This window comes from Manis javanica, chromosome 12 (genome assembly GCF_040802235.1).
Source record: "Manis javanica isolate MJ-LG chromosome 12, MJ_LKY, whole genome shotgun sequence".
NCBI lineage: Eukaryota > Metazoa > Chordata > Mammalia > Pholidota > Manidae > Manis > Manis javanica.
The window spans coordinates 58,856,938-59,001,116 of record NC_133167.1 but is presented as its reverse complement, the minus strand read 5'-3'; the positions used below and the strand labels follow the sequence as shown (position 1 = coordinate 59,001,116).

Sequence of the window (144,179 nt, the reverse complement as noted above, 5' to 3'; positions counted from 1 at the left end):
CAAATGTTGGCGAGGCTGTGGAGAAAGGGGAACCCTCCTACACTGCTGGTGGGAATGTAAATTAGTTCAACCATTGTGGAAAGCAGTATGGAGGTGCATCAAAATGCTCAAAACAGACCTACCATTTGACCCAGGAATTCCACTCCTAGGAATTTACCCTAAGAACGCAGCAATCAAGTTTGAGAAAGACAGATGCACTCCTATGTTTATCGCAGCACTATTTACAATAGCCAAGAATTGGAAGCAACCTAAATGTCCATCGGTAGATGAATGGATAAAGAAGATGTGGTACATATACACAATGGAATACTACTCAGCCATAAGAAGTGGAAAAATCCAACCATTTGCAGCAACATGGATGGAGCTGGAGAGTATTATGCTCAGTGAAATAAGCCAAGCGGAGAAAGAGAAACCAAATGATTTCACTCATCTGAGGAGTATAGGAACAAAGGAAAAACTGAAGGAACAAAACAGCAGCAGAATTACAGAACCCAAAAATGGACTAACAGGTACCAAAGGGAAAGGAACTGGGGAGGATGGGTGGGGAGGGAGGGATAAGGGGGGGGAAGAAGAAGGGGGGTATTAAGATTAGCATGCATGGCGGGGAGGGAGAAAGGGGAGGGTGGGCTGCACAACACAGAGAGGACAAGTAGTGACTCTACCACATTTTGCTAAGCTGATGGACAGTAACCGTAATGTGGTTGTTAGGGGGGACCTGATATAGGGGAGAGCATAGTAAACATAGTATTCTTCAGGTAAGTGTAGATTAAAAATTTAAAAAAAAAAAAGAAAGAAAGAAAGAAAAGGGGGATTACTCCTTAACAGGATAAAACTATTGGTAAATCAAAGATCAACGCATGCTTTAAATATCCTTAATGTTGATCACTTAAAGGGTGTCAGATGATCAGCTATGGAGGTACTCTTTTCTGATAATATTCCTTTCTCTTAATTAAAAAAAAAAAAAAAAAAAAAAAGCAGTTACTGTGTGCTGACCTCCAATGAGTTCTGCACAGTGGTATAGAGGGCATGTCAAAGTGTGGGCAAAGGGTCTGTTTGTTTCTACGCAGAAGATCAAGGCCTAGCTTGGATACCCAGAAAATGAACTAAGATACGATATGAGGAGGAGCTTCCGGCATCAGCACTCTCTGGAGGACTCGTGCCGGGGGATGATCATCAAAAAGCCTCCACAGGGATCCGGACGATGCTGCGGTTGTGGCTGCATCCAGCCCACCGTCTCCTGGACTTGCCATAAGAAGGAGGAGGGAGATGTCTAGGCTGGCATGTGCATACAGTGAGACAACGAATTTGACTGGATCTGTACTGTTGGAACTCAACCAGGAGTTGGGAGGGGTGCAAGTTGTAGCACCCCAAAATCTCATGACTATAGACTATCTATGGTTAAAAGAACATATGGGATGTGAACAGATCCCAGAAATGGGCTGCTTTAATTTGTCTGATGGTTCAAGTACAGTTGGAAAATATCCATCATATCATAGATAAATTTTCACAAATGCCTAGGGTGCCTAAATGGTTTTCTTGGCTTCACTGGAGATGGCTGGTAATTATAGATTTGCTTTGTTTATGTCACCATATTCCTATTATGTTAATATGTGTGTGCAAATTAGTTAGTAGTTTAAAACCTATACATACTTAAGGTACTATACAAGAAGATATGTCAAAGAAATAATCAATCCTCTCAAGTTTCCTTCATATGCTACATCTATAGCTTTTCTTCTTCCTTCCTAATTACAAACCTTAAATAGAATTCGTGCCTCATATCGAATTTACCGAGTATCATAATTCCTCCAGGTGGTAAAGATACCTCGAGACAAGTGCTGGGCATAGAAGCCACAGGGCATAAATCTGCAAAGAAGTAAAAAGCTAACCTTTGCAAACAATATGGCTTCTCTCTCACTTACCAACTTTACATTTCCCTGTATGGCCCCGGAAGATGACTGGTTAGCCAGAGACGGGTAAGATTCCTCAAGGGAGGAACAACCTAAGACAGGCACAGTCGCAGGGGGTCATCAGGTGAGAATTTGGGGATCAACAGAGGTGAGGCTCAGAACCTCACCCCCCCTGCTTTGAGAGAAATCTTCTGCATCCGTGGATGTCTTGCTGCCCTTGTCTAGCCTGGATTAATACTTAGTCCATAGGCACACACCTGATCATCTGATCATCTACATTTGCCTTCTTACAGCACTAAACTATGTTTTCTACCTTTATCTTGCATCTACCTACCACTTCAGCATTTTATTAAAAATAAAAATAATAATAATAATAGGAGAAATGTGGGATCAACATATAAATCAAGTACAAAAATCAAATGAATATTTATATTTGACCTGATGGTTTATAGGTCATATTGCATGATCAAAACCGAAAGTTTCTGTGATGAATGCCCTTGTACTGTTCACCATGTAAGAATTTATTCACTCTGTAAGAATTCGTTCACCATGTAAGAACTTGTTCGTTATGCTTCAGAAGATTGGAGACTGACGAGAATTAGGCTTGAGATGGATTAATGATTGTACATTGAGCATTGACCCCCCTATACTGAATTTTATTGTTGTTAACAACCATTTGATCAATAAATATGAGAGATGCCCTCTCAAAAAAAAAAAAAAAAAGGATAGGCCTGGAAATCTAGGGTCAGAACACTGTAAACATTACTTAGATAGTAGCCGGAGTTTCTTGTGTCCTTGAGAACTATATGAGATGAACCTGAATTCTGATTTCACATCTTGCACATCCAATGCACTGCCCAAGATTTCTTCAAATTCCCAGGGGATTTGTGTAGACGAGCCAAACATCTTTGCTCAAATTCTGACTCTGTTGCTTGTATAACCATGTGACATTGGTTACTTAAACTTTCATTGCTTTATCTGTAAAGGAGGAAAATAATACATCAACTCTCCTGCCTGAATCTTTGCAGTTCTCCTCTTCTGGTCCCCTTGTGCCTGCATTGAGTTACATGACTAGTTCTTGGTTGTGCATAGAGATATTCGTGGTCTCCAGAATTGCTGGTTTGAGACCCTCAAGAATTCTCTCTTCCCCCACTTTGATGCAATGACAAGCAATGTTCAAGGTGATAAAAATTGGCCAGTAGGCATACACAGATGAAAGGGAATGACGAGAATCTTGAAATTTGAGGCCTTGTAGGTAGGCCTGCCTATAATATTTCTGAGGAAAAGAGACAGAGTAGAAAAAGGGGGTATATATGACAGCTGTCTAGATACTTGCAGTTTATAAACTGATAACAAACCATTAAATGAAATATGTTCTACCCTCCTGCCTTGACAAATATATTTCCATAATGGGAAAAATAAAGATCAAGTAAAGCTATTTTTTTATGAGCAGAGTCAGCAAAATATCAAAGATGCTATATTTAATAATTATTACACATATTTTGGGTGTTCTCTGATGAGTCAATATTTATATGAGTAAGAAAATGACAAAATTTATGATATTTGATATATTTAGTCTTGCCTTCATTTTAATAACATCACTAATTCAGTGGCTGTAATGAGATTTTCACATCATTTCTGTTCTCTTCACAGTAGTGATGTAAAGGGTTAAAAACAAAGTATTCAAACTCTACAAAATTTAAATATAATTTCATCAAAATGGAAAATGATACAATGCAAATATCAAAAATTAAAATTTTGTTTCCAAGAAACACTTTCTCCCACAATAGTAAAATTATAGTAAATAAATTATAATTAATGAATATATCAAACTTACAAATCAAATTATTAAAACATAATTTTAATATATTGAAATTTTAATTAAATTTTATTGATATTTTTATCATTTTAATTGCAATCCCAGTGTTCTGTGTCCATCTAGTTGCCAATATAAATGAACTGGTCAAATTTCACATGTGCAGCTGGACCTGATGTTCCCAAATTTAAGAGTAATGAGCATTATTAATATTGAAAAATGTTTCTCTGGCGCCCTCCCTGTTCATCTTTTGACAATTCTATAAATTAGAAAAAGAAAAGAAAATGGGCATTTGACATTACTGGGAAATGATACTTTGTTGTGTGTTGAACCTATTGTGTTGTGGAAGAATCTATTGCATTCATGTTGAGAGGAAAGATTTGACAAGTTAATTTGCCTCTTTTCTTACCTAAGCATTTCCAAGTACTCAAATCTTGCCTGCACTGCAAACTACTGTTCATCTCTGATGTCAGCAGTGACACAGCCCACAGAAATTTATCACACTCCCATGCAGTCACTTTTGTTTAGATCACAAATGAAAGAGATGTGAAGAGGTGTTTTCCTTAAACCTGAATGGTCTGTCATGAGACTAACTGGTTAAGTTTATGGGTTTTACTATGCCAGGACTGAGTATCAGATATCTAGTAATAAAGGAACTCTCTAAAGTATGGGGCTCCAGGCGTGTCCTCTCCTGTCCACGTCTGATGGGACTAGGGTGGCACAGTTGGAGAAACCACCTGCTCCTAACCTTTAAAGAAGAGACATTAAGAAAAGCTTTGAATGTCAAAGGTCAACCAAGACTGAACACAGCAGCAAAGAATTGAGTTTTCTCACTCAAGTCTGATGACTTCAAGCTGCCATTTAGTAGAGAGAAGGAGGCCTGGGAGTGAGGCAGTGTAACAAATCAGACTTGATCACACTTTTTTGGCTCTGGCTTTATAATGGGAGCCCAGTGGCAGCCCCTGGCTTGTGGCCTTGATCCCTTCCCCGTCTAATTGTAAGGTATATATTTAAAATCTTTCCTCTAAGGTCAGGTGAGCTCCAAAGGACATCTAACTTCAAATCCAACTCTCTGTTGTGGGTGTCTTTTTTACTTATAGTGCTCTTCTTGTTTTATAGCTCAGCTATGTATTAAAATATTTCAAATATTATATATAGCATTGTTGTGTATTTGGAGAAGGTAGGATTGCATACCACATGAGCTCTATTTGCCGTCCTGAAGTTCTCCCAAACAGCTAACTTCCTAAAAGAGAACTCCAAAATTCCAAAAAGTAAATGTTTAATCACTGGACAAGCAGAAGCATTAGTTTTACTTTTCTTTTAAAATATATTTATTTCATCTTCTCCTATGCATCTTTCTACATGGTTGTAATTAGAACATAAATCATGATTTTTTAATGCTTGCATAATACTCATTGAGTTCCCATGCAATATTTTTGCAGTGAATTTCTTAGTGGCTTCAGCTTGTTATTTATCAAGTAGAACATAAATATAATCTACTAATTTACAGTTAGATAGATCTGATGTTAACATCATAAAATTGTTTTTTGAATTCCTAACTATGGCTTTCCTTCTAAATATAATTTTTCCCAGTAGACTTTGCATATAATAAGTCATGGTATTTATTGTTCTTCTAAATTTTAGAAAGAAATTCTATATTTTGAGATGAGTTGTTTAAATTGGGTCCATTTTAGTTTGTCTTGAAAGAGTGTAATGTAGGACTGGATCAGTATCTTTTCTCTGTTCAGAGGAGTATTTATATTTCATTTAAATGAGCAGAACCTCAGAGGCATACTGAACATGAGAAAAACTGGTCAGTGATGATATTTTAGGGTAAAAAAAAATCACTGGCCACTTGTTTTAAATACTAGTCAGCTAAATCTGTTTTTGATGTATTTGAGTATATTTGAGTATATTTAAGATTACAAATAGCCTTAAAAAGAAGTGACACATGGGGTCTGGGACTTGGTCATGGTGTTTTAAAAAGCAGATTGTTATGAGGAAAAACTGGTAGTTAACCACTCAAAAAATTCAGTGTAATTTTGGTAAAATTGTTTCTTTCTATCATTGCTGAATATTTTCATTTTTAGATTAATTTTTAAATTATGAAACATTGGCAGATAGGGAAAATTAGATATGAGAAGTGAAATTGCTGAGTGGTAGTATGTGTATGTCTTCAGCTTCATAAAGTATTGCAAATTTGCTCTTCAAAATCATTATACAAACTTAGGCTTCCACCAGCAATATATGGGAGTCCCAGTTTTCTCATATTGTCCCCCAGTACTTGGCCACATCTGATTTATTTTTCTAATTTGATGATAAATTTTTAACTCCTTTTATTTTTATTGATACTTCTCTGCTTATTATTAGGGTTAAATATTCTTGAACTTCCTGTCTTTATCAGCCTTTGGGGCTTCATTTTCTGTTTGTCTTTGTCCTTGTCTTTTTTTGTTGTTCTAATATTTGTCTTTCCACATTCACTTATAGTTTATAAGAGTTCTTTAAAGAGGATATTATTCATATAATTTTTTTAAGAGGTTGCCCTAGGATCTACAATATTAATCTTTCCCTAATCACAGTCTATCTTTAAATGATATCCTACTACTGCACCTATAGTATAAGAAACTTACACCAGTATTACCCCACTTTCTCCTTCCATCTTTTGTGGTATTGTGGTTATATATATTATTTTTGCATATGCTATAAACCTGCAATGCATTGCTGTTATTGCTGCTTTAGATAGTCAATGTTTAGACATTTAAAATGTCATTTATATTTATCTTCATTTTAATGATTTCTGGAAGTTTTTGTTTCTTTTTGTCAAACCAAGCTTCTGTTATTATGTACCTTCTTCCTGAAAAACTTCCTTTGACATTTCTAGCAGTGCAACTTTGCTGGTAACTCTCTCAGTATTCTAAAAGAGTCTTTTTTCTTCAGCTTTGAAAGACATTTCATTGAATATAGAATTCTAGTTTCATCAGTTTCTCTCTCAGTTCTGTAAAGGAATCATTAAGGAGGCTTGCTTAGTTTTTAGACAAGAAGTCTGCTGTATCTTATAATTTTACTCTGTGTGCAACTTGTTTTTTCAGGTTGCATTTAAGATTTAATTTTCAACAGTTTGTATATGCTATGTTTAGATGTGAGATATATATATATATATGGATATATATCTGCTTGGATTTCTCCAAGGATTCATGGTTTGTTCATTATTTTTGGAGAACTCTTGGTTATTTTCTCTTCAAATAATACTGTCAAGTTCTCAGTATGGTCTTTTCCACAGCTCTTGGCTGCTATTTTTATTTTTTCATGTATAGCATACTCCTCTTGAGTGGGAGTGGGACCTGTGAATGTGATGAGCTATTCCTCCCATGGTTGTGTTACCTACATGGCAGATGGAATTTTGCATGTGCAATTATGGTCCCTAATCAGTTGGCCTGGAACTACTCAAAACTGAGATTACTCTGAGTGATCCTGACCTAATCAGATGAGCCCTTAGAGGAGGTTGGATTCAAAGTAAGTGAAACTCTAGTACTGGAGTCTCCTTGAAGGAGCAAGCTGCCACACTGTGAAGGGGACCACGTGGCAGTGCGTGGTGGGCAGCCTCTAGGTGCTGAGAATAGTCTCGTTAATGGCCATCAAGAAAGCAGTTTCCTCAGCTACTGTAAGAGACTGAATTCCTTCGACAACCAGAGAGCTTGCAAGAGGATGTGGAGCCTCAAAAAAGATCGCAAGGCAAGCCAACACCTTGGTTTCAGCCTTGGGAGACTCTAAGCAGAGAAGCTGGGTATACACGCCCAGACTTCTGACCTAACGAAACTGTGAGATAATAAACAGTTATTGCTGTAAGCTTGTGCTAACTTGTTGTACAGATAGAAACAAGTGGTTTTACCTTGTGATTTTTTTTGAGGTACAATTGACAAAAATGTTTCAGGTGTACAACATAATGATTTGATACTTGGATATACTGTGAAGTGATCATCACAATAACTGGTTAACATCTGTCACCATATACAGAGTTATAAAAATTTTTATTCTGGTGATATGAACTTTTAAGATTTACTCTCTTAGCAACTTTCCAATATGCCAACAGGATTATTAGTAGTCACCATGCTGTACATTGCATCCCCCATGACTCATTTACTTTACAACTGGATTAGAAGTTTGTACCTTTAGACCACCTTCACTACTTCACCCTCCAGTCCGCATAACACCCCCTGGGACAACCAATCTGTTTTCTGTATTTTTAAGTTGTTTGTTTTTAAAGATTCTACATATAACTGAGATTATATGGTCCTTGTCTCTCTCTGACTTACTTCGTTTAGCATAATGTCCTCAAGGTCATTCTGTGTTGTCACAAATGGCAAGATTTCTTTCTTTTTATGGCTGAATAATACTCTGTTGTCTATATGTACTACATTTTCTTTATCCATTCATCAATCAGTAGACACTTAGGTTGTTTCTGTATCATAGCTATTGTGAATAATGTTTTGGTGAACAAGGGGGTGCATATATCTTTTTGAGTTAGTCTTTTTATTTTCTCCAAATATATACCCAGAAGTCGAATTGCTCAATTATATGGTAGTTCTAAATATTTTAAGGAATCTCCATACTGTTTTCCATACTGGCTGCACCAGTTTACATTCCCACCAACAGTGACAATGGTTCACTTTTTGCCACATCCTCACCAATACTTATTATTTATCTTTTTGATACTAGCTATCCTGTGATATCTCATTATGGTTTTAATTTTCATTTCATTAATGAGTCATGATGTGGAGCTCCTTTTCATGTACCTGTTAGCTTATCTATATGGTTTTTTTTTTGAAAAATGTCTGTTTCCTCTGCCCATTTTCAACTCAGACTGTTTTTTGCCATTGAGTTTTATGAATTTTTATGTATTTTGAATATTAACCCTTTATCAGGTATATTATTTGGTAATATCGTCTCCCTCTTGGTAGGTTGCCTATACATTTTGTTGATCATTTCCTGTGCTATGTAGAAGCTTTTTAGTTTGATATAATCCCAATTATTTTTGCTTTTGTTACATTTTCTTCTGGTGTTAAATGCAAAAAACATCATTAATACCAATAAGGAACTTACTGCCTATGCTTTCTTCTAGGAGTTCTATGGTTTCAGGTCTTAAGTTCAAGTCTTTAATACATTGTGAGTTAATTTTTGTGTATGGTGTCAGATAGTGGTCCAGTTTTGTTCCTTTCTGTGTGTCTATTCAGTTTTCCCAAAACTATTTATTGAAGAGATTGTCCTTTCCCCATTATATATTCTTGGCACATTTTTCATAAAGTACCTAACCATACATATGTGGGTTTATTTCTATGCTCTCAATTCTGTTCATCGATCTGAGTCTGTTTTTTTTTTACTTTTATTTTTTTATTTTGGTATCATTAATCTACAATTACATGAGGAACATTATGTTTACTAGACTCCCCCTATCACCAAGTTCCCCCGACATATCCCATTACAGTCACTGTCCATCAGCATAGTAAGATGTTGTAGAACCACTATTTGTCTTCTCTGTGTTGCACAGCCCTCCCTGTGCCCGCCCCCACATTATACACGCTAATTGTAATGCCCCCTCTCTTTCTGCCCCACCCCCCTTATCCCACCCTTCCCACCATCCTCCTCAGTCCCTTTCCCTTTGGTAACTGTTAGTCCATTCTTGGGTTCTATGAGTCTGCTGCTGTTTTGCTCCTTCAGTTTTTTCTTTGTTCTTATACTCCACAGATGAGTGAAATCATTTGATACTTGTCTTTCTCCACCTGGCATATTTCACTGAGCATAATACCCTCCAGCTCCATCCATGTTGTTGCAAATGGTAGGATTTGTTTTCTTCTTATGGCTGAATAATATTCCATTGTGTATATGTACCACTTCTTCTTTATCCATTCATCTACTGATGGACACTTAGGTTGCTTCCATTTCTTGGCTATTGTAAATAGTGCTGTGATAAACATAGGGGCGCATCTGTCTTTTTCAAACTGGGCTGCTGTATTCTTAGGGTAAATTCCTAGGAGTGGAATTACTGGGTCAAATGGCATTTCTATTTTGAGTATTTGAGGAACCTCCATACTGCTTTCCACAATCCTTGAACTAACTTACATTCCCACCAGCAGTGTAGGAGGGTTCCCCTTTCTCCACAACCTCACCAACATTTGTTATTGTTTGCCTTTTGGATGGTGGCGATCCTTACTGGTGTGAGGTGATGTCTCATTGTGGTTTTAATTTGCATTTCTCTGATGACTAGCGATGTGGAGCATCTTTTCATGTGTCTGTTGGCCATCTGAATTTCTTCTTTGGAGAACTGTTCAGGTCCTCTGACCATTTTTTGATTGGATTATTTGCTTTTTGTTTGTTGAGGTGCATGAGCTCTTTATATATTTTGGATGTCAACCCTTTATCGGATCTGTCATTTATGAATATATTCTCCCATACTGTAGGATGACTTTTTGTTCTATTGATGGTGTCCTTTGCTGTACAGAAGCTTTTCAGCTTGATATAGTCCCTTCTTCTTCATTTTTGCTTTTGTTTCCCATGCCTGGGGAGATATGTTCATGAAGAAGTCGCTCATGTTTTATGTCCAAGAGATTTTTGCCTATGTTTTTTTCTAAGAGTTTTATGGTTTCATGACTTACATTCAGGTCTTCGATCCATTTCAAATTTACTTTTGTGTATGGGGTTAGACAATGATCCAGTTTCATTCTCTTACATGTAGCTGTCCAGTTTTGCCAGCACCATCTGTTGAAGAGGCTGTCATTTCCCCATTGTATGTTCATAGCTTCTTTATATTAATTGACCATATGTGTTTGGGTTAATGTCTGGAGTTTTTATTCTGTTCCACTGGTCTGTGGCTCTGTTCTTGTGCCAGTACCAAATTGTCTTGATTACTGTGGCTTTGTAGTATAGCTTGAAGTTGGGGAGCGAGATCTCCCCCACTTTATTCTTCCTTCTCCAGATTGTTTTGGCTATTCGGGGTCTTTGGTGGTTCCATATGAATTTTAGAACTACTTGTTCCAGTTTGTTGAAGAATGCTGTGGGTAATTTGATGGGGATTGCATCGAATCTGTATATTGCTTTGGGCAGGATGGCCATTTTGATGATATTAAATCTTCCTAGCCACGAGCATGGGCATTAGTTTCCATTTGTTAGTGTCCTCTTTAATTTCTGTTGAAAGTGTCATAGTTTTCAGGGTATAGGTCTTTCACTTCCTTCGTTAGGTTTATTCCTAGGTATTTTATTCTTTTTGATGGTATTGTGAATGGAACTGTTTTCCTGATTTCTCTTTCTGTTAGCTCATCGTTAGTGTATAGGAAAGCAACAGATTTCTGTGTATTAATTTTGTATCCTGTAACTTTGCTGAATTCAGATATTAGTTGTAGTAGTTTTGGAGTGGAATCTTTAGGGTTTTTTATGTACAATATCATATCATCTGAAAGTAGTGACAGTTTGACTTCTTCTTTACCAATCTGGATGCCTTGTATTTCTTTGTTCTGTCTGACTGCCATGGCTAGGACCTCCAGTACCACATTGAATAACAGTGGGGAGAGTGGGCATCCCTGTCTTGTTCCCAATCTCAGAGGAAAAGCTTTCAGCTTCTTGCTGTTCAGTATGATGTTGGCTGTGGGTTTATCATATATGGCTTTTATTATGTTGAGGTACTTGCCCTCTATACCCATTTTGTTGAGAGTTTTTATCATGAATGGATGTTGAATTTTGTCGAATGCTTTTTCAGTGTCTATGGAGATGATCATGTGGCTTTTGTCCTTCTTTTTGTTGATGTGGTGGATGATGTTGATAGATTTTCGAATGTTGTACCATCCTTGCATACCTGAGATGAATCCCACTTGATCCTGGTGTATGATCCTCTTGATGTATTTTTGAATTCATTTTGGTAATATTTTGTTGAGTATTTTTGCATCTATGTTCATCAGGGATATTGGTCTGTAATTTTCTGTTTTGGTGGGGTCTTTGCCTGCTTTTGGTATTAGGGTAATGCTGGCTTCATAGAGTGAGTTTGGGAGTATTCCCTCCTCTTCTATTTTTTGGAAAACTTTAAGGAGAATGGGTATTATGTCTTCTCTCTATCTCTGATAAAATTCAGCAGTGAATCCACATGGCCTGGGGGTTTTGTTCTTGGGTATTTTTTTGATTACTGATTCAATTTCTTTGCTGGTATTTGGTCTGTTTAGATTTTCTGTTTCTTACTTGGTCAGTGTTGGAAGGTTGTATTTTTCTAGGAAGTTGTCCATTTCTTCTAAGTTTTCCAGCTTTTTAGCATATAGATTATCATAATATTCTCTAATAATTTTTCATATTTCTGTGGGGTTTGTCATGATTTTTCCTTTCTCATTTCTGATTCTGTTGATGTGTGTAGATTCTCTTTTTCTCTTAATAAGTTTGGCTAGGGGCTTATCTACTTTGTTTATTTTCTAAAAGAACCAGCTCTTGGTTTCATTGATTTTTTTCTATTGTTTTATTCTTCTCAATTTTATTTGTTTCTTCTCTGATCTTTATTATGTCCCTCCTTCTGCTGACTTTGGGCCTCATTTGTTCTTCTTTTTCCAGTTTCAATAATTGTGAATTTAGACTATTCATTTGGGATTGTTCTTCCTTCTTTAAATATGCCTGGATTGCTATATACTTTCCTCTTAGAACTGCCTGCTGTGTCCCACTAAAGTTGGGGCTTTGTGCTGTTGTTGTCATTTGTCTGCATATATTGCTTGATCTGTTTTAATTTGGTCATTGATCCATTGATTATTTAGGAGCATGTTGTTAAGCCTCCATGTGTTAGTGAGCCTTTTTGTTTTCTTTGTACAATTTATTTCTAGTTTTATGCCTTTGTGGTCTGAGAAGTTAGTTGGTAGAATTTCAATCTTTTTTAATTTACTGAGGCTCTTTTTGTGGCTCAGTGTGTGTTCTATTCTGGAAAACGTTCCATGTGCACTTAATAAGAATGTGTATCCTGCTGCTTTTGGGTGTAGAGTTCTGTAGATGTCTGTTAAGTCCTTCTGTTCTAGTGTGTTGTTCAGTGCCTCTGTGTCCTTACTTATTTTCTATCTGGTGCATCTGTCCTTTGGAGTGAGTGGTGTGAGTCTCCTAGAATGAATGCATTGCATTCTACTTTCTCCTTTAATTCTCTTAGTATTTGTTTCACATATGTTGGTGCTCCTGTATTGGGTGTATATATGTTTATAATGGTTATATCCTCTTGTTGGACTGATCCCTTTTTCGTTATGTAATGCCCTTCTTTATCTCTTGTTAATGTCTTTGTTTTGATGTCTATTTTGTCTGATACTAGTACTGCAACACCTGCTTTTTTCTCCCTATTGTTCGCATGGTAAATCTTTTTCCATCCCTTGACTTTTAGTCTGTGTATGTCTTTGGGTTTGAGGTGTGTCTCTTGTAAGCAGCATATAGATGGGTCTTGCTTTTTTATCCATTCTATTACTCTGTGTCTTTTGTTTGGTGCATTCAGTCCATTTACATTTAGGGTGATTATTGAAAGATACGTACTTATTGCCACAGTAGGCTTTAGATTCATGGTTACCAAAGGTTCAAGGTAGCTTCTTAACTATCTAACCATCTAACATAGCTCCTATTAAGCTATTATAAACACAGTCTGATCATTCTTTGTTTCTCTCCCTTCTTATTCCTCCTCCTCCATTCTTTATATGTTAGGTGTTTTATGTGTGTCTGTTTTTAATGCAGTAACATACTGTTCTGATTACTATTGCTTTGTAGTATAGTTTGAAATCAGAAAACACAATGCCCCCAGCTTTGTTCTTCCTCAATTGTATTGGCTATTCAGGGTCTTTAGCAGTTCCAACAGACTTAAGATTTTTTTTTTCTATTTCTGTGAGAAATGCAATTGGTATTTTGACAGGTATTCCATTGACTCTGTATATTGTTTTGGATAGTATGGGCAATTTAGTAATAATTCTTCCAATCCATGAACATGGAATATCTTTCCATTTGTCTTCTTGAAATTCTTTCATCAATGTTTTGTAGTTTTCAATATCCAGATCCTTCTCCTCCTCGGTTAAGTTTATTCCTCAGTATTTTATTCTTTTTGTTACAACTGTAAATGGGATTCTTTTAATTTATTTTTCTGACAGTTCCCTATTATTTTATAGAAACACATCAGATTTTGTTTATTGAATTTTGTATCCTGTAGGTTTATTGAATTGATTAGTTCTAATTTTTTTTTGGAGGAGTCTTTTCAGTCGGCTTGTCAACTTACAGCTTTTCACCATTGACTGTGATGTTAACTGTGGTTCTGTCTTATATGGCCTTTGCTAATTATTTGTACCTGTTAAGGTACATTTCCCTAGTCCCACTTTGTTGGGAGTTTTTTTCATAAATGTATGCTGAGTATTGCCAAATATTTTTTCTGCATCTATTGAGATGATATGATTCTTATCCTTCATTTTGGAAATGTGGTGTGTAACATTGACTTATTTGCAGATGTTGAACCATCTTTGCATCCTTGGTGTAAAACCCACTTGATCATGATGTATAATCCTTTTAATGTATTGTTGAATTCAGTTTGCTAATATTTTGCTGAGGCTTTTTGCCTGTGTATGTTCGTTAGGGGGACTGGATTGTAATTTCCTTTTCTTGAGGCATCCTTGTCTGGTTTGCTGGATGATGCTGGCCTCATAAAATGAGTTTGTAAATATTTCCTCTTCTGTTTTTTGGAAGAGTTTGAGAAGCATTGGTATTAATTCTTCATTAATTGTTGGGAGAATTCACCAGTGATGCCATCCTGTCCTGGACTTTGGTTTGTTGGGTAGTTTTTGATTACTGGTTCAATCACGTTATGAGTTTCTGGTCTATTCATAGTTTTTCTTTCTTTATGATTCAGTCGTGGTAGGTTGTATGTTTCTAGGACTTTATTCCTTCTAGGTTGTCAAATTTATTGGTGTATAATTTATAATTGTTCACAATAGCCTCTTAGGATCCTTTGTATTTCTGTGGTCTCAGTTGTAATGTCTCCTCTTTCATTTCTGATTTTACTTGAGTCTTCTCTTTTTGGTGGTGAATCTAGCTAAAAGTTTGTCCATTTGGTATAGTTTCACTGATCTTTCATGTAGTTTCTCAGTCTGTTTATTTCCACCCTGATCTTTATTTTCTTCCTTCTGCTAAGTCTGGGCTTCATTTGTTTTCTTTTTCTAGTTCTTGGGGTGTAAGTTTGGATCATTTGAGATTTTTCATTTCTTGAGGTAGGCACTTATCACTACGACTTCCCCCTGAGAACTCCTTTTGCTGCATCCTGTTGGTATGTTGCTTCTCCATTTTCGTTTGTCTCAAGGTATTTTTCTCTTTTGATTTCTTCTTTGACCCATTGGTTGTTCGATATCATGTTGCTTAATCTCAAGGTTATTTGTGAATTTTAAATGTTACATTTTCCAATTCTTTATCGAGTTTTAAAGTTATTACTATAGAGCTGTTATTTTCTTTTCAATTCTACTTAATTTAATCCACTTATCCTTCCTAACTTTTTTTTTTTGGTTATAATTTAAAACCTTTACTTAAGTTTAACATTATATATAGAAAAACACACTAATCATATCCCTTATTTTCCCTTTTCCTGTTTATTAGTCTAAATGGACTTTCAAGGCCCTTTATAATTTAGTCCTATGCTAGCTATGCAACATTTCTCATTCCTGGCCCTTCCTTTCTCCATTGTTCTAGGAACCTAACACATTTGTTTATCTAAACTTTTGTCTTTACCTTTTTCTTTCTACCCCAATTCTATTCATAATTTAAGGTGAAGCTTAAATCTAATGTGCTTTATTCCTTTTTATGAACTTGTAAAACCTGCTTCACAAATTGTAGACTCTTATTTCCTGTCATAGGTATAAAAAGTATGTTGTCTTTCTAAGTGGATCCTACATTAAGGTAGGATCCTGCTCTTCACTTCTACTGTCGTCCCTACAGTCCAGCACCTCAGCACAGAGTAGGTGCTCACTGGGTACTTACTAACCAAAGTCTTCTCTGTCATTTATTGGACCAATATTCTTAAGTATTTTCATCAGCAAGAAAAATTAGAGAAATATCTTTTTTAAGTGTTAGGAATTCTAGTATAAGATTGGGGGAAAGTTAAATAAGAGGTTAAAATACTTCATAATTTTAAATTATACATGTCTATGCATTGCTACATATAGTAGATATACAGTATCTTTTGTGCAAGTTCTGATAGATCAATGTCATGTTCAATAATAAGCTAACAACATTTGAGGCACTTATACAGCTTCTACAGATAAAGAGGAAACTTAATGAAATATGACAATGGAAACAAATCTTATATATTTTTGAAAATTAAAGTTGTCTTGTCATAAATACACTCTAGTGCATAAAACAGAATTGTAACCAATTTTATTTGGTCTTCAATGTCATGAAAAAGATCTGAAGAGCTTTGTTTGCAGTATGTTGTTAGGCTATTGACATGGTTGTTTATGGTTCAGCAGATTGCCTCATGGTGCTGGAACTCACCTCAGAAACCGCTAGCTGAACTAAATAAATAATTTTCCTAAAAATTTAGCAACTGAGAGAAAAGTCAATAATTATTTGTTGAGTAATTTTTTAAATGTCCAAATTCTAGGATAGTTTTATTACTTAACTCATTTTTCACTGATGTCCTAACAATTAATTTTAACAAGCCCACCTCCCAGAAAATAGACAGAAGAATTTAGCTACATGTTTAAATTACAGAGATTAAAAAATTGATTGGTTAAAATAAGATAATACAGTATTAATGGATAATACAAAAGGACTTACTTTTTTTTTTTTTTTAAACAAAGCAAATCGATAATTACCAGCCATCTCCAGTGAAGTCAAGAAAACCATTTAGGCACCCTAGGCATTTGTGAAAACTAGTCTATGATATGATGGATATTGTCCAACTGTACTTGAACAGTCTGAGAGAAGTCAGACAAATTAAAGCAACCCATTTCTGGGATCTGTTCACATCCCATATGTTCTTTTAACCGTAGATAGTCTATAGTCGTAAGATTTTGGAGCGCTACAACTTGCACCCCTCCCAACTCCTGATTGAGTTCCAACAGTACAGATCTGGTCAAATTCGTTGTCTCACTGTATGCACATGCCAGCCTAGACATCTCCCACCTCATTCCAATGGCAAGTACAGGAAACGGTGGGGTGGACGCAGCCACAACCGCAGCATCGCCCGGATCCCTGTGGAGGCTTTTTGATGCTCATCCCCCAGCATGAGTCCTCCAGAGAATGCTGATGCTGGAAGCTCCTCCTCATATCATATCTTAGTTCATTTTCTGGGTATCCAAGCTAGGCCTTGATCTTCTGCTTAGAAACAAACAGACCCTTTGCCCACACTTTGACATGCCCTCTATACCAGTGTGTAGAACTCATTGGAGGTCAGCACACAGGAACTGATTTTTCTTTAAAAATCTTTAATCTACACTTACATGAAAAATACTATGTTTACTATGCTCTCCCCTATATCAGGTCCCCCCTAAAAACCACATTACGGTCACTGTCCATCAGCATAGCAAAATGTAGAATCACTACTAGTCCTCTCTGTGTTGTACAGCCCTCCCTACCCTTTCTTCCTCCCCCCACTATGCATGCTAATCTTAATACCCCTCTTCTTCTTCCGCCCTTTATCCCCCCCTGCCCACCCATCCTCCACAATTCCTTTCCCTTTGGTATCTGTTAGTCCATTTTTGGGTTCTGCAATTCCACTGCTGTTTGTTCCTTCAGTTTTTCCTTTGTTCTTATACTCCTCAGATGAGTGAAATCATTTGGTATTTCTCTATCTCCACTTGGCTTATTTCACTGAGCATTATACTCTCCATCTCCATCCATGTTGCTGCAAATGGTAGGATTTTTCCTCTTCTTATGGCTTAGTAGTATTCCATTGTGTATATGTACATCTTCTTTATCCATTCATCTACCGATGGACATTTAGGTTGTTTCCAATTCTTGGCTATTGTAAATAGCGCTGCGATAAACATAGGGGTGCACCTGTCTTTCTCAAACTTGATTGCTGCATTCTTTGGGTAAATTCCTAGGAGTGGAATTCCTGGGTCAAATAGTAGGTCTGTTTTGAGCATTTTGAGGAACCTCCATACTGCTTTCCACAATGGTTGAACTAATTTACATACCCACCAGCAATGTAGGAGGGTTCCACTTTCTCCACAGCCTCGCCAACATTTGTTGTTGTCTTTTGGGTGGCAGCTATCCTTACTGGTGTGAGATGATACCTCATTGTAGTTTTAATTTGCATTTCTCTGATAATTAGTGATGTGGAGCATCTTTTCATGTGTCTGTTGGCCATCTGTATTTATTTTTTAGAGAACCGTCTGTTCAGTTCCTCTGCCCATTTTTTAATTGGGTTATTTGTTTTATGTTTGTTGAGGCGTGTGAGCTTTTTATATATTCTGGACGTCAAGCCTTTATCGGATCTGTCATTATCAAATATATTCTCCCATACTGTAGGGTTCCTTTTTGTTCTATTGATGGTGTCTTTCGCTGTACAGAAACTTTTTAGCTTAATGTAGTCCCACTTGCTCATTTTTGCTGTTGTTTTCCTTGCCTGTTTATGTATATGTCTAAGAGGTTTTTGCCTATGTTTTTTTCCAAGAGTTTAATGGTTTCATGACTGACATTCATGTCTTTGATCCATTTTGAGTTTACCTTTGTATATGGGGTTAGACAAAGGTCCAGTTTCATTCTCCTACATGTAGCTGTCCAGTTTTGCCAGCACCATCTGTTGAAGAGACTGTATTTTGCCATTGTATGTCCATGGCTCCTTTATTAAATATTAATTGACCATATATGTTTGGGTTAATTTCTGGAGTCTCTAATCTGTTCCACTGGTCTGTGGCTCTGTTCTTGTGCCAGTACCAAATTGTCTTGATTACTATGGCTTTGTAGTAGAGCTTGAAGTTGGGGAGTGAGATCCCCCCTACTTTATTCTTCTTTCTCAGGATTTCTTTGGCTATTCGGGGTCTTTGGTGTTTCCAAATGAATTTTTGAATTATTTGTTCCAATTCATTGAAGAATGTTGCTGGTAATTTGAGAGAGATTGCATCAAATCTGTATATTGCTTTAGGCAGGATGGCCATTTTGACGATATTAATTCTTCCTAGCCATGAGCAGGGGATGAGTTTCCATTTGTTAGTGTCCCCTTTAATTTCTCTTAAGAGTGACTTGTAGTTTTCAGAGTATAAGTCTTTCACTTCTTTGGTTAGGTTTATTCCTAGATATTTTATTCTTTTTGATGCAATTGTGAATGGAATTGTTTTCCTGATTTCTCTTTCTATTGATTCATTGTTAGTGTATAGGAAAGCTACAGATTACTGTGTGTTAATTTTGTATCCTGCAACTTTGCTGTATTCCGATATCAGTTCTAGTAGTTTTGGAGTGGAGTCTTTAGGGTTTTTTATGTACAGTATCATATCATCTGGCTAGGACCTCCAGTACTGTGTTAAATAACAGTGGGGAGAGTGGGCATCCCTGTCTGGTTCCCGATCTCGGTGGAAAGGCTTTCAGCTTCTCACTGTTCAGTATAATGCTGCCTGCGGGTTTATCATATATGGCCTTTATTATGTTGAGGTACTTGCCCTCTATTTCCATTTTGCTGAGTTTTTATCATAAATGGATGTTGAATTTTGTCAAATGCTTTTTCAGCATCTATGGAGATGATCATGTGGTTTTTGTCTTTCTTTTTGTTGATGTGTATGATGTTGATGGATTTTCGAATGTTGTACCATCCTTGCATCCCTGGGATGAATCCCATTTGATCATGGGGTATGATCCTTTTGATATACTGTTGAATTCTGTTTGCTAATATTTTATTGAGTATTTTTGCATCTACATTCATCAGGGATATTGGTCTGTAATTTTCTTTTTGGTGGGGTCTTTGCCTGGTTTTGTTATAAGGGTGATGTTGGCTTCATAGAATGAGTTTGGGAGTATTCCCTCCTCTTCTATTTTTTGGAACACTTTAAGGAGAATGGGTATTATGTCTTCTCTGTGTGTCTGATAAAATTCCGAGGTAAATCCGTCCGGCCCCAGGATTTTGTTCTTGTGTAGCTTTTTGATTACCGTTTCAATTTCTTTGCTCGTAATTGGTTTGTTTAACTTTTGTGTTTCTTCCTTGGTCAGTCTTGGGAGGTTGTATTTTTCTAGGAAGTTGTCCATTTGTTCTAGGTTTTCCAGCTTGTTGGCATATAGGTTTTCATAGTAGTCTTTAATAATTCTTTGTATTTCTGTGGGGCTGTCATGGTTTTTCCATTTTCATTTCTGATTATATTGATTTGTGTTGATTCTGTTTTTCTCTTAATAAGTTTGGCTAGAGGCTTATCTATTTTGTTTATTTTCTCAAAGAGCCAGCTCTTGGTTTCGTTGATTTTTGCTATTGTTTTATTCTTCTCAATCTTGTTTATTTCTTCTCTGATCTTTATTATGTCCCTCCTTCTGCTGACTTTAGGCCTCATTTGTTCTTCTTTTTCCAGTCTCGATAGTTGTGATATTAGACTATTCATTTGGGATTGTTCTTCCTTCTTCAGGTGTGCCTGGATCGCTATATACTTTCCTCTTAAGAGTGCTTTTGCTGCATCCCACAGAAGTTGGGGCTTTGTGTTGTTGTTGTCATTTGTTTCTATATATTCCTTGATCTCTATTTTGATTTGTTCATTGATCCATTGATTATTTAGAAGCATGTTGTTAAGCCTCCATGTGATTGTGAGCCTTTTTGTTTTCTTTGTAGAATTTATTCCTAGTTTTATACCTTTGTGGTCTGAAAAATTGGTTGGTAGAATTTCAATATTTTGGAGTTTACTGAGGCTCTTTTTGTGAGCTAGTATGTGGTCTATTCTGGAGAATATTCCATGTGCACTTGAGAAGAATGTATATCCTTTTGCTTTTGGATGTAGAGTTCTATAGATGTCTGTTAGGTCCATTTGTTCTAGTGTGTTGTTCAATGCCTGTGTGTCCTTACTTATTTTCTGCCCGGTGGATCTATCTTTTGGGGTGAGTGGTGTGTTGAAGTCTCCTAAGATGAATGTATTGCAGTCTATTTCCCTCTTTAGTTCTGTTAGTATTTGTTTCACAAATGCTGGTGCTCCTGTGTTGGGTGCATATATATTTAGAATGGTTATATCCTCTTGTTGGACTGAGCCCTTTATCATTATGTAGTGTCCTTCTTTATCTCTTGTTACTTTGTTTGTTTTGAAGTCTATTTTGTCTGATATTAGTACTGCAACCCCTGCTTTCTTCTCGCTGTTGTTTGCCTGAAATATGTTTTTCCATCCTTTGACTTTTAGTCTGTGCTTGTCTTTGGGTTTGAAGTGAGTTTCTTGTAAGCAGCATATAGATGGGTCTTGCTTTTTTATCCATTCTATTGCTCTGTGTCTTTTGATTGGTGCATTAAGTCCATTTACATTTAGGGTGACTATTGAGAGATATGTACTTATTGCCATTGCAGGCTTTAGATTCGTGGTTACCAAAGGTTCAAGGTTAGCTTCTTTAGTATCTTACTGCCTAACTTAGCTCGCTTATTGAGCTGTTATATACACTGTCTGGAGATTCTTTTCTTCTCTCCCTTCTTATTCCTCCTCCTCCATTCTTCATATGTTGTATGTTTTGTTCTGTGCTCTTTTTAGGAGTGCTCCCATCTAGAGTAGTCCCTGTAAGATGCACTGTAGAGGTGATTTGTGGGAAGCAAATTCCCTCAGCTTTTGCATGTCTGGGAATTGTTTAATCCCACCATCATATTTAAATGATAGTCGTGCTGGATACAGTATCCTTGGTTCAAGGCCCTTCTGTTTCATTGCATTAAATATATCATGCCATTCTCTTCTGGCCTGTAGGGTTTCTGTCGAGAAGTCTGATGTTAGCCTGATGGGTTTTCCTTTATAGGTGACCTTTTTCTCTCTAGCTGCCTTTACAACTCTTTCCTTGTCCTTGATCCTTGCCATTTTAATTATTATGTGTCTTGGTGTTGTCCTCCTTGGATCCTTTCTGTTTGGGGGTTCTGTGTATTTCCATGGTCTGTTCGATTATTTCCTCCCCCAGTTTGTGGAAGTTTTCAGCAATTATTTCTTCAAAGAGACTTTCTATCCCTTTTCCTCTTTCTTCTTCTTCTGGTATCCCTATAATATGAATATTATTCCTTTTGGCTTGGTCACATAGTTCTCTTAGTGTTGTTTCGTTCCTGGAGATCCTTTTGTGTCTATGTCAGCTTCAATACGTTCCTGTTCTCTGGTTTCTATTCCTTTAATGGCCTCTTGCATCTTATCCATTCTGCTTATAAATCCTTCCAGGGATTGTTTCACTTCTGTGATCTCCTTCCTGACATCTGTGATCTCCCTCTGGACTTCATCCCTTTGCTCTTGCATTTTTCTCTGCATCTCATCCCATTGCTCTTGCGTTTTTCTCTGCATCTCTGTCAGCATGTTCATGATTTTTATTTTGAATTTTTTTTCAGGAGGACTGGTTAGGTCTGTCTCCTTCTCAGGTGTTGTCTCTGTAATCTTTGTCTGCCTGTAGTTTTGCCTTTTCATGGTGATAGAGATAGTTTGCAGAGCTGGTACGAATGACTGCTGGAAGAGCTTTCCTTCTTGTTGGTTTGAGGCCTTCCTCTCCTGGGAGAATAGCGACCTCTAGTGGCTTATGCTTGGCAGCTGTGCGCAGACAGGGCTTCTGCTACCTGCCCGTTTGCTATGGAGTTTATCTCCACTGTTGCGCTGAGCGTGGCCTTGCTGGGGCTGCTCCTCCAAAATGGTGGAGCTCCATTGGAGGGGGAGCAGCCGGGAGGCTATTTATCTCTGTAATGGGCCTCTGTGCTCTCTGTTGCCCAGGGGGTTAGAGTGCCCAGAGATCCCCAGATTCCCTGCCTCTGGGCTATGTGTCCTGTCCTGCCCCTTTAAGACTTCCAAAAAGCACTCTCTAAACCAAAACAACAACAGCAACAATGAAAGAGGAAAAAAAAAAAAAGAAAAAAAATGCACGATTTTCTTTGTTCTCAGGCGCCAGTCTCAGGCACCTGCTCACTGGTCTTGCTGCCCTGTTTCCCTAGTATTGGGGTCCCTGTCCCTTAAGGCTTCCAAAAAGCACTTGCCAAAAAAAAGGGAAAAACACGTGATATTCTTTGTCCTCAGGTGCCGGTCTCAGGCACCCGCTCACCGGTCTTGCTGCCCTGTTTCCCTAGTATTGGGGTCCCTGTCCTTTTAAGGCTTCCAAAAAGCACTCGCAAAAAAAAAAAGGGAAAAACGCGTGATATTCTTTGTCCTCTGGCGCCGGTCTCAGGCACCCGCTCACCGGTCTTGCTCCCCTGTTTCCCTAGTATTGGGGTCCCTGTCCCTTTAAGGCTTCCAAAAAGCACTCGCCAAAAAAAAAGAAAAAATCCACTCGGCTTTCTTTCCACCCACTGGGAGCCAGGGGGAGGGGTGCTCGGGTCCCGCCGGGCTGGGGCTTGTATCTTACCCCCTTCATGAGGCGCTGGGTTCTTGCAGGTGTGGATGTGGTCTAGATGTTGTCCTGTGTCCTCTGGTCTCTATTTTAGGAAGTTGTCTTTGTTATATTTTCATAATTCTATGTGGTTTTGGGAGGAGAGAGCCACCATCTTGGCTCCACCTCAAAAAGGATTTACTTTTAAAGGTAATGTGGTATTGACAAATTTTCCCATTTCCTTATAAACATCACATCCTGAATGTTCCCAATTTTGAGAAACGATAACTCTTATCTTAAATTCTGTTACGCAAATCCCATTAAATAATTTTGCCTAATTTTTGTGTCAGCCTATGGAAAACAGCATTTCTTAATTTACAGGCTTTTAAAAAAAGTAAGGCAAAAATAATCTTAAAGTGTGCTGTAGGGGTAACATTCTCCTCTTTGTCTTTCCCAGAAAGCAAAACCTACTGTAAAATTAAGTAAATAATGTAAACCCTTATTTGACATAATAAAAATGAGATTTAGAATCAGTAATACTTTCCCAAATGATTGAGGTAATATGATAAACCTGTGGCAACTGCAACTGTTTAACAGAAAAACTCTAGCTCAAGGAATTGTATCTGAAATGTAAAATCTAATGCGACAGGCAAGAGAAGGCATTGTGACCATGGTATGGGTGCAAGGACGACCTCCTCTCCTCAGAAAGCCAGTGCAAAAATCTCATGTGCATTTGAGGGAAAACAATGGAACTCACTGGCCCATTACTGAATAACAAAACCCTTCTAATTTGCTGTGACATATTTCATAATTTATTTTACAATTGTTTTATTTGGTGGATTGCTAACAGAATCAAATTATAAAATATATCTATTTTATATTATAGATTTCAGTGTCACATGGCCTTTGTTATTTCAGAACTAGGAAGTCCTTTTATTTTGAAAACATTTTCACTGATTGTACCTTTTCTATGGCACTCTATGTAATTGGCAACTCACAATTTATTTAAATGATAGGACTATTTATTTCTCCAGAAAGGTCTTTGCATCAAAGAACATACAAGTTTATAGTTAGTCCAGGAGGACTTGAACTTTTATAAAAACGCATATGAGAGAATTACAGAAAAAAACTTGTACTTATTAAAAGTTTACTTTTCATAGCTACGACAGAAACAAACAAAAATGGCATGTTTGTTTCAGAAATATTATCCTGTGGTCAAGATAACCTAGAAATGTCAAATTAAAAAGTTTTTTCTTCTAAACATCTTTGTTTTATAACTGTTTTGGTTAACTGTGTTCTCCAGGTTCTTTTTGTTTTTTTTTTTACATGTGTATATTTGTCTAAGATGAAGGTCGAGGAGTAAATAGGATTCTCCAATAATTACATTCTCACAAATTAGTGTCAAACATCAAACTCCAGTCTCAGAGATGCAGAATTAGCAAAACAACATACAAGCTAAATACAAGCCAGAGACAAGATTATCTTTCCTGTCTGAAATAAATCATAAGGTGAAGTTATGCCTAATGTGCTTTATTCCTTTTTCTGAACTTATAAAACCTGCTTTACAAATTGTAGACTATTTCCTGTCATAGGTATAAAAAGTATGTCATCTTTCCAAGTGGATCAAATTAGTCTCAGAGATGCAGAATTAGCAAAACTACATACAAGCTAAATCAGATCCTTTAACATATAATTTGTCAAACTTTGTTTCAAAAATAAATCAGCTTGTCTTCATAAAATCTTTCATCTAATATAATGTGCTCTTAAGATATTTGTTAGAATGTATACCTTAAAAAATAGCCATGTGATTCTTTGAATCTTTTCAGATTGGTCCAATCTGAGAAGAAGACTGAAATGTCATTTAACTTGCTCTCCAGCAAAACTGGTATGTCTGTTTCTGGTACTTACTAGGTCTAACATAATATACAATATATTTACTTTGTTAATTTTGTTTACCCAAACCTCCCCTTCCACCTTTGTTAGAATGTGACAAAGGCAGAGAATTTTGTGTTGTGGCTATTGGTGTATTCCAAGTGCTTATAACAATGACTGATACCCTTAGTAGCACTCACAACATGCACTGAATAAAAACTGACAGGAGACGAGGTCAATGATGTAATAGGCTGGGGATGGGGAAAAGGTCACCTTGGAAGCCACGGTAAGGACTCCAGCTCTGAGTACAAAGAAGAGTCACTCCAGGATTAGGGGCAGAGGAATGCTGTCACCTGACTTCTGTTTGAAAAGCATCACTCTAGTTCTTCTGAGGGGCTGTAGTAGGCATGGGGGAAGCAAGGAGATAGGCAGATACAGTAATCTGGGTGAAGAATGATAAGGCACAGGTCAGGGAGATAATAATGGAAACAGTGGAAGTGACTGAATTCTGGTTTATTTTGAAGGTAGCAAACAGCATTTCCTGGAATAGGCTGGATGTTGAGAAAAGAGGAATCATGGATGGAAATAGTGGAAGTGACTGAATTCTGGTTTATTTTGAAGGTAGCAAACAGCATTTCCTGGAATAGGCTGGATGTTGAGAAAAGGGGAATCATGGGTGACAAGATTCTTCTGGCTTCAGCAACTGGAAGAATGGAATTGTCATCAAGTGATTTGTAAAAGATTGTGAGAGAAGTATGTTTGTGGGTAGGGTGGGGCAAGATAGAGTTGCATTAGGACATGTTTTGTTGAGCAGCCACCAAGAGACCCCAAAGGCCATTGGGTATGTGTGTGGCTGAATGTGATGGCATGTCTGGTGCTGGGGACATAAATTATAAAGGTTCATTGCGTAAGAATGGGGTTTAAAGAGAATGCAGAAAAGAGGAACAAGGCCTATGTACTCTGCAGTTAAAAGGTCTTTGAGAAGGAATGAACTGTATCACAGAAACATAAAGACTATCAGGTTCTTCTCAGGTAATAAATGCCCTGAAAGAAAGAGCATTATCAGATAATGTTACTTTCTGACAGATAGCTAAGAACAAGCAAATTACGAACATAATTTAAAGATAGAATTTATTCTCTGATGGTTTACTCATGCAAACTGCACATAAAAGAAAACAGTACAGTTTGTGTAACATTGCAAATATAAGGACTCAAAATGCTAGGTACAGAAGTAGTGTGACATCCTGAAAGTCAAAATGGAATTTGTTTATACAACTAATAATAATTTTTATTTGCTGAGTACAGACCGATTTACAATGAAAGTTTTGCTAACCTTAGTAAGCTCATTAACCGTTTACATGACTTCTTACATCTATGTAGTTTTATTTTACAGTTGCAAGAATTCTTGTTACCAAAAACTTTAACTTGCATAAATAATAAAATAAAAATGCACTGAAGGACTTAGGAGAGTGAAAAATTGAGGCTTTTTCTAACTCATCCAAGCTACAATAAAAAATAGCCTTCTTGCAGAATCCATGTTTTGTGCCTTTGAGATCAACTCCTTAGCATAACTATGGCAAAATCATGATTAGACATTGATCACTTTAAAATTATAAAATCTGTTAAAAAAATTTAGAAGAATTATCAACTAAAATGCTCCCATTTTTAATAAGCCGGACAATAAAATTCCTATTATCTTCATACTTAAAAGTCCTGAAATGTCATTTGTATAATTGAGTATTTCCCAGTTTGGAACTTAGGCAGGTGGGATATTTCCTTGAATTATCAAGGATATTCCATATAGGTTTTTAAAATGCCAGTCTCATTATATGATGGCACTGAGACTTAAGCAAATAGTATAGTACAGATGCAGAACAAACTGCACAACTTATTATAAATGCATTACAGATATTTACATAATGGAATCCTGCTTGAATGCCCGAAGTTGATACTGGGTAGGGCTCATAGCTATTTTACAAAGTTGTCTTACACACACACGTACTACTTTTTAATTTTTAACAATTTAGTCTATTTTAAAATATTGTACTGTATTCTGAACATACCTGCAGAATAAAAATAGGTAATGGCACATTAGAAAAATCAGTGTCCCACAGATAATTGGATAGTGAGAAAAGTATACCTACAATCTTCTCATCAGAAACAAACTACATCATGGAATGTTAGTTATCCAAGCCTGCACAGTAATGACATTTTAAATTGCAATCATCTATTGGCCAGCATCACACTGAAGGCATCGTTAAACATTCAAGCAAAGACTGCTGGCATAAACTATTGAAAAGATACACACACACACACACACACACACACACACATTCTCTCTCTCTCATTCACTCTTGCTTCCCACATTATAATTATATTGTTCTAAAGATAGATACTGATTTTTTCCCACGAGAAACATTATCAAAATTTGCTACTAAAAGATGACAGTGCTTTCACAATAAGTACAAGTTAGCTTGCAAGTACAAGACAATGGGGGTAAACAGTCTTAAATTTTATAAGTAGTAATTTTTAGACTTTTCTGGCAACCACACCATACTTGACTATGCATAAACCTCAGTTCGTAACCTGAAATCTGCAAAAAAACCCCACAAAAAACAAAAATCCTAATTAAAAAAATTATTAGATATCTGATTAACCCTGTCATACATTGTATCACTTCCTACTTTTTTAGCTTCAAACATAGGGTTGAAAATACTGAATTTAAGAATTGAAAAATAGTCATTTTTGAAATAACAAAGCATTCCAAAATCTGTGTCTACTGAAAGGAAGAAAATGCACTATTAGTAATGATCTTGATTTAGTTGATAAGAGTGTGCATAAAAGCACTGTATGTCTTTTACCATGTTTCACTCTAAAAATGTTCTCTCGTTCTTCCTTTTGCATAATGTGCAAAATAAAAGGCAAAAAAATTAAAAGCAAATTTCTATCTTTCTCTTGCTAGTGCTTTATGACCTTGTTTACATTACAAAGCCAATAGGGACTAAGCAGAACTTTGGTATAAATGATAACAATACTATCATCACAGTTGAGGGTTAAGAGGTGGTTAAAAGAAATGGAAGTGGGAAGAGATTCAGTAACACCCCCATTTATTAAAACACCACCAAATTAAACGTGAAATAAACTACAATGAATCATAATACAATTTACACAGCGAGCACAGAAAAATTAATAAATCTAACAGTATTTATAAAAAAAGCAAAATCAGTCTTTTTCCAGAGACTAAAAGCTGTTGTTCAGTCTGATCATCAATTGCTGTTATACCAACTTTAGAGCCAAATTTGATTTCAAGTAAAAAAAAATTTACGACCACAGATTTCGCATAAATGGAAACCAGTCTTTCCTTGATTTCCCTTTGAAGTCACTAATGAGTATCTAAAACTGCTGCACTGCAGGCTTTTTTAATCAGCTTCCTGAGGGCTGTGCCTGGGAGCCAGGAGCCATGACAATCTGTGAAAGTGCGGGCTCGGAACTCTGGTCCGCCATCTGGGTGAGGACTGAGGTGGCTACAGCTTCCGCCTTGGAGGTTGTACTGACGCCATTGGATGTGCTCACCGAACTGTGCTGTATCGCTTCAGCATGTGGACTACTTGGCACTGACAGGTCTTCTGAACTATCATCTTTATCAGCAGCTGAGTGAGAAAAAGAAAAATTACTCAGTTTCTTAAAATATCTGTAAGAATGTATCAGTAGGTTCAGTCAATACACAGAGTAAAAGTTAGAAGGTATCTGACAAAATTATTTAGGTAAGTTGCAGTACTTGAAAGATGGCTGTTAAGTCGCCAAGTAGACAATTTTACCTGTGACGGGTCAAATGAACACATCTGGGTGCCCAGTGCCTCGTGAATAGAGCTGAAGAAATATTTGCTTAATTAGTGTTAAGAAAATGTGGTAGGAATTTGGGAAATAGCCTCTTACAGATGTAATCAAACATGTACCAAGTAACACATTTAACAAAACAAGTCTGTTTGCCTACATGCCATTCTTATTAAAACACAAAAATGTTCATAACCACATGCTTAAACAGAATGAATTCTTACATTTACACTCTATCTTTCAAATTATTCCCTCTGCATTCTCCAGAACTATATTTATTCTGTCTGCTGACTTTCCATCTACTACAGCAATGGATGATTACAACACCTGATTCTAATGATGCATACACATGAGAATGAGCAATATTTAGAATCCAAATGCCACCAGCTTTTATAGTCACATGAATTAATTGGAATTCAACTATAACTTCACATAAAACTCTAGACACTGCAATTCAAAATATACCCAGGAAGGGCATTCTAAATATTTATGAAAATAAACCTATTTTTAGGCCTGAACAATTAATCTCTTACATCTTTCTCATTTTAACAGAATAAAATTCAGTAATTTATTAAGAAATGTGATATGTACAACACATACAAATAGTTATATTGTATGTAAGTTACAAGACCAAGTGATAAAACGAACACCTGTGACCCCAGCCCAAACTTAAGAGAACACTGCCAATAACACTGATGCTTCCTGGAGGTTCCCCTTCTCACCAAAGGTAATCACCATTCTGATACTTCTTCAAACCATTCCCTTTTTTCTTTGAAGTTTAACCAACCAGGTATGTATCCCCTAACAATACTGTTTAGCTGTATTTTTGAACATTCCAAAAACAGTATCACACCGGATGGATTCTTTTGTACCTTGCTTTTTTCACTGTGTATTAAAATAATTTTTATTTAGTGTTCAGAAGTGACAATAAGCAGGCTTCTATTAAATCTGAGAATGCATGCTGGCCTGCTTACTGATGGCTGGGTGCCCATTCTGAAAGTCAGTTATTAAAAGATTGCAGACCCTATGAAGCAGGACTTCTAGCATGATTTGTAATGAAGAAGATGGAGGGGGAGGAATTTGGCAAGCATGACTTTCATTAAAATAAAATGAGTTTTTAGAGTTTTCTGGAATACAGTAGTTCATACAGAATTTTGACACATTTGCCTCAAAGCCACGCATTTTTGAAAAGCAGGTTTTAAAATAATGAGATAGAATCCCATATTCTTTATAAATCTGCTCTAAATGCAAAACCACATCCCTGGAAAAAATCTGACCTCAAGATAAAATTTAAAAATTATAATTGGTAATCCTCTTAAAATTATATAAAGCAGAAAGGATACTGTTTTGATCAAGCAATAATGAAATGTTATAAAATATTTATAATTCAGTTAAATAGCCAATATAATAGCTACATTGTCAAGGGAAGGAGAATATTGCAGTGATAGTTGAAGTGTAGGGAATGCTAAAAGGTCCTCTTTATTTCACTGCTTTTCTTCAACAGGAAAACAAACTGACCTTTTTCTCAATGTTAAGTTCTAGGGATACACCAGTTTTCAAAACTAAAGAGAAGATTTGTGATATTTATCAGAAAATGTTAGGTATATATTGGAGGCAGTGACTAAACAAAACTGAATTTTAAGGGACGAGTGCTTATCTTCAGACTTTCACAATTCAGTAAAGCAAATCTCTGGGCTACACAAAGACTCAGGTACTCACTTATAAACTCTATACATAAAATACTTTTATAGTATGACATATCTGCAACTATGTCCCCTTCTAGAGATAAGGGGTGGAAAACTATAATTACAAGCACTAGAAATACACAAGAGATCATCTTACTGCCCTCAAAGAGCCATTTTCAACCCTACTTAAGCTCAAAGAAAACAACTGTTTGACAACTCTGTCTAAAGTTCTTTACCTATGTTCATACATATTTTCCTTATTAAAAATATAAACTCTCAGTTACATTTAGGGCCCAAGAAGCTTTCCTGCCCAGTTACAGAAACAATTATAATACAATATTATGTCCAAAGACCTAGAAAATATGAATTAACAGCAATAAGCTAACTTGTGATTTATTCAAGGAACTCAAACATTAAAAATGTATTCATATTTTCATTCATGTTTTATGGACTATTTATTAGAATGTTAACATGACTAACTGTCATGGTTTTCCCATGACTGAGGGGTTTCTAGGGTGCCGGACTTTCAGAGTTAATACCAAGACCCTATGATTGTGTGACTTTATACTGTCACCTTTACCTGAAAGATTTGATATTCCTTAATTTCTAATAAACCTTAGTTTTCTTTGACAAATATTTTGTAAGAGTAGTAGTATAGCTCACCACCATTAGCAATTACTGTGCGCTACATCAACATGATGAATACTGTGTGGGTCTGAATTTCCCCACATTTCTTAAGGTTTAAATATTCACTTAGTCAATGTACATATTTACCTTGACTATTATACACAGGAAGTCACATTTTTTCTCCAAAGACTTCAAATTTGAAAGTAGAAATTACTTTAAAATTTCTACCAAATTCAGTATTCTCCCAAAAGCTGAAGAGAACTAATTTTATGCTAGAACTATAGTTCACTTTAGTCAATTTGGTTAGATGACTAGACAGGAAAAAAGGCAGAAAATAGTTCCAAAAGCTGAAAATATCTGATTTCCTGCATTCTCACAATCTAGTATAATATATACTCACTAAAAACATATTAATCTAGACTTTCAGTCAGTTTATTTAAAGGTATAGTACATAAATCCATGTACCTATACACACATACAAAATCTTTATGAAAAATTGCTTAAATTTTTAAATTGGCTTGTGTTTGCTGAGCACACACTGCCTGGATAATAGAAAGATGTTGTGATTATCCAATAAATTACTAAGATTTAAAAAACTGCAGATAATTTTTAATTGAATGCAATTTTAGAGTTAATTTTCCATAACCATTTGTATATTTCTTTTTTAACTATCAAAATTCAAGAGAGCTGTCTTGTTAAGAAAATCACATATGCATAACACTGAACTCGGTAGCTTCTATAGGAAATTATGTTGTTAAGTCAGATGGGAGCCATAATGGCCTCATCCCTGCAGCGATCATTGTTAATACAAACCCCAAACATATTTCTATATGGTTCCAATTTACTCCACAATGTGTTTCACCATCCTGTGAAAATGACTAGATATAAAAGGACTGAGATTTATTTGTTCAAAAGTGACAAAAATCAATGTTCTAAGTATATATGGCAATAGAGAGTTGCTAAATCTACTGAATCTTTTAAATTAAAAAATATTGCCCATTCTGATGAAATGCTTACAATGACTACAAGTAAAGATGGTGGCCATTAAGTTTTATCGTTAGCACCTGAGGAACTGTTTGCATACAAAACAAAATGTTCCTTTCTTTTGAATTACTGACACTGGCAAATTAAAATGAAGTGGATACATATGGTTGAAACAATCTCCACATTTACAAATATCCTGAAATATCACTAAATCATAAAAATGAAAGCTGTGGGTTATATATTATGAATGTTGCCTAACACATTCCCAGCTCTGTTATTTGTTATAAATTTGTAGACAATGGACAAAATTGGCCATTTATTCAAGAGTAACAGCTGGTTCCAACATTGTGCATCTTATCAAAACAGGACATTACAAGAAGAAAAAAGCACAATTAACCTCTAAAATGCTGAAAACAAAAGAAACTCATTTTTGGGAAAAACATTTCAGAGTAAACATCCAGACAATTTAAATACAGTTCTAATTTAGCATTTTTACACCTAAAAGACTCTAGTATAAAGAAAGGTTCACAACATTTAAAAAACTGCACAATGGTGATATCTAAGAACCATAGAATCTGATACTGTAAATGGATAATACATATTAAGTGAAGACAGTTGATTGAAAAAAACATTACTGAATATAGGCTAGAAAAATATTAGTGTTTCACCCCATCAATCTACAAACTGTTACTCTGGGAAGATAAAATATTATCAGTACTTACAGGATATTTTAAACTATTAGCTAGCCAATTTTGTTGATGTATAATAATCCCTAGAAAAAAGCTAGAAATGGGAAAATTCAACAATTCTCTATATTCTAAGAAGTATAATACTCCCTATTTCACAATAACCTTGTAGAAGTTCCAGAATTTAATATTAAATATTAGAACTGCAGTCTCTGTTTTCTTAATGGTAGCTTGGTTCATTCTGGCAGTATTTCACTGATGCAGCCTGAGGCTATAGGTAATGGACCATTACTCACTATGATAGCCAGATTTCTTCTGCATGGCGGTTACAGGGCAATCTTTATGAGCCAGAAGAAGCTGTTTCAGCTGTGCCACTTCATTTCTCAGCAGGGTGACTTCACTCTGGAGAAGAAACAACTTAAGTACCTTGCCAGCATCAGACTAAACCTTTCTTACTGTTTAAAACAAATGAAGATTAAGATGGTAAAACTCAGACATCTTTAACACAGTACTGCAGAATAAAATATACTGCTTAAATATATTTAACCACCAGTATACATCAATTTTTATATTTTAACATTTTACAAAAACTACAGCTTCTATAAAAATTTAAGTAAGGTAATACAACTGGATAGCATATTTCCAAGTTTTTATATTACCATTTGCCTTGGGACTATTTATATATCATAGGTTACCTGTTGAAGTTATTTTTTATGTTTAAAAAATGATAAATATCAGGGGAGTCAGGATAAATTATTACTCACTTTTTTCACTCAAAAATGAAAAATTTATCCTGGAAACTCAATTAATCATGTTTCTCGTTTTCTAGAAACTAGGAGAAATAACCAAAGAATCATGGATACCCAAAATGCACTGGACAAGGAACCAATGAAAGTCGATGTAATATCTAAAAGGCTTAGTTGCCTTTGACATAGGCAATCTGTACATACCTAAATTTAAATCTGATAAATCAATGGTGATTTGTCCTACTCCTTATTACAGAATGAACACTTCAGCCTTTGTTTTGGGTGCATTAATCTGGTAGATTCTATGTAAAAGATCCAAATTGAGAGAGTCCAATTAATTCCTTTGGGCCACCCCCAAACATTAAAGACATGTAAATTAGTGATAATTACAAATAATTGAGTTACAAATAATATGAATTTAATAAATTGGTAATATTAAAAAAATCTTAATTTATGAATACCTTCTGCATATTTGGACTTACAACCTTAACCAGATTTCACCACTGAACCCAAAATTAAATGAAGAAATACTGCAAACCAGGTACACATAAAAACTCAGATACTTCATTTTCCATCCTTCAGTCTCTTAACCAGAAGGCTGGAATGTAAAATAATTTGGCAGATTAGACTCACTAGGTCCCTTAAGTGATCAATGACAGAAACATAAAAATCTTAAGAGTACAATTTAGGCAATCTAAAGGCCAATCTATTGGGCCAAATAGTTCTTAACACCCCAATAACAACAAACTGTGACACTGTATTAAAGCACAGGAACAAAAATTGATGCTCACAGGAATTTTGAACCATTAATAAAAAGGTTAAATTATGTTTAGAATACTGTATTTGATTCAAGAATGGATGTAAAGTGATCAAAGTACAAAAGGGAAAATTTTAAAGTTTTGCTTTAAAAAAATAAGCTGTTATTTATAACTCATCTCTATAGAACACTGCAGTCATTAGTGTCACTAATTATACCACTAATTATAACTCTTTATTAATGACACTGTTGATGACAAATCATGTTATGAATAATGCAATATATATTATCCAAAAAAGTTTCTCATATCAACTTTATTTTGACTCATGTCTACAGGTTTCTCTCAATTTCTGTAGTATGAAATAGGACTAGATATATATTTTTAGTCAAGAATACACAATCTTTTATAATCTGACACTTGTGACCACCCTTTCACATTAGTATGAACCTATGGAATAATCAATATTTAATCATTTTGACTTATAAAAATAAGCTTGGTATGGCCAGCTAAATATGGTATTTGTTGTCTCTACCTAGAATACCTTTCCTTTTTGCCTTGCTATTTCACTCATCTTTAAGAGTCAACTCAGTACAGTGTAAATTTGTATAGGAAAAGATGTTGCGTTTCCATTTCTGTACTCCCACAGCCATACACAGTGTGTATTTACGTAGTACTAATCACAGGATTGTAATTTCTGGTTCACTTGTCACCTCAACCAGATTGGGAATTTCTTAAGGGCAGGGATTACCCTACTCTTTGTATTCAAGTACGGCACATGGCCTGGCAGAGACTATTTATTTTAAAATAAAATAAAATGATTGTTTTAAAGAAGACATTGTAACTATGTGTGGGGGTAAAAAATATCAAAAAAGGTAAAATGAAATACTCAAATAATAATAAAACCGGTCAGAGATCCTTTTTTCATTATTTATGCCAATAACTTCACCAACATACCTACATTAATTTTCTCAGTCATGAAATGAAAATCGACATATTTACAGCATCATCTCAATTACAGAATTAAAAAAAATAAAAAATGCATTCTCTCCTGTAAATTCTATATAGACAGTCATCATAAACCTATAAATCTATATACAGTCATCATGAAACAAAATGCTGTATTAGATAAAATTCCTGAAGGATGTTATGAGGTGAATATCTGATAGAATAGCTGATTTAAATAATTCTGAGGATTAACAATTAAAATATTCCTATGCACTCAAAATTAGTTAAATAAATATATATATTCAAAATCTGTTTTTAAAAAGGTAGGTTTGAAACTGATGAATGGAAAATCAGTTTCTGTATTTCAAATTTAACAGTTGGTGGGATTAGGACTATTCATCTAATTAACTACCTGGCCCATTAACAAATCAACAAATGTGAAGATGCCACTAGCTAACAATAAGTAGTAAACACTAAGGACTGAAGAAGTAAGGCATGGGAGTCCTTATGTAATGTCCTTGTAAGTAACCCAACTTACATCGTGTTAACTGAATTGTTAACTGAATTTTAATTGGAATTACACTTAACAGAGCAAACAACTGAAAGGACCAAGAGGAGAGGAAATTGAAAACTTCTGAACATTTAAATATAATTTTCATATACTTAAAAGATATAATATACACCAGTATGTTGCTCTTTATCCAAAATTCAAATAATTGAAATTTTTTGTATCTTAAAGGACAGAAATGGTAAGAAAAAGAAATACCAGCAGGTTCAAGGTATGCTCAATACAAATTCAGTCCCATCTTTTACATCATCTGATCTAAGTTTTACAATAAAAGATTTTCCTAATGATGATGGTGAAAGCTCAGGAGTGATTTTTGACTGAAAGGTCAAATTAATAATTTGTATTACTTTTCTATCCTAATATTTGATTCTTTAAATGCTGCTATCAGCACTAAACTGAAAGCAGCAAATGGGACACGGTTACTAGCAAGGAAATAGGAGCAAGAGAAATCCTGCAGAGCAAACACGGTTGTGCTGATTAGGAATGAGTGGACTGAGCCTTGAAGGAAGTGGATGTAGTTGAGCTGTGGAGTCAGAAGTGTAAAGCATGTGCAACTTAAACAGGGGCTGATCAACTTAAACAGGGGCTGAAAATGGGAGGCTTATACAGGTAAAAGTTTTATGACTGAGTGAGGCAGAAAAGGTTAAAGCCCAGCAGGTTTTAAGTCATTATGTAAAGGTAGTAAAATTCGACAAATTATTCCAGACATTGAAGGACTGGAGTCTCATACCTGTATGTACATGGTAAAGGACTTAAACATAAAGACAAGCAGGACTGTACTAAAAATACTTAGGTAAAATGGTTGCATACACCATGACTTTAATTCTGAAATTTTTCTGTGGAGAACAGAAGACAGACTCAGAAAGGCCTACATACATATAATGAAAAGATGCCTGAAAATTCTGGAGACCTTAGAATGAAAAAAAAAAAAGTGGTCACACATGCACAAACACTATCTATATAAATAAATATATAAATATTATATTGGATAATTATTACTGTTATTTGGATTACTTTCGACTGGATTTTAATTGGATTCAGCCTCTAAGGCCCATCTGGTAGTATTACTACTATTTGTTAGTACGTATATTTGCAGAGTTAATCATCTTCCTCTTCGTGGGTCATTTTGAAGATGTGAAATAAGGGACATGAAAACATTCTGAAAACATAAAAGTCCCATTTAAATGTGAGCAATTATTGATATTGATTTTTTTCATCTAAGTAAAACATAATTGGAAGATAAAGCAGATAGTGAAAAATATTATTCTGGTTTAAAACAAAATGTAAATTATTTTGGCATTATTTGTATCATTGCTCCACTCTGTAGCTACCCAAAGGTTAATCACATACTAATAATGAACAAATAATTTTTTTACAGTTTATCTGAAGCAGATTAAGACTGATGAGATTGCCAATTAATCAAATTTTTCATGGATATCCAGCCATAAACTGATGACCAGGTATTCCATAAATTTGTGATCTTTGACTTCCTAGCTCAATTATTCCCAATAATTAAAGAAATAATACTGGATAATTTCTCCTTTGGGGAATTTCTCATTGCTAAAGATACTTCATGTTTAGTCTACCAAAAATCCATGATTAAGTAAGTATCAAGATTCCCATCACACAGTTCCAAGGGTTGTCATGGATGCAAAACCTTACACTTGAGAACAAAATAGTTCTTTATGTCTACAACAACAGAAAAAAAAATGACAAGGTTCTTAATATTTTGGAAATACTTCACAAAATAAATGGAATGGCTCTTCTATTCTCATACTTTACTGCTTGTTTCATGTCTGTCTCCTCTGCTGGGCCACAAATTCTGTAAGTGTAATTTTTCACTTTTTCTCATTATCTCCTGTGTCTAATAATTTTCCCTGCACAACAGATGCTTAAGACAAAATGAGTAATAAATAAGTAGAATTTGCATATTGTTGTTATAATACACTTTTCTATACCCTTTCTCATTTGATCTTCAGAATAGTACTTTATGAGTCTGACAGACAGTGAAGTAAAGGCTCAGAAGGATTTTTAGCAAAGCCTAGTAAAAAGAAGTACTAGGTCTCAAATTCACGAGTTAAGGTGACATCATTATTAACCTTTCTCGCTCTAGAACACAGTTAAAAATTCAGGGGAAAAAAAGGAAGACCATTATATCACAGAATACTATTTTTTTTTCAGGAAGTATAAAACAAACAGGTATTGTATAGTTGCTATTCCTTTTTTATTTCAAGTGATACATACTGAAATAAAATATTTTTTAGGTCTGGGAAAAAAAGATTTGATCCTATTCCCTTTAAGTCAATGGACAATACACAAAACGTTTTCCGTGTCATTAACTTATGAGTTAAAACTCTTCATGTATCCACCTACCAAACAATGCTTCTATTATTAATTTATTGAGCTTCCACTCCACACACATTTTGCAATACCTAAGTTTTAAGGCAAAATCCACAATAAATCTCCAAGTTTTATCCACAAGCCATTGTTATTGAGCTACTGTTAGCAGTAGTTTTTGGTTATAAAGGAAACATGATGAAATTGTAAACTGAAAACTGAACTTCAAAATGAGTATAAATGAAAGACAAACCCATAAAGAGGTTAAAATCGTTTCAAGTAAAATACAACAAAATCATATATTACCTCTAAAACTATAATTATGTATAACCAACTATATCCAATTCTTGGGTTAGTTACCACAAATGTCTCTAACATAATTTGATGGAAAATTGCCGTTTTAGCAACAATTATAGAAAGCTAAAATATAACTGAGCACTAAGGCTGAATAATTAATATTTTCTTGAAAACCTAATATATATTTGGTAAAAATATGAAGTCTCACCTCACTCATTAAACCTTTTATTTTGTATAATACATAAACAACCACAGGTCATCCCTGCCCACCACACCCATCAGCTAAGCCTGTATGTCACGTGATGATTAAGGAAATGTAGAACTGATGAATGTTTTCACATAAAGTAGAGTTTAATTATTTCTTTGACATTCAATTTTCTTCACAAGTCATTCTGTTCTTCACAGTTAATAGTTTTGCTGCTGGCAGAATGAAAGAATCCCCCACCACCACCCCCTGATCTACTATAAGCATGTTAACTCTTCACACTGAAAACTAGAATCTGTCACTTACTTTTTAAGAACGGATTTTATTTGACAAATACTTAATAACAATAACAAATTAAAATTGTACATCTACCTGAAACAACAGAAAGTCACAACTGAGGTATCCTTTCTTCCCAAACCATCCGTGCTTCCCAATATCCTCCTTTTCACCACTGCTACATCCTGGTACATGTCATTCCTAAAATTTTACCTACATTTAGGAGTTCATTTCTATACCAATTTCCACAACTACACTTACACATTTATCCATCTACATATAAAATTTTTCTTAATCAAAAAGAATTATGCTATATGTTCTAGTATGCAACTTTTTTTTTTTAGTCATTTGTTGAGGTAAAATACCTATAATATAAAATTAAACATTTTATCTGGGTGAATGTTGAAACCACAATGTTACTCATGTGGAACCTTCATAAGATTGTATATCAATACCTTAATTAAGAAAAAATTAACCATTTTAAAGTGAACAGTTCAGTGGCAGTTTAGTACATTTACAATGTTGTGCAACCCCCTCCACTAGTTTATAAAATAACTCTGTTGCTCTAAAGTAAAACCCTTTACCCATTATCAAGTTTCTCCCTATTTTCCCCTCCCTGCCAGTCCTCAGCAACTGCCAATTTGCATTCTGTCTCTATGGATTTATCTGTTCTAGATACTTTATATAAATGGAGTCACCTAAGTGACTTTGTATCTGGCTTCTGTCAGTTAAGCATACGTTCTGAGGTTCATCCATGTTATAGCATGTACTTTTACTCCTTTTTTAATGCTGAAAAATAATTCCACTGTTATGTATATACCACAATTTTATTTCCATTCATCCATTGATGACTATCTGGGCTGTTTCTAGCAACTTTCTTCTTGTCCTTAAAAAGACACTATAGATATTTTCCCAGACTAATACAAGGACCTTATTCGTTTTTCGCTTAAGCGTTTTTAAAAAATCTCTGGTAAAACATCATTTCACCTATCTTTGTATTTTGATATGCATCTCTAAAACTAAAAACACTTACTAACCATGATGCCGTTATCGTTCAGATTTTAATCATTAAAAGTACTAATTTTACTTGTTCTGTTTGTAATTTGAGGTATTACCTAAAGTTATATTCAACTGCAGAACTTTTTCAGTGATTTCTTGAATTTGACTTCTATTTAAATTCTTTGCTTTGAAAGTGATGAGTTAGCTAAATTTACCTAAGTGATAAATCTTGCCTTTATTCCTCCAAGAAATTTCTACACAAATTAGGAAACATAAAAATGTAACACATTTTATAATATTCTGATTAGTCTGTATGGTGGAAAAAATCATGAGATTAATGAAGTAAAGACTACATGTATTTTGAATACTGAATTTTTCCAAGTTTTCTGAAAAAATAAAGCACTGTTGCTATCAATAATGGTGACCAGTACTGCAGTATAATTAAAGAACTAGCCCTATCTCATTAAAAGCTGTTAATATTGCTATAACTTGGGTCAAAGTAAAAACTGGTCCAACCTAAAAAGGATCTCCTGTGATATTATATATATTACTTTACAGTATTTAAGCATTTTCACTTCTTAAAAAGGTACAATAAGCCAACTTACAAAGGAAAATATTGGTTTATATTATTAAAATAAATTTATGTCTTCAAAAATACTTGCACTCATTCCAAATCAACTCCTTTATTTAACATATAAATATGGATTTAACATGGATATGGATTTAACATTTCCAGAGAAGTATGGCTTACAAGTATTATTTTCTCTAATTCACAGATGAGACAACTGAAGCCAACAAAAATGGCATGTTTAATGTCATACAGCTATAAAATAGGCAAGTCATTCAGAAGACTGATTTTGTTAGTTATAAAAAAGAAAAACAGAGGTAACTAAATCACTCTGTTAAATGTAATATATTTGAAAATTTAAACAATAGTTAATATTCTAACAGAGATACCTGGTAAAGAACAGCTATTTTTATAGTAAATAAATATACTGGTATCTAAAATCTGTTTCATTTTATCTAAGAGGAAAAAAATTCATGTTTTCCTAAAAAATTATGAAAATAGTTCTTGAATTAGAATTCATCTACCAGACAATAATAATAGTGTATATCTGACATCTCTGTGATGTGGTACATCATGTTTAAATTTTTTCTAAATGGTGAAAAGTTTTGCAAGACAATTCATTTGTTATAAAGCTTGCATGTCAATATTCAAAGCAAAACAATCTTAAAAGATGTCTGACTCACCTATGACAAAATTTTAATCCAACTTAGAGTTAAAGCCATGCATGATACTAAAAATCTTTTCCTAAACTTTAAACATACATTTTAATTGGTGGCATCTTCAAAGACTGATTCACAAAGAAAGCAGGTGCCGTCACCAATTATGATTATACAGCAAGATTCACTTTTCCTCCCCTGCACCTATTTTTCCCATTTTTAACTGTGAATGGATAACTCAGAGGACTGACCAATAAAAACTACAATTCATTAACATCAATTTTCTAGTTGATGCTCATCAGTTGGTAGTTTAGAAGATTTTACTGGAGAATATTCACTACATTAAAAAAACAACAACAAAAACAAAAGAAAAAACAGAAGTAAGGAAACAGACTTGGTGCTGTCCAGTACTGTCACTGGATATCTTACCTAAGGCTGAACGAGAAGGAGCCTCAAAGCGTTTATACCCCATGAGGTTCCTGAGAAATGTATCCGAGGCACACTGGCAGGGCATTATGAAGTGATTTCTACTGCCACTGGCCATATTGTACCTGTGCTGTGGATATTTAGAGTCCAGTTTCCAAAGCTGTCAATTTGGCACCTTTCCCAAGCACTACATTCACTTAAAATAAAACAAAACAAAATTTATAATTCAAAGAACAAAAGAACACAGAAACTGCTACTGAAGCAACTTTACAGTTGTGATATAAACCAAAAATAAATAAGAATAGTGAAATACCAGTGATATTTTTTATTTTAAGATTCTTTGTTTAAACTTTATATCCAACTTTATATAAAGTTTAAGCCAGATAGTTTAGGTACTTTTGTACTACACAAGTAAACACTCTGTTTAAATGTCTTCATTGTATTTTATACTATTTAATCTCAGTATTCAAATAGATTTAAGAAACTATGCTTTACTAATGATTCCATACATACACAATATTGTGCCCTGAAATATCTAAATGGCGAACTGGAAAAACCGGGAGAAGCTATGTTCACAATTATTAAAAATAAATTTAAAGAATTTATATACCTGTAGCTGACCATTTAATGAACTCAAGTCTTCTGCTTTCTTCTCTAAAGACTGAACCCAGACTTTCCTTTTTTGTCGGCATCTTGAAGCTGCTGCTCTATTTCGCTCCAGAAACTTCCTCCTTTTTTCATCAGGATCTTCATTAGCTGCTCTTCTTCGACGACCACTTGTATTTTGGGTCTGTGGAGTTGTGTGAGCTGGAGAAGCCTATGACAAACACAAGTGGAAGCTTTTTATAAACCTGTAAAGTACTAAAGTAAAAAATTTAGTAACTTCTTATTTGAATTCACTATGGGAAGCCATGTTTTCTATAATATTTTTGAAATAAAGTGTTACATTTGTAAATTTTCTTTAAAAATTGATTTCTCTAAAATTAAGAAGTATAGAAGTTCCCTCTTATCTTCAAGGAATATGTCCTGAGACTCCCAGAGGGTCCCTGAAACTGCAGTAGTACCGAACCCTACCTATACCTTTTTCCTACATATATGTATATATGATAAACTTTAATTTATAATTTAGGAACAGAAAGAGATACACAACAATAAGAGAACAATTTTAACAACATGCTGTAATTAAAGTTATGTGAATGCAGTCTAAGTATCTTATTTTACCAAACTCACCCTTTTTCTTATGATGATGTGAGACAATAAAATACCTGTGTGATGTGAATTGAAGTGAGTGAATGACACAGGCATTGTGATGTAATGTTAGGCTACTACTGACCTGACCATTAGTCAGAAGAAGGATCATGTGCTTTCAAACTGCAGATGACTGCAGGTAAGTCACACTGTAGAAACAAAACTGTGGATAAGGGGCAACTACTACTATACATCCTTTGGTATACTCAACTTCTCAGTTTTTGAAATTTAGAATCAGTCTTTTTCTAAAGGGCAGATTCATGTAATTATCAATACTCATTTCCTGGTGAGCAGAATCTCACAAGAGTCCACATTTTCATTTTAATTGATGCCCTCTTCCCTGGCCCCTCAACAGATAACCTAAACAGATCAGTAGGAGACAGAAATCTTCAGTCACTAGTGATAGTGTTTATAGAGACATTCTGTTGACTACAGAACAGTAACTTTTTCCACACCTCTCATAAATTCCAAAATTGTGCCACAGAACACTTGACTATGGGAGACAGGAAATGCACCCTTGGAAATAGTGCAAAGGAAATAGTACTTTTTGGCCCCACGCACACGATCCCAAGAAGCTTGAAATCAGTTGTTCATATATAACTAGATTTAAAATAATTATGAACAAATAAAACTTCTATCTTCTAATCTATATGATAAACGATATCTTATATATAAGCTCAAGGTTAAGTTCTGCAAGAAAATCACCAAAGTAGTTCCCTACAAATTCCAAAAAATACAAAGCTATCATTTAATTCCTTTACCAAGTAACTAGCATTAAAAATTATGAGGGTGTTATTTCATTCATACTGTATTTTCATTATAATAAAGAACAAATACTAGATTGTTTCTTTTACCTACTTAATTGCAAGTTAATTCTAGAAAAATATTTCTATGGCTGGCTTCAAGAATCGCAATTTTAAAATATTTTCTTCTTTTCATCCTCTTAACTTATCAGTGGCAGGTTTTTTTCTTTTACTCATTTGGCTGAATAGGAGAGAACAGTTTTTGTTTTTAAATTTATGACTCAGTTATTACAACACAGGTTAAAAGCAGAAATTATTACTGAGTTACATGTGTATATTTTTTTGCCTAACAAGGATTTGAGGCTACTGAGAGGCATATATTCCTTCTTCTCTCCGTCCTTCCATTGAGTCATTCATTCCACTTCATTAAAAAAGACATAGTAAAACTATTCTAGAAGCTAGAGAAACCTCAGTGAACAAACAGATAAAAGTCCTGCCCTCCTGGAGTTCCCATCCAATACAGTAAAATAAAAAGATATCAATAAAAAATAGATAAAGGGAAACTAGAGCTAGTATAAGAAAATAAATTCTATTCATTTCTTTTCTTTTTTAAATAAATTCTAAGGGTGTAAAAGCCATAGTTAGCCATGGCAAATGGAAGAGCCATGGGCTGGCATTTGGCCCGTGAGCCAGTTTGCTAACCCCTGAATTATGACATTAAAATACATACTTACTCACTTTCTTTCTTCCTCTGAACCTATGTAAAGTTAAAGTTGCTTAGTGGATGACAACCACAGCTATGTTCCACTTTATCTTAAGTTTGTGAAATGAAATAGTTATCTAAATTTCTATGCTTAGGAGGCAATCTAAAACTTGCCTTTTCCTGTTTCTCTAATTGTAAAGTTTTGCTTTAAAGGCCAATGCTAATATTCTTTAAGTAGAGAAAAGTTATAAATAGAGTTCTGAAAAATTTAACAGAAATATATCAAACCCTTTAGTGTAGAAATATACTAAGGACATATAGAAATACCAATCATCCAATATGCAGTGACAAGCTAGAGATTAAATTAGAAGCACCTCTAGTATGAACAGCTCCCATAAAACATAACTGTTCCTTTGGTTACGTTTCACAAATTTTAACTCAAGAATCATTTGACTTATATTAGTAATATAACGCATAAATACATTACTTGTTGAATCCAATCAACAGGAAAAAATATTTTATTTAAAAAGTACTGATAGATATTGTGCACCATCTCAGACCAACATACATAGATATACGTACAGAATCACTTATAGGGTGTCCTCAGCAGTAACAACTGCTTAACTACCTACATTTATTCATTCATTTTTGGGTATCACTATTTTTACACTGAACTACCTTTCTTAAGGTTTCTGATATACTTTTGAAATAGCAATATGACCAGAAATTATTTTTTTCAAAGTATATAAAGTAGTCATTTAAGTTACACTGTATTGTTTTTTTAAGGATGATAACAAAGTGCTGAATGATAAAAACAACACACATACCGGAGTTTCTGTAGTGGATGTGGCTGGCTGTTGTAATGACTGTGGCTGTGGTCGAGATTCCTCTGACTGAGTCCTAACCAATCCGCTACCATGACCTTTGACAGTATCACCATTAGTAACTGGAGGATGTTGCTGAGTCAAAGCAGCTTTTAATCTCTGAAATGAAAATACAAATTTTTCAAAAAGTTCCCTCCTTCCAACCAAATCCAATTCCCAGCATACTTTGGTTAACCAAAAAATTTATTTGTTAAGGAGTACATAAATACATTCAGCTGTAAAATTCATTTTGACTTATTGTATTCCATTGCATTTCATAAGATCATTACAAATACCAGTAAGAGAATACGACCTTTGGAAAGCTTCCCAAAGTCTTTTTGTCTAGTACTACTAGAGAATTCTAAAAATGGCTGTTCCTAATCAATTTTGAGAAAATAAAAATTTTCAATTTTTTTTCCTTCTCCAACAGAGACACTGTTGAGTGAAAATAACTAGCTTTGTTCAACTAAAATAATGACACAAGTTGATTATGGATACTTTTACCTTTTTCTCCCATTTTTACATTCCAATCTTCTCAGACTCTGCCTAGATTCTGAGACCTAAATCTCTTCTTCCAGATTTGGTCCATTTGGTTTCTGCTTGTAGGTTTGAGGTCAGTGCTTACTTGGACATTGACCTGAGGTTGCTTTTTTGGCCACTACACTGTCAGACTAAACCTCTTCCTAGAACCTACAGCTGGGCTTGCTATCACTTAGGTCTTCCCTGTCTTCAGTAAACAGACCTAGTTCCAAGTCTATTCCTTACACTATGTTCCATTTTGCGAGTTAACTGAATTGCACCTGACTGGATGTCCAAGTATGACAGGTCTATCATTCAAATGAGGCCACAGATATTCACGGCTATCTTTTTATAAAGACATAATTTGAATAATGCTTTTTTTCTATCAGCAAACATGTGTCATATGTGAGTATCTTACCTCCCAATCAGACAGTAAGCTCTTTAAGTGCAGGGGATTGTTTTGGATTTCTTTGTATCCTTTAGCAACTGATACATTGCTTTGCTTACGGGTGAAAACAAATATATTTGCTAACACAGAAAACGGTTGCTTTGGTGAAAATGGCCCATGTGATCTTTGGGGGAAGTTTTATTATAATGATCTGTAAATATAAAATAATTAGCAGAAGATAATCATACTACAATATCTTAGCAATGAAAAGGGACCTTAGGGACCTGAGAGACCTGGGGCTATTATTGTTGATATTGATCTTAGTGACTGAGACATAGTACTTGAGGCCAAAATAAAGTTTTATCAGAAAATTTAATGCAGAGATACATCCATTACATTTTCTTAAGATCCACATTCAGGTGCGTATTTGTGGGGAGACAGACTACAAAAATGATAGGAAAACTATGCCAAAATCTATCCAATGCTTACCAAACTTCCCAGAAGTAAATGAAACTGCCTGGGTGTTATGTATTAAAAACATATTCTTGTACAATCTTTCCTATCTTCCTTCCCTGGATACAGCAGAAAATGGTAGGTAAGAGAGAAGAGCTTTGAAAAGGCCCCCAACATGATTTTAGTACAACTGCTTTCATTCATTCCAACTAAGAACAATGTAGAAAATTTTACAACTACTAAAAAATTTGTAACTTCTTTTATTCTCATCTAAGCATTATCTTCTTGTCATCTATAAAGTGATTCAGATGCCTTAAAAACTAAAGCACACATGAAGAGGTCACCATAATTTCCACTGAGGCAGTTAACTAAACCTAGACAAGTGTTAGATATTTCTCTTCACTGTTAATCATCGCAGATTCTGTGTATGATTTTAAAAACAAAGTTGATAGTTTAAGAAAAGTTTTACTGAAATGTTACATACAGTAAGATCAACTCTTTTCAGTGTACAGTTCAATGAGTTTTAAGAAGCACCCCCTACAATCAGGATATATAACAGTTCTATGAGTACCTCCAAATTACTTCATGCTCTTTCTGTCACTTTCCTCCCATCTCTGACCCCTAGAAAGCACTAACCTGTTTTCTGATCCCAAAAGTTTTGCCTTTTCTAGAATACCATCAAAATGGAATCACATGGTGTATATTAGCCTTTTGAATCTCGCTTCTTTCCTTCAGCATAATGCACTGGAGATGTGTGCTGTGTTTTCAGTAGTTTTTCAATGAGTATCCCTATTTTACAGGTTAGGAAAAGAAACCAAAGATCATCTGCCCAAGGTCACTGGTAGCTAACACACAGCTAACTGACAGGGTATGTGGAAATGGGTGGACTAAAAATAGAATTAGATAAATGACCAAAGAGGTAGTTGGCTTCAGTCAGGTAGGAATATTTAAGCTAAATGGTCAAAGAAATGAAAGTAGAAAGACAGGCAGTTTGGAAGTGTGGATCATATAAAAAGAACAAAGGAGGACAATCTGCATAATTGTGTATTTTAAAAACAGAATGTTATAGACATCAAATTACAGTGCACATGTCTCCCTCAATCAATTGTTTAACATTACCAAACCCTAGTTTTCATAACTGTCAAACCCAGTGCATGACCTAAGATTGCACTGAGTGAATTTTAGGAACTACAGAGTAGCAAAATGTAAGCTTAAATAAGGGTCTGGGAAAAAAAAGAAAATATAACGCACAGTGCCTAGCACTGTTAGGTTAGGACTTTTATTTCGGGGTCTAAAATGCACATAAATATAAAATATAAGCAGTGATTGAGATGTGGAGCTTGGTAAATTATGTATTGGTAAAACATTTTTAAGTCCTTAGGTAGAAAACATCATAGAACTGAAGAGCATTTAAAGTTTTATAGTGAAGAGCTTAACTTTCAGAATTAATGAAATACAGTAACTGCACATAGGGGAGTCTGAAGTACGTAAATATCACTCTCTTGAATAATCTTTAGTAGGGCAAGTTACTACCTTATAGAGCACTTAAAAGCAGCATCACTATTCATTCATTATCCTCTCTTGACTGCCCTAGTGTATACCATACTCATCCAGTGAGGAATCTCTAATGTTTGCTCCATGCTGTTACACTGATTACAACCGGTCTGACTTGGAAAGCGTGCAACTGGGTACAGAATGTAAGAAAAAGATCTTCAAGGGTTAATTAACACTGTTCTGAACTGCATTTATTATAAACAAAAATAGATGTATGCCAGAAAATATTAGAATAAGATGAATAAAGTTCACTAAATGATTCATGTAAATTTCTTAATTAATAGAAAGTTATTTAAAATATCCACCTATATATATTTGCTGGAGACATTTTATAGGAGGACAAATAGTTTTGTTCAAAAAACATTAATGAAAACATATATAAATGTAATGGAGATTTATTTTACAATAGAATTTTGGAGAGATATTGGAAATAATTAATCTAATCATCATCTTACAGATACTAGGAAGGCCCAAAAAGACTAAAGTTACTCCCCAGAATGACAGCGTTCATTAGAAGCAAAGCTAGGACCAGAAATTCCCTGTTGACTCCTCATTCGCTGAAAATATTTTAAATAAAAGTTTTGCCCCACTAGAGCTTTAATCTAATAGTAGGTATTCTAAGTGTATTAGTAATCAATAAGAAGAGTTATCAGATATTGGTCACTCCATTACTAAGATCAAAACTTCTCTTAATAGAGAAATTTAATATAAGTAAATAAAGATTGAGTACTCAGAGAAATAAAGATGTTAGAAAGATCTAAAGTCTCCAAAAGGTACAATAAAACTTAGGCATAATTTTAATTTTAAACTAAAAGTATACATTGTTTGAAAGAAAACTAAAATATCTTTATTACCATATTTCTAAGCAGACTAATGTTTTAATATTTGAAATTAACTTTTGGTGATGTAAAATTCAACATGTACACTGAAAATTTGTTTTTTTAGAGAGATACAGACTGTGTCAATTAATTAGAGGGTGAACAGTTTGTTGTGACCAATCTGACACACTCATTCTAATGGCTAATCTATAAAAACTGATTTGCTATCCAAATACCATGCTGTATGTTGAACCCTTGAAAACAAATTTTATCACATCTGTCAGAACTTAGTAAGAACAAACTACTCCATCATAGTTCAAAGAAAAAACATAATGCTCTCTAGAAACAATTTATGAAAAAGTCAGATTCATATTTCATATGTGCCACAAAAGCTCATCAGAGTAATAACCCTCCTTCTCCTGGGTGTTATCCTACCATCTGCTGCTCTATTACTTATCTTTATTTTGCAACTAATTAACAGCATAATCTTCTAAATTCAGCAAGTTAATTATCATTATTGTGGTCTTTGCAGCATCATCAGTCCTCATGAAGTCCTGTCTCCCCATCCCCAGAGAACATATGAAAATGAAGTAGGTTGGGAGAGAGTCTGTTTCTTTAGAGTGGGCTCATTAGGTGTTTGCTGATTAGCTTAGCATGCAGAGGCAGGTCAGAAGAATTCTGCTGAACATGAGGTTCCATGCAGGGCCCAACTAAGTTAATGTAGGTTTCTGAACATTTGCCAAGATGCCCTCTGTCAGCTCTCAGTAGAAACCCCCTGCAGAAAACCTACTCACTACCCACTGTGTGCAAAAATATTTATTAGTTTGTCATATAAGTCTTGAAGGAATGATTCTGGAAAACAGTACTTAAATACATAACTAAATATTAAACAAAACTCCTAGATAATTAACATTTCCTTATTCAGAAGAGTTACTTTGGATATAAATATTACATAAGAAAATTGTTTTATTAGAAGAGTACCACAGATAACAAATATCTCTGGTTTATGTGTTTAATGACAAACAAAACCTCTAAACCTAAATTTGGTAAGATCCAGTGCAATTATACAGAAAACAGTAGATCCTAGGAATTTTTTCTGTAGCATTAAAAAGAACTAGATAATCTGTATCTGTGAATCCCCACCTACTTTTTAAACCACATTCTTACTTTTCTCCAAAGACTTAAAAGTTCTTTAAATAAAACAACAAGCTTGTTCTGAATTCTTTAGTAACAAAGAAGGACCTTTTTCATATTTACATAGTAGACATAAACACAATACATATATATCATCTCTAAGAACTGGGCACTGGCACTGAGAATCAGGAAACCACAAAAGCATCCTGGGCTACCTTAGGGTACAAATAACTTTCTCTTTAGCTGTATTGTGCTACTCATTCTTGTGTGTCCAATGCTGCAATTTCTTTTACACTATTATTTTTTTTGGTATCACGAATCTACAATTACATGATGAACATTATGTCTATCAGACTCCCCCCTCACGAAGACCCCCCCATAAACCCCATCACACTCACTACCCATCAGCGCAACAAGACACCACAGAGTCACCACCTGTCCGTTCTACGTTGCACAGCGCTCCCAGGGCCTCCCCCCACATTATACATGCTAATTGTAATGCCCCTTTCTTCCCACACCCCCTTATCCTGCCCTTCCCACCCACCCTCTCCAGTCCCTTTCCCTTTGGTAACTGTTAGTCAGTCCATTCTTGGGTTCTCTGATTCTGCTGCTGTTTTGTTCCTTCCGTTTTTCCTTTGTTCTTATACTCCACATGAGTGAAATCATTTGGTACTTCTCTTTCTCCGCCTGGCTTATTTCACTGAGCATAATACCCTCTAGCTCCATCCATGTTGTTGCAAATGGTAGGATTTCTTTTCTTCTTATGGCTGAATAATATTCCATTATTTATATGTACCACTTCTTCTTTATCCATTCATCTACTGATGGACACTTAGGTTGCTTCCATTTCTTGGCTTTTGTGAATAGTGCTGTGATAAACATAGGGGTGCATCTGTCTTTTTCAAACTGGGCTGCTACATTCTTATGGTAAATTGCTAGAAGTGGAAATCCTGGGTCAAATGGTAATTCTATTTTGACTTTTTTGAGGAACCTCCATACGGCTTTCTACAATGGTTGAACTAATTTACATTCCCACCAACAGTGTAGGAGGGTTCCCCTTTCTCCACAACCTCACCAACATTGGTTGTTGTTTGTCTTTTGGATGGTGGCGACCCTTACTGGTGTAAGGTGATATCTCATTGTGGTTTTAATTTGCATTTCTCTGATGACTAGCGATGTGGAGCATCTTTTCATGTGTCTGTTGGCCATCTGAATTCCTTCTTTGGAGAACTGTCTGTTCACCTCCTCTGACCATTTTTCAATTGGTTTATTTGCTTTTTGTTTGTTGAGGTGTGTGAGCCCTTTATATATTTTGGATGTCAACCCTTTATCGGCTCTGTCATTTATGAGTATATTCTCCCATACTGTAGGATGACTTTTTGTTCTACTGATGGTGTCCTTTGCTGTAAAGAAGCTTTTCAGCTTGATATAGTCCCACTTGTTCATTTTTGCTTTTGTTTCCTGTGCCAGGGGAGATATGTTCACGAAGAAGTCACTCATGTTTATGTCCAAGAGATTTTTGCCTATGTTTTTTTCTAAGAATTTTATGGTTTCATGACTTACATTCAGGTCTTCAATCCATTTCAAATTTACTTTTGTGTATGGGGTTAGACAATGATCCAGTTTCATTCTGTTACATGTAGCTGTCCAGTTTTGCCAACACCAGCTGTTGAAGAGGCTGTCATTGCACCATTGTATGTCCATAGCTCATTTATATTAATTGACCATATGTGTTTGGGTTAATATCTGGACTCTCTATTCTGTTCCACTGGTCGGTGGGTCTGTTCTTGTGCCAGTACCAAATTGTCTTGATTACTGTGGCTTTGTAGTAGAGCTTGAAGTTGGGGAGCGAGATCCTCTCTGCTTTATTCTTCCTTCTCCAGATTGCTTTGGCTATTCGGGGTCTTTGGTCGTTCCATATGAATTTTAAAACTATTTGTTCCGGTTCGTTGAAGAATGCTGTTGGTATTTTGATAGGCATTGCACTGAATCTGTAGATTGCATTAGGCAGGATGACCATTTTGACAATATTAATTCTTCCTACCCAAGAGTATGGGATCAGTTTCCAATTGTTAGTGTTCTCTTTAATTTCTCTTAAAAGTGTCTTGCAGTTTTCAGGGTACAGGTCTTCCACTTCCTTTGTTAGGTTTATTCCTAGGTATTTTATTCTTTTTGATGCAATTGTGAATGGAACTGTTTTCCTGATTTCTCTTTGTGCTAGCTCATCATTAGTGTATAGGAAAGCCACAGATTTCTGTGTGTTAATTTTGTGCCCTGCAACTTTGCTGAATACCAGTATTAGTTCTAGTAGTATTGGTGTGGATTCTTTAGGGATTTTTATGTACAATATCATCTCATCTGCAAATAGTGACAGTTTGACTTCTTCTTTACCAACCTGGATGCCGTGTATTTCTTTGTTTTGTCTAATTGCCGTGGCTTGGACCTCTGGTACTCTGCAGTGGGTAGAGTGGGCATCCCTGTCTTGTTTCCGATCTTGGAGGAAAAGCTTTCAGCTTGTTGCTGTTAAGTATGGTGTTGGCTGTGGGTTTATCATATATGGTCTTTATTATGTTGAGGTTTTTGCCCTCTATACCCATTTTGCTGAGAGTTTTTATCATGAATGCATGCTGAATTTTGTCAAATGCTTTTTCAGTGTCCATGGAGATGATCATGTGGTTTTTGTCCTTCTTTTTGTTTATATGGTGGATGATGTTGATGGATTTTCAAATGTTTTACAATCCGTGTATCGCTGGGATGAATCCCACTTGGTCATGGTGTATGAACCAACTGATGTATTTTTGAATTCGGATTGCTAATATTTTGTTGACCATTCTGGCATCTATGTTCATCAGTGATATTGGTCTGTAATTTTCTCTTTTGGTGGGGTCTTTGCCTAGTTTTGGTATTAGAGTGATGTTGGCTTCATAGAATGAGTTTGGGAGTATTCCCTCCTCTTCTATTTTTTGGAAAACTTTAAAGAGAATGGGTATTATGACTTCTCTGTATGTCTGATAAAATTCCGAGGTAAAGACCCACCTCAAACCCAAAGACATACACAGACTAAAAGTCAAGGCATGGAAAAAGGTATTTCATGCAAACAACAGGGAGACAAAAGCAGGTGTTGCAGTACTAGTATCAGACAAAATAGATTACAAAAAAAGGAAAGTAACAAGAAATATAGAAGGACATTACATAATGATACAGGGGGCAGTCCAACAAGAGAATATAACCATTATAAACATATATACACCCAATACAGGAGCACCAACATATGTGAAAAAGATACTAAGAGAATTAAAGGAGGAAATAGAATGCAGTGCATTCATTCTAGGAGACTTCAACACACCACTCATTCCAAAGGACAGATCCACCAGACAGAAAATAAGTAAGGACACAGAGGCACTGAACAACACACTAGAACAGATGAACCTAATAGACATCTATAGAACTCTACACCCAAAAGCAACAGGATACACATTCTTCTCAAGTGCACATGGAACATTCTCCAGAATAGACGACATAATAGACGACAAAAAGAGCTTCAGTAAATTCAAGAAGATTGAAATTCTACCAACCAACTTTTCAGACCACAAAGGGATAATACTAGAAATAAATTTTACAAAGAAAGCTCACAAACACATGGAGGCTTAACAACATGCTCCTAAATAATCAATGGATGAATGACCAAATTAAAATAGAGTTCAAGCAATATATGGAAACAAATGACAACAACAACACAAAGCCCCAACTTCTGTGGGACACAGCAAAAGAAGTCTTAAGAGGAAAATATATAGCAATCCAGGCATATTTAAAGAAAGAAGAACAATCCCAAATGAATAGTCTAATGTCACTACTATTGAAATTGGGAAAAAAGGAACAAATGAGGCCTAAAGTCAGCAGAAGGAGGGACATAATAAAGATCAGAGAAGAAATAAACAAAATTGAGAAGAATAAAAACAATAGAAAAAATCAATAAAACCAAGAGCTGGTTCTTTGAGAAAATAAACAAAATAGATGAGCCCCTAGCCAGACTTATTAAGAGAAAAAGAGAGTCAACACACATCAACAGAATCAGAAACGAGAAAGGAAAAAGCATGACAGACCCCACAGACATACAAAGAATTATTAGAAAATACTATGAAACCCTATATGCTAACAACCTGGAAATCCTAGAAGAAATGGACAACTTCCTAGAAAAATACAACCTTCCAAGAGTGACAAAGGAAGAAACAGAATATCTAAACAGACCAAATACCAGCAAAGAAATTGAAGCAGTAATAAAAAAACTACCCAAGACCAAAACCCCCATGTCAGATGGATTTACCTTGGAATTTTATCAGACATACAGAGAAGTCATAATACCCATTCTCTTTAAAGTTTTCCAAAAAATAGAAGAGGAGGGAATACTCCCAAACTCATTCTATGAAGCCAACATCACTCTAATACCAAAACTAGGCAAAGACCCCACCAAAAGAGAAAATTACAGACCAATATCTCTGATGAACATAGATGCCAGAATGGTCAACAAAATATTAGCAATCCGAATTCAAAAATGCATCAGTTGGTTCATACACCATGACCAAGTGGGATTCATCCCAGCGATACAAGGATTGTAAAACATTTGAAAATCCATCAACATCATCCACCATATAAACAAAAAGAAGGACAAAAACCACATGATCATCTCCATGGACACTGAAAAAACATTTGACAAAATTCAGCATGCATTCATGATAAAAACTCTCAGCAAAATGGGTATAGAGGGCAAGTACCTCAACATAATAAAGACCATATATGATAAACCCACAGCCAACACCATACTTAACGGAAAGAAGCTGAAAGCTTTTCCTCTAAGATCGGAAACAAGACAGGGATGCCCACTCTCCCCACTGCAGAGTACCGGAGGTCCAAGCCACGGCAATTAGACAAAACAAAGAAATACACGGCATCCAGGTTGGTAAAGAAGAAGTCAAACTGTCACTATTTGCAGATGAGATGACATTGTACATAAAAATCCCTAAAGAATCCGCACCAATACTACTAGAACTAATACTGGTATTCAGCAAAGTTGCAGGGCACAAAATTAACACACAGAAATCTGTGGCTTTCCTATACACTAATGATGAGCTAGCACAAAGAGAAATCAGGAAAACAGTTCCATTCACCATACCATCAAAAAGAATAAAATACCTAGAAATAAACCTAACGAAGGAAGTGAAAGACCTATATCCTGAAAACTATAAGACACTTTTAACAGAAATTAAAGAGGACACTAACAAATGGAAACTAATACCCATGCTCCTGGCTAGGAAGATTTAATATCATCAAAACGGCCATCCTGCCCAAAGCAATATACAGATTCGATGCAATCCCCGTCAAATTACCCACAGCATTCTTTAACAAACTGGAACAAATAGTTTTAAATTCATATGGAACCACCAAAGACCCCCGAATAGCCAAAGCAATCTAGAGAAGGAAGAATTAAGTAGGGGTGGGGGGTGTCTTGCTCCCCAACTTCAAGCTCTACTACAAAGCCACAGTAATCAAGACAATTTGGTACTGGCACAAGAACAGACCCACAGACCAGTGGAACAGAACAGAGACTCCAGACATTAACCCAAACATACATGGTCAATTAATATACGATAAAGGAGCCTGCACATACAATGGGGAAATGACAGTCTCTTCAACAGATGGTGCTGCTAAAACTGGACAGCTACATGTAAGAGAATGAAACTGGATCATTGTCTAACCCCATACACAAAAGTAAATTTGAAATGGATCAAAGACTTGAATGTAAGTCATGAAACCATAAAACTCTTAGAAAAAAAAGTAGGCAAAAATCTCATGGACATAAACATAAGCGACTTCTTCATGAACATATCTTCCCTGGCACGGGGTACAAAAGCAAAAATGAACAAGTGGGACTATATCAAGCTGAAAAGCTTCTTTACAGGAAAGGACACCATCAATAGAATATAAAGTTATCCTATGGTATGGGAGAATATATTCATAAATGACAGATACGATAAAGGGCTGACATCTAAAATATATAAAGAGCTCACACATCTCAACAAACAAAAAGTAAATAATCCAATTAAAAAATGGGCAGAGGAGATGAATAGACAGTTCTCCAAAGAAGAAATTCAGATGGCCAACAGACACATGAAAAGATGCTCCACATCGCTAGTCATCAGAGAAATGCAAATTAAAACCACAATGAGATATCACCTCACACCTGTAAGGATCGCCACCATCCAAAAGACAAACAACAACAAATGTTGACGAGGTTGTGGAGAAAGGGGAATGCTCCTACACTGCCGGTGGGAATGTAAACTAGTTCAACCATTGTGGAAAGCAGTATGGGGGTTCCTCAAAAAGCTCAAAATAGAAATACCATTTGACCCAGGAATTCCACTTCTAGGAATTTACTCTAAGAATGTAGCAGCCCAGTTTGAAAAAGCCTGATGCACCCCTATGTTTATCGCAGTACTGTTTACAATAGCCAAGAAATGGAAGCAACCTAAGTGTCCATCAGTAGATGAATGGATAAAGAAGATGTGGTACATATACACAATGGAATATTATTCAACCATAAGAAGAAGACAAATCCTACCATTTGCAACAACATGGATGGAGCTAGAGGGTATTATGCTCAGTGAAATAAGCCAGGTGGAGAAAGACAAGTACCAAATGATTTCACTAATATGTGGAGTATAAGAACAAAGAAAAACTGAAGGAACAAAACAGCAGCAGAATCAGAGAACCCAAGAATGGACTGACTAGCAGTTACCAAAGGGAAAGGGACTGAGAAAGATTGGTGGGAAGGGAGGGATAAAGGCAAGGAAAAGGAAAGGGGGCATTATGATTAGCATGTATAGTGTTGGGTGGGGGCACGGGGAGGGCTATACAACACAGAGAAAACGAGTAGGGATTCTGCAGCATCTTAGTACGCTGATGGACAGTGACTATAATGGGGTTTGTCGGGGGGGACTTGGTGAAGGGGGGAGGCTCGTAAACATAATGTTCTTCATGTAATTGTAGATTAATGATATGAAAAAAAAAAAGAAGAAAGAAAAGCACTTGCTTTTCTTTTGTCTCTGGAACACCGGCTGCGGGGACCCGCTCGCAGGTTTTACTATTCTGTTTCCCTAACATCCAGCACCCCACGCACTGTGTCTGTGCTCTGGTGCGGATGGCTAGGGCTGGGTATTTAGCAGTCCTGGGCTCCCTCTCCCACCCCGCTCCGACTCCTTTCCTCCCACAGGGGAGCTGGTGTGGGGGGGCTCTTGGGTCCTGCTGCTGGGCTGCAGCTTGTATCTTACCCCCTCCGTGAGGTGCTGAGTTCTACCAGATGTAGATGTAGCCTGGCTGTTGTACTGTATCTTCTGGTCTCTCTTTTAGGAGTAGTTGTATTTGTTGTATTTTGAGAAATATATATAGTTTTGGGAGGAGACTTCTGCTGCCCTACTTACACTGCCATCTTCCCCTCTTTTACATTATTTTTTAACCACAGGTCGTTTTAGCAGAATCACAACTGCTATACTATTTAGCATGTCATTGATAGACTGTGACCTCAAAATCAAATAAATCCTTAAGAGAGAAGCAGAACCAAACAGGGAGGATGTTTAAATACTTCCGAAGAGTTGAGAAGAAAAATCCAACTGAAGCGGTGAAAGAAGAAATTGTAAATTTTCTTGAGGGACTGCAGACTGGTGAAAATCAGAAAAAGTATTTAATGTATGATAAAATGTGCTGGAAACCACTTGTTTGAAAATCATGAATTTGGAGTTCTATCATTGATGGAAAAAAGAATCAAGTTCGATGATCATATATCTGGTTACTAAGAAACCTCCATGGACTATAATATGAACCCTGTCTCAATTTCCTTCAGTTGGGATGATATAATTATTTATTTATTTGTTAAGTCTTCTTTGGCCCTTGAAGCTTAATAAAGTAAATCAATGACATTGACAGTTTAATTCAAATTTAGAAATACCAACTTGGCATTTTATGTTGTAAAAGTACCTAAGATAACTTGCCATATAGATTACCTTTGGATTTCAACTTGAAATATTTAAGAAATTGATTTAGCCCTGTGATTATTTATTAACCTTTAAATAATACAGGAATATTTAAGAAATTCAAACCCTATTATATCTGTAAATTTAACTACATTTGAAAGTTACTGAAGTATTTGAGAAAGTTGATTAGATAACTGAGGCACCTATAGGGGAAACAGGGTGTATTAAGTTTAAAATGAAATATAGCATTTTTAAGATTTATATTATTATACTTTAAGTCCTTTAAAAGCAGTCACTTTGTAAGTGGAATTGTAAATTGGCCTTGAGGAATTAGGGACAAACTTAAGTGTTTTCATTTGTAACTGTAGTAAATCTAGTAGTTTTAAAAAGTAGCCACTGAATAATGATTCTGTGCACAAGTCACCATGAAGGGCATCAAATATCAAGAACAAAAACAAACTCCTCATTGATATGATGTAATCCTAACTGCTGTAGTGCCTGTTGAAAAAAAAAATTAGTAACAGCCTTCTTAGAAGGTAAGAAGACTTTTGACTCTGTTGATGATCACCAGAAACATGTGCAAGAAAAATCCCAAAACTTAACTTCTCATTTGCTGAAATTTCTTAGTATCCAAGAAATGTTTGTAAAATAAGTAACAACCAATCAATAAAAGTAATATTAAATGAGGCTGAGAGATAATATGTGAACATGAATTAAATTACTAAAGCCAAACTATTTACAGGTTACTCCAAAAGGTCAGTTAGATGTGTTCTGTACTTACAACAATATGTAAGTATAGTTTATGATGATAATTACATGCACTGAAAATTCTTGAATCAAACAAGTACTAAATAATGTTCATTCTGTAACATATTAAGACAGGGAAAATAGACTCGTAATAAAAATATAAAACCAATAGTCCAGTGTGGAATTTCTGTACAACAAAAAAAATCTCAATAAACCAGAATTCCCTTAACATTCCAAGGCAACTGATATCTTGTTACCAGTTTACAATATCTGAATAGCATGGTAATATCTATTGTTTGCGTAAATGAGCTGAACAGCTATAATTAGAAAATAGACACACAGGACAATCAAATATGCTCATGGTGGTATATACGAAGCACACCATAATTTAAAAGAGGAAACAAAAAGAAAAAGAAAGAGAAAAGCCCCCAAATATTTGGAAATTATATAACACACTTTTAAAAACCCATAGCTCAAAGAGGAAACCATGGGAAAATTAGAAAATGAATGATAATGAAAACATAGCATATCAAAATTTGTGCATAAAGAGAAATATGTAGCTCCAAATGCCTGTATTAGAAAGGTAAAAAATGTCAGCAAATTAAACCCAATTAAGTAGGAAAAAGACAATAAGAAAGATAAAAGTAGCAATCAATGATACTACAAATATACTATAAAGAAACACAAACTAAAGACTAAGGGAAAAAATTGATTTTATATATATATAAAACAAAAAATTCATATATAGTATATATATAAAGAATTCCTATACCACCATCATAAACGACAAGTAACCAAATTGAAAAATGGACAAAAGTTATCATAAAAGATTCTGGCCAAATCAGACATCAAATTAAAACCATAACATATTTGCTACATACTCCCAGAAGGTCTACAATTAAAATGACACACAAAACCAAATGCGGGCAAAAATGTGGGAATAACTGGAATTCCTATACACTCACTGCTGGTGAGAATGTAAACCTCTGGCAAAAGGTCAGGTAGTTTCTTATAAAGTCAAGTATATACATACCCTCGGACTCAGGAATTCTCTCTTTGGCAAACAGACCAAAGAAAATATATGTCCACAAAAAGAACTGTACAAGAATGTGCACAGTAGCTTTATTTATGATAGCTAAACACTAAAAACCAATCAGTATCCATTCAATAGGAGAATGAATAAAGAAATTGTGGCATACTTACACGATGTAATACTTATCAATAAAAAGACCAAACTATGATACACTCAACAACATGGATAAATCTCACAGATAAATGCTTAGTTGGACACAAGAGTATATACTGATTCCATTTACATGAAATTCTAGAATTAATTGCTGGTGACAAATATCAGAACAGTCAGGGAGGGTGGACTGACTGGGAAGGGAAATTAACTTTCTAGCTAGGTGTTACTTCTATACCATAATAGCGGTGTGAGTTACATGAATGCACTTATTTATCAAAACTGTACAGTTAAAATCAGTCTATTTCAATGTATGTAAATTTTACATTAAGAAAGACCTATTATAATATAATTGAGTGCAAGTAGGCAGTGGTCTGAGGTATGGATAAAACAAGAATGGCAGTTATATTGCTAATAACTGAAGCTGGGTGATGGATACATGTGGGTTCATTATACTACACTTAGTGTATGTTTGAAATTTTCCATAGTGAAAAGTCAGAAGAAAAAAAAAAGAAATAGACTAATTTCTGAGTCCTTTTAATTAAAAACAGGACAATCTTATTTACTATCCCAATTAAAACAGGCAATCACCTAAATATTTTATATTAACAAAATTCTAGTAAGAAATTTAACTGGGTTGTTAAATTTAAACAGGGCAATCTGTGACTCCCTATGCTGTTTTGGGGTCTTCAACCAAAGATTGTTTTTCATATAAAAATCTGTGAAAGTTATACCACTGGTATTTTTGAACATACAAGCATATGAAACATTTTTATTTTTACTAATTAAATATCCTCATGACCTAAAAAAAAGTCATTCAGAAAAGTGTTAAATTTAATAGTTTCTACAAATGTGGTGTACTCTTGTAGCCAAAAGTATTTCTTTAAATCTGATTTGTTCCCTTTGAATTAATTTGTAGGACAAAAGTTCATTGAAGATGTAAAACTATTTTTAGATACAGCAGGATCTCTTTTTTTTCTTTATTCAGTTCTCACTCCAATTACTTCTCACTAACTGAATTCCTCAGTATTAGTACAGTGTGTTTAAAGTAGAAAGTGTAAAAACCATTCTAATGAAGCTCTTTTATTATCAAGTGAGTAAGATTCATCTTAGTTATCAAAGCTTTGACCTAAATAAACATGATGCTATGTAAAAAATTTCCCTCTTGGGTCTTCAAATTTTCTCCCCACAATCAGTAACTATCTAATTTTTCTAATTAGGTTAATTCAGCTGTTCATTTGTACATTCATTGTAAAAAAAGTTGTCACATTCCAATTTCAGATTATTCACACTAGTAGAGAATACCAGTACAAAATTTCAAGGCTTACAATATATAATGATTTTTATGCATCCAAATTTATATTGTTAGTACAGTGCCTAGCACAGAACAGAAGCAAATAATAGGTGTCTAATAATTATTTATTGTTCCTAAGGATACATTCATTAACTGAAGTTAAGAAGAATTAGCTCTGAAGTGTGTCAGAGGGTAGAAGGGGAATTATACTGATTAAAAAAAAAAAAAGCAGCAGCTTTAGGTCTTCTAGCAAGACCTCAGAAAATTAGTAAGTTTATAGGATTTGGGGCTAAGAGAGACCTCAGAAATCAAAGTTTAATCCATTTATTTTACCTATGAGGAAGTTGAGTCTCAGAAAAGCTAAAGTGACTTAATTAAGATTTGTGAGCATTAGAATTAGGACTAAAATAAAAATACCTGTCTCCTGGCTCCTAGTCTATAGTTCATCTCTTTAAGAATACCAACTTCTTAGCATCTGAAACACAACTCAAAAATATGGTTTTCCTTTATATATTATGTACAATGTTTACTAACTTGTATGCGATTTTACAATTCTTGTTAATGCTGTTCTAGTAGTTTGTGTCACTGTTTAAAACCACTCATTTTATCAGCATTGCCTTTAGACATTTATATCGTTTCAGCTGTAATATTCCTAGTCTCCACAAGGTGGAGAGCTTGTTTAAAAAGCCACAGACAAAAGACAAACCAAAAGAACTAGAACGTTACTCCCAATCTATTCATTTATTTTCAAGTTCCACTAAGTAGCCCCAATTTAATGGCGGCGTTCCTCTTCCAAATTTTCTGGTTCTTTCATAGTGTATAATACAGTCCATAATTTTATAAAGTCTGATCTCAACTGTGTACCTGAAGTGGGTTTTAATAGAAAAAAATAATTTAAAAAAGGCTCAAGAAATATATAGATAAGTAAAATCTTCCTTACCATTTTTGCTTCTGACTGTACTGGTTGAGGGGAGGAAGGACCTGGAATTCCTGGAACACTAGGCACCATGGTGACTGGTCTAACAAGCTATGTAAAATACACAGAAAAATAATTGCTAGATAATATATGCAAAACGAGACTTGTACTTTATTAACACAATGGATGCTATTACAATCTGGGACTTAACAATCAGAAAACTGTATCTCTACCCTGGACCCTTACTGATCTCAAATTCTGATTTATCCTTCAAATCTTCTCAATTTCTCTGAGACACTTGCTTCTCTAATCTTCAATTTTCACAATTTCTTTTTTAATAGTTCATTCTTACAGAAACTCCTAATATTCAAAGTGATGCAAAATTTCTCACAGACTTGTCACACTTCCATTTTTTAATGTGAAAGGAAAGAATGTCAAAACTTGTGACAACCAGGCATAAAACATAATTTCACTGATGAATTTTGCCTTTTAAAAAATATGTATATATAAAATTTCTAATATATATACAGAAGTTCTTTGATGTATTTATACTGCATAATGACAAAGAACTTCGTTGCCTCTAATAACTTCTCTAATAATAATAATGATCTGGAACAGATTTTTCCATTTTTTTTTAAAACCTAGTATCAACACTGGGAGATCAGTTATTGTATAATTTAAGTGGATTTCTTCTTTCATTTCAGTTTCTTTTATCACTACACCTAACAGGATAAGCCATGTAATCTCAAAATTAGCATCAGAAAAGAGGAAGTAGTCACCTTATATTTGAGTCCTCAAATAATGCATTTTGAACAGCAAAGTTCTGTTTGAAGATAACACATCTTGAAATTATTTCAATCAATGTTCATTTTAGATACTTAGAAAGATCACTTGGAAGAATTAGTTAACAGAACTGTACATATTTAACATTACTTTTAGTAATATTCCTGGGGATATAATCTCACCAAAAGTGTTTAGATTGCTACTATAAGTAGGCTTTTAGAAATACTTGTTAAAAGCTTTACAATAAATGATTATATTGTACTGATCAGAAATACCTATCTACAAGGTAAAAGAAGAAACTTATCTTTTTATTATGAATGAGTATTAGGGCTTAGGATAAGATTCTCAGGAAGAAAATGACAGATTGAAAAAGTGTTATGTTGAAATTACTCAGGTGAAAATAAAAATATGCTTTGGAATACTGTGCTAGATGTCTTAAAAGTTGTTACAATGATGAAATTTGAATGTTGCAGACTTATTTGTAGATTTGAATAATATAGTTATATGAAATGTAAATAGGAAAAAAAAACATTATTTCTAACTTAAATTATTCCAATGTGCTTTTAAATATTCACTAAATTATTAAATATTGTAAGTAGATACTGTTATCTTTCAAAACATATATTTAACATGCCCCCTCAAAAAACTTCTTTTGGATATTACATTCCCATCCTTCAAAGGTTGTCAATTTCTCTGAGATATTTGCATTAGGAAAGTGGGGGACTATCATTTTAGACCATTCAGATTTTCACATGCTTGAGACAGCTAAGGAATTCTGTAAACCCAACATTACAGTAAAAGGTCAAGAATGTTTTTATAAACAATTTCTACAATAATCAAAATCCATGGAGTTACCTAACAAGTATTCTAGCATAAATATATTCTTGAAGAATAGAAATCTGTATTAATTTTTGAATCTACAAATCTAGTCAAATTGAAACAGTTTGAATTAGGAGTAAAGTTCTTAATATTAAAAATACAAGGAAAACAGTTAATATTTTGGGAAGATGGAAAAATGTTTTTTCTATCCAATTATGTTTGCCTCCGATGGTATATGCTATCACTATAAATAATAATAAGTACTTGTCACCACTAATAAGCATTTTGTTGAATTCAGATTCATAAAGCAGTATCAAAGATAAGTTTTACTATATAGAAAAGATTTAAATAGTCTAAATTTCAGACTTACTGGGACTGCAGCTGGAACATGCACATTAGAACTTGTAATTGATGCAGGAATAGCGACAGGCATGGTTTGTCCATTGGGAAGATGTAAAAGAAGAGGAAATGGGCCTGGTACAGGACTAAGAAAAACAAAAAGGAAGTTAAAAGAAATTGTAGCAATTATTTCTAAATATATAATAGTTTTTAACTAATATTATATGAAAATAAACTTTCTAACCACTGCAAAGCAAGTTACATTTTTAATTATTTTTTATTGCAACCTAATTGTATAATGTATGCAGCAGTGTGAAAAACAACAGGGAAAATATGAGACAAGTTATGGATTTACTTAGGACAATCTCCAATGTACTAAATGAGAAAAATTTTTATCAGAGAGCTCTTGACAGCTACCTGAAATATCATGAAACTGAAAGAAATGTCATCCGGTGGTGGAGTAGTTTTATGTTTGTGTGAAATAGCATGAAAATAAGAGACATCCTTAAATTCACATTCTATGTTGTTTTTAAAATTAAATTTTAATTTATTTTCTAATCATTAGATAATATTTACATTAAACTCTACCCAAGTGCCTTTCCCAAAATCAAAGCATGCTGAATATGATTCACACACACACACAGGCCACAATTTGAATAATAAAATGTTTTAAGAAAAAATCACAGTAAGAAAAACTTAATTCATAAACAGTTCAATGACTGGCCCAAATTACTTACACAATTGGCCGGTTGGAGGATGGTGCCTGGGTGATTACAGAACTTGAGGTTGGTGAAGGTACTGCCTGCTGAATAATTACACTTGAGTCAGAACTTGTAAGCAGCACATTGGGAACCTGTAATGATGCTGGACGAACAATAGCTGACGTAGGCTGTGCAGTCTGTGCCAATGGTACTTCCTATTTAATAATGAGACAGAGAGAGGGTATAATTTAAAAATGCAAGTCAGATCATGTATGCATACTTATCAAAGCTCCCATAGAATACTTAATACTCTCTAAAGTAAAAGCAGTATCTAGCGTTATTTAAAAGAACATTTTAGATGGATTTACCTTGGGATTTTATCAAACACACAGAGAAGACATAATACCCATTCTCCTTAAAGTGTTCCAAAAATAGAAGAAGAGGGAATACTCCCAAACTCATTCTATGAAGCCAACATCACCCTAATACCAAAACCAGGCAAAGACCCCACCAAAAAAGAAAATTACAGACCAATATCCCTGATGAATGTAGATGCAAAAATACTCAATAAAATATTAGCAAACAGAATTCAACAGTATATCAAAAGGATCATACACCATGACCAAGTGGGATTCATCCCAGGGATGCAAGGATGGTACAACATTCGAAAATCCATCAACATCATCCACCACATCAACAAAAAGAAAGACAAAAACCACATGATCATCTCCATAGATGCTGAAAAAGCATTTGACAAAATTCAACATCCATTCATGATAAAAACTCTCAGCAAAATGGGAATAGAGGGCAAGTACCTCAACATAATAAAGGCCATATATAAACCCACAGCCAGCATTATACTGAACAGCGAGAAGCTGAAAGCATTTCCTCTGAGATCGGGAACCAGACAGGGATGCCCACTCTCCCCACTGTTACTTAACATAGTACTGGAGGTCCTAGCCACGGCAATCAGACAAAACAAAGAAATACAAGGAATCCAGATTGGTAAAGAAGAAGTTAAACTGTCACTATCTGCAGATGATATGATACTGTACATAAAAAACCCTAAAGACTCCACTCCAAAACTACTAGAACTGATATCGGAATACAGCAAAGTTGCAGGATACAAAATTAACACACAGAAATCTGTAGCTTTCCTATACACTAACAATGAATCAATAGAAAGAGAAATCAGAAAAACAATTCCATTCACCATTGCATCAAAAAGAATAAAATACCTAGGAATAAACCTAACCAAAGAAGTGAAAGACTTATACTCTGAAAACTACAAGTCACTCTTAAGAGAAATTAAAGGGGACACTAATAAATGGAAACTCATCCCATGCTCATGGCTAGGAAGAATTAATATCGTCAAAATGGCCATCCTGCCCAAGGCAATATACAGATTTGAGGCAATCCCTCTCAAATTACCAGCAACATTCTTCAATGAATTGGAACAAATAATTCAAAAATTCATATGGAAACACCAAAGACCCCGAATAGCCAATGCAATCCTGAAAAAGAAGAATAAAGTAGGGGGGATCTCACTCCCCAACTTCAAGCTCTACTACAAAGCCATAGTAATCAAGACAATTTGGTACTGGTACAAGAACAGAGCCACAGACCAGTGGAACAGATTGGAGACTCCAGACATTAACCCAAACATATATGGTCAATTAATATTTGATAAAGGAGCCATGGACATACAATGGCATAATGACAGTCTCTTCAACAGATGGTGCTGGCAAAACTGGACAGCTACATGTAGGAGAATGAAACTGGACCTTTGTCTAACCCCATATACAAAGGTAAACTCAAAATGGATCAACGACCTGAATGTAAGTCATGAAACCATTAAACTCTTGGAAAAAAACATAGGCAAAAACATCTTAGACATAAACATGAGTGACCTCTTCTTGAACTTATCTCCCCGGGCAAGGAAAACAACAGCAAAAATGAGCAAGTGGGACTACATTAAGCTGAAAAGCTTCTGTACAGCGAAAGACACCATCAATAGAACAAAAAGGGACCCTACTGTATGGGAGAATATATTTGAAAATGACAGATCCGATAAAGGCCTGACGTCCAGAATATATAAAGAGCTCACACGCCTCAACAAACAAAAAACAAATAACCCAATTAAAAAATGGGCAGAGGAACTGAGCAGACAGTTCTCTAAAAAAGAAATACAGATGGCCAAGAGACACATGAAAAGATGCTCCACATCGCTAATTATCAGAGAAATGCAAATTAAAACTACAATGAGGTATCACCTCACACCAGTAAGGATAGCTGCCATCCAAAAGACAAACAACAACAAATGTTGGCGAGGCTGTGGAGAAAGGGGAACCCTCCTACACTGCTGGTGGGAATGTAAATTAGTTCAACCATTGTGGAAAGCAGTATGGAGGTGCATCAAAATGCTCAAAACAGACCTACCATTTGACCCAGGAATTCCACTCCTAGGAATTTACCCTAAGAACGCAGCAATCAAGTTTGAGAAAGACAGATGCATCCCTATGTTTATCGCAGCACTATTTACAATAGCCAAGAATTGGAAGCAACCTAAATGTCCATCGGTAGATGAATGGATAAAGAAGATGTGGTACATATACACAATGGAATACTACTCAGCCATAAGAAGTGGAAAAATCTAACCATTTGCAGCAACATGGATGGAGCTGGAGAGTATTATGCTCAGTGAAATAAGCCAAGCGGAGAAAGAGAAATACCAAATGGTTTCACTCATCTGAGGAGTATAAGAACAAAGGAAAAACTGAAGGAACAAAACAGCAGTGGAATTACAGAACCCAAAAATGGACTAACAGGTACCAAAGGGAAAGGAACTGGGGAGGATGGGTGGGCAGGGAGGGATGGGGGGGGGAAGAAGAAGGGGGTACTAAGATTAGCCTGCATGGGCGGGAGGGAGAAAGGGGAGGGTGGGCTGCACAACACAGAGAGGACAAGTTGTGATTCTACAACATTTTGCTAAGCTGATGGACAGTAACCATAATGTGGTTGTTAGGGGGGACCTGATATAGGGGAGAGCATAGTAAACGTAGTATTCTTCATGTAAGTGTAGATTAAAGATTAAAAAAAAAAAAAAAGAAAGAAAGAAAGAAGAAAAGGGGGATTACTCTTTGATAGGATAAAACTATTGGTAAATCAAAGATCAACGCATGCTTTAAATATCCTTAACATTGATCACTTAAAGGGTGTCAGATGATCAGCTATGGAGGTACTCTTTTCTGATAATATTCCTTTCTCTTAATAAAAAAAAAAAAAAAAAAAGCAGTTCCTGTGTGCTGGCCTACAATGAGTTCTGCACAGTGGTATAGAGGGCATGTCAAAGTGTAGGCAAAGGGTCTGTTTGTTTCTATGCAGAACATCAAGGCCTAGCTTGGATACCCAGAAAATGAACTAAGATACGATATGAGGACGAGCTTCCGGCATCAGCACTCTCTGGAGGACTTGTGCCGGGGGATGATCATCAAAAAGCCTCCACAGGGATCCGTGCGATGCTGTGGTTGTGGCTGCATCCAGCCCACCGTTTCCTGGACTTGCCATTGGAATGAGGAGGGAGATGTCTAGGCTGGCATGTGCATACAGTGAGACAACGAATTTGACCGTATCTGTACTGTTGGAACTCAACCAGGAGTTGGGAGGGGTGCAAGTTGTAGCACTCCAAAATCTTATGACTATAGACTATCTACGGTTAAAAGAACATATGGGATGTGAACAGATCCCAGAAATGGGCTGCTTTAATTTGTCTGATTTCTCTCAGACTGTTCAAGTACAGTTGGACAATATCCATCATATCATAGACAAATTTTCACAAATGCCTAGGGTGCCTAAATGGTTTTCTTGGCTTCACTGGAGATGGATGGTAATTATAGATTTGCTTTGTTTATGTCACCGTATTCCTATTATGTTAATATGTGTGTGCAAATTAGTAGTTTAAAACCTATACATACTTAAGGTACTCTACAAGAAGATATGTCAAAGAAATAATCAATCCTCCCATGTTTTCTTCCATATGCTACCTCTATAGCTTTTCTTCTTCCTTCCTAATTACAACCCTGAAATAGAATTCGTGCCTCATATCAAATTTACCGAGTATCATAATTCCTCCAGGTGGTAAAGATACCTCGAGACAAGTGCTGGGCATAGAAGCCACAGGGCATAAATCTGCAAAGAAGTAAAAAGCTAACCTTTTCAAACAACATGGCTTCTCTCTCACTTACCAACTTTACATTTCCCTGTATGGCCCCGGAAGATGACTGGTTAGCCAGAGACGGGTAAGATTCCTCAAGGGAAGAACAACCTAAGACAGGCACAGTCGCAGGGGGGCCTTCAGGTGAGAAATTGGGGAACAACAGTGATGAAGCTTAGAACCTCACACTCCCCCCTCTGAGTTGAGAGAAAGCTTCTGCATCCATGGATGTTTTGCTGCCCTTGTCTAGCTTGGATTAACACTTGGTCCATAGGCACACACCTGATCATCTACATTTGCCCTCTTACAGCACTAAACTATGTTTTCTACCTTTATCTTGCATCTACCTACCACTTCAGCAGTTTATTACAAATAAAAATAATAATAATAATAAAGGGAGAAATGTGGGATCAACATATAAATTAAGTATAAAAATCAAACGAATATTCATATTTGATCTGATTGTTTATAGTTCATAATGCGTGATCAAAACCGAAAGTTTCTGTGATGAATGCCCTTGTACTGTTCACCGTGTAAGAATTTATTCACTATGTAAGAATTCGTTCACCATGTAAAAACTTGTTCATTATGCTTCAGAAGATCGGAAACTGATGAGAATTAGGCTTGAGATGGATTAATGATTGTGCATTGAGCATTGACCCCCCTATACAGAATCTTATTGTTGTTAACAACCATTTGATCAATAAATATGAGAGGTGCCCTCTCAAAAAAAAAAAAAAATATATATATATATATATATATATATATAAATATAAAGACTTCATCCAAAGTTTTATAGAAAGTAAAAGGAATAAATTGCAAACAATCAAATCAAAAGTGAAAGCATATGTCAATATAAGAAGCAGTGTTTCAATGGAATATTTTCCTGAGATTTACACATAACTTGAAAATCCTTATGAAATTCGCCTTCTATTGCCACTGAAGTATTTTGTATAGAATTCAAAATGAGATAATAAAATATTTTACTCTTTAAAAAAAAAAAAGAACATTTTAGACACAGCTATGAAGTTTCAAAAGCAATGTTCATACTTTGATTTTAAAAGATCTTTGTCATTTTTTCAGTACTTGTTTTCCTATGAATTCAGAAGCAAGTCTGGGCAACTTAGCTATGATTCCATGAGAAGTTTAGTAAAAACTACAATCCATTCTCATGAAGTCATGTAACTTAAAATCAAGAAGGGATTGCCTAGTCCCACTCCCTCATTATACTATAAAAAGAGGAAGACTGTGTTAATGTTGATACAAATTCAGTAATAAAAATGTTAAAATGTCTTTAAAGCAATACAACTGGTTGCTAATCTCACGTAGCTACCTCCCCCCATTACCAATAATTTCTCTGTATCAAAGGGCCAATCAATATGGAGTATCTCAAATGTAAAATAAGTAATTATTATATGAGATCTTTCTAAATTAAGGAAAAACAGAATTTGTGAATTAACCAGTACTTTACAGATGGTGTTTCCCCAGTTTTACTGATTAGGAAGAGATTAAGGGACTTGCTCAGAACTCTTTAAGAACTAAATATAAAGATTGGGTTTACTGTGTTCTTTGTATCGGCCTTTATGCTTCCAACTATTACCAAAATCGTAATAAGCTATACAGAAAGAAAGATTAACTAGTACTATTGGAACTTCATTTATTCAACACACTTGAGAATTTATAGCATGACCTCAAAGACTAGTAGGAAGAGAGAGAGACAATGAACCAAACAAGAAAATTTTAGATTGTATTGTGTGATAAGTAATAGTACAACATAATCATGGAAGATTAATTGAGGGAAGGCTGGAGTTGGCTACTTTGTATAGCATAGGGGGTGTAAGGTGAGCTTTTTTGCAAAAATGGCATTGAACTGATAACTAAACGATGAGGAGAGCATGCTAGGGAGAAAGAAGTAACACTAAAAGTAATATCTCTGAAACAGGAAAAAACTTGGGAGTATTTGCTGAACACACCAGAGAGTGGCATGACATGAAGCTGGATGGGTAAATATGTCCAGATGAATGTGGGCTTATGGAAAAAGTATGGGTTATCTTAACTGCAATGGCAAACCACTGAAGGATTTTAAGCAGTGAAGGGACATTTTTATTAAAAATAAAACCATCTATGGAAAATGGATTGGAGATGGAAGTAGAAAATCCAGTTAGAGGGTACTGGTTAATAATCCAAGTAAAAGATATGATGGCATGGACTAAGGTCATGACACAGAAATAAGAAGAGGATAAATTACAGATATATTCAGGAGGTAGGTCTGGTAAGATTTGCTGTTGGTTTTTGTGTAAAGGACAAAAAGGGATCAAGGGTTCTTGGCCTGAGTAGGTGGATGGAGAGAAAATTTGCTGAGACAGGGAAAATTTGGGGAAAGAATCAATGGCTCTGATTTAGACATATTAAGAGGTCTATTAGACATAAACTCCATAAGATGGAGTCATATATGAATACGGAAATCTGCGAGATATGTGGGTCAACATAAATTTGAGTCATTAGTATGGAGATGATTTTTAAAGTTATGGGTCTAGATGAGATCACCTAGGAAGAAAATCAAGAAAAAAAAGAAAGTTGGATCTAGAACTAACTTACAATGTAGCTTTTACAACATGACTATGTCCTGCCCAAGGGAACTAATGAGTGATGAATGCATGGAGAATGAATACTTATAAAAGAGGCAAAAACTGTAATAATCAGGGAAAGGCTGTTTAGGGTGAAGGAACCAGCATGCTCTCTAGGAAATCCAAGATTTAACAACATTTTTCTAATAACTGTTAATGTCAAAACTACCTTTACATCCAACAAGAACAGGATAAAGTAAATGCATTAAAATAATGATAAAATAAAATACAACAATGACCATTAAAAATTATGATTTTGGAAAATTTCTAATGACACAAGAAAATGTTCATTAATCTAAAGCACAATATAAAAGTAAACAAGGGGAGGAGCCAAAATGGCAGTGTAAGTAGGGCAGCAGAAATCTCCTCCCAAAACCATATATATTTTTGAAAATACAACAAATACAACTATTCCTAAAAGAGAGACCAGACGATACAGTAAAACAGCCAGGCTACACCTACATCTGTGAGAACTCAGCATCTCAACAAGTGGGTAAGACACAAGCCGCAGCCTGGGAAGATCAGAACGCTACCCTCATCCCAGACCACTGGCAGGAGAAAAGGAATCTGAGCGGGGAGGGAGTGGAAGGGCAGGGCTGCTAAATAACCAGCCCTAGTAATTTGCACCAGGAGTGCAGACACACATTGCATGGTGTGTTGGATATTAGGTAAACGGAAAAGTAAAATCTGTAAGTGGGTCCTGAAGCTGGCTCCCGTGTGACAAAAAAAAAAAAAAGCGAGTGCTTTTTGAAAGCTTTAAAGCGACAGGGGCCTCATGGCTGGACGGAATCGTCCTGGCACACTCGGCCCAGCAGGCTGGGAATCCTGAGGAACTTCAGGCACCCCAGGCCACTGGATGGAAATGCACCTCTGAAGCCCCTCACAGCAATAAGCAGCCTGCCATTTGTTCCCCCCAACGCGGCCCCGCCACAGTGGCGGAGCAGCCAGAGAGCGGCTGCGCCCACAGCAGCCACCCAGAGCCTCCACGCAGTGCACAACGGCCCAGGCCAGACCCAGAGGCTGCCACCGGTGCACAGCTGCCCAGCGCAGAGGAAGCTGGGGCAAGGCATGAAGGGCGCGGTTCTTGCAGGAGAGCACACCCAGTGCGCCTGCCACACCCCGCAGGGCTCTGGGCTGCATCGCATGCAGAGGCTCAGGGGATTAACCCGGACACTGCTCCTGCATGCAGGTAACTGAAACAGGCAATGGAGAAGGACAAGGCGACCAGCAAGCAGGAAGGGACTGTTCTCCCAGCTGATGCATGCACCACCAGCCTGCGATTACCTCTATTGCCATGAAAACACAGAAGAATTTTGTCCAGTCCAGAACTATCCAGACAACCCCTGAGAGAGGGCCTGGGGAGATAGATTTAACCAATCACTCTGAAAAAGAATTCAAAATAAAGGTCATAACCATGCTGATAGACCTGCAGAGAAATATACAAGAGCTAAACGATCAAGTCAGGAGGGAGAATACAGAAATAAAACAATGTCTGGAAGGACTAAAGAGCAGACTGGATGAGGTGCAAGAGACCGTTAATGGAATAGAAATCAGAGAATAGGAATACAGAGAAGCTGAGGCAGAGAGAGATAAAAGGACCTCCAAGAATGAAAGAATATTAAGAGAACTTTGTGACCAAACCAAACGGAACAATATTTGCATTATAGGGGTGCCAGAAGAAGAAGAGAGAGAAAAAGGGATTGAAAGTGTATTTGAAGAAATAATTGCTGAAAACTTCCCCAAATTGGGGGAGGAAATAGTCTCTTAGACCATGGAAGCCCATAGATCTCCCAACAGAAGGGACCCAAAGAGGACAACACCAAGACATATAATAATTAAAATGGCAAAGATCAAAGACAAGGACAGAGTATTAAAGGCAGCCAGAGAGAGAAAAAAGGTCACCTATAAAGGAAAATCTAACAGGCTATCATCAGACTTCTCAACAGAAACATTACAGGCCAGAAGAGAATGGCATGATACAGTTAATGAAATGAAACAGAAGAGCCTTGAACCAAGAATACTGTATCCAGCACGATTATCATTTAAATATGAAGGAGGGATTAAACAATTCCAAGACAAGCAAAACTTAAGGGAATTTGCCTCCCACAAACCACCTCTACAGGATATTTTAGAGACTGCTCTAGATGGAAGCACTCCTAAGGCTAAGTAGATGTCAACAGAGAAAATAAAATGACACCAAAGAAAGCAAACCACCCAAATACTAACTAAAGGCAAAAAATAAAATCAACTGTTCACAAAAGCAGTGAAAGCGAACACAAAAGAGTACAGAATAAAACACCGAACATAAAGAATGGAGGAGGAGGAGTAAGAAGGGAGAGAAATAAAGAATCATCAGACTGTGTTTATAATAGCTTAGTAAGTCAGTTAAGTTAGACGGTTAGATAGTAAAAAAGCTACTCTTGAACCTTTGGTAACCACGAATCTAAAGCCTGCAATGGCAATAAGTACATATCTTTCAATAGTCACCATAAATGTAAATGGACTGAATGCACCAATCAAAAGACAGAGTAACAGAACTGATAAAAAAGCAAGGCCCATCTATATGCTGCTTACAAGAGACATACCTCAAACCCAAAGACATATACAGACTAAAAGTCAAGGGTTGGAAAAAGATATTTCATGCAAACAATAGGGAGAAAAAAGCAGGTGTTGCAGTACTAGTATCAGACAAAATAGACTCCAAAACAAAGAAAGTAACAAGAGATAAAGAAGGACATTACATAATGATAAAGTGGGCAGTCCAACAAGATGATATAACCATTATAAATATATATACACCCAATAGAGGAGCACCAACATATGTGAAACAAATACTAACAAAATTAAAGGAGGAAATAGAATGCAATGCATTCATTTTAGGAGACATCAACACACCACTCACTCCAAAGGACAGATCAGCCAGACAGAAAATTGGTAAAGAAACTTAGGCACTGAGCAACACATTAGAACAGATGGACCTAACAGACATCTACAGAATCTACACCCAAAAGCAGCAGAATATACATTATTCTCAAGTGCACATGGAACATTTTCCAGAACAGACCACATACTAAGCAACAAAAAGAGTCTTATTAAACTCTGAGAGATTGAAATTGTATCAACCAACTTCTCAGATCACAACAGTATAAAACTAGAAATAAACTGTACAAAGAAAACAAAAAGGCTCACAAATACATGGAGGCTTAACATGCTCCTAAATAATCAATGGATCAATGACCAAATTAAAACAGAGATAAAGCAATATATGGAGACAAATGAAAATAACAGCACAATGCCCAAACTTCTGTGGAACGCCACGAAGGCAGTTCTAAGAGGAAAGTATATAACAATCCAGGCCTATGTAAAGAAGGAAGAAAGATTCCAAATGAATAGTCTAAATCCACAATTATTGAAACTGGAAAAAGAGGAACAAATGAAGCCCAAAGGCAGCAGGAGGGACATAATAAAGATCAGAGAAGAAATGAGTAAAACTGAGAAGATAAAACAATAGAAAAAATTAATGAAACTAAGAGCTGGTTATTTGAGAAAATAAACAAAATAGATAAACCCCTAACCAGACTTACTAGGAGAAAAAGAGAATCTACACACATCAACAGAATCAGAAATGAGAAGGAAAAAACCATGACAGACACCACAGAAATATAAAGAGTTATTAGAGAATACTACGAAAACCTATATGCTAACAAGCCGGATAACCTAGAAGAAATGGACAACTTCCTAGAAAAATACAACCTTCCAAGACTGACCAAGGAAGAAACACAAAATCTAAACAGACCCATTACCACCAACAAAATCAAATTGGTAATCAAAAATTACCCAAGAACAAAATTCCAGACCACATGGATTCACTGCTGAATTTTATCAGACACTTAAAGACATAATACCCATTCTTCTTAACGTTTTCCAAAAAACAGAAGAGAAGGCAATACTTTCAAACTTACTCTATGAAGCAAGCATCACTCTAATACCAAACCAGGGAAAGACACCACAAAAAAAGAAAATTACAGACCAGTATCCCTCATGAACATAGATGCAAAAATACTCAACAAAATATTAGCAAACAGAATTCAAAAATACATCAAGAGGATTATACACCATGATCAAGTGGAATTCATCCCAGGGATGCAAGGATGTTAAAAAAATAATAATAATAACATTCGAAAATCCATCAACATCATCCACCACATCAACAAAAAGGACAAAAACCACATGATCGTTTCCATAGATGCTGAAAAAGAATCTGACAGAATTCAACATCCATTCATGATAAAAACTCTCAACAAAATGGGGATAGAGGGAAAGTACCTCAAAACAATAAAGGCCATATATGACAAACCCACAGCCAACATCATACTTAACAGAGAGAAGCTGAAAGCTTTTCCCCTAAGATAGGGAACAAGACAAGGATGCCCACTCTCTCCGATTGTATTCAACATAGTACTGGAGGTCCCAGCCATGGCAATCAGACAACACAAAGAAATAAAAGGCATCCCGATTGGTAAGGAAGAAGTCAAACTGTCACTGTTTGCAGATGACATGATATTGTACATAACAAACCCTAAAAAACCCACTCCAAAACTATTAGAATATCTGAATTCAGCAAAGTTGCAGGATACAAAATTAATACACAGAAATCTGTTGCTTTCCTATACACTAACGATGAACTAGCACAAAGAGAAATCAGGAAAACAATTCCATTCACAATTGCACCAAAAAAAACCCCCAAATACCCAGGAATAAACCTAACCAGGGAAGTGAAAGATCTATACCGTGAAGACAAGACACTTCTTAAGAGAAATTACAGAGGACACTAATAAATAGAAATTCATCCCATGCTCTTGTCTAGGAAGAATTTAATATTGTCAAAATGGCCAACCTGCCTAGAGAAATCCATAGATTCAAAGCAATCCCTATCAAAATACTGACAGCATTCTTCAACAAACTGGAACAAATAGTTCTAAAATTCATGTGGAACCATAAAAGATCCCAAATAGCCAAAGCAATCCTGAGAAGGGAGAATAAAGCAGGGGGAATATCACTTCCCAACTTCGACCTCTACTACAAAGCCACAGTAATCAAGATAATTTGGTACTGGCACAAGAACAGACCCATAGATCAGTGGAATGGAATAGAGAATCCAGATATTAACCCAAGCATATATGGTCAATTTATATACGATAAAGGAGCCATGGATATACAATGGGGAAATGATGGCCTCTTCAACAGCTGGTGCTGGCAAAACTGGACAGCTACATCTAAGAGAATGAAACTGTCTAACTCCATACACAAAAGTAAACTCAAAATGGATCAAAGACCTGAATATAAGTGATGAACCATAAAACCCTTAGAAGAAAACATAGGCAAAAATCTCTTGGACATAAACATGAGCAACTTCTTCATGAACATGTCTCCCCAGGAAAGGGAAATAAAAGCAAAAATGAACAAGTGGGACTATGTAAAACTGAAAAGCTTCTGTACAGCAAAGGACACTATCAGTAGAACAAAAAGGCATCCTACAGTATAGGAGAATATATTCATAAATGACATACCCAATGAGGGATTGACAACCAAAATATAGAGAGCTCACGTACCTCAACAAAAAAAAAGCAAATAATCCAATTAAAAAATAGGCAAAGGATCTGAACAGACACTTCTCCAAAGAAGAAATTCAGATGGCCAACAGGCACATGAAAAGATGCTTCCCATCCCTAATCATCAAAGAAATGCAAATTAAATTCACAATGACATATCATCTCACACCAGTTAAGATGGCCACCATCCAAAAGACAAACAACAACAAATAATGGAACGATGTTGAGAACGGGTAACCCTCCTATACTGCTGGTGGGAATATAATTTATTTCAAACATTGTGGAAAGCCATATGGAGGTTCCTCAAAAAACTCAAAACAGAAATACCATTTGACCCAGGAATTCCACTCCTAGGAATTTACCCTAAGAATGCAGCAGCCCAGTTTGAAAAAACACATGCACTCCTATGTTTATCGCAGCACTATTTACAATAGCCATGTAATGGAAGCAACCTAAGTATCCATCAGTAGATGAATGGATAAAGAAGATGTGGTACATATACACAATGGAATATTATTCAGTCATAAGAAGAAAACAAATCCTACCATTTGCAACAACATGGATGGAGCTAGAGGGTATTATGCTCAGTGAAATAAGCCAGGTGGAGAAAGACAAGTATCAAATGATTTCACTCATCTGTGGAGAATAAGAACAAGAAAAAACTGAAAGAACAAAACAGCAGTAGACTCACAGAACCCAAGAATGGACTAACAGTTACCAAAGGGAAAGGGACTAAGGAGGATGAGTAGAAAGGAGGGGATAAGGGGAAAAATAGGCATTACAATAAGCACACATAGTGTTGGGGTGAGGGGGGCATTGGTAAGGCAGTATAACACAGAGAAGACAAGTAGTGATTCTATAGTATCTTACTACGCTGATGGACAGTGACTCTAATGGGGCATATGGGGGGAACTTGATGACAGGGGGAGTCTCGTAACCATAATGTTGCTCATGTAATTGTATATTAATGATACCAAAAAATAAATAAATAAAAATAAATAAAACCTAGCTATACACCTATATACACCTCTATGAAGAAGGTCTTCTTGCCCTGAAATTTCTATTAGTATTCCCAGGCTTTCACATTTAAGACTTACAATCTTACACTGAATTATGTAGAATTTATTACATTATCGTTTTATATAGATCAAATATTAAACTTTTCTCCGGGTACTGACTTTGTCCACTTGGTTTGTGTTTCTACCCAAAACACAAATTTCTAACCTTTTCATCACTGGTTGTAGACTCTGGGTGAGGTAAAGGACTATCCTGGTGAGTTGTTTCTACAACAGAGGGCTCCTCAATTTTGCTTCTTATGATGGGTGTTGCAAGAGGGGATAAATCTAGAGGCATCTAAAACACAAACATTAAAGAAAATTTTAGGAGTTAAAAAACAGCCATCAGTACATGTAAAATAAGGAAGTAGTAAGTGTAATTATGATTATTGTTCTGTCAGAGTACTTTTTAAAAATTTCATGGTTAACTACATACTTTTTTAATGTCATCTTCTGAAGCTTTCTTGAATTCATTCTCAAATGGACTTGCCAACTCATTAAACAAACCCACTTCTTCACAGTTTTTCAAGAATCTTGTTGGTGTTGGGGTCTGATCTGAAATAAATGTCAAGAAGTAATCACGTAGATTTAAATGTCACACAGGACCCTAAAATAGAGCTAGTAAATTAACAAATTAGCAGGACTGGTTCATTCAGCTGTTAATTCTCTTTGGAAAGACCTTTTCCTTTAAAGCAAACAATATCTGGTTAAAGTTTTTGTTGCAGTTCAGGATATTTCCTCCAACTTTATGGAAAATGAAAGAATGAAAGAAACCCTTCTTGTTCCTTAGTCCATACCTTCTCTGAGTGACATAAGCATCCTCTACGCACAGATCTACTATCCTCATTACTAACACAGTAACAATCTTTTAAAATTTATATTATTAAGAATAACAATTGTTTAAAATACATGCAATCTGGGGAAAACTAGGACAAGAGCATATATATTTTAACATGACCCTTCTACTAATGTTCATAATCTACTATGAAAGCAACCTTAAGTTATAACAATCTTTAGTAGGTAGATTAAATACCCAAGGAAGAAAAAGTTTAAAACAAGAGCCTTAAAACAAAAATAAACCAAAACAAAACTCTTCTTACTATTACCTGTTGAAGTTAACTTTGTATTTTCATGCATTTTTCAAGTTTGGTATGAGGGTTATGTAAGAGTTACTTATCTATGGATGTCTTAGCTTAAATTCCAGGCCGCAGAGAAATAGTCAACTCTACTTTCTCACAACTTGAACTACTTTAACTACTTGAATATGTATTCACGTTATGTGCATTAACACATGAATTGTGTGTACATGTATTGGTTATAGAACAATCTGCCAGTTAAGGTCCATGTTGAACGAAAAATGGCAAATTTGTGAAGTGTGTCTGTTTAGTCTTATTATGTTTAAGACTATTTATTCATATTGATCAGAGCTGGTAGCACATTCAAATTATATTTACATTTTGTATATTTTAGAGCATCAATTTTATATATATATCAGGGATCTAGCCTAAGATAAATAAAAGTATAATGATAATTTCTAGTTTAAGATTAAATACTCATTAAGTCTTTTGTTGAAATTAAAATTCATATATTAAGTACTGTGTTCTAAGAATAGGCACTATTTATTGTTTTATCTTTGTCCCCCTCCACATATATCCAGAGTATTAACATGTTTACTACATATAAATATATTTAACACTTACATGATCTACTTGACATATACATTAGATGTAGGCCTATCTCAGACACTATTAGTATTATCAGAATTACTGAGGGGACTCTATTGTGTCATCATTTTACCTATTAGTCTGCAACATACACACTCCCTACTCCCTAAAAGACTTCCAAAATCACACTATATTAAGGTCCCAGTATACATGTATTTATTGCTCAGGTTCATCATGACTGAATTAGCAAAGTGAATATAAATCTGACTTTCTGATCACACCCACAGTGCTTATCTAAGTTCAATGTAGGCTCCTAATTTGTACTAAAGGGAGAGAAAGTCTTAAAAATAAAATGCATATGCATAAATCACTTTTATCGGTAAGTACTGGAATGATTAGGCTTGAGAAAAGGCAACTACACACAACAGTATAAACACATAGATGGCTTATGGCTATTGATCATATATACCACACATATCAACACTGTATTTATACAATAATGTTGAACTACTCATCTCAACACGTTATTAAAAAAAAGGTCAAGTGCTGTATTTGAATGTCTTCTATTTTTTTGTTGTATTAAATTTAAACAGATAGGAAAGTAATTTTTAGAAGCCAATCTCAAAATATTTTTGAGTTAATACGTTATAGAGATATTGCTCTAGGGCACCAAATTTCAAGAAGCAAAGCCCTTCATGCTAAGGAGAGTGAACCTTCAGGTGGCTGTTTTGCTTGTTTGACTGTTTTTTGTTCAAGCTCTTATGATGTACAATACTAAAGGAATGTAGCCCTCACTCATCTGTTTCCTTTTACTTACAGAACTGAAGATATGTTGAATTTGCCCTTATAGTTTTCCTAAATAGTTTTTGATAAATGATGAACTACTTATGACATCCAATATTTTCGCTACAAAAATTTTGATACTGAAAATACAGGAAGAAGCATCTAATATTTGCCTCATTATCTCTCCAAAGCACTGCATATGACAATTTGATCTCTATGTTGGGTGATAATTTAAAAGTTATTTAAAAGAATATTAATTGGTATTCAGGTATAATTACAAACTTACAAATAGTTAACCTAAGTTTTACAAGAGAAAAGATTTTAGGGTTGATAAGAATATTGATGATTTGTAAATCTGCAGCTGAACTTTAAAAGGGTCTGAAATTTATGTAAATATATTAAATTTTATAAAAATTTTCTTATCAACTTACAAAATATAAAATATGCAGTGAAACTGTATATATTATGTATGTGTGCATATACATAGGTCTGTGTATGTGTATATATTTAAATACCAAAAAAGGGGCAGCTAATACAGCATGAAAGGACAATAAACCAATGAATTGGGTTTCTTATTTCATATATGATAAAAGAAAATCATCTGCTTAGGTGATATAGTGTATGGTCACAGGATCAACATACAAAAAAAGCACTGACTGAATTTAGGTCCCCCCTTATTCAGAGTACTTTACTAAAACAGATGTTTAGTCCAAAAATAAATAAAATAAACAAAATCCTAATGAACAAGACTGCTAATTGCTCTTTCTCCAACAGGAGGAGCTTGATCATTTTCTATTTTCCCACAGCATTGTAAATCAGGTGTAAATAGCTAAAGGAAACATTGACTAAACATCACATTAGTTCAATTATCAGTTAAATGTAGGAGATGGTATGAATGCTCCCAGGATTCTAACTGACTTCCACAAAAGTGACATTGAAATCTACATTTGAAAAATACACAAAGTGAAATGAAGGGTCAGAAGGAAATATGGAAATGTAATGGGTAAAATACATGTTGTCAACATTTACTGTACATGAAAGTCATTGGATTATCACCAGACTATATTATTTACAGAGAATACACAAAAATTGTGCACATTCCAGGTGAAATATGTATATAAGCTATTAATAAAAGCATATACTAACCAGCCACAATGACACTGTCATTACGTGCTGGACCAAATTTCAGTGTCATCTCATGTTTATGTTTATGGACAGCCAAATGATCCTCGTTGGTAAAACGCTGTGGCAAAAAGTTTTAAAATATAGTTAAGATTTTCAATTTGACCAAATAAATAAAATGATAAGGAAATTCATTTCCACAACATGTAAAAGCACCATTAACAATGAAATAGCAGTATAACTATAAAAGAATCTATTGTTAGTACAAATAAATATACCAAATTTCAAATAATCAAAGAGAAAACCATTACCCAAGGATAAGCAATACTGCTATACTACCAGTGCCAAACTTGAAAGTATTTAAACACAAAACCTGAGGCAAAGAAACTTTATATAAATGTCATTTGTACTAAAAATAGATCACTATTAATTTCATGCCATATCATAGTAGAAATATATACTCCATGGTACCATCACTTTCGAAGAAAGTACTATATTTACACAGACTTCAGGTTACTTACCATATTTAAAATAAGAATTTTGTTATAAAAATATTACTCCTGGACAAATTAAGAATAGTATAATTAAGTATATGAGGTTCCTTATATTATCACATAAAAGAGTGATATAATCCAGCAAAAAAAAAGCAACCAATACAATAAGTGAACATTAAAAAAAATTTGACTTAAAATAGTTGAAGTGATTTTATCACTTTGTTTCATCATAGTTCTTACATGAAAAAAATGAAGCATAATTATTTTTAAAGCTACACTTAATTTGGAAAGGTCTTACATGCCAAAGGTGACATTTATGATTACAACATAATAAACACACTGTTTAAATACTTCCTGACTGCATCTGGACATCAAGTTCTATGAATATGCTCCTTATCAGAGAACATTTATAAATGAAAATAGGGAGCAGTTACTTTTTTGTTATTTCAAAGCCAAAGAAAGAGATCTAAACTCACTTTCTAGGTACAGATTTGTAAACAGGGATGTTAAAATTATAGATATTTGAACATGGTTTCCCTAAGTCATCAAAATGGATCCCTTCTCTTGTGGAAATATTACTCCTAGACAAATTAAGAAGTCAATCAGATTCTTTAGTTACCACATAAAAAAAGAATGTCTCTGTCACAGTCCAGCAAACAAAGAGCAACCAATCCAGTGACAAAGTAGTTCATTTTAAATGATTCTGCTCTTCCCCATTAGTGCTGTTTTCCTATTGCTTTATTGTTTTAGGAAACCCTTCCAAATTTGGAGGAATAGCAGTCATCCTTTGACAAATTACTGAATAATAAAGCTCTTGGAGAATTAACATATCTGTAGTGTATACTAGCCTTATTTCATTGCTTTTTAATTTACATTGCAGAGTTATATGTAGGTGTCTTAAATTCGACCTAAAGGTACCTTAAACCAAGATTCACTCTACATTCTAAAGAACTTAACAATATGGCTTCTCCAGGCAGCTACTAAACATCTGTGGACGAATGCATTTTGGTAGAGGTCCTAGATTAAAAACTGGCAAAATTAGCATCATTAATAGATTAAGAAGAATTTGTAAAGTTATCTTCTAGGAATTTTATTCTACCAGTATCCTCTGCTTGGACTGGTTTAATCACAATTATCCAAATCAAAGAGCACAGAATAAATGGCATTATGTTTTGTACAAAACATGAAAATGGCACCAAGATTGATCCTAAGTGAAAAAGAGCTTACAAGACCCTGAAAAACATTTAGGATCATATGAATATCAAAAGGGGAAAAATGCATGGAATATGAATTCATGATATCTCATGTAGGGTCTACAGATCAAATCTACCTAAATGCTATTCATAAAGATACTGTTGATCATATAATGGTATTCTTTATACACATGATAAAATATACTTAAATTGGCACTTGATACAGGTGAGTTTAACACTGGCAGTTATCTAAGAAAAATATATTAACCTCTAACAAAACACTTAAAAAGACAGTGTCAAAAGGAAATCTTGTCAAAAGGCAGTCACCAGGAAAAGGTATGTGTGTGTACGAATGAAATTCATTCTTTTTCAACTAATAAATATTATGTGCTAAAATAAAACTTTTTCAGAATCTACTTGCTTTCCCAGCCAAATTAAACAATTAATTTTAAAAATAAGTTTTGGAGAAAAATTATAATGACACTGCTAACAGTAACAGCATGTTGAATTCATTTAAGTTCTTTTTTCCAAGCAATTGAGGACACAACTCCAAGGCACAATTACAATTGTACATGTGCACAGTATTTTGTTAAACAACAGCTTTGAGAATATAGCTGAAAAAAAAAATGGGAATGGCAGTCAAGACAGGACAGGATAACCATCTCTCTTAAAAGGTTAAAAAGGAAAGGCATTCTGACAAATGGGATGGATACAGGTGAACCAGTTGCTTCTGTAATAAATTAAAGCTCTGATACCTGACAATGTTCCAAGCTTGAACAGCCACTAGAATTAACTTAAGATACCACTCTGCATTCACTAAATGTATTCACATCTATGATATAGATTATTATTCCTATTTAACTGATTAAAGAGGTACAACCAAGTTAGAAAGCCATTAGTTCATATACTACTACTGTCACTAGCTGAAGGTTTCTATTTGTGATATAATGAGTTATAAGAAATACATATTTGGTCATTCAGGTGACCAAATATGTATTTCCCAGGTATATCTGGTCTTCATCCACAGTTCTGGAAAATACTGCAGTCTTAAAGGTGAAACAGGAGTTTTTGTCATGTTAATAAGAGACTTTTGGACATCTACCCAAGGACAGGGGCTGGAGGCTGGATCAGCCAATGGCCAGTAATTTAGTCAATCATGACTATGCAATGAGGCCCTCACAAAACCCATGACAAGAGTTCGCTCACTCACTGCCTTGCTCTCTGGTCTGCCTGCTCTACTCGGTTTGATCCTGCTTCTTGGTTGGGGAAAGCTTCTAATGCTTGGGGAACCAGAATGCCTCCACATGCCACCAAGCCTGGCCCCATGCTCCACCAGGATAGAAGCTCCTTTACTGGGGATCTTGCCCTATGTCTCTCTTCATCTGGCTGTTAACTTGTATTCTTTACAGTATCCTTTATTAAATTAGTAAATGTAAGTGTTTTCCTGACTTTTGTGAGCCACTTTAGCAAATTATTTGACCCGAGAGGGAGGTTGTAGCAACCTCCAATCTATAGCTGGTAAGTCACAAGCACAGGTTGCCTGGGGCTTGCAATCGTCTGGTGTTGGGGGTGGAGGGCGGTCTTGTAGGATGGCACCCTTAACCTGGGAATCTGCTGCTGTCTCCGGGCAGACGGCATCAAAATTGAGTTCTCCAACATCCTACTGGTGTTCAATAATTGCACAGTGGTGTGCGTGTGTGAGAAGACCCCCTCCCACATATTTACACACACTGCAATTGGGTCCAGGTACCCGAATAAAGTTATACTACTTTACTGCTGTGTATGATATTGCTACTGTTTTATATATATGTAGGGAAAAAATACACCATTGCTTTTGGTGTTAGAAGAGTAGGAATAACACTGTTTTGAACATCAAGAAGTTACTGATTAACACATACACTTCTTAAACTTAAGACTAAATAAAATGAATCTTTATCTCCTTTGCAATACAGCTCACAGTATAAACATTCTACCAAAGAAAGAATTTTCAGTGAAAGCATCACTAAATGCAAAGATATTATCAATATAAAGGAAGAATTCCAATGTTAAATAAATCTTTCAGTAAAATATCTCTTTGTATCTTCCACTGAATTCAATGGAACATCACTAAAACGTGAAATTAACTAAACTGAAATATCTAACAGGCGTGTAAAAAAGATTTAATAAGAGCCAACAATTAAAATTCTTTACATTGATCTCTACAGGTCTCTGTGAAATGACATTAACCACAAATATATTTTAAATTAAAATATTCTATTTGAAAATTTAAATTTAACTAAGTCTGCTAAGTATATTAAAGCTAAAACTCACATTTGGAATAATACCATTAGTTAACTTGTTACAAAAGATAACTTGTACTACTACCACTAAATTAGTGCTTCTAAAATCAGTTCTTATTAAAACTTGATCTCCCAGGAAATACTATGTGCAAAGGATTCTGGGAACTATAGGTTTTTTTTGTTTTGTTTTGAGCTCTTTTGCTCTTATAGAAAAATATATCAAATATATCTCCAAAATATGTCAAATCAGTCTATTTCTCTGTATGTCTACTGTTATCACCTATACTCAAAGCAACCATTCTCTCTCATCTGACAGCTGCCAGTCTCTACTCTCCCTGCTTCAACTCTTTGCTAAACCCAAAAATCTTAGCTCACTTTACAAAGCCCTACAAGGTATAGACTCCCTTTTTTTTATACCTTTCTGACCATATTTCTTACCCATGTCTCTTTATTGGTCTCTATATGCTACAGCCACAAGAGCAGGCTTTCTATTTTTAAATATACCAGACCATTCCCCTCCTCAAGGCCTTTCTATTTGCTGTTCCTTTGGTCTAGAAAACTTTCTCCAAGGATCTGCTCCCACATTTTCATGTTTTTTATACAAATGTCACCTTATTAGAGAGGCAATCCCTGACCTAATAAAATAGCAACTATTTCAGTAACTCCAATCTTTACCCTAATCAACATTATTAGACATCATGTAAACTAAGACCAAAATAAGATACTACTACACCCTCATTGGAATGACTTCAAAACAATCTGAAGAAGGAGAACTAAACTGGGAGAACTCACCCTACCTGACTGGAAGGCTTACTGTAAAGTTAGAGTAATCAAAACAGGGTGGTACTAGCATAAAAGCTGACAAACTGATAAAGGGAACAGAATAGAAATGCTCTGATTTATACAATCATTTGATTTTTCAATAAAAGCCCTGAAGCAATTTAATGGAGAAGGAAGATCTTTTCAACAAATGCTGGAATATCTGAAAAACCAAATGGAAAAAAGTGAGCTTCAACTCTACCTCATACCATATACAAAAATTAATTCATGATCAAACAGAGATCTAAATGAAAAACCAAGCTTTCAGAAGAAAACAAAGGAGAGTTTCTTTGTGACTTGAAGGTAGACAAAAGTTTCTTAGACAAGTCACAGAAAACAAAAATCATAAAAGAGAAACCAATATACTGATTTCATTAAAATTAGAAACACCTGTTCATCAAAAGGTTATTAAGAAAGCTAAGATGCAAACCATGGACCTGGAGAAACTATTTGATAATGGATTAATATCTGAGATATGTAAAGAAGTCATACAGTTAAAAAAATTAAGAAAGGCAACCAATTTCTAAAAAAGATTTCAGAAGACAGTTCACAAAAAAATAAGGTACACAAATGGCCAATAAAGCACATGAAAAGTGCTCCACTTTTCATTAGTAAAAGTGCAAATTAAGACCACATAATATATCAAAATGCACAAAATGAAAATGGCTATAATTAGAAGACCAACAACAACAAATGTTGATGAGAATACAGGACAGTAAGACCTCTTAAACACTGCTGGTGGGAATGAAAGTGGTAAATCCATTTTGGAAAACAGTTTGGCAATTTTAACAAAGTATATATACAGCTGACCCTTGAACAACATGGGCTTGAAATGCACAGGTTCTCTTATATGTGAATCTTTTCCAATAAATACATTGGAAAATGTTTTGGATATTCGTGACAATTTGAAAAAAAACATTTTCTTTTCTCTAGCTTACTTTATTGTAAGAATATAGTATATAATAAATGTAACACACAAAGTATGTGTTAGTTGACTTTTCATGTTATCTGTGAGGCTTCCCAGTCAACAGTAAACTATTAGTAGTTAAGTTTTTAGGGAGTCAAAAGTTATATGTGTATTTAAAACTGCATGGGGGCATCACAGCCTAATGCCTGCACCGTTCAAGGGTTAACTGTATATATCATATGACCCTAGCAGTACACTCTTAGGCATTTACTCAAGAGAAAAGGAGCATGAATCCATACAAAGACATGTACATAATATTCACAACAGCTTTATTTGTAGTAACTAGAAAGTGGAAATAAGCCAAATATCCATAATTGTAGAATAATGAAATCCTATTCCTCAATGGAAAGGAATTGCTATTGATCACATAACATAGAGAAATCAAATTAATTACATGGAATGAAAGAAGCCAAACAAAAATACATACTGTGTGACTCCACTTATATAAAATTTGAGAAAATGCAAACTATAAGGACAATGCAGAATGGTTGGCAGAAGCGGGAAGGATTACAAATGGGCATGAGGAAACTTTTGTGGTGATGAGTATGTTCACTATCTTAATTGTGGTGATGGTTTTATGGGTAGATACATGTTAAAATATTAAAATAAGTGTGTGCAGTTTATTGTATATCAATTATACTTCAATTTAAAATACCAACTAAAGAAAATGGAACACTTTAGTGCTTATCTGTGACTTATAATTTGTATATTTAAGTACTCTAATTTCACTGTACATAAAATTTATTTTCATTCCTTAGTGTCTACAATTACTTTAAAATTAGAATTATAATAGCAATAGATTAATCATTTAATAGCCTATTAAGTAAGAAACACTGAAATACTATTTTCTGAAACAATGCTGAAATATCATTTTTTTGAAAATGCTTCCACACATGCTCTGTGTTAAAGATGTCAGACTTAAGAACATTAATATATTAATGATATCTGATAGGTAAATATTAATTGTAAGAGTCCAGCAAGTAAAATAATTTTCATACAAAATAATGTATATATGATTTTCAATTAGGCAGTTTACAATGATTTTCAACCAAGAATGGTCAAATGAAGATACTTTTAAATTCTGGGTTTTGCCCAGGTTTTCCACCTTTCCAATACTAAACTTAGCTTCCCCCTCATATTGGATTGTGTTTTTTGAAACTCAAATATGCTATTGAGGAAGAATTTCTTCCCTAACATTTTCTGGGTTTTCATTCTTAATCAAAAACTGTACAAAACATTGTAAGAGAATCCTTTTAATGATAATATAAACTGTCATAGTGTTTGATAAATGTGAATACACAAAATGATTCTTTAAGTAATGTGTGTATTACCTGGCCACATCCAGGGGCAGTGCATAGAAATGGTTTGTCATCACTCATATTCCACAGGTCCTTGTATTGCCTAAATAAACATTAAGGGATGGCTAAATGTTTTACAGTACAGCTTTTTAAATAAAGAATAATTTAAAATATAATATTATTTGATCTTCACTAAGCTTATTGTCTTTTCTATTCAAATGTGAAATAAAGCACTTTTATGAAAATTTTAACCTTATCTTCCTTCTTTCACTATGAGTAGACAAGTACATACAACATGCAGACTTTACCCTGTAGAAGAAAAAGTTAGGAACCCTGGTCTATCAAGCTAAATATTTCCTGTTCAACAGTATACATGACAAAAGAATGAAATAATTAGGAAATCACCACTTCAATTCCCAATGAAATGGATCTAGTCAGTTATCATCAATGTCTGATAAAACCGTTAGAAGAAAAGATAATGGGAACTTTGTAGTGGCTGGATCAGGCTGACAGCACCTGAATTCAAAGTCAGTCTTAACATCACTAAAAGTGGGAGAAGTGGATATACAGTGCCTCCTGATATGCTGCAACAGAAAGCACATGAAGTGTTCTTGGTGAAAAAAAGTCAAACCTGAATCTCGTATCTGGAAGCCAACTACAGGAAACAAGAGATGTCAAACACCACCACTAGGATGCAATTGGCTAAATTCTATAGGACAGAACACCTGGTCTTTTTCTTTTAACTGGCATTTTTTAAAAAATTAAAGTATCATTGAGATACAATCTTAGAAGGGTTTCACATTAACACACTGTGGTTTCAACATTCACCGGTATCATCAGGTCCTCATCCTACCCACTGCAGTCACTGTCTATCAGTGTAGTAATATGTTACAGAGTCACTATGTGAGAATATCTGGTCTCTTCAACAAATAGATGTCTTGGGGAACAAAAGAAGAGAGGAGGTGGGGATTAAGAGAGGCTTAATAAACATACTAACCAAATGCAATATGGAGACATTTTAGGATCCTGATTTGAATAAAACCAATACAAAAAGAAATTTTTGAGTCAAAATTATTTTCCTACTTTTTGATTTAGACTTGGGAAGTTCTCAATCATTCCTTCCACCAATTTGTAGGATTTAAATTTGTTTTGGCTATCTTTCTAGAAATTATATGTAACTGTATTTGACTCAACTAAAAGACGTTTGTAACATTGTTCCTTTTTTCAACATTAGCTTGTTACCGCTTCAGAGTAATGTTTCCCAAAGCATTTTAAAAAGGGATGACAAAAGGTATTATAGAAAAGAGGTATATGACTAAATAAATTTGGGAAATGCTGAAATACTTTTTTTGTAGGAATTTTCAGAGCCTTAATAGCTTCAGGTGAAATGAGCACCTATAATATAGCATTTTTGCCATATCCGTTTGCCATCTGAACCCACCTTCACAGAACATCTCATGATACTATTATTACTTGGAACTCATTTTAGGAGAAATCAAAACCCTAAAATATGTTTGTCTTGGTTAAGTATATTTTGATACTCTTATTTACTCATTTAAAAACACAACAGAAGTGTCAGCTAAACTACATACAATATAAATGTTTTCTTACATACAGAAAAAATACCTAGAAACAAGTTGTGAAAATTTTTATAATCTGAAGTATGTAAAATGGCAAATATACCAAATATTGCATATATACCTGGCAGAATTCCCATGTAACTTGAATTTCATAAGTCGAACAACTTATCACGTCCTCTTTCCCATGGCAAGGATACTGAAAAACAAAGTTGTTTCACATGGGTAAGAATACTTTTAAAACATCTCTTGGAAGAGCAGAAAACAAGAACAAATAGTTATACTACATAACACCACTGTCATCCAAAAACCAGTCCCTATTAACAATCTTTGTAACAGAAAACTGCTCCTGAAATATGAACACCCATACAAATGCCTCAAACACAGGCATTTATATATCCAATTCCACAACAAAGAGCCTTAAGGACAAGAAACATTTAATTCAGCCCCTGGGGCTGTGGTTGAAGGGCAGTCATTAAAAGAGAAAAAATCCTGACTTTTGAAGTCTGATGAGAAAGATGAGATCTAGTATTTCAAAATATCTATTCAGAAAGCTTTTTTTTAATAATGACTTTTTCATTGAAATACAGTTTACATACAATATTGGTTTCAGATGAAGAACTTAGTGATTCAACAATTATATACATTATTAAATGCTCACAATAACTGTAGTTTATTTAAAAAACTTAATGTTTAAAAAAGCAGTCAGTGGTAGTGAGGTTCTCAGCCTAATTCATAAAAATCTATCTGTCCTATTAGGTAGTTGATCTATATAAGCAGCACACTTTTCCATAACTTTACAACTTACTTAATGTGATATTAGCTTAAGGACAAGTACAACATATATATAAAATTGTCCAGGATCAGCAGCCCACTTTTAAAACTCTGCTAAAACTTCATCTTACATTCACTGAAACCCCATCTAGTGATTAACAGAGTAACCAAATGCTTGTCCATGTAAGCCACTGGTATACAGAAAAGTTTTATTTTTCATAATTTTACTTTTTAAAGGTGGTGCCAAGAATGTCTTCTTTCTCAGAAAAAAACTGGATAATTCCTGTGGGGGAAATGTGTAAATAGGCATAGTTCTGAGTCCTGGAGTCAAAGATGATTTGGTATAGGAGAGAAGAAGCAGAAAGTTTTTTTCCCTAGCCCCAGGAAAAACTTGTATCTGTTCAGAGTTCCATTTCTTCATTCATATCCAACTTTACCATGCTATCTTTAAGAGGGAAAAGAACACTAGAATAATCCAAAGGAAATCTATAAAAAGTTATGCTCCTATTATTACCAGTAGAATGTGAGCTCAATGAGGGCAAGGAACTTATGTTTGTGTTAATTACCTAGAAGAGTTCTTGGCTCATAGCAGCATTTACTTACTAAATATTAAGGAATGAATAAGTAGCTATGTCAGTCTGGGGAGAGAAAATACTGGGGCAAAATACCTCTAAAAACCAAAATCAGTCAAAAGGAGAAGTAAAGTTTAAAATCCATTTATTGTTCACAAACTGCAGTCTGCGGCCATCCTTTCCTGCTCCAGCAGAAGCAAAAGTGGCCTTTTCCCTCACCTCTCAGGTACAGATAAACCCTCAGTTGACCAGGTAATTACCCACTGATATGGAGATGAATCTCTCTCCCCCTGAGGAATGATGCAAATGCACTAAAGCAGCCACACTTCTCTCCACCTCTGAAAGCTCACTGATATGCAGATGTACTAAAGCCAAGAGAGATATTCTGGACAGGTTACAATTTTACCCACAAGCTATATGATATGAACAAGTCTGATAAGTTTAGTTTACTTAATCTAACTCAAAAAAATCTTTTAAAACTAGTAAAATACAGTTCATAATGCTTTGAAAATCAAAGCTGTATTTAAACTCATCTAGTTAAGTTCAAGAAACATTTAAACACCAAATATCTGCCAAGAAACAAAGATAAAAAAAAAAGTCCTTACACTTAAAAAACTTCCAGTTTAGCAGAACAAAGGAATACAGAAATACAATTTCAGTTCCTTGGGTAAGAATAAGTGTTGAAGTACTATGAGAATATACAGTGCAGGAACCAATCCAATAGTCCTAGAAATGCTTTCTGAGGGAGTTTACCCTTCGTACCTGCGATATACTGAGTTATAAGAAATACATATTTGGTCATTCAGATGACTAAGTATGTTTTCCCAGGTATATTAAGCCTTCATCCACGGTTCTGAAAACACTGTAGAGCCTTAAAGGTAAAATGGTGTCTTGTCATGTTAATGAGAGACCTTTGGAACCCACCGAGCGCAGGGGCTGGAGGTTGAACCAGCCAATGGCCAAGATTTAGTCAATCACGACTATGCAACAAATTCCTCACAAAAACCACAGAAGAGCTTATCGCTCTCTCTCTCAGACTCTGCTTCTTAGTATGAGAGTGCTTCCATGCTTGGGCAACCAGGACACATCTGCGAGCCATTCAGTCAGGGCCCAAGCTCCAAAAGGACAGATGTTCCTGCTCCTTTATTTGGGTCCTTTCTCTATGCGTCTCTGCATATGGCTGTTTACTTGTCTCCTTTACAGTATACTTTTATTAAACTGGTAAACTAAGTATTTTCCTATATTTTTCTGAGCTCTGTGAGCCACTCTAGAAAATTAATCAAATTTAAAGGGGAGACTGTTCAAATCTCTCATCTGTAGTGGGTAGGTCAGAAGCACAGGTAGCACAGGTTTGCCTTGGATTTGCAACCAGTGTCTGGAGTTGGGGGTGGAGGGCAGCCTTGCAGGACTGAGCCCTTAACCTGGAGAATCTGGTGCTGTCGTCTCTGGGCAGACAGCGTCAGAATTGAGCTGAGTTCTCGGGACACCCTGTCTGGTATTTGAAGGCAAATTCTGGTGTGCTAAGACCCCCCCACCCCCACCTCTTAAGATCAAATCACCACCGACCAGATAGTCATCCACCCCTTAAGATCCAATCACCAATGACCAGATGGTTGCCCACCCCTTAAGATCCAACCATCAATGCAGAACACACCCTACCCCTACTCCTTAAAAACGCACTTCCTCACCCACGACCTGCTGCTCCCTCTCTCTGAGGGAAGCCATTTTCTCTTTCAGTTAATAAAATCTCTTGCATGGGCCTGTGTCTCCTGAGTTGTTCTGGGGTAAGAAGGGTCACAGTGAGATACCCTTTCATTGGTGCCGTTACTTCGGATGAGGCCCTCCCATTGACTTTGCTCTTCCTCTGGGAACCTGAGCTGCTCTGGAAACCCTCACTGCCTTATCCTCCCCTCCAAGGGTTCACCGTCCACTTCCCTGGTTGCTTGTCTTCTCGCCCAACACTGGCCTTCAATTTGGTAAGTCTCCCCTTCATGGTTGTCTTAAATCCCTTTGGAACCTGGGAAGTGACCGCTGAGTGTCTGGCACCCCCAAGGGCTCCTCTGGGACAGGGGCAGCCCCAACTATGACTTTCAGACTCACAGTTGATCCCCACAGTTGACCTTTCCTCGCCTTCCACCTTTTCCCACAGTGAGAATCTCTACCCCTTAGGGTTTGATATCCTTCTCATCTAACAAAATCCTGGTACCAGGTATCAAACCTCCTTGGCGTTTTCACCTTGACTGCTCAGTTAGAGGTGGTGACGACCCCCTAACTGTGTCTGGTCTTCTCTGTGACCTTCTCAATTGCTCAGGGATGCCTCAGCGACTTGTGAAGGGTCTCATTCTCACCATGGGATCTGGCCCCTCCATTCCCGCAGATTCACCGCTAGGGTGCTCACTCAAGACCTCAAACCTTTTGAGCTTACTGGCTACTGTAATGAGATCTGGCCATAATATTCCTTGGACAAATCAGTCTAAATGGCCTCCCAATGGCTCCTTAGATCCTAAAATTCTCCATGACTTATACAACTTCTGTGAGTGCACGGGCAAATAGAAAGAGATCCCATATATCCAGGCTTTCTCCTACCTCCAAACCGAGCCCGCTCTCTGTCTCCCTTGCAATCCTAAACATCTTCTTCTCACTCTAACAAACTTCATCCCACCACCCACCAATTCCCACCACATCCTCTGACTTTGACCCTGCTGATGGACCTCCTCCCTACTGACCTCAAACCCCTACAGCTCCCCGTCAACCACCAGTTCCTCTCCCACCCCAACCTCCTTCTCTGCAAGATCAAAATCCCAACCCTCCCAGCTCCTCTAGTGCCATTGCAGGAGGCGCAGTACCTCCTCCTCCTCCACAACCAGTTCCCCTTCCCTCACCCAGTCCCGTGCCAAACCCTCCAGTCACTCGCTCTTGAACCCAGATCCTAGCCCCACCACGGGAAGGAGCCAGTACGGAGGGTGTTATCTGGGTCCATGTCCCTTTCTCTCTCTCTGACCTATCTCAAATTGAGAAAAGATTAGGCTCTTTCACCTCCAACCCAGCTACCTACATAGAAGAGTTCCAGAACCTAACTCAGTCATATGATCTTACCTTTCATGATATTCACATGATTCTATCCAACACACTTTTGCCCAAGGAGCGTAGGTAAGTTGGGGAACAGGCTAGAACTCATGCCGATGAGGTTCACCAAACTACTCCAGCTCATCCAATTGGTGCTAAGACGGTTCCTGACCGAGACCCTACGTGGGACTATGATACGGCAGGGGGAGTCACCAGTGGAGATCAATTCATCACCTGCCTCGTGGCAGGCCTCAGTAAGTCAGCCAATAAGGCCATTAACTATAAAAACCTCCAAGAGGTTATTCAGGATAAAACTGAGAATCCCTCTATGTTCCTAGACCACCTCACCAAAGCTCTTTTACAGTATACAAACCTAGACCCTGAGACGCCAGATGGGAGACAATTATTAATGACCTACTTCTTCACCCAGAGTTTCCCTGACATTAAGGCTAAACTTAAACATCTAGAGAAGGGACCCTTAACTCCTCAGGCAGAAGTCCTGGCAGTGGCCTTCAAAGTATATAATGGAAGAGATGAAAAGGCCCATAAACAAAATCTTTTTTTTTTTTAAGGAGTTCCAGGTCTTTAATTTTCCCTGCTTTTATCTTTTTTTTACAATCAAATTGGCAGAAAAAAATGGCTGGGGCTGGTGGGTACTAGGAGGGAATCCATTAAAAAAATCCCCCCAATTCACACTGAGGTTTCAGGTCATGGTTGCTGTGGTGGGGGATGAGGTCAGCGTTCACAGAAATTGCCCAACTCACCCTAGAACTTTTTTCCCCAAATGGCTGGGGAAGAAGTCAAAACAGATCCCCCATTATTACAGATGAGGGAAATCAAAGTATATAATGGAAGAGATGAAAAGGCCCGCTAAGGCCTTTCAACCTACATCAACCACTGGTGCTCGGGTATCCTCACTTCCTAAGAAGGAGCCAGGAGGGCCTCCTGGTCCATGCTTCAAATGTGGTCAAATGGGTCATTGGGCTAGAACCTGCCCAAATTCCCAGAAGACCCCCAGTCCATGCCCTAAGTGCCATCAGGAGGGACACTAGGCTGTTGATTATCCTTGCACACTGAGAGGTGCCAGGCCATCTAGCTCTAACACTCCACACATAGACCTTTTGGGTCTGGCAACTGATGACTGAGGGGGCCCGGGACTCTTCCACCTGACCACTACCATCAGTGTACAGGAGCCCAGGGTAACCACTGTGGTAGCGGGTAGGCCCATCTCTTTCCTTTTGGACACAGGGGCCACCTACTCAGTCCTTAAGGAGTTTTGGGGACCTACCTCCCTCTCTCATCAACCTTTACAAACTCCCATGCCTCACTGCATCTTCAGAGGCATTGCCCTCTCTCACTCCTTTTTGGTGATTCCCCATTGTCCCATCCCCCTTATGGGAAGAGACCTACTACACAAGGTTGGAGCTTCCATTACTTTCGCTCCCGGACCATGCCTCAACCCTGACTCGCCTTCAATCACACTTTTACTCGCCCTCCAACCTGCTGCAAACCCACTTCCCTCTCCTTTCCCTCTGTCATCCCATGTGGTCAACCCTGTAGTCTGGGATAAGCTCACCCCCTCTATCGCCACCTGCCCCCCAGTAATTATCAGACTTAAAGACCCTGCCTCTTTTCCCTCTCAACCTCAGTACCCACTGCCCCTCAAGGGTTTACTGGGCCTGCAGCCAATTATCCAGGAACTTTTATACAAATGGCTACTATGACCAGCCAATTCCCCTTACAACACCCTGATAATGGTTATAAAAAAACCTAATGGCTCTTATAGGCTAGTTCAAGATTTAAGAATTATCAGTGCAGTTGTTATTCAATCCATCCAGTAGTCCCTAAGCCCTATACTTTTTATCCCCACCTCTTCTACTTACTTCTCCATCCTTGACCTCAAAAATGCATTCTTCATGATTCTCCTCCATCCCAATGGGACCACTTATACCTTCAACTCCACAGACTACAAATCCTCCAGTAATCTACTCTAGAACCTAAACAGGACCTCCTTACAGCTACATAAGGCGGCATATGTGCCCTACTCCAAGAACAATGCTGCTTCTACACCAACAAATCCAGTCTCATCCAGGATGGCGCAAAACACCTCCATGAACAAGTCTCCAAACTCCTAGAAAACTCCCCTAACAACCCATTCCCTTACCCCTTCAATTGGCTCCTGCCCCTCCTGGCCCCTATTACCTTTATTATTATTTTTATTCTCCTTTTCCTTCCCTGCTTCATTAACCTATTCCAAAAATTCATTCAAAATCAAATTTTGAACATTTCTAACCATACTGTTAACCAGTTACTCCTCCAGAGCTATCAAGGCCTTCTCACAAAGAATAACGAAACCAGCTAGATGACATCATGAATCATCTCAAGATGCCTGCCTTTCCCCAACTCTACAGCAATGGCCTCGCTAACCCCAGAATCTGTGTTCCCTTCCAGCAGGAAGAAGCTAGAGAATGAGATTCTACGCCCAGTTCCCCAGAGGCCCAACTAAGAAAAGAAGATGGGAATGAAGGCAAATTCTGGCATGCTAAGACCCCCACCCCTTAAGATCCAATCTCTTGTGTGTGCCCATGTCTCCACAGTCATCCTGGGGCGAGATACCCTTTCAGTATTCAAGAACTGCTTGGTGGTGTGTGTGTGGGAAGACACACACACACACACACACACAGGAATTGGGTCCAGGAACCCAAAAGGAGTTGTATTTTTGCTGTGTACTATGTATAGAAAAAAGCACAGCACCCTTCTCTCTCCTATTTTCCATTCCCCCACTTCAACTGTTCTGGTCTTCTACAAAAGAAGTTCTGTATCTACACATCAGCCTATTTTCTAGTCAACCAATGAAAACTCCCAGTCCTATTACTATTTTCTAATACATAGCTGAGGTAGCTGTAAATTTAACAGTTCAAGCATCTTGAGACATAAATGATAATTCCTCTGAGATGCTTAAATGCTATCTCTTTGTTAATCTAACTGAATCTCAAGTCTCTAAATCCAGGTTTATCTCCCTTTTACAGCAAGGAAGGGAACACCTGTTTTTACAGGGAAGTCTGGAAGAGAGGCTTTGTTCAACAGTTTTGGAGAAATCAAAGCCGGCAGATATAATTTGTTAACATACCACACCACTCTGGAAAGCATCAACAACCTATACTGGTAGGTAAATCACTCTCATGAAGAATACAAGGAAGGTTCTAGGCAAAATTTAAAAGAAGCCAGCTTCTTTGGTTTTTCCATTCTCTCTCTCTCAATAGTCCTTTATTTTCTGTGCCCTCATGATCTACTGCCATCCATGTCTCACCCTTTCTTCTTCATTCGAGTGTCCACTTTATGCTTGGCACTATGCTAGATGCTAGGGATGTAATGGTGAATTAAGATAGATAACTGCCCTCAAGAAACTTCTAGAATAGTGAGGAAACTTATATTAGCTAAACAAGCATCCAGCTCAGAACTCCTCTTTCCAGTTTTCCAAAAACAATTCCACATATAAATATGTATATGCTCATTATATTTTCTCTATTTCATTGCTACAAGGCATTTTTTTTTTTTTAGAATCTCAAATTTGCTTAAAGGTATACTCTGAATTTTGGTATACTGAATTTTGTTTGTTACAACACAACCAAAGCAATTTCCACTATTAGATATCCCACATAAATGATCAATCTTATATAATTCTAAAAAGCCCTTAAAGTCTAAGTTTTAACTGGGGTTCAGAAGGAGGAGGTCATTGTTATTTCCTAGAATATGAAATAAATAAATTACACTTCTGAACTAAGAGTTATAAAGAGCTTTAAATTTGCTCCCAGAAAAATATAAAAGAGTGAAGAGAAGAAAATAAAAGTTACCCCAAATACCACCATTCAGAGATAATGACTGTTTAATACTCCATATTCCAGTCTTACCAATGTATGGAGATAACATAACTTTTTAAAAAGTTGTAAAGACAGTATTACAACTTTCTTTAAAATGGAATTATATAAATTCTGCCACATCATTAAAGAGTAATATCATTAAATATTAGATGTCATTCCTAATGACCATATAGCATTCTACTGTATGGATATAACATATTTATAACTATTAATGGATTTTTATCATCAGTGAATATCCTTGATGACAAATCTTTGTGCAATACTTGTAATAATTTCCCCAGAATGAATTTCTAGAAGTGAAATTGCTTTGTCAGAGCGAGGAAGAATTTTTAAGGCTTTAATTTATATTACTAAACTGCCCTCCAATATACTGTATCAATTTCTATTTTACCAGTATTGTACAGAAGACCTCATTTATCAATACCCACACCAACAGGGTACATTATCTTTTAAAATTTTTGTCAGATTAGTGAAAAAAAATAAGCAAACCCTAATTTTAAAGCTGCATATCTTGACACACTAATGAGGTTGAACTTTTTCATATACATAATGGTCATCTGTGGTTACCTGTGAAATGTTTCCTTTAACCAGTTTTAAAAAACTCAAACGTTAGTCTAAAATTCTCTCTTGAATATAGGCTCTCCCTTTATGACACAGATTTCTGACTATGCACCTCATTGTGTTCCTGGTCTAGTCCTAGCTATTTTACCTACAAATGAGGTCCAAAAGGATGAAATGACCTACTCAAGGTATAAAATGGGAGAAGAATAGAACTGCAAACTGCCTACCAGCTGCTATGACTTGCTATACTATGCATTATCAACTACCATGTCTTGCTATTCTATGCTTACCAACTATACAGAAATTTTATGTAAACAACCTTTTAAAAAAACAGTATAGAAAAATTCCTTTGGAACTCCAAAGGGTTATTTGACAAGCTCATTATCAAATAAAATCACACATAACATGAAACACCAATAAGAAAGAGAACAGTAAACAACACTTTAAGACGGTTAGAAGAAAATGGGTGAAATTAATTGGCAAACCAGTTCTTACAGCTAAATATTAAAGCCAAGACTCCAGAAAAAAAGCAGTATGAGGGTGTCCTCTTAGGAAGCAGCTTAGACAGGCTATTGAGGGACAGAGCAGTGCAGTGTGTCAGAGCCTGGGCAGAGAGAGAAAGGTAGCCATGGTGGAAAGGGGGATGGGCTGGAGGAGAGTCTGAGTTGGGTTAGGAAAGTCTATGTGTGGAAGGGGAGGTAATTGGATGTGGTATGTTAATGCCCTAGTAGGGTGAGGAGGCAACCACATGAGGCAAGGGATAGAGATGGCACAGGACATCAGGACCCAAGTAGAAGGACATCTACTTGATGAGCAAGAGCAGGACTGGTGGTAACAGATGATTCATTATATACACACATAGGGATTGACAGAGTAAGTAAATATGTCAAGGATGTAGTAGGTGAAGGTAAATTTACACTGTAAGTGAAGGTAATTATACAGAATGAACGTTGGTATTCAAAGATATTTGGAGATACTGGTGTGTACTCATGACTTTCAATATAGACATAAAGATACTTTGTCTACGTAGATAGCTCTGTCTACCTGGAGGGCCTGGGAACACTAATATCCCAACAGCAGTAAGTCCACTTAGCACCCACATCTCAATGTCTAAACACAATTCTCCACCGAAAGGAACATGGGCTCGTTCAAGAACTGACTCTAGGGCTAGGGCAGGGAAAGTACAGGATGGGCCTTGAATACCTTATGTAAGAAAGTAGAAAGGACTGACTTACAGATTTGGCCACTTTCTGGAAACAATCTGAGATTTGGCCAATCTGAAATAATTTGAGAATCAAAATAATAATGATAGCATTAGATCGTGACTAAATGAGGATTTCATTAATCCCTACTGACAAAAAATAAACTGAAAATTTGATAAGACAAGATATTATATCCTCTCAAAGTATCTCCCTATAAAATACATTTAATTACTAACACCAGAAGAGTAACTACAGTACAAAAGTCTGGCAAATATCATCTTCCTCAAGTGATCCGAAGTTTACAACTCAAGAAATAAGGAAAATCAACATACTGTGCCCTGACAGAAAATAATGAGGATGCAGAATCACCTCCCTGACAGTCATGCCAGAGATATATAACCTGAATCTATCATAAAGAAATATTCCAAAATGCCAATTGAGGTAAATCGGCCTAGTATTCAAAATAACTAGCCTACAATTTTCAAAAGTGACTCAGTCATCAAAGTTAAGGAAAGACTGAGGAGCAGTTTCAGAGTGAAAAAGACCAATGAGACGTGACAACTAACTGCAACATGAGATTCTAGACTGAAATATGCTACAAATGACATTATTGGAACAACTGGCAAAACTTAAATGTTATCTGCAGATTAAGGGGTAATTTCTTGATATTTGTGGTTGTATTGTGGTTTTATGTAAGTATGTCTTATTGTAGAAAATAAACTATTTGGGGGTAATAGACATCATGCTGGCAGCTTACTTTAAAAGGTTCTGAACTAAAAAGAATTTTAAAGAAGGAGCAACTTACAGAAGGAGTTCAAGTTACATATACATACTATGCATTGTAATAATTCACTATACAACCATTATGTAAATAGTATCATGTAGTTTGTTAAGCAGTAGTTATGAGAAAAATTCTACAAAATATATGGATTCTCTAACAATTCTCTGCTTGTTTCTGGTTTCTAATTTACATGTTATGAGATGTCAACAGAAAAGCTATGTTCTATATGGCAAGGTTAAGAGCAAACAGAATCATACAATCATAGAATAATTTCAGTATCTAAATAAAGACTTCAGGGGTGATATTAGACAATTATTTGTCCTATCAGACAGTTCCCTTTTTTTAAAAATGAAATGTGGGTTAAATCTGTTCAGCAAGATAGATAATCCTTTAGGCTGTAATATCAACATTTCCATGCCATTTTGAATTCTAACATTCAAATGTATCAGCTGATAAAAATATTTGCTTTTCTTACATCTTTATCAAAAACAAAAAGGATACCAATTCACTTCGTAGAAAATAGTGTGGGTAAATGAGTCTTAAAAAAATGGGAGGGAGAAGAAAACAAATCCTACCATTTGCAACAACATGGCTGGAGCTAGAGGGTATTTTGCTCAGTGAAATAAGCCAGGCAGAGAGAGACAAGTTTCAAATGATTTCACTCATCTGTGGAGTAAAGGAACAAAAGAGAAAAACTGAAGGAACACAACAGCAGCAGACTCACAGAACCCAAGAATGGACTAACAGTTACCAAAGGGAAAGGGACTGGGGAGGATGGGTGGGAAGGGAGGGAATAAGGGCAGGGAAAAAGAAAGGGGGCATTATGATTAGCATGTATAGTGTTGTGGGGAATACAGGAGGGTTGTACAACACAGAGAAGACAAGCAGTGATTCTATAGCATCTTACTACGCTGATGGACAGTGACTGTAATGGGGTATGTGAGGGGGACTTGGTGATGGGGGGAGTCTAGTAAACAATGTTCCTCATCTAATTGTAGATTAATGATACCAAAAGAAAAAGAAAGAAAAAAAATGGGAGGGAGTAAATCAATTTCTGGTGACTAACTTCAGAAATGTAATATAAATAAATGTAAATCCAGCTTTTAGATTCTAAAATGTGAATCTGACTGATCTTCCAGTTAGTTGGTCATAGAACTATAAATGTTGTAACCTCTTATCTTTAAAGTATGTACTCAAATTTTAAAGTAGATTTCCGAAACAGCAATAATACTAGATGTTACATACAATGCGTAGCATTCCTAAACATTTCTAATACAGATAATTAATTTTATGAAATTTATTTGGAAAACAGTTGTCTATTTTACACCCAATACCATATTAAGAATATGAGATATGGTCCCTGTCTTCAAAATCACATTAGTAAGGAAGAAAAGCAAGTGAAAATAATACTAGTACATCAATGATATTACATGATAAAAAAGATAAGCACAGGCACAAAGGAAACATAAGGGAATAAGGATTATACTGGAGCCAGTCATCTCTCCTCAGCACCCACCCTCCTTAGAGAGCCTGGTTGCTAGTAAAAGGCAATCCTATAGATCCATGACCCTGACCCACCTGCCTCAGGTGAACCAGGGAGACACCCCCCACACACACACTCGACCAAGTTAAACCAATAAGATTACCTCTTCAGGAGATTTGTGAAAAACAACAACAACAAAGAATCAACCACACAAAGGTGGACACCCAAAATACAAAATCATACTCAGGACTAGTGGACATTTCCTGTCATGTTCATACGAGTAAGAAATTAACGAAAGCCAGAATGGAGAAGGAACAGAAAAACAGGAGAAACCATGCAGCCAAGAGGAAGACAGCAGTTTCTGTGATACCTGTATATGCTATCTGTATCCCAAGTATGAGCTACTTTTCTTTCTAAACTTGAATTTAGTTAATTAAGTTTCTTTCCCCTAACTAATACAAATACTTAGCCAACCCTAGGGAGAGGGTTTGAGAAGGAGGCTACTGGAGGAAATGACAGCTTAGTCTTCTCAAAGCAAGAGGCATCAGCCAGTCAGGGATAATGTTTTGGGCAGAGGAGACAGAATATAGAAACACCATAAAGCAGAGTACACTGAGGGATCTCTAAGAACTCTGATAGCTGAAGCATGCGATAAAAGGTTAAAGGGAAGAGAGGTGAGGCCAGCAGGGCAAATCTTCAAGGGCATTTATTACCCTGGCAAACAGTTTGGATTGTATCCCCACCGGCCCCAGCACATCCTAGACCTGAGGTTGTAAGTGATAGTCTTGGGTCGAAATGTTGAGCTAAGAACATTTTTCAGATTTTCATATGGTTAGGGGGAGGGGGCAGAACAGGCAATGGAGACGATACGTAGCCCCCATAAAGCTTAAAATATTTACTATCTGGCCCTTTAAAGAAAAGGCTTGCCTAACCCTGCTATTAAAAAAATGGAACAATTTAGATAGGTGAAGTAGATAATCAAAGGGGCATTTTGTAAGCTCACTAATAGGAGTTTGGAGGATGAATGAGAGAGAGCACCACTATGCCTAAGAAAACCAATACCAGCTACTACTAAATTCAGGCAAGAGAATGATGGTTTGCACTTAAGCAAGTCAAAATGAGAGGAAAGGATCAGTTATGAAAAAAAAATGCTCATAGGATAATGCCTTATATTCATAGAACTATCTCCAGACCTTTACATGGACTGACCCCTGCCTCCCACCCCAGTCTTATGGTGCTCCTTGATTTCTTAGCTCTAGTTATGCAGGCTTATTAATCAGCTCTCCCTGTCAGCCTAGAAGGCTCCTCCCACTCATCCATCCCTTAGTTACACCACTCACCTCTGATCTCTCTCCATCCACTATCCCCCTACCCTGAAATTCAGATCTCTCATTTACGTAGTCATTCAGTCAATATTTATTGAGCATGTGCAAAAGGGCAGGAATTATGCTAGACTCCAGAATACGATCATACAGACATAGTCCCTGCCCTCATGGAATTTATATTTTATGGAAAATACTTCTAAACGTATCAGTACACTTGAACATTTAAGTTGCACTTCAAAATTACTTAATGTATGTACCAATGTGTAAGAAAAAGTTACCAAGTGTTGCCATCTTTTTCTCCTTAGAAAACTTCCTGTTTAAAAATGTTTACTATTTCCAATATATATATGTATGTACATTTATTTTCCAATTCTTTTGGTCAAAATTAGAGTAAGTGAACGTTTATGAATAGTTTCTCCTTTGAGCTGAACCTCCCAATTTAGGTACAATAGCATAGGAAAATTTGCTTATGTATCTTGATATATATATGACAAAGTCTATCACTAGACCACCATGTTTTGGCATTCTGTATGCCAAACCACATTTATTAAATCAATATTTTCCTTCTATTTTTAGAAGGTAAATCCCCAAACTATAAATGGCTTAAGACTAGAAACCATTATACTTTTATATCTTTAACATCAGCACACTGCAGCTGGCACACAGTAGACGTTCAACAAAAGCAAGTTTAAAGCACTGTATAACCTCCTATTAACATTTCTGATCAGCATGAAATAATAATGGTACTAAAACTTAGTTGCTATCATTCAGTCCAGAAGCAAATAAATTTGACATCTTAGCTTGTATAGCCTCAGAGTGGTTAATACTTTTTGTTCAAAATATTTTTGAAATACAGAAAACACCTCATGGATTAACTCCTGTTACTTTCCCTATAAATTCCTAGGAGAACTGGGATGTTTATTTTGGATTTGCTGTAGAGGGCTCCTTAGTAAATTTAGGAGCCTCTGTGTTAAACAAATTAAAAACTTTAAGTTTTCAGTGTACTTTTACATGCTGATATGCATCACAGATCCAAAGGACATTTCCAAATTTGCTGAACTTCAGAATTTTTTTTTTAACTAAACACTATCAATATAGGACGACACTAGCATTTTGAGGACTACTGTCTGGAAACACCTGTTGAACTGTGATATCTGTAAGACAATCACAAAATAAAAGACCACTTTTGCATTAGAAATGTAAAGTATCTTACCTTTCTAGCTGGTGGGCCATGAGCTTTATTCACTCTGCAGCCAGGAATCCCTCAGCTCTAATCAAGTAAACAGTGCATCTTAAGTTTCCATCTAATTATCTCTATGGCGAAAGAGAGGCAGAAAAGAATGAACTCATTACTCTGAGAGATCTAAAGAAATAGCTTTATGCGGTTCAACTCCATTATAAAATTTTTTAATGTTTATATTTAAAAATGCATGTGAATCGGCTTCCATTTCATTATTTTTAATATAATATTAAAGTTCCCTCCAAAATCTTCAGTGCTCCAGGAAGATGTTAATCCTGTGGCCGCTCACTGACTCCTGGCACACTGCCCCCTAAGGAAGTATAAGTTCCAAGTATGGAAGTATGGCAATGGAATTTTGATGCAAAGAGAAAAATGAAGCTATTTACCATAATGTAAGGTAGAGATAGTCCAGAACTATGATCATTAAGAACCCAGGCTCCTTCTATTTTGTTTTGCTATCCTCAACATGTGGCATCCCCTTCAAGGTTTAAAGTAACTTTTCAAGGTCTAGCCAACACATCTGCTGATCAGACAGCAGGAAGGAGAATGGGGAGATGAGCAAAAGCCTCTCTTTGGGGAAACTTTTCAGAAATCCCACAGAAAACTTCTATTTACATTTCATAGGAAGGAAGGAGAATGGGGAGATGAGCAAAAGCCTCTCGTTAGGGAAACTTTTCAGAAACCCCACAGGAAACTTCTATTTACATTTCATTGGCCAGAACTTCAGTCACATAGTTACAACTTGCCAGGAAGCTGGGAAATATATTATTTCACCACAGGCTCAGCTAAAAATTGGAGCATCCACAATAAGGAGATAGTCCAGAACTATGATCATTAAGAACCCAGGCTCCTTCTATTTTGTTTTGCTATCCTCAACAAGGGCAGCTCCGAGGCCCCTCACGGGGATAAACAGCCTCCAGCTCGTTCCCCCTCCAACGCGGCTCTGCCATATTGGAGAAGCAACCTGAGCTAGACTTTTCCTTAAAGGGAAAGGGACCTGAAAAGGATATTCAGCTATACAAATGTAAAAAGGGGACTATAAATGGGGCTGAAATTCAAAGGACAAATGGCTCTGTGGGATACCGTAAAGGTTCATATCTTCTAAGCAGAAATACATTTCTGCACATTGTTTCTTTCAAGGAAATGTTTATTTTTAAGTATGGCTTTAGATGAATACTGGTCAACAATTAGTAGTTTCTGTTACTTCATTTTAAAATGGGAGATAGCTGGTTTCCTTGTAGAGATGCCTTAGCAGTCTACTGAAGGGAAGAAAAGCAGGAAGTCCTGTCAATAGCCAAGCAGCAAGACTAATGTTCATACAGATTACTCTAAATATGCAAGGCCAATCTGTAGGTGAAAGGAAAAAGGGAAAAATCTGAAGAACAGAATAACAATGCAAGAGTAAAGAAATAACCTAATTAGCTGTAGTCTAGAAGGAGTCCACAAAACTTAGAAATAATTACATGGGATCATTATGAAAGCGATGGGGTTTGGGTAAGAACTTGGCACAAAGCCGAGTCACCAACTGCATTTAAAAAAAGGCAGTGGCCCTGGAAGCAAGATGTTAAAAGGGAAAGTAGACTTTCCTCTACCATTATTTGCCACCTGAGTTCCTGTTATTAGGCCATATATGAACTTGGAAAATTTCCCTATTGCACAGATTGTTGGAAAGAAGAGTTGCACTTTACCTTAAGTAAGGAAGGTTTAAACAGCCTTAGTACGTTTAAAACTTTAATATGAGAAGCTAGAAAGACTCATTTCAAAGCTAGTAACAGAATTCTATTTTTAGCTAGACTTTTCCTTAAAGGGAAAGGGACCTGAAAAGGATATTCAGCTATACAAATGTAAAAAGGGGACTATAAATGGGGCTGCAATTCAAAGGACAAATGGCTCTGTGGGATAACATAAAGGTTCATATCTTCTAAGCAGAAATAAATTTCTGCATTGTTTCTTTCAAGGAAATGTTTATTTTTAAGTATGGCTTTAGATTTTCCTATGAAGTGTTTGTGTTTTTGTTTCAGCAGTGGCTCACAAAAGACCAGGAACTAACATCCTATAAAAGAGCAAGATGGGGAGAACCAAGATGGCAGCATGAGTAGAGCAGCGGAAATCTCCTCCCCAAACCATATATATTTTTGAAAATACAACAGAGACAACTATTCCTAAAAGGGAGACCAGAAGGCACAGGACAACAGCCAGACCACATCCACACCTGCAAGAACCCAGTGCCTCGCAAAGGGGGTAAGATACAAACCCCAGTGGGCGGGACCCGAGCGCCCCTCACCCCAGCTCCCGGCAGGAGGAGAGGAGTCGGAGCGGGGAGGGAGAGGGAGCCCAGGACTGCTAAACACCCAGCCCCAGTTATCTGGACCAGAGTGCAGACACAGTGCATGTGTGGGGTGCTGGATACTAGGGAAACAGGACAGTAAGACCTGTGAGTAGGTCCCTGCAGCCGGTGCCCTGGGGACAAAGAAAAGCAAGTGCTTTTTGAAAGTCTTAAAAGGACAGGGACCCCACTGCTGGATGGAAACGTCACAGGGCACTTAGTCCAACAGCTGGGAATCCCGGGGAACTCCGGGTGCCCTAACCTCCTGGGCAGCAGTGCAGCTCGGAGGCCCCTCACAGGGATAAACAGCCTCCTGCCCGTTCCCCCTCCGACGCGGCTCCGCCATATTGGAGAAGCAACCTGAGGCTGGCCATGCCCACAGCAACCCCAGAGCTCCACAGAGGCCGGACAAGAATCAGAAACCCTGCCTGCATGCAGCTACCCAGGACAAGCCACTAGGGTTCGCTGTTCTCCCAGGAGAGGAAGGCCACAAACCAGCAAGAAGGGACTTTCTCTTAGCCAACACACACACCAGCTCCCCACAAATACCTCTATCGCCATGAAAAGGCAGAAGAATTTGATACAGACCAAGATCACAGATGCAGACCCTAAGAAGGAGATAGACCTAATCAATCTCCCTGAAAAAGAATTAAAAATAAAGCTCATAACCATGTTGATGGAGCTACAGAGAAATATGCAAGAGCTAAGGGATGATGCCCGGAGGGAGATTACAGAAATGAAACAATCTCTGGAAGGATTTATAAGCAGAATAGATAAGAAGCAAGAGGCCATTGATGGAATAGAAACCAGAGAACAGGAACGCATAGAAGCTGACACAGAGAGAGATAAAAGGATCCCCAGGAATGAAACAATATTAAGAGAACTGTGTGACCAATCCAAAAGGAACAATATCCAAATTATAGGGGTACCAGAACAAGAAGAGAGAGAAAAAGGGATAGAAAGTGTATTTGAATAAATAACTGCTCAAAACTTCCCCAAACTGGGGAAGGAAATAATCGATCAGACCACGGAAGTGTACAGAACCCCCAACAGAAGGAACCCAGGGAGGACAACACCAAGACACATAATAATTAAAATGACAAAGTTCAAGGACAAGGACAGAGTTTTAAAGGCAACTAGAGAGAGGAAAAAGGTCACTTACAAAGGAAAACCCATCAGGCTATCATCAGACTTCTCAACAGAAACCTAACAGGCCAGAAGAGAATGGCATGATATATTTAATGCTATGAAACAAAAGGGCCTTGAGCCAAGAATACTGTATCCAGCACGATTATCATTTAAATATGAAGGAGGTATTAAACAATTGCCAAAACAACCAAAAGTTGAGGGAATTTGCCTCCTCTACAGGGTATCTTAGAGGGACTGCTCTAGATGGGAGCACTCCTAAGACTAAATAGATGTCACCAGAGAGAGAAAATAAAATCACAGCAAAGAAACCAGACCAACCAAATACTAACTAAAGGCAAAAAATAAAATCAACTACCCACAAAAGCAGTTAAAGGAAACATAAAAGAGCACAGAATAAAACAACCAACATATAAAGAATGGAGGAGGAGGAATAAGAAGAGAGAAAAATAAAGAATCACCAGACAGTGTTTAAAATAGCTCAATAAGCAAGTTAAGTTAGACAGTAAGATACTAAAGAAGATAACCTTGAACCTTTGGTAACCACGAATCTAAAGCCTGCAATGGCGGTAAGTACATATCTTTCAATAATCACCCTAAATGTAAATGGCCTGAATGCACCAATCAAAAGACACAGAGTAATAGAATGGATAAAAAAGCAAGACACGGGGGGCGGAGCCAGGATGGCAGCGTGAGTAGAGCAGTGGAAATCTCCTCCCCAAAACACATAGAGCTATGAAAATATAACAAAGAAAAATCTTCCTAAAATAGAGACCACAGGACACAGGACAACATCCAGACCACATCCACACCTGCAAGAACCCAGTGCCTTGCGAAGGGGGTAAGATACAAGCCGTGGCCCGGCGGGACCCGAGCGCCCCTCCCCCCGGCTCCCGGCGGATGGAAAGAAACCGGAGCAGTTTTCTTTTTTTCTTTTTTTTTTTTGCAAGTGCTTTTTGGAAGCCTTAAAGGGACAGGGACCCCGGTGCTAGGGAGGCAGGGCGGCGGAACTGGTGAGTGGGTGCCTGGGACCGGCACCTGAGGACAAAGAATATCGCGCATTTTTCCCTGCAGGACCGGTGGGTGGGTGCCTGAGACCGGCACCTGAGGACGGAGGAAATTGCGCGTTTTTCCCCCTTTTTTTTTTCTCTTTTTGGCGAGTGCTTTTTGGAAGCCTTAAAGGGACAGGGAACCTGGTGCTAGGGAGGCAGAGCAGCAGGATCGGTGAGCGGGTACCTGAGACGGGCACCTGAGGACAAAGAATATCACCAGTTTTTCCCTGTGGGACCGGAAGGCAGGTGCCTGAGACCGGCACCAGGGGACGGAGGAAATCGTGCGTTTCCCCCCCCCTTTTTTTTTCTCTTTTTGGTGGGTGCTTTTTGGAAGCCTTGAAGGGACAGGGACCCTGGTGCTAGGAAGGCAGGGCAGCAGGACCAGTGAGCGGGTGTCTGGGACCGGCATCTGAGGACAAAAAAAAAATCGCGTGTTTTTTCCTTTTTTTTCTGTTCCCTCTCTCATTGTTGCTGTTGTTGTTTTGGTTTGGAGAGTGCTTTTTGGAAGTCTTAAAGGGGCAGGACAGGTCACTTAGACCAGAGGCAGGGAATCTGGGGATCTCTGGGCACTCTAACCCACTGGGCAGCAGGGAGCACAGAGGCCCCTTATGGAGATAAATAGCCTCCTGGCCGCTCCCCCTCCAATGGGGCTCCACCATTTTGGAGGAGCAGCCCCAGCCAGGCCACGCCCACGGCAACAGCGGAGATAAACCCCATAGCAACCGGGCAGGAAGCAGAAGCCCTGTCTGCACACAGCTGCCCAGCACAAGCCACTAGAGGGCGCTATTCTTCCAGGAGAAGAAGGCCACAAACCAACAAGAAGGGAAGCTCTTCCAGCGGTCACTTGTACCAGCTCTGCAAACTATCTCTATCACCATGAAAAGGCAAAACTACAGGCAGACAAAGATCACAGAGACAACACCTGAGGAGACAGACCTAACCAGTCCTCCTGAAAAAGAATTCAAAATAAAAATCATGAACATGCTGACAGAGATGCAGAGAAAAATGCAAGAGCAATGGGATGAGATGCAGAGAAAAATACAAGAGCAGTGGGATGAAGTCCAGAGGGAGATCACAGATGTCAGGAAGGAGATCACAGAAGTGAAACAATCCCTGGAAGGATTTATAAGCAGAATGGATAAGATGCAAGAGGCCATTGAAGATATAGAAGCCAGAGAACAGTAACGTATAGAAGCTGACATAGAGAGAGAGAAAAGGATCTCCAGGAATGAAACAACACTAAGAGAACTATGTGACCAAGCCAAAAGGAATAATATTCGTATTATAGGGATACCAGAAGAAGAAAGAGGAAAAGGGATAGAAAGTCTCTTTGAAGAAATAATTGCTGAAAACTTCCACAAACTGGGGGAGGAAATAATCGAACAGACCATGGAATTACACAGAACCCCCAACAGAAAGGATCCAAGGAGGACAACACCAAGACACATAGTAATTAAAATGGCAAGGATCAAGGACAAGGAAAGAGTTGTAAAGGCAGCTAGAGAGAAAAAGGTCACCTATAAAGGAAAACCCATCAGGCTAACATCAGACTTCTCGACAGAAACCCTACAGGCCAGAAGAGAATGGCATGATATACTTAATGCAATGAAACAGAAGGGCCTTGAACCAAGGATACTGTATCCAGCACGACTATCATTTAAATATGATGGCGGGATTAAACAATTCCCAGACAAGCAAAACCTGAGGGAATTTGCTTCCCACAAACTACCTCTACAGGGCATGCTACAGGGACTGCTCTAGATGGGAGCACTCCTAAAAAGAGCACAGAACAAAACACACAACATATGAAGAATGGAGGAGGAGGAATAAGAAGGGAGAGAAGAAAAGAATCTCCAGACAGTGCATATAACAGCTCAATAAGCGAGCTAAGTTAGGCAGTAAGATACTAAAGAAGTTAATCTTGAACCCTTGGTAACCACGAATCTAAAGCCTGCAATGGCAATAAGTACATATCTCTCAATAGTCACCCTAAATGTAAATGGACTTAATGCACCAATCAAATGACACAGAGTAATAGAATGGATAAAAAAGCAAGACCCATCTATATGCTGCTTACAAGAAACTCACCTCAAACCCAAAGATAAGCATAGACTAAAAGTCAAGGGATGGAAAATCATATTTCAGGCAAACAACAGTGAGAAGAAAGCAGGGGTTGCAGTACTAATATCAGACAAAATAGACTTTAAAACAAAGAAAGTAACAAGAGATAAAGAAGGACACTACATAATGATAAAGGGCTCAGTCCAACAAGAGGATATAACCATTCTAAATATATATGCACCCAATACAGGAGCACCAGCATATCTGAAGCAAATACTAACAGAACTAAAGAGGGAAATAGACTGCAATGCATTCATTTTAGGAGACGTCAACACACCACTCACCCCAAAGGATAGATCCACCGGGCAGAAAATAAGTAAGGACACAGAGGCACTGAACAACACACTAGAACAGATGGACCTAACAGACATCTATAGAACTCTACATCCAAAAGCAACAGGATATACATTCTTCTCAAGTGCACATGGAACATTCTCCAGAATAGACCACATACTACCTCACAAAAAGAGCCTCAGTAAACTCCAAAATATTGAAATTCTACCAACCAATTTTTCAGACCACAAAGGTATAAAACTAGGAATAAATTCTACAAAGAAAACAAAAAGGCTCACAAACACATGGAGGCTTAACAACATGCTACTAAATAATCAATGGATCAATGAATAAATCAAAATAGAGATCAAGGAATATATAGAAACAAATAACAACAACAACACTAAGCCCCAACTTCTGTGGGACGCAGCGAAAGCAGTCTTAAGAGGAAAGTATATAGCAATCCAGGCACACTTGAAGAAGGAAGAACAATCCCAAATGAATAGTCTAACATCACAATTATCAAAACTGGAAAAAGAAGAACAAAGGAGGCCTAAAGTCAGCAGAAGGAGGGACATAAAAAAGACCAGAGAAGAAATAAACAAAATTGAGAAGAATAAAACAATAGCAAAAATCAACGAAACCAAGAGCTGGTTCTTTGAGAAAATAAACAAAATAGATAAGCCTCTAGCCCAACTTAGTAAGAGAAAAAGAGAATCAACACAAATCAACATAATCAGAAATGAGAATGGAAAAATCACGACAGACTCCACAGAAATTCAAAGAATTATTAAAGGCTACTATGAAAACCTATATGCCAACAAGCTGGAAAACCAAGAAGAAATGGACAACTTCCTAGAAAAATACAACCTCCCAAGACTGACCAAGGAAGAAACACAAAAGTTAAACAAACCAATTACGAGCAAAGAAATTGAAACGGTAATCAAAAAACTACCCAAGAACAAAATCCCGGGGCCGGACGGATTTACCTCGGAATTTTATCAGACACACAGAGAAGACATAACACCCATTCTCCTTAAAGTGTTCCAAAAAATAGAAGAAGAGGGAATACTCCCAAACTCATTCTATGAAGCCAACATCACCCTAATACCAAAACCAGGCAAAGACCCCACCAAAAAAGAATTTTACAGACCAATATCCCTGATAAATGTAGATGCAAAAATACTCAATAAAATATTAGCAAACAGAATTCAACAGTATATCAAAAGGATCGTACACCATGACCAAGTGGGATTCATCCCAGGGATGCAAGGATGGTACAACATTCGAAAATCCATCAACATCATCCACCACATCAACAAAAAGAAAGACAAAAACCACATGATCATCTCCATAGATGCTGAAAAAGCATTTGACAAAATTCAACAACCATTCATCATAAAAACTCTCAGCAAAATGGGAATAGAGGGCAAGTACCTCAACATAATAAAGGCCATATATGATAAACCCACAGCCAGCATTATACTGAACAGCGAGAAGCTGAAAGCATTTCCACTGAGATCGGGAACCAGACAGGGATGCCCACTCTCCCCACTGTTATTTAACATAGTACTGGAGGTCCTAGCCACGGCAATCAGACAAAACAAAGAAATACAAGGAATCCAGATTGGTAAAGAAGAAGTTAAACTGTCACTATCTGCAGATGATATGATACTGTACATAAAAAACCCTAAAGACTCCACTCCAAAACTACTAGAACTGATATCGGAATACAGCAAAGTTGCAGGATACAAAACTAACACACAGATATATGTGGCTTTCCTATATACTAACAATGAACCAATAGAAAGAGAAATCAGGAAAACAATTCCATTCACAAATACATCAAAAAGAATAAAATACATGGAATAAACCTAACCGAAGAAGTGAAAGACCTATACCCTGAAAACTACAAGTCACTCTTAAGAGAAATTAAAGGGGACACTAACAAATGGAAACTCATCCCGTGCACGTGGCTAGGAAGAATTACTATCGTCAAAATGGCCATCCTGCCAAAGCAATATACAGATTTGATGCAATCCCTATCAAATTACCAGCAACATTCTTCAATGAATTGGAACAAATAATTTAAAAATTCATATGGAAACACCAAAGACCCCGAATAGCCAAAGCAAGCCTGAAAAAGAAGAATAAAGTAGGGGGGATCTCACTCCCCAACTTCAAGCTCTACTACAAAGCCATAGTAATCAAGACAATTTGTTACTGGCACAAGGACAGAGCCACAGACCAGTGGAACAGATTAGAGACGCCAGAAATTAACCCAAACATATATGGTCAATTAATATTTGATAAAGGAGCCATGGACATACAATGGCATAATGAGTCTCTTCAACAGATGGTGCTGGCAAAACTGGACAGCTACATGTAGGAGAATGAAACTGGACCTTTGTCTAACCCCATATACAAAGGTAAACTCAAAATGGATCAAAGACCTGAATGTAAGTCATGAAACCATTAAACTCTTGGAAAAAAACATAGGCAAAAACCTCTTAGACATTAACATGAGTGACCTCTTCTTGAACATATCTCCCCGGGCAAGGAAAACAACAGCACAAATGAGCAAGTGGGACTACATTAAGCTGAAAAGCTTCTGTACAGCGAAAGACACCATCAATAGAACAAAAAGGGACCCTACAGTATGGGAGAATATATTTGAAAATGACAGATCCGATAAAGGCCTGACGTCCAGAATATATAAAGAGCTCACACGCCTCAACAAACAAAAAACAAATAACCCAATTAAAAAATGGGCAGAGGAACTGAACACAGTTCTCTAAAAAAGAAATACAGATGGCCAAGAGACACATGAAAAGATGCTCCACATCGCTAATTATCAGAGAAATGCAAATTAAAACTACAATGAGGTATCACCTCACACCAGTAAGGATAGCTGCCATCCAAAAGACAAACAACAACAAATGTTGGCGAGGCTGTGGAGAAAGGGGAACCCTCCTACACTGCTGGTGGGAATGTAAATTAGTTCAACCATTGTGGAAAGCAGTATGGAGGTTCATCAAAATGCTCAAAACAGACCTACCATTTGACCCAGGAATTCCACCCCTAGGAATTTACCCTAAGAACGCAGCAATCAAATTTGAGAAAGACAGATGCACCCCTATGTTTATCGCAGCACTATTTACAATAGCCAAGAATTGGAAGCAACCTAAATGTCCATCGGTAGATGAATGGATAAAGAAGATGTGGTACATATACACAATGGAATACTACTCAGCCATAAGAAGTGGAAAAATCCAACCATTTGCAGCAACATGGATGGAGCTGGAGAGTATTATGCTCAGTGAAATAAGCCAAGCGGAGAAAGAGAAATACCAAATGATTTCACTCATCTGAGGAGTATAGGAACAAAGGAAAAACTGAAGGAACAAAACAGCAGCGGAATTACAGAACCCAAAAAATGGACTAACAGGTACCAAAGGGAAAGGAACTGGGGAGGATAGGTGGGCAGGGAGCGATAAGGGGGGGGAGAAGAAAGCGGGTATTAAGATTAGCATGCATGGGGGGGAGGGAGAAAGGGGAGGATGGGCTGCACAACACAGAAAGGACAAATAGTGACTCTACAACATTTTGCTAAGCTGATGGACAGTAACCGTAATGTGGTTGTTAGCGGGGACCTGATATAGGGGAGAGCATAGTAAACATAGTATTCTTCATGTAAGTGTAGATTAAAGATTAAAAAAAAAAAAAAAAAGAAAGAAAGAAAGAAAGAAAGAAAAGGGGGATTACTCCTTGATAGGATAAAACTATTGGTAAATCAAAGATCAACGCGTGCTTTAAATATCCTTAATGTTGATCACTTAAAGGGTGTCAGATGATCAGCTATGGAGGTACTCTTTTCAGATAATTTTCCTTTCTCTTAATAAAAAAAAAAAAAAAGCAGTTACTGTGTGCTGACCTCCAATGAGTTCTGCACAGTGGTATAGAGGGCATGTCAAAGTGTGGGCAAAGGGTCTGTTTCTATGCAGAAGATCAAGGCCTAGCTTGGATACCCAGAAAATGAACTAAGATACGATACGAGGAGGAGCTTCCGGCATCAGCACTCTCTGGAGGACTCGTGCCGGGGGATGATCATCAAAAAGCCTCCACAGGGATCCGGACCATGCTGCGTTTGTGGGTGCATCCAGCCCACCGTGTCCTGGACTTGCCATTGGAATGAGGAGTGAGATGTATAGGCTGGCATGTGCATACAGTTTGAGACAACGAATTTGACCGGATCTGTACTGTTGGAACTCAACCAGGAGTTGGGAGGGGTGCAAGTTGTAGCACTCCAAAATCTTATGACTATAGACTATCTACGGTTAAAAGAACATATGGGATGTGAACAGATCCCAGAAATGGGTTGCTTTAATTTGTCTGATTTCTCTTAGACTGTTCAAGTACAGTTGGACAATATCCATCATATCATAGACAAATTTTCACAAATGCCTAGGGTGCCTAAATGGTTTTCTTGGCTTCCCTGGAGATGGATGGTAATTATAGATTTGCTTTGTTTATGTCACCGTATTCCTATTATGTTAATATGTGTGTGCAAATTAGTTAATAGTTTAAAACCTATACATACTTAAGGTACTCTACAAGAAGATATGTCAAAGAAATAATCAATCCTCCCATGTTTCCTTCCATATGCTACATCTATAGCTTTTCTTCTTCCTTCCTAATTACAACCCTTAAATAGAATTCGTGCCTCATATCGAATTTACCGAGTATCATAATTCCTCCAGGTGGTAAAGATACCTCGAGACAAGTGCTGGGCATAGAAGCCACAGGGCATAAATCTGCAAAGAAGTAAAAAGCTAACCTTTTCAAACAATATGGCTTCTCTCTCACTTACCAACTTTACATTTCCCTGTATGGCCCCGGAAGATGACTGGTTAGTCAGAGACGGGTAAGATTCCTCAAGGGAGGAACAACCTAAGACAGGCACAGTCGCAGGGGGGCCATCAGTTGAGAAATTGGGGATCAACAGAGGTGAGGCTCAGAACCTCACCCCCCCTGCTTTGAGAGAAATCTTCTACATCCGTGGATGTTTTGCTGCTCTTGTCTAGCCTGGATTAATACTTAGTCCATAGGCACACACCTGATCATCTGATCATCTACATTTGCCCTCTTTCAGCACTAAACCATGTTTTTTACCTTTATCTTGCATCTACCTACCACTTCAGCATTTTATTGAAAATAAAAATAATAATAATAATAAAGGGAGAAATGTGGGATCAACATATAAATCAAGTATAAAAATCAAACGAATATTCATATTTGACCTGATTGTTTATAGGTCATAATGCGTGATCAAAACCGAAAGTTTCTGTGATGAATGCCCTTGTACTGTTCACCATGTAAGAATTTATTCACTATGTAAGAATTCGTTCACCATGTAAGAACTTGTTCGTTATGCTTCAGAAGACTGGAGACTGACGAGAATTAGGCTTGAGATGGATTAATGATTGTACATTGAGCACTGACCCCCCTATACTGAATTTTATTGTTGTTAACAACCATTTGATCAATACATATGAGAGATGCCCTCTCAAAAAGAAAAAAAAAAGCAAGACCCATCTCTATGGTGCTTACAAGAGACACACCTCAAACCCAAAGACATGCACAGACTAAAAACCAAGGGTTGGAAAAAGATATTTCATGCAAACAACAGGGAGAAAAAAGCAGCTGTTGTAGTAGTATCAGACAAAATAGACCTCAAAACAAAGAAAGTAACAAAAGATAAAGGACATTACATAATGATAAAGGGTTCAGTCCAACAAGAGGATATAACCATTATAAATATATATGCACCTAACACAGGAGCACCAACATATGTGAAACAAATAGTAACAGAACTAAAGGAGGAAAGAGAATGCAATGCATTCATTTTAGGAGACTTCAACACGCCACTCACTCCAATGGATAGATCCACCGAACAGAAAATAAGTAAGGACACAGAGGCACTGAACAACACACTAGAACAGATGAACCTAATAGACATCTATAGAACTTTACATCCAAAAGTCACTATTTACAATAGCCAAGAAATGGAAGCAACCTAAGTGTACATCAGTAGATGAATGGATAAAGAAGATATGGTACATATACACAATGGAGTATTATTCAGCCATAAGAAGAAAACAAATCCTACCATTTGCAACAACATGGATGGAGCTAGAGGGTATAAATAAGCAAGGCGGAGAAAGACAAACACCAAATTATTTCACTCATACGTGGAGTGTAGGAACAAAGAAAGACTGAAGGAACAAAACAGCAGCAGAATCGCAGAACCTAAGAATGGACTAACAGTTACCAAAGGGAAAGGGACTGGGGAGAATGGTAGGGAAGGGAGGGAGGGATAAGGGTGGGAAAAAAGAAAGGGGGTATTACGATTAGCATGTATAATGTGGGAGGGCTGTGCAACACAGAGATGACAAGTAGTGATTCTACAGCATCTTACTACGCTGATGGACAGTACTGTAATGGGGTTTGTTGGGGGGGGGAACTTGGTGAAGGGGGGACCCTAGTAAACATAATGTTCTTCATGTAATTGTAGATTAATGACAACAAAATAAAATAAAATAAGATAAAAAGAGCAAGATGGACTTCTCACCTTACTTCAATCAAAAGGCAAGATTAAGCTAGCCAGCTGTACCTGGCCTATACAGCTTATGTTTTACACAAAATCTTAAGATAATCATCCAGACTTTGACATTAAAAATATTTTTTGTTTTCTGGTGGGGTTTTTTTTTGGTAACTGGAGAGGCACAGATCCACTACTGCCCTATCCTAGCTACTGTTTATGTATTTTTTATATTTGGCTATAATTAGCCTGTGGGTAAAGGCGAGAATCTCTGCTGAAGGGGGCAAACGCTGTTATTGGCAAGTATTCTAGAAAGAGGCAGATACTGTGTCAGGAAAAAAGGCCCCAAAAGTACACATTAGTGTGTGAGAAAGGAATTAATTTTCTCTTGGACATGGGCTCAGAAGGGTCTAAACACACTTAGGGGAATCCTAGGCAGTAGAGAAAAGTTGGCTTCTGGCCTTGTAGGAGGACGGGAGCTAGGCAGTAGAGGGACAATCCTTCAAGGCAGCAATGTTCAAACAAGTGTATTACTGAAGGTACATTAGGCTTTAAGAAAATCAATTTCCCTGTTTGTTTTTCTAAAAATGATCTGCCTACTATCCCTATAGTCCTCCTTCTTTCACATTTCCAAAAAAACCCATCCTATACCAAATCTCATCATAATGTATTATTACCCCAGAGTATAAAAACTCCCAATGGAACAAAACGAAGGGAGTAAGTGTGTCTTAAAGCCTTCATTAATCAGGGCAACATTAAAACTCAGGTTTATGTCTTGTCCTGTCTTATAAATATTGCTGTTAAAGCATAGTACAACTTTAAGGATGGTGTTTTGCCCTATGTTTGGGAATGAATTCAGATTTGTTGTACAGTGTGATGACTGGAACAGTAAGAAATTTCATTTACTGACTGTCTCCTCCATTCTCAAAATACTGTCCAAAATGCACTGTATTGAGAGCTCCATGAGAACAAAGCAGAGAAAATCAGTAAGAAGCTTAGAAATAAGTACAATTTAATTTGTTGCAGGCTAGTATGATAAAGTGACCAATAAAATATTTTAAAACATCAAAATAAACTGGATTCAAACAAAGTTATGTTGGAGAAGTGGAAATTAAATAAGCATTCAATAAGAAAAAAGAACAACAAAAATTTCCAGCTGTTAAAGATGAATTAATTCAAGTTCATTTCTTAAGACCAATGATAGCACTGGAAATTAAGTACTTATAAAAGAATGGTGTTAGCATGTAAGAACTTATTCACTATGTAAGAATTTGTTCACCATGTAAGAACTTGTTTGTTATGCTTCAGAAGATTGGAGACTGTTGAGAATTAGGCTTGGGGTTGATTAATGATTGTGCATTGAGTCCCCTATACAGAATTTTATTGTTGTTAACAACCATTTGATCAATAAATATGAGAGTTGCCCTCTCAAAAAAAAAAAAAAAGAATGGTGTTAGTGTCTAGAAAAGCCAGAAATTATACTATTTTCAACTATTTAAATTTCTGATGAAGAATTTTAGGATTCAACTTAGAAATGTGCAACAGTACACAGTTTATCAGATTTCTTTTCAAGAATATATGTGAGCGTAGTAGTAGGCAGAATGGCCTCCCAAAGATGTCCACACCTTAATCCCTGGAACCTGTGGAATCCTAGGTTACATGGCAAAATGGATTTCGTAGACGTAAAAAAGGTTACAGATTCTAAAACAGGAAGATTATCCTGAGCTATCCAGGAGGCGCAATGTAAAATTACATGAGCCCTTAAGAGCAGAACTCAGAGATTAGAAACATAAGAGAGATTTGACCTGCCACTTCTGGAGGGGGCAGCACTGAAGGTATCTCAGCTTCTAGGAGCAAAGACCAGCCCTAGATGACAGTCAGCAAGGAAAGAAGAGCCTTAGTCCAATAACTGTATTCAGCCAACAATCAGAATAAAGTGGATTCTTCCCCAGAAACTCCAAAAAGGTAATGCAGCTCTACCAACATACTGACCTTGGCTCTGTAAGACCCCAAGCAGAAGACCCAGATGAGCAAACCTAGACTTCTGACCTACAAAATCTGAGATAAATCTGTGTTGTTTTTAGATGTAAAGTATGTGGTAATTTGTGATGCAGGAATAGAAAATTAATAGAGTGAGCAAAAATGTTAAGGTACCCTCAGATAGGTTTGTGTTCCAAGGCTTCAAGGGCAATAGCACCTTAGACAGTTTTCTCTACACTATAATTTCCTTCTTTTATCTCAGTCAAGTGCCACAAAATGCAAGAAATGATCCCAGAGCTCACCTTGGGAACAGAAATATGGTCAAACCTAAGAGCCTGAAACATAGCTATGGGCCAGTAGGCCTTTACTTCCCTTTCAAAGGTAAAGTAGTTCTGAGTTTCTATATTAGGAAAATTTTAATAGTATGATTTCACTATAACTTTCTTCAGTAAGAAACAATATATCAGTTTCAAGGTTGTCAAAAAAAATAAAAGTAATAAATGTAAAGTACATATAACAGAGCAAGGCACTCATACAGTATCAAGTTCATTAGAAGTTTTACTGTATTTTGACTTTGTACATTTTCATAATGCTTCACTAATCCTTATTACTATTTTAAAGATAGAAACTATTAAGAGTACATCAATAATAATTCCTCATTATGAAGAGGGCACAAATAAGATAGGGTATAGATTATTACAATCCCTGCTACAACACTGGTAAGCTCACCTTTCTTCTCTGTCAAAATTCAAGTAAATGAAAGAATTGCAATTATAGGAACTAATATATCTGTAATTCAGAAGGTAGCTTTTATATTAAAACTAATAAGACATCCAATGTGTAAACTATATTAGAACTAGTAAGACATCCAATGTGTGAAACTGCATAAAATTTAAGGATTGCTACTAGACTATAAAAAACTTCAGTAACACTTAAGAGGAACAAAGTCAGTGCAATGACAGAAAATATGAAATATACACTCTATCCCAGCACATAGATCACTGGCAGACAAATAACTACAGATTGATATGGTCAACTAAATACAACAGCGAAATAATATAACTTATTCCCATTAGTAATTCCTAATTAAGTAACCCTACTTTATTAATAAGCACAATTCCAAAGTTGGTAAAATTATGACAAAGTTGATGCTCAACTCTTTAGGGAGGCAAAAATTTGGCCAACTGTAGAAACTTTTGTATCTTTTGGCCTAGTAATCTCATTTAAGATTAGAATCCTCTGATTCAAAATAAGAAAGATATATGCACAGAAACACTCAATCCATCTTAAAACAGGCAGAAACTGAACATAAGAATTTTTCTGTTGGGCATTAAAAACTAAGGAAATTTTAATAGTCATTTGGTAAACTATCATGTAACCACTACACATCATAAAGGTCAGCTAATGTGGAAAAATGTTAATGCTATAAAAGTAAAATAAGCATCAAAACTGTTCTATGATACTATAATTTCATAGAAACTATAATGCACATGCACAAATTAGGCAATAAAAATAATGAAAACACTTGTTAGTAAGGCAAAGGAATTGATTTCTAGTAACACCATTTTAAGAGGTGTTCAATAAATAAAAGGAAACATGCTAGCCCAAATTGTAGAATTAAGAAAAAAAAAAGCTGTACAATTGGAAGAACAAAGCTATAAAATTGTAATGACAAAGGTTTAGATACAGTTAAGCAAACTAAAGAACATTTAGGGAACATATTTATAAATTTAAGGTGCTATTATAGATGAAGATAACCACACTACCAAAATAAACAAAATACACTTGGTATTTTGTCAGTTGGCTTTTGCCAATTATAATCATTCCCACCCTGTCTTTCCCTACTAATCTTGTTGAGAATCTCTGTGGTAATAAGATACTACTACTACTGGGAGTGTTTTCTATTCTTTGGGAATTAAGACAAAAAACGGCTAAGAACCACTATCTTTGTTAAGATACAGAATGGAGACATGGCTGAACAGGCCCAGCCCCCAAAGCATTTTATTTACATTCTTTTTTGTTTCAAAAAATGTTTTTAATCACTTTACTTGCCATTGCCAAAATGCCAAAAAGGAAAGACAATTACTAAACATACTTAGAAATGTAAATGAATATATCAATTTCAAGGTTGTTTAACAGATCTGGGTGATGGTTACATGAATGTAAACACGTCGAAATTCATCAAGCTATACACTAAGATTTGTGCATTTCACTGTACGTACCTCGATTTAAAAAAGAAAATGAAAATAGTACATATAATACATATGTATCTATAATTATATAAGCATATGATATATATTTATGATAAAGTGTAAAATAATTCCAACTATTGTTGGCCTTAAAGATCCACAAACTTCCTTAAATTTCTTTGACATTACCTTACTCTAACTTTTTAACCCTGAGCTTAAGAAAGAGAATAAAAGAATGTTCTATGGAGTTTTCCTCTAGATATAAATAGGTGAATACTATCACTACTGCTTCATCATGAAAATTTACATTAAGAGTACATGAAGCATTTTAGTTAAGTTCTTAACCTCAAGAAATGTTTGTATAGGATAAACCCAAAAAGAGTAAGTTAAATACTGACTATAACAATGAAAATTTTTTTACAGTACATTTTAGAGACTAGCATAACAACTACTACATGTATTGATTTGTATAAGGCTCAAATGAATATCCAATCATTGTTATTCACAGGGTTTTAAAGAAGAGATTTTATTATTTGGTAAGACAGATAATAAAATGCACAAACTTGATCTAACATGATCTAACAATTTTTACCAGCAGAACATATAAATCACTGAAATTCAACTTTTCCAAAAAGCAAAACTTCGGTAGAAAAAAGGAAGATAGTTTCTTGAGTTAATACTAACTATCGATAGTAGACATTGATGTACAGCATATCATTTGTTAGGGGTTTTCATATAGCTTTAAATCCCAAATGCCAATAAAATGCATTCCTCCACATTATTTGTTAAAGAGCTAACATAATCATTTTTACTGTAATCTCAGTTTAAAAATAGAAAACAAATACTCAAGTAAAAAAGTAAACGCAGGGATTTCTGGATTACATGTTTAAATGATTATAAAACAGTGCCCCAAATATGAAACATTCTAATAAGATATTTAAAAAAGAACTGTCTTTTAGGAAATGCAATCAGATCTTGAAAACACAAAAAGTTGCTGAAACCTCTTTCATACTGACAGTAAAATACAAAACACCTCCGTTCTAAATTACCACAAGGTTGTATTTTAAGTAATTAAAAGCTTAATGGCAGTAGCATCTTCTCAAAACAAGATTAAATACGTCTAGGAAAGCAGCATACACACCCTTGTAAATTTGGAAGATACTAATTAATAGTAAAGACAGGAACTTAATTGTTACTCAGTTATTGATGGCCTTAAAGATCCAATGAGCTTCCTTAGTTATGTTGGAGAAGGCATCCCTATTTGTTTAACATACTTTACAATGAGTTTCCTGCAGTTTTGAAAAAGTGTTTACAGTGGATCCCTCAAGTAAGTGTAACAAATTTAATTACAAGATATAATTGCTACTGTATTCATCTTTCAGAACTCTTAACCAACCCCGAAGAGTTGACTTTTATTTGAACAAGCTTCTCACCTTCATAGTTTTGGTACAAAGACCAAGGATACAGGGCTATTTAAAGATTACACCCAGAAAGGCTATTAGTAACAATGCCAGTGGTTACTTATATCTTCAAATAGAACAGAAACTGTGCTCTGAGGAACAACTTTTGCTGATTCCAAATACATATATTTAATGTATGCGTTCTTCCGTCTCCATAATTTAAAATTGCTAAGACAATGTTAACTTTCACATTATAATTTAGGGATTAGTTAATAGGCCTAAGGTCCATCAAGAGTAACCCTTTTCACTCCATCATATTCATAGTTGTGCTCTTGGCCTCCCCATTAGGCAAAGACAATTTTCTACCGAAGGGCATAAAAACAGTCTTCTCCTCCTCCCTCCCCTTCCTCTAGCGTACACACACACACACACACACACACACACACACACAATCCCTAGGGCATTAATAAAATGCACACGTTATTTCCCTACAGAAAGAATCAATCTGCACCCACACCCCAGCCCCGCCCCAATGGGAAAGAGTAGGGGGTGGCCGGGGCGTGAGGGGGCTGACAGAAAAGGCCAAGACTTCCCAGCCTCTCTCATACCGTTTGTTCCATCATGTTCCACCGCAGTCAGAGACCCTGACCCTATTTTCAGCCGTGCCTCCCAATTCTTTTCCCCGCCACCATCACACACTTACACACAGTCCCCAACCACTGAGTTCTGGGTGGGGAAATCAGCGGCAGTCCTCTCCCAGCCAGAGCAAGGATTGAAGGGGGGTCGGCCTGCGCCCTCGGCGGATCCGACGTGCGGCCCAGGGACCTCTGAACTGACCAGAGAAAGGGAAGATAAATCGGGGGGAGGGGTCTACGAGGAGCCGTTATTCCTTTTTCGTTAGGAAAGCGCGCGAGTAGGGAGGAGCCGAAACAACGAATGCCAGTTACCTAACGGTGCGGCCCGGCCGGTTAGGCTCCTGAAGCCGAAGCCGCGCGGACCGCTGAGGTGGGTGCACAGCCACAGTCGCCCGAGGGCTGGGCACCGAGGCAGGAGCGCCCGAGGTGATGAGAAGCGGGGGGTGGGGACTGTCAGGAGCGACGTCGCCATGTTAGTGCCGTCTTTCTCCGTATCCCTACAGCCTCCAGTCCTGCGGCCCTCTGCCCACCACTACTCACCTTTCCAGGTCACCAGTTCATGCTTCTTTCGGTCGCCGGGGAGCCCCGAGCTCAGCCTTGTTTACAAACTCCCCCTGGAGAAACGGGCTGAACCGCACTTTAAAGGCCACGGGCTCCCACAGGCTTCCGTCCTTTCTCGCGAGATCGGAATGACAAACCCCCCGCCCACACTTCTCCCCGCCCCGCTCCCGGCATCCCCCCTTTTTCGAGTCCCTCCCCTCCACGCACACGCCCCTTCTTGTCTTCCTTCAGATGGAGCGCCTCCGGGTCAGGTGATTCCTCCAGATTTAAGGGAAGGGGCGGGACTTCATGAGGGATTTCGTGAGGAGGGGCGGGAACCAAAGAACACTCTAGATGATGATTGGACAAGGAGTTCGAAGGGCGGAAAGCCGTTCCGGAGGGGGCGGAAGCGGAGATTCTACAGAGGGGTGTCTCTGCAAGCTTGTGACTGGCAGCCGGCTGGAAGCGCGCGTGGTGTGCGGTGCTGGAGCAGGTGGTTGAGCTCGCGAGCCGGGGTTGACGGTGTGCGGGGAGGACAAGTGAACTCTGGAAAGGCTGCGAGTGGCGGGAGAGAAAATGAGATGAGTTCTCTAAGCCCCGCCACAGGAACCTGGTATTGCCGTGGCTGTCACTTCCCGGCCTTGGGTAGGAAGGAGGGTAAAGTGTAGGGACCTGGGCTGTACGCCTAAACCCACTTTCCCACTTACCCTGAAGCCTTTGACTGGAGCTTCGGTTAAGCTGAGGTTTGAAGGAGGCGGAGTTTGCGGGAAATTACCTCCCAAGCCCGTTACACACCTAGAGCGGGAAGACAAGACAAGTCAGTTTCGAAAACAATAGAAAAAGCCTTTAGTCTGAACAGTGTTCGAGTTTGACTACTAAGCTGTCAGTGGAACTGATTCTACGGGGTCCTAAATGCCTAGAATAGTGTATGATATTAGCATATAGTTGTGTTCTAAGTAACTTAGAAAAAGGAAATACAATGCCTTCCACTATATCACCATAATTTAAAACTGCACGGACCTGTTTATTGGAAAAAATTTACCATATTATGGTGTGTCCTGTTTTATGAATTTTCCTTTATGTAAATAATATATTTTGCATGCTATATATATATTATATACTGTATTCTCACAAGTAAGCTAGAGAAAGGAAAATGTTCAAATCCCAAATCTCCAAAATTTTTTTCAATATATATATTGCAAAAAACTCATGTATAAGTGGATCTGTGCAGTTCAAACCCGTTCTTAAGGGTCAACTTTACGATCCTTCTGCTTAATAGGTCCCTGTAATGCCAAAGAAATCCGTCAAGCTTTGAAAGTAGTTTTAAAAAGGGGGATGGAGGGAGGAGATCATTTGAATGATTTACTTGAGGATCAAAGGAGACCATATTTACTGCTCCACATTTGACAGAAATACACTTCTAAAAATAAAAAAGTACATTGCTAAAAATGTTTATTCCTAATATTGCTCTATGATTCTCTATACAAGTTAAATATTTCAGTATTAAGTGTAGGGATATTGCTTGTTCAATAAATACACATTGGCACAATTTGAAAAATGTCAGAGCCCTTGTGAAAATTTGTATAACTATTAAAGCAGTTTTTTTCAGTGTTCTGTTCTTCCATTTATTAACAGCTGTTGTTAGTCTATAGCAAAATTATGAAGTTTGCACTAACATAAAATGCACCCTCAAACATTATCTCCAAACCAAAGTGAAATTGAAATTGCTAGAAAGTGGTGGGGAGTAATATTTGAGAGTTTATGAACCTGCAGTTCAGTAACAGTATCTGGCATAAAAATGAAATTATAATAGCACTGGACCTGGCCTGTATACATGTATGTGAGCCAGTTCACCTCTGTTAAAATTAATTTCATTCCTGAAGAGATGAGAAGGAAGTCAGTTATTAACACTATTCTCAAATTAAAATGAAAGTACCATCCCTATGTAATATCAGTAACATTGTAATAGTGTAGTGTAGCACTAATTCTATCAATAAAACCTCAGCAGCTCAGATGACTGATGATGGACAAAAATGAGTGATTGGCAAATCACAAATTGTTAGGTCTAGAATACATTCACTAAAATGGTGTGTAAGTCCAGGGAGAGGAAATCTTGGGGCAAAATACCTCTAAAAACTGAAATCAGTCAAAGGGAGAAATAAAGTTTAAAATCCATTTATTGTTCACAAACTGCAATTTGAGCCTTTCTCTCTCTCCTGCTCCAACAAAGCAAACTGGCCCTCCCCTCACCTCAGGTACAGATAAGCCCTCCTTGCCCAGGTACTTACCCATTGATATGGAGATGAACTCTCCACCTCTGAGGAATGATGCAAATGCACTAAAGCCATACTTCTTTCCACCTCTGAATGTCTATTGATACACATGTACTAAAGCCAGGCGAGATATTCTGGAAATATTACAATTTTACCCACAGGCCACCCCTCCAGAAATCTCACCTTACAATTTAGTTGTTCCCCCTCTTCCAACCAATCTGATAACATACAATAGCAACAGCAATAAAATCTTGATAATCCTCAAGCCAGAGAATTCAGCCTATGCAGGTTAAGTAAATGTACTTTACAGCACAATCTCCCACTCAGCACAAAATATGTTTCTACATTCGTTTACTCATTCCTAACAACCATGGTAGATTGCTCACAAAACTTTACCAAACATCAGACAAAGTCAAGCCTCTCTTGAAGCATTTTTTCTTGACAACAGCAACACAATTACAATTCTCAAGCCAGAGGATTCAACTAGGTTCAAAGTCCCACGCAGATTAAGTCCAAAGCTCGTTCATTTCAGCCATCACGCAGCAGCTGCAGCAGGGGGCGCATCCAGGACACAAGGACTGCAGAAGCAAATAGCCATGATTGTGGGGAGCCACTTCGCTGTTATTTCAAGAATACACAGGAGCCGGTTTCCAGGCCTTTTCCCCAAGGTGTCAGAAGGGCCAGCCATCGCTGATCCATGTGTTGAAATGTCCAAGGCCATGTCCATTTTATTTCTAAGTGTTGCACCCATCCTTGCAACGCATGTCCAATAAAGTGGGTGCCTTGATAGCTCTCAATCACTGGCAACTGGCCATAGGTTGAAAAGAGACTCTCTAGGCCCCTTTTGGTGGTTTGCTGATCTGCACAACGTGCAGGGCACTCCTTCCAGGATCAGCAAAGGTCATTGGCAAGCCCCACCGATGGGCTAGAGCCCACATTGTCTTTTGCCCCACATGCAACAAAACGCTGATGTAGCCATTGGGTCACATCAGAGGCAGGCTTTCCTCTAGCCAGCACACCTGGGACAATGCGTCTGCTTCACCGTTCCCTGGGGATGCCAAAGGCAAATGGCTGGTCACATGATACACGGTAGGTAGGTGTCTGTGCCACACCACTCCGTGGCCTTTGGGTCCAGTCTCTTACTCACCTCATGATGGGATAGGTGTTTATTACCTTGGTCAGAGCTTTTCCAGCGATGGGCTCCATAGCTAACAAGGCATGGTACACAGCAGCCAGTTACTTTATTAAGATGTACTGGACCTCTGCTCCTTTCCGTAGTTGTGACCAGGCTCCAGCCAGCTGCAGAAGCAGCAGCAGTGGCAGAAGCAGTAGCCTTAGGCTCAGGCCACAGGCTGGGGTTGGTGCTCTTCTCTCCTGCTCCAGCAGAAGCAAAACCGGCCCTCCCCTCATCTCAGGTACAGATAAGCCTTCCTTGCCCAGGTAATTACCCATTGATATGGAGATGAACTCCTCTCCACCCCTGAAGAATGATGCAAGTGCACTTAAACCATACTTTCTCCACCTCTGAATGCCTATTGATATGCAGATGTCCTAAGGCCAGGCAAGATATTCTGGAAATGTAACAATTTTACCCACATGGTGCTTCTCCCCATACACCAAAATGTCTAATGTTAGAAAAAGAAGTATTAGTATTAAGGCATTTCAAATGAGGTCTGCATCAATTATATTTTTTTTAAACAATCATTTTCCATTCATTCATATCAAGAATTTGAAAATTCTCCAGTCTTAATTTTCAATTAGCAGTAGGTTTGGTTTTAAATTTCTCCTCCTCATCCCTACTTGTCCAGGCTGTTGGTGAGTAGTTAATTGTAGACACAGTGCACTAGAGGAGCATGTTATTTTAGAGAAAGTCTTTCAGTAGTCTTTAGATGAGAAAAGAATCATCTAGTAATAAAAATAGTATTCTGAATAGTATTCTGAACTAGGATGTAGTTCTAGTTGATTTTCTAAAGAGAACATATATATCTAATGTGAGAAAAAAATTAAGGAGATCAGAGGAGAAAAAAACAAGTGGAAAGAATGCAAATCTGTTTTCTACGCATGTTGGCAGCCTGGCAGTAAAGAAAGGGTCTCACTTTATCTACATATTTATAGTTCCACAACAGTTCTTTTGCAAATGGAGAAAATATTCAGTGTAGATAAAATGAGTATAGTTACTAATTTGGATTCTGATCTTGTGAATTTGTAAGTCTCACTATCCATCCATAGCCAAATAAAAGGCTGTGCATTTCCAGTTATTTCTCACTTCCTCATTCCTCAATATCCCCCAACAACCCTAAAGTTTTCTAGAATCTTTTCTCACAAATGTATGAAACTTCTTGTGTGCCCCTTCTTTGCCTTTTTTTTTTTTTTGTAATTTTTTCATATGTACATCTATCCTACGTAGGAAAATTAGTGAGGACCTGGTGAACCTCCTTTAAAAACCCAGCTTGATGACTGAACAAAGCTAATATCCCTTAGATACAAGAGGAGAGCTCATATTGAAAAAACTCATTTCTTTCACAAAAGCACCCATTACTAAATACTGCAAAAAACACTGGTGGTCTCAAAATGCTCCCAAACCTTCCAAATGCCACAGAATGTGGTATTTCTCCCTTGTTGAGAAGACTGTTATGTAGTTGTTAATCCATTCATCTTTATTGCTCATAAGAATTCTACTAAAACCCAGCAAATTAAATTAAATAATAATTTAAATAATTATAAAAATGTATTTAATAAATAATTTAAAGAATTAAATAATCAGATATTTTTATAATTATATTAAATATTTAGTGATGTGAAATTATATATTCATATATTTATATCTCTATATAAGTATTTATATGTACATAGAAATGTTTTATATATAGAGAGAAATATTTAATTTATAAGACACGGTTTCTGTTTGTAGCTAAATAAAACAGCATACCCCAGGGCAACCCTTATGTCTGCCTTGGACTCAGGGAACAAATCTCTGCATTTTCAGTTATCCTAAGATGTAGCTAGTACAGAGTGATGTAATGATGACAGCATAGCCCTAGGCATTTCAGTTGATTTTTTTGGTAGCTTATACATCATAGCAGGTATTTCCCTCTCTCTGGCAGCCCAGGGTTTTCCTGCATATTGCTAATATGGCCTATGTTATAGTTACTTCTCAGTACCTATTCTCACTATGGAAATTTCCATTCAGAACATTTCAAGTGCAAGGAGGATCATTTTCTATCTCCCCAGTCTTTGGTTTCTCAAAAGAATTTATAACTGTGTATGTATAGCATTGTGGGGAAAAGAATTAGAGGGCTTTATTTATCTTCGAATCATATCAATTAGCTTATGCCAGCTTCACTGAGACCAGCACAAAGACTGGAATTTAAGGGCCTTACTTTCATAAATTACTCTCTCATCCCACTCACTAGAAAGAGGGCTTGTCATCATTATATTCACCCACACACTATGAAGTTAGCAATAAAAGTAGATAGAAATACTACTGTGGTAAAAAAAAAAAGTGTCTGGCATTCTAGTGTTCATCCTTCATGGCTCCCATACCTAGTCTATGTGTCAACTGGAGGCCCACATAATACCAAAGCCATGAAATTCCTTATGCCAGAAACCAAGGAAGTTCTGGTCATATGATCCTCATAGGCCCTTAGACTACTACTTTGTTCTTTCTGTTTACTTTCTTACCTTGAACACAGACTTATAGGTTAACTGTAAGCCAAATGCTCTGTCTCTAAAGTTTATTACTCAGAAAGCATCAATATTTATTATGAACATGCCAGGCACTGTTCCCAGCCCTGAGGCAATGACTATAAACAAGACAAAGTCCCTTCAGAAGACTCTAGTGGGGAGGACAGGAGACACAATACATATATAAACAATAAGATAATTTAAATAGTGACAAATACTGTGGAGAAAATAGAGCAGGAGTGTGACAGCACACAGTATTATGAGCTTGTTCCTTTTATACAACTTTAGAAGACTTGAGAGCTACAGACATTTTCAACCTCTAGGATGGTAAATAAATGCTTTGAGCTGCTCTTTAGATACTAGTCCTAAGGAAATACTACTGAACTGTCCAGCATCTGAGAGACTCAACTAACCTGTATAGCTATTTGAGGAAGCAAACCCTAGTACTCTCATAATAGGAGCAGATCCTGGAATCTGTGGCTGAGAAGCGCTGACTAAATACTTTCTTGAAAAGCAGCCACTGCTAACAACCGTGGGTCCTATTGGGAGTCTCTGCCAAGGTCAGTTGCAGGATGTTAGCTCATGCTAACTGGTGGAACAATCAAAAGCCCTTGGAATTACAGGTCCTTATTGGTTTTAGGTCAATTCCTCTCTTCAATATTGAAAAAGAAGCTCAAGTTACCAAACATCTAAGAGGAGATAGACTACTTGCATCTTTCAGAGAAGTACAGATTCTTAATTGAACCTGGGCCAACTTTAAGAGATTATTAGCAGATTGATGACTGAAAGGATGTGACCTAGGGAGCTAGGGATATCCTTGATTTACAAACTTGACGTGTCTGTAGGGTTGTCAGTGACATATCATATTGGAGCCTGTCTTCCCACTGATAGATTAGACCAGCAGTTCTAAAAAACTTTTGTTTTGGGACCCTGCACCCTGTAAAAACATGTTAACATAAATATTTTTTGAAAAATGTATTTTCCAATACAAAAATAGAAAAATGACATTGTTTTCATTTTTGTTAAATCACTGTGTCATGACTAATAGAAGATAGTTGTGTTCTTGTATCTGCTTCTGCATTTATCTGTTGCAGTATGTTGTTTGGGTTGAAGTATATGATGAAAATCTAGCCTTACACACCTGTGTAAGTAGAAAAAGGAGGACCTCATGAAGTCCTGAAAGGGTCTTAGGGCCCTCAAAAGTCTTCAGACCACATTTTGAGAATCACTGGGTTAGCAGTACATTCCAGTGGGAAAGGAAAAAATAATCTCCCTAAAGATGAGTTGACAACTTTTTTGAAAGATAAGGAGTCTGAGTTATGACATGCTGGAAATTACAGTGTTCTAGTACAGTGCTTCTCAAAGTTTAATGTATTTATAATCACATGAGATCCTTTTTAAAATTCAGGTTCTATTCAGAAGATTTGGTGTGAGGCTCCAGCAGCTCTAACAAGCTCCCAGGTTATGCCAATGCTGCTGAACCATGGAACTCACACCAAGTAGCAATGCTCTAGTTTATTATGATACACACATCACAGAAAACCTATGGTAGCATGCATAGTGAGCTTGCGTGTGCGCACGCGCGTGTGTGGAGGAGGGTAGGATAAGGATGAGTGAAGGTAAGAGGAGTATAAACTCTACTTTTCAAAAATTCTATAAAAAGGAATGATGCTATTGTTTTCTTATAAATCCTATACTATGACAAGTTTTGGCTACTACTAACTGTCTCTACATTAAAGCAAGCTAAAGCGTAATGCTGCTATTGGCAAAGATAGAATCCAACTGCTGTGTTTGTTGAGGCAAAAGAGGATGATGGTATTACATATGAAAAAAAATTGGGGGGCCCTAAAGAATTGGGCAAGTAATTGATGTGCTGTGTTAAGGTCTTAAGTCCATAATATTTTTGGTAGAGTGATACCATGAAATTACTAAGTTAATATATGCTCACTTTGTAGAGAATTCAACAACTCTCTTATATTCATGTGTAGAAATCACATAATATTTTAAGCAGCTTTGCAGAGGATAGTACTACAAGAACACAAACTTTTCCTCTCCCAAACACTTACCACAAACCATATTGGGTAAAATTACCAAATAAAACTTAATCTTGAGTAGCATACGCAGTTTATTTGGTTCTCAAATAGTATTTCCCATTTGTCTCCAATCCTTCGACTTCAGTGACATTCATTTCTACCCAACCCTGCTGCTTAGCAACTTGACTGTAAATTTTTGTCATTCCTTGGACCTACCTTACATCCAAAACCTTGAACTCTGAAATTTTTTAAATGTATCATCTAATTTTTGGCTCTTACTGAAATGGATCTTCAACCTTATTATGACCTCTGGGCCCTGACACCTCCCCCCACTGTTTTAATAAAATGCACATAACAAAATTTGCCATCTTTACCATTTTAAGTATACATTTCAGTGGTATTAAGTACATTCACTTATGCAACCATCACCATTCATCTCCATAACTCTTTTCATCTCATAAAACTGAAACTCTACATGCATTAAACTATAGCTTCTTATTCCCCCCATCTTATCCCCTAACAATGCTTTTTGTCTCCAGGATTTTGACTACTCTACCTCATATAAGCGGAATCATACAGCTGTCTTTTTATACAGGTGTAGTTGACTTAGCTTAATGTTCTTAGGGTTCATCCATGTTGCAGTATGTGTCAGAATTTGTTCTTTTTTTAGGCTGAAAAATATTCCATTGTACATGTACACCACATTTTGCTTATCCATTCTCCCATCAATGGACACTTGGATTGCTTCTCTAATTTAGCTATTGTGAATAATGCTATGAACATGACTGTACAAGTATCTCTTCAAGACCTTGCTTTCAATTCTTTGGGGTGTATAACCAGAAGTGGAATTGCTGGGTCCAACTTTGCGCAAAAATAGTTATTTAATTGTAGTAATGGTAGTTCTTTTTGTTTTGAGGAACAACCATGCTGTTTTCCACAACAGCTGTACTATTTTACAGTCTTAACAGTGCACAATTCTATTTTGAGTTTTAGTTACTTCCATACATGTCTAGTGTTATATGGCTAGATGACGTTTCTTTAATTCAAACATAGGTTTCATATTCAAATTTATATTTTGACTTAATCAAAGGCATCAGTTTTTGCATTAAGGAAAGGTAACCACATAATACCAAATAAAAAATATGTCTGGAAATAAGAAATGCCTTTAGGAACAACATTCTGAATAAACATAATTGAATTGGCACTCTACCACTCTTCAGATGCTCTGGCCTTTTGGAACTTTTAAACAGGTCAAACTATCATCAACCTGGAGAACTCATTTGATGTTTGGTATGAAAATAACATTTTTATTGGCCTCTGTTCACAATCTAGTAAGTTAGTAAAAAGCATAGACCATTAATATTTGTTTGTAAGACTCATAAACTAAGGGAAGTGGTACTCCCTGTAAAAATGATGCACAATGAACATTTCTGGCATCAGAATAGATGTATTCCAGTGACATACTTTCAATGTCAGAGAAATGTTACTGGAAATAACAAGTTAAATAGTGGGTTATACTCCAGGATGTTGATCCTTTGGTACAGTATGTCCTTTCCCCTTCTAGGTAAAAATGCCTGTGGTTATACTTCTCAGTTTTACTGATATTCTAGAGTTTATTTGCTCAGTAACATGGAAGCCAGGCAGCCACAGCCAGGATGTTTAGTTTTTATTCTCAGGGGAGTTCCTCAGCTAGAGGCATCTCTTGCAAAAAATATGTTCCAGAATCAAAGTTTTGGACCGCTTCAACAACCAAATCAGCACTAAAAACAGGTCTTTTTTAAAAACAGTTGACTTTATTTAAAAGAACTTGGAACAGAGGACTAGTTAATCTAAGTATTTCTCTAGGTTTTAAAAGATTTGGTATGATTTATAGTACATACTTTATGCTAATAGTTTTTTAATTGTAGTAAAGTACATGTACTTACTATTTTAAAGTATACAGTTCAGCAGTATTTAGTATTCACAATGTTGTCCAGCCATTACCACTACTTAGTTCCAGAAGAAACCCCCATATCCATTAAGCAATCACTCCCTATCTTCCCCTACCCCTAGTCCTTTGGTAACCACTAATCTGCTATCTTTTATGGATTTGTCTATTCTGGATATTTCATATAAATGCAATCATAGTGTATGTAGCCTTCTGTGTTTGGCTTCTTTCACTTGATGTGTTTTCAGTATTCACTCATGTTGTACCATGTAACAGTACATAGTTCCTTTTTATGGTTGAGTAATATTCCATTGTATGGATCTGAACACTATACAGATACATGCCATTTTGCTTATCCGTTCATCAGTTCCTGGATATTTGGCTGTTTTCACCTTTTGGCTCTTATGAACAGTGCTTTATTTGAATGCCAGTTCTTGCTTGGACACTTTAAAATTTTTAGACATATACCAAAGTGTAAAATTGCTGGGTCACATAATACAGTATTTTTTTATTTACATTGCTGAGTTCAAACACTGGGTAGTACTATTTAAGAAAATAGTGAAGGCTCTGGGAATTTACTTGTTATAGGCTGGATGATTAACCAGAAATTGGTAGCTCTAGCTCTTCAGCTTTTTTGGGGACATCATTACTTTTATAGGTGGTGGGAAAGATATGTTAATGATTCTCCTTCTATGCACATAATTACCTGAAAACCTTTAAAAAATGTAAATGGCTGAGTCTCATGGCCAAAGACTCTAATTCAGTAGGTATTGAGCCTAGGGATTTGTATTTTAAACACACACATCTTAGGTGATTCTGATGGAGGTGGTCTTAGACTACACTTTTCAGAAGCCCTGTTAACTGAGGGCTTTATCTCAACTGAAATCAAATTAGGTGAAGGGCATTAAAGGAGTAAAATGCAGCTTTAACTATAATCTTAACCTTCATAGAAACCCTGAAAATCAGATGAAAAATGATATAATCGTACAATATATTTGCTAGAAGAAAAACCCATTCTTCTATAGTAGCACCACTTTCTTCCTTTTAATAGGAAAAGTGTGACCAAGAAGCATTATGTAGTTAAGAAACAAAATACTGTTGAACCCACCATCATTCTCAAGGTTTCTACTATAAACATCTGTTAGCATTAGTGATAAGTAATGCTTTAGCAACTTTTGGGTTTAAAGATGTCACCAATTTTAAGTTTACTTTTGATATTTTGTTTTTAATAATAGCCTTGTTTAAGCAAGACACCAGGTGCAGGTTGGATGAGTTTCTTCTTAGAAAACAGATTCATTACAGACATTCAACTGCTTAATGTAAGACTTACTAAAGAGCAAAAAATCACCTCCCCTACCCCAGTTTAACAAGGCTTCATCCAATTCCTAAAAAGCTGACATGGCTTATTTTTAGATCCACCTGTTTAAAAAGAGCCAAGTTAATCGTGGAAGGTAACTTGGCTTTGAACCATTAGGTTAGCCCTTAAAAACACAAAACCATTTTGAGCAATTAACTATTTTGGTTTAATTGATTGTATTTCATAGATGCTGAAAGCACTCAATTATTTCTCCTTTATATGAAGGAGCCTGTATATTACAGCATGCAGAACACTATTTAAAGAATTCCCATAAAATTACATTAGGAACTTTTTCATCAGTGGAGCAACTGCTGTAGTTTCCTCTGACTTGTACAGCATCTGCCTGAATGCATGTTTTTCTTTGTGACGATCTAAGTTTAGGTAAGTACAAATCACAGCAAAAATTAAAGTTTTCATCTTTAATGAAATGACCTTGGAAATATACATTTCCATGACCCCAACACTATAGTTTTTGGAGTCACAGTAAGATACACAGAATTACATCCGTAATTAATATGAACACCAACATTTCAAGCACTAATTTGTTACATGGCAAACAAAATCAAGAAAGCAACCATCAAACAAAAGAGACCCATAGCTTCAGACAAGGCAAATCCCAGGATGGCATATGAGAACAGCTGCTGCTTCAGTGAAGGGTTTCTAAAAGAGACACAACACATATAACTGTTACTTTGAAATATTATCTGAATTTCAATATATTTGGTCAATGTTAAAGAACCAGATTCTTAGCATAGGGACCTTTGTAAACTGCAAAGTTTCAGAAAAGTATTGGCCTATAGCTCTTTTGCTTCTGCCTTTAATACTTCTTTCTCCTCAATCCCAGTCACATAAGGAAAAGTCTCTCTGTATATCAACATAAATGGTTAGTCTTCTTTTGAGGTTCAGACATTCTTGTTAACTCTGGGAAAGTATGTTCTGTATTTTTTAAGATCTGAATTTAGAAATAAGGTCTCAATAAAACGGAAACTGGTATTTTTAAAGATTGTGCTCTGTTAATTAAAATTTATTTTCTGACCTTATGAGCTATGACCTTGGGTTAAGCAGAGAAACCCATGTCTCTTGTCCTTCAAAAGTAGACAAGAGTATACCTCCAAGGAGTGTTGTAAGGATTAAGTGAAATAATGCATGCAAAGCCTTCAAGATACAATGCAAGGCAGAGTAGGTACTTCATACTAAGTGGCTGTTATTATTTTATTACTTTTCTAAATTTCCAACTATTTCAAGCATGCTCTTAAAACTAGCATATTTGGCAATAGAAATTACCTGGCATAACCAATGATAAGGCTGCCAAAGACTGTTCCAATACCAGCACCAGAACCAGCTACTCCTACTGTTGCAGCACCTGCACCAATAAATTTGGCAGCAGTATCAATGTCTCTGCTGATTGCACTGGTCTGAAATTCCCTTTGGATTAGATGAGACATGCCATTCTGGGCCCCATTAAATACTGTAGAGCCCTAGGGAAGAGGAAATAAAGGCAAAATTCATATCAGTAATCACAGTTAGCTGTTTTAATTACTGTACTGTAAAATGATAACCAGTTCTCTATTTTGTAGCTGAGTTTGAATAGGAGGTGGTGTGGCACAACAGAAAAATCAAGGGCTTAGAATAATTCCAATCCTATACAACAGGGGTAACAATATTTATACCTTATAAGGTTGTTGAAAATTAAGAAACAATTATATGTATGTTTTTTAATAGAGTAGACTTTTCAACAACTAAAGTTAGTATAATCTTAAATATGAACAACTCAAGACTATATATTTAAATATACATACTATACTACTTGGTAAACTCAGGTAGATAAGTTTTGGACACAGAGGTTTCTTTCATTGGTTCAGCCTCTGCATATTTTTTGGGTAAAGGGGTGGAAAAGGATTGTTCTCAAACCATTCACTAATGAGGTTTTATTTCCTTTTCTTTAATCAAAACTGTTAAGACTTTTCTTAATTAAGTTTAAGACTTACTTGCTTAATTAAACAGTTTTACTCAATTTCTATTATTACTATTATTATTTCTATTACCTCTCCAGTCCTAGCCTCTGGTCGAGATAACACTGATGCAGAAATTGGTCTGTATGCAACTCTGGATCCAGCTCGGATCTATTAACAAAAACAGGATTCCAAGTATTAAGTAAGAATACAGATAAGATTTCAATGACCGTTCTTGTACCATGAGTCTAAAAAAAGCAAGCAGCAAAAAGGAATCAAAAAGCTCCTGACTTTTCTTACTGATTCTTAATGTTGGCTATGTGGTCATTTTCAATACATGAAGCGATTTTAATAGTTTTAAAGTTGCCAATAACATTTTAAAGCATGCTGCATAATCTACTGTAGTTATCTGAACACAACTTTTAAGAACAATTAGTTAATAAAATAAATATTACTTAAAAAATTTCAATTATTGTAGTGCCACAATTCAGATAAGAAAAACAGCAATAAACATCCCACTTCTTTTGGTAAGTTTATGTGGACCAACAAGTATGTCATGAACGTCACTATAAATGCTTGTAATTTAAAAAAGCCCATCAGTTAATACGAGCTCCCACAACTTCCAAGATATTCCTGTATGCCCATTAGTCATAAAATAAAAAACCTTAAGCAATTCTACATCAGTGTAAGAATAACTGAGTAAACACTCTGATCACAAGTACATATTCCAGTCCAGCTTCTCTGCCCTTGAGTGTCCACTAAACTAAGGTCACAGGAAATCCCTTCAGAACCAAGACCTGATAAGACAAATCCCCCAGATCTTCACCTAAAGCCTCCAAAAATAAGGGCATAACGTTCCACAGGCAGGGGGAAAGGCTTTCGGCGTCTCCAACGACTGCCTCCGCCCACAAAGTGACGCAAAGGCCCTCCCTCTACTCAGTGAGTCTGACCTACGGAGTGGTAAGGGGGAGTCCGCTACGGTGAACTTGGCCCCGGCGGCCCCCTATGTCCGGAACAGAGCCCAGCCTACACGTACCCCCAACCCACCCAAGTGACCGAGACGGTGGGGAAGGGGGCCGCTCCAGAACGGGCAGCAAGGAGATTCCGACCTACAGGGAGCGGGGCGGGACAGCCAGGCCTCGACTGCTCCTGCCGCCCTAGCCCGGGGAGGGGCGGGCTGAGACACCCCAGAACAAGGAGGAAGGAAAGTGCAGAGTAAGTGGGGAGGGGAGAGCGGCCCCGAGAGGCTGGTGTGCTCCGCCCGGGGCGTCCCATTCAACAACGTGGCCGCCCCAGGCCAAGAGGTCCGACTCTCGGTCCCGCCGCCCAGCGCCGGCTACGCACCAGAGCGGGGGTGCAGGCGAGCTTGGCGCAGGCGAACATCTTACACTCTTCGGGGCAGTGAGGCTGGACGACGTGGGTGACAGGCGACGCGGGCTCGTCTCGCGCTTCCTCTCTGAAGAAGCAAAGGGTCTTAAGGTCAGGTGCCCTCCAGGGGCCTGTCCTTCCCGCCTACGTCCGGCGGCCTCGGAACACGCCGTCAGTGTGGGCCCCTCGCCCAACAAGACGCCAACAGAATGAATGGGTCTCTACTAGGCGCTGCTCCGCCCCGGCCAGGCCGGGTTCCCGCGCCCTCCGCTTACCTTCCTAGGCGGCGGCGGCGGCGGCGGCAGAGGTCGAAGGAATGGGGCTGTGCGCGCAGGCGCGGTCCAGCTCTTACCCGCGCCGCGGCACCCGGATGGAGAAGGCGGAGAATCGAGTGGGGGGGGGAGGGGGAAGAAGCTCAAGGTCACTTTGTAACAACTTTATTGGTAATTAGTTTGGAAGGACAAGGACAGCTCCCCAGTGATAGACGGGCGATAGGGAATTGGTAAAGGAAAGACAAAAAGAAGAAATTGGACATTAGCCCTGGCAGAGAAAACAGGGTTGTTTCTTGATCTGTGCTGGCTGGAGGATGCGACTTTTTCTTTCAGGTGACACGTTCTTGTGAGATTTGGCCTTTTTCTGTTGATACTTAACTTTAATAGAGAGGCCCCCGTCCTGGTCATTCTTCTCTGTGAAATAGGACTCTTTTGGGGGTAGGTGTGGGGGTTCATTTCACTACTTGTCAGAGGAAATTCGGGTCCCCAGCACAGTGAATACATTTCTTTAAAGGAATCTGAAAAAGGATTACAAATTCCTATATGGCTAATTCTATAGGTGAAAGAGGGCTTGAACGGGGAGTACTAGGACAAAGGAATGAGCAAACGAATAGATCTAAGAATTTTGTGACTTAGGGCACAAAGTTGCCTCCTTGTAAAGTGAGTGGGGCCCGTTTTTCTTCCATCACTGTGTTTGGAAGAATTAAGGGTTGTACAAAGCAAAACTGAAGAAATAAAACAGCAGCAGACTCACAAGTCTCCAAGAAGGGACTAGGTTAGCAAAGGGAAGGGGCTGGGGAGGTTGGGTGGGGAAGGAGGAAGAAGTGGATTAAGGGGCATTATAATTAGCCCGCATAATGTAGGTAGGTCCCAGGGGAAGGCAGTAGGGCAAGGAGAAGGTACGTAGTGACTCCATAGCATCTTACCAAGCTGATGGACAGTGATTGCAGTGCGGTGGGGTAGGGGACTTGATAATATGGGTGTATGTTGAAACCACAGTTGCTCATGTGAAACCTTCATAAGACTGTATATTAATGATACCTTAATTTAAAGAATAAAAAGTAAAAAGAATTAAGGGTTGTAATATATTTCATGTAGGGTCTGGAACTAAAGAAAGGCTGAATATTTTCAGAACCTATCCAGTTTAACACCTGTTTTTGGTAACTTTGGACAAATAATTTTCTTCAGATGAATACAGAAATGTTTCAGAAAAATGGCTTCTACTGAACTTCTGATATATTTTTGAATTCTATAAATTTGACTTAGTTCTAACAAATGGCTGCTGGAAGTGATCCAAGTCAGCATAAATGATTAAACATCTAGTATGCCCAGCTGAAAGAGCCCTACTATGGGACAACATTGACCCAGAGGGTCACCCTTTTTCTGGTTCCCACAAAGATGCAGTATCATGATCAGCAATCCTGGGGATAAGCCATGAAGACTGAATAAGACTTTGCCCCTGATCCAACTTCAAATGCAAATGGTTCAAAATCACATGAAAGCAAATCATTTTAGGCTGTCTTTAGCCCATAAAATAGAGATAATCCACATGATTTCACATGTGCAGTTCAAAGATACTAGTGTATTTTCTCAAGTACTTGGTTCTTACTTGAAGTATGTAGTGTCCTGTGATGTCTGCAGTAGAATAAATGATAATACACTATTAGGACTCTCCAGAGAAACAACCAGTAGTGTGTGTGTGTGTGTACATAGAGAGAGAGTGTGTGATTTATGAGGAATTGGCTTATGTGGTTATGGGAGCTGAGAAGTCCCATGATCTGCCGTCTAAGCTGGAGACCCAGGTAAGCAGGCTCTGTAATTCAGTTGGAATCTGAAGACCCAAGGACCAGGGAGGACAATAGTGTGATTCCCAGTCTGAGGGTCAGAGAACATGCAATGAGATGTCTCAGCTCAACACTAAGACATGGAGAAAAGGGGGCAGTTCTTCCTTTCTCTGCGTTTTGTTCTGTTCAAGCCCTAATGGATTAGATGATGCCTACCCACATTGGGAAGGGCAATCTGCTTTACTGAATGCTCTGGTTGAAATGATGATCTCATTCAGAACCATCTTCACAGACATACCCAGAAATAATAATGTTTAATCTAGGCACCCCCATGGTCAGTCAAGTTTACACATAAATTAACCATCACATCTCCTATACTTCAGTAATAAATCCTCTTAAGGGAAAAATTATTCTAAATGGATTTGTGTACAGAGATGGTTTAAGGGAAGTTCCTATCTCTTTAGCCATAAATCAGTAGCAGTAACTGTTAGGGAGGAGGAAGCCGGAGAGAAGCCAGGGTCCCTAACAGGATCACAGGCAGAGTGCATATGGACTACCTGCCTATGGCAGGGAGAGGTGCAGTCTAAGTGCAGGCCCTGCACTGTTAATATGTCAATAATCAGGTGAACTGGCCTAGAAGAGGAGAGAATAGGTCCTTGGAGGGTTCTATCAGTTAGAGTTTAAATATTTATGAGGAAAATTAGGTGTTCAAAAAAAAAATGTTCTATCTTTAAGAATGGTATGTGTGTGTGTGTGTTACACAGAAAGACAGAGATAGAAAGGATCCAATAGTGATTTTTTAGAGGAAGAAGACTGAAAAATGACTTATCACACAGGCTGGAGGCTAGAAATTGGACTTTGGGTTCTAAAGGATAGCCTAGGCTGTTCTGTTGAGGGCACAGACCATGGTCATATCTCCAAGATGCTTTCTAGATAGATCTACTCAGATTTTGCCAAGTTTTGCATCCTAAAATTTACACTGATAGAAGAAGGGGGTAGATCTTGAATGACATGAACCCATGTTGATGGGGGTGGATATTTGTGCCAAAGAAGTTTGAAGAAAACAAGCACCTTCTAAGAGGAGTAAAGTGAGACCATAAGGATGAACAGGGGACTTCTTATGATGTACTTAAGCACCCCTGTATTTTTTCTTATACTGTGGGACAGTCGTATTAGGAGAGATCATAATTTGGTAGTATCTGATAAGCTCCGGTGAGGACGGCATGGCAGAAAGGAGTGGGGTGGTGAAAAGAAGAGTGAAACATCATTTCCAAATGTAGCCGCAACAATCCCTCCTATCCCGTGTGCCCCTTTGCAGTGTCCCTTTGCCACTACTCACTTCATCAAGCAATAGAGTTGGTTTTCCTTCTTCAGTCTGGGCTGACCCTGTGATTTGCTTTGACCAAGAGAATACATTGGAAGTGACACTGTGTGACTCCTGAACTAGGCCTAAAGAGGTATCATAACTATCATTCTTTCCTTCTTGGAAGCCAGCCACCATATCAGGGAACACGGGTTAGGCTACTAAATGATAAGAAACCAGGTGGACAGAGAAAAGCTTTGTGAAAGAGAAAACTGAGGTGCCCTGGATATGTGAGTGAGGCCATCTTGGGCCCTCTAGCTGTAGAGATCAAAACATGGAACAGAAATGAGCCATGCCCAAATTCCTGACTCACACTTTTGCTTAAATTCTTGATACACAGGATCAAGAGCAATGAAAGGGTTGTAGTTTGAAGCTATTAAGTTTTAGGGTAGTTTGTTAAGCCTCAGTAAGTAACAGAAACAGAAGATGTCTGCCAGTTGTTCAC

The 144,179-nt window shown here is 36.8% G+C and overlaps 2 protein-coding genes across 4 annotated transcripts; both read right to left on the bottom strand.

Annotated features, from left to right (window-relative positions):
• Positions 1-26,158: 26,158 nt before the first annotated feature.
• On the bottom strand, positions 26,159-125,880 carry ATF2 (activating transcription factor 2). 3 transcript variants are annotated; one of them, XM_037020632.2, is made up of 14 exons: positions 125,722-125,880; positions 105,432-105,532; positions 90,698-90,772; positions 89,030-89,099; positions 81,971-82,067; positions 78,814-78,932; positions 78,547-78,675; positions 64,907-65,085; positions 64,201-64,315; positions 62,253-62,339; positions 45,163-45,318; positions 42,252-42,458; positions 33,157-33,262; positions 26,159-28,694 (listed from the first exon to the last, which is right to left on the bottom strand). In XM_037020632.2, the coding sequence occupies exons 3-14, from the start codon at positions 90,727-90,729 to the stop codon at positions 28,468-28,470; spliced, it is 1,524 nt and encodes a 507-aa protein (XP_036876527.1). In that variant the 5' UTR covers positions 90,730-90,772; positions 105,432-105,532; positions 125,722-125,880; the 3' UTR covers positions 26,159-28,467. The 3 variants fall into 3 exon arrangements, 2 of the variants coding, with proteins under 2 accessions (XP_036876527.1, XP_036876528.1); XR_012123687.1 differs by lacking the exon at positions 26,159-28,694 and adding an exon at positions 41,645-41,837; XM_037020633.2 differs by lacking the exon at positions 62,253-62,339.
• An 11,519-nt stretch (positions 125,881-137,399) lies between these two features.
• ATP5MC3 (ATP synthase membrane subunit c locus 3) lies at positions 137,400-140,721 on the bottom strand. The gene is made up of 5 exons (XM_017644282.3): positions 140,591-140,721; positions 140,292-140,403; positions 139,041-139,118; positions 138,280-138,473; positions 137,400-137,655 (listed from the first exon to the last, which is right to left on the bottom strand). The coding sequence occupies exons 2-5, from the start codon at positions 140,328-140,330 to the stop codon at positions 137,541-137,543; spliced, it is 426 nt and encodes a 141-aa protein (XP_017499771.1). The 5' UTR covers positions 140,331-140,403; positions 140,591-140,721; the 3' UTR covers positions 137,400-137,540.
• Positions 140,722-144,179: the final 3,458 nt, after the last annotated feature.

Bases quoted from the DNA above. Each gene is read 5' to 3' on its own strand.
- ATF2 (XM_037020632.2), bottom strand. From the start codon at position 90,729: ATGAAATTCAAGTTACATGGGAATTCTGCCAG. The intron at 65,086-78,546 runs GTTAGAAATTTG...ATTATTAAATAG, and splicing joins CTACAACCAGTGATGAAAAG to GAAGTACCATTGGCACAGAC. The intron at 62,340-64,200 runs GTAAGTCTGAAA...TATTTTACATAG, and splicing joins ATGTTCCAGCTGCAGTCCCA to CTTGTTAGACCAGTCACCAT.
- ATP5MC3 (XM_017644282.3), bottom strand. From the start codon at position 140,330: ATGTTCGCCTGCGCCAAGCTCGCCTGCACCCCCGCTCTG. The intron at 138,474-139,040 runs GTAATAGAAATA...CCTCTTCCCTAG, and splicing joins CAGAGGCTAGGACTGGAGAG to GGCTCTACAGTATTTAATGG. The intron at 137,656-138,279 runs GTAATTTCTATT...TGTCTCTTTTAG, and splicing joins CTTATCATTGGTTATGCCAG to AAACCCTTCACTGAAGCAGC.